Raw genomic sequence first — 118,822 nt, forward strand, 5'->3', positions numbered from 1 at the left:
ACGAGGCAGACAAGCATGGACTACAGTAACTGAGGTACTGGCATCAGTAATTTCAGGAGTCTGACCTGATGGGGATGTCCTCTGTATGCTATGAATATGTTCCTCTTATTAGCTGATGAATAAATGGTGAATAGTCAGTATCCAGACAGGAAGTATAGGTGGGGCTACCAGACAAGGAGAATGTTGGGAAGAGGGAGGCAGCCAGCAGCAGCCAGAGGGACACTGTGTAGCCACCGAAGGAATAGCATGCCGGAGCATCACAGATAAGCCACAGTCTCATGGCAGTACATAGTTTAATAGAAATGGGTTAATAATTAAGAGAGAGCTAGCCAATAAGAAGCCTGAGTCATTGGCCAAACAATTTTTAATTAATATAAGCCTCTGTGTGTTTATTTGGGACTGAAGGGTGGTGGGACTGGGCTAAACAGAAACTCTGATTTCAGTGACCCACCACGTGCTGAGGGTAGACTCAGTTGCTCTCAAAAGGGACACACTGTGAGGGCAGTTTCTTTACAATGTCAACTTGCTGCCTTTTCTTATCATCCTTTGAATAAAGCTAGACTCGGTTCAGTCGCTGAGCTGATGTCACTGGTGAAAGGCAGCATCTTCACTGCTGTGCTCTGTTCACTCACTATTGCTTCTCACAAGTGATACACTGAACTACAGGTCCTAGTGGTCTCGATCACTATACTCTATAAATAAATGAACTTACAAGGGCTGGAGAGTTGGCTCAGTCAGGAAGAGTTCCTGGAGATTCTGACTCAAAGCAAAACCAATAACACCAACAACAATACCACCACCCCTGCAGTATAGGGAAAGGCTGAGGGAAACTGAGTCCCAGAAGAGAGGTTCATGTAAAAATGTAATGTATAAGTAAGAAATGCAAGTTAATAGATAGCCATCTATAATAATCAAACTTGTAGTCACATTAGGTATATTTTCAAGGTTAAACAGCTATATTTAGATAGATGGCCTTCAGACACTTCTAAGACCTACAGAATACGGCAATTAAGATGTTAATTACCTGAAGCTTTTAATGACTGTGAGACATGTCTGCTCCTGACAGAACCACTCTACTTCAGAGATGATGGTGGGCATTGAAAACCTCCATATGAAGCTGGACATTGGTGGCGCACGCCTTTAATCCCAGCATTCGGGAGGCAGAGGCAGGCGGATCTCTGTGAGTTCAAGACCAGCCTGGTCTACAAGAGCTAGTTCCAGGACAGCCTCCAAAGCCACAGAGAAACACTGTCTCAAAAAACCAAAAAGAAAAAAAGAAAAAAAAGAAAACCTCCATGTGGAGTTTACTTTCTTTGTGGCAAAAGCAAGCCATTTTGGCAAGAAACTGCCCTTGCCTCAACTACGGACAGTATGTGGTCCAAATTAGACAAGCAGGATACAAAAGAAAGCAATTGCTGAACTTTGCCAAGACAAGGTAGGAGAGTCCTTCAAAATTCCTGCTTCACAGAAAAGTCTGTCCAATGTTCTAGGCCTGTAGGCCAAAGATAAATACCCCAAAGTTGTAGAGGCACTTTGGGTGACTGTCAAGGCAGCCAGATGTCCCTGATGTTAGGTAATATTTGATCCTTCTAAGGTCTTTGAAAGAGTTAAAGACCAAATAGACTTATAGTTTTCCTTAGCTATAATGAAAAGTAATTAAGTATACAGATTTAGACTCACAAAGATAAGATACATAATAGAATATTTCTCTAAATTTGCCAAATATAAATGGACTGAATAGTGTAGCTGTAATTCTTACTTGATAATTGTTTTTGTTGTATATAGTTTTATTATGCTAAAGTTAAAACCTTTCTTTTTAATTAGACAAAAAGGAGGAAATTCTGTACTATAATCCTTTTGTGCAGCGTGAAGAGCTGTTGGTCTCATTGATTTTAATAAAGAGCTAAATGGTCAATAGCTAGGCAGAAAGAGGCTAAGCAGACTTGTGGACAGGGAGAGAGTTCTGGGATGAGGAAGGGCAGAGTTGCCAGGAGAAGTGAGATGAGCATGCCATACTGAGGAAAGGTACCAAGCCATGGGGTTGACTGTAGATAAGAAATATGGGTTAAGTTAAGTTATAAGAGCTAGTTAGTAACAAGCCTAAGCTATCAGCTGAGCATTTTTGATTAATGATAAGTCTCTGTATGATTATTTGGGACAGAAAGTTTCACCTACAGTTTTTTGTTGTGGGTCTGACTCTTCGCCTTGTTTGTCTATAGTGGTCATTATGTGTTCATGTAACATGTTGTCTTCCTGCCTGCAGCCTGGGTCCTGTTGTTGCTTTCAGTCCCCAAATAACACAGAAGACACTATATTAATTATAAGCTGTTTGCTGTTTGCTATGGTTTCTAATCCGCTAGCTCTGATTTAATCATTGACTCATAATCACCAATATAGTCATAAGGACTTATCTTTACGAGAACACCAGACTTGTGTTCTCTCCTCCAGGGATCACATCGCGACAAATCTCCTCACTACATTTCCCAGAATCCTCCTAGACTCCTAGTCCCACCTATCTTGCTTCCCTATTGGCCAAAAGTTCTTTATTCAAACCAATCAAACACATATTTACAGAATGACATCTCCCAACATGTTGTGACAGGCAACTAAATAGACAAACATGACTGGTTAGTTGACAATGCTTTTGGGGGGATCACTCCCAAAACAGCAGTTTTGGGGGCATGGGATTCAATGGCATTATGTGTCCAGCTCAGAATGCAATGTTTGGGGCCAGTGGGCAGCTTTAAGAAGTCCCAGGTCCCTGTGTGGAAGCCCAGCATGCCTGGCTCCGACTGGTCTAGCTCCTCGTGAACTTTCTCAGCCACTGTGGTCTTACAACCCATGCTGCACCAAAGGTTAGTTTTGTCAGTCTGTTTTGAATGTGTGGATGTGGCCACTGCATGTCTGGTCTCCCTTGGATGTGTGAACTGTGTTCTTCATGCCTTGGTTATAATTCAGCTGTTGCTGTTGCAACCAATGATGGCCCTGGGGCTCAGAATGTATCTCTGAGCTTTGTGACCATGGAAATCTAGCGTAATAGGGATTAAAGTGGCATCCGGAGGTGGATAATTTTGAAGTTGTTTTGTGCTGTTGTACTTTATTGAAAAACTGACTCTTTCCCAAACCCAGGCATGCTTTTAATTCCATGTTTGGGATCAAGAGCTATGACCCCCCCCCACCAAAAAAGGAGCAAAACAACTAAAGGGATTGTTGGCTTGTAAGTTTATTGGGTATGGTTTAAAATCTGTACTTTTTTTTTGGTTTTTGTTTTAGTTTGGTTTTTGGGTTTGTTTTTTTGTTTGTGTGTTTGTTTTGTTGTTGTTTTTTTGTTTTTTGAGGGTTTTTTTTTTTGGTTTTTTTGAGACAGGGTTTCTCTGTGGCTTTGGAGGCTGTCCTGGAACTAGCTCTTGTAGACCAGGCTGGTCTTGAACTCACAGAGATCCGCCTGCCTCTGCCTCCCGAATGCTGGGATTAAAAGCATGCACCACCACCACCACCACCACCCGGAGAAATTTTAATTCTTGAGCTTGTGACTGAACAGTAGGTATTGAGTACACTATAGCTCATCATGACTCTATTAATCAATATTAGAATTCTGTTGCTTTGAAATCTCAGTATAGCAGTACCGTAGAGGGGGAGAGAAATCTAAAACATTTCCCATGAGTCTACTTCAGCTATGCTACTGTGTGGGTTTCAGTGCAGATCAATGCTAATATATCTAGAACTTTTATCTCCTTTTTGTTAACTAAAAATTCATGTAAGCTTCAGGGAGTCAAAGAAGTGGTGTGAACACCTTTAATCCCAGCACTGGGGAAGCAGAGGCAGTTGGATCTCTGTAAATTCAAGGTCAGCCTGGTCTTCACAGTGAGTTCTAGGACAGCTAGGACTATACAAAGAAAACTTGTCTCAAAAAACCAGAAGAGAGACAGGAGGAGGAGAGAGAGAGACAGGGACAGAGAGAGAAGATTGTTATTTCTATACAAATTACTTAGGATTATAATCTGGTTGCACTCAAAGAAACATTACAAAAAGGGGACCTGAGATGAAATAAATATGACTGGTGCCCCATCCATTTTCGGACTCCTTCTAGACAGTAACTCTGTTGCTAGCCATCACAAGACCTTTGGCCCTTCTGCTTCTGATAATTACTGTTGACTCTTACATCATTGGTATGATACTTAAAAGGCAATTCCTGTCTGGGTACCAGTAAGATGATGGCTATTAGATCCCAATATATATTGGTACCCATCGCAGAGTTGAGGATTTGACCAAGGATACAACTCAAGGGGTGGGGAGGAATGTGAGACCAAAAGTCAACCTGTAAGCCCTACCTACCCAAGGACCAGGTAACTTTCTGGAATTCTGGGAGTTATAGTTCTTAGAAAATAACAAAGCCACATAGGAAATAGGGTGGCTGAATTGTTTTGTCCTTTAAAATCCCTTACAATAAGTGACTCAAGACTACTTGCTGGGGCCGGGCGTTGGTGGCGCACGCTTTTAATCCAGCACTCGGTAGGCAGAGGCAGGCGGATCTCTGTGAGTTCGAGGCCAGCTTGGTCTACAGAGCAAGTTCCAGGACAGCCTCCAAAACAGTACAGAGAAACCTACTAGTCAGTACAATTAAGACTTGCTTCAAATTGGACTCAAAATTGTGGACTTGGCCTTTCTCTAATCTCACAAATCTCAGGATTAATAGTACCTAAGAGAGCTAGAAGGAAAGAATCTGTGTATCAGAGAGAGTGCTGAGGAGTAGCTAGGCCTCTCTGCCAAATAGAAATAAAGGATGAAGGTAGGTCCAAGGCAGAGGGCAGATCAAGCCCCTGGCATTACCTGGACCTCCAACTGATATTCTCTGCTCCTGCCTGCTTATCCTCACAGAAGACAGTTTTCCTGACTATCTCATTCTGTAGTGCATCGAAATGCAAATGAGAGGCCAGTCTAGAGTTGGGAAAATACAAGTTAGTCATTGTAATGTTTGGTCTCAACCGTGAACATAATGAGAGTTAGAATCAACCACTGTGTGATTGGACTCTGTGCATCTCTAAGGGGGGCTCTCTAGATTGAGGTCTTGGATCCTAGACTGTGCAGAAATGAGAAAATGACCTGAGTATTCCTCTGTCTCAGCTTCCTGACAAGGATGTGACCAAGCCTCTTCTGCTCCTGCTTCCACATCTTGACAAACTATGAGCTGCAGCAAAGTTACCTTTCCTTCCTTAGGGCGCTTTTGTAAGGAATTTTGTCCCAGCAAGGACAACGGCCTCAAAAATAGTTGTTGTATACACATGCTCATTGATTTATTTATTTATTTATTTTTGAGACAGGGTTTCTCTGTGGCTTTGGAGGCTGTCCTGGAACTAGCTTTTGTAGACCAGGCTGGTCTTGAACTCACAGAGATCTGCCTCCCGAGTGTTGAGATTAAAGGCATGCACCACCAACGCCCGGCACTCATTGATTTATTTTTAAGTTTCTGTCACTATGAGTGTTTTGCCTGCTTGTGTCTATGCTTATTATGTGCATGCAGTACCACTGGAGTCCTGAAGAGGGCATTCATCTCCTGGAACTGGAGTTACAGGTTGTGGCAAGTATCCATGTGGGTGTTGGGAACCAAACCTGTGTGCTCTTAAACAATGTGTCATCTCTCCAGCCCCCTCTAATACAATATTTTCAAAAAATAACCCACACTGAAACTCAATGCCTAGCCTGATCAGCAAGCCCAAGATCCCAGTGAGAGACCCTTCTCAAAAATGAAGAGCAATACTCAAGGTTGTTCTCTGGCCTCTGCATTCACATACTCACACTTGCATCCATGTATACATTCAGAAAAACAACAGAAATTCATGCCGCAAATAGTGAAAAGGGTTCCAAAGTTCTGAAAAAGAAATATAAGGGGCCAGCATTAAACTGAAAGAAATGAAGTTGAGTCCAGCCAGCTACATAACTCAGGGCCAGGGTGAAACTCAGCCTGCCTCTGTCTCCCAAATGTTGGCATTACAAGTTTGTGCCACCATACCCACTTTTTATAACTTTCTTTTAAACTAAGCCATACTATTTCTGTAAAAGGCCTGATAGATCTTCCTGCCTGTGGTGATATATTGTTAATGATCTCATAAAGCTTGCCTGGAGATCAGAATGAAAAGCAAGCCACAGCCGTAGAGGCCAGACAGTGGTGGCCACACCTTTAATCCCAGGGCTCAGGAAACAGAGGCAGATGGATCTCTGAGTTCAATTCCACCCAGGGCTACATGACAGTGAATCAGTCTAAATGAGAAACAACTCGCAGCTTTAATCCCAGCACCAGAAGGGTATATAAGACAGGAGCAGGATCTCAGACTGGGCAATTAGTCTCTAGCAATGCTAAGGATTTGTGGAGATAGGATGGCCCTTTCAGCCTGAGGCAAGTGTTAGTGGCTAGCTGATTTGCTTTTCTGATCTTCTGCTTGAACCCCAATATCTGTCTCTGGGTTTATATTATCTGTACTACCCCTGCCTGTTTTTGTTGACTCAGACAGGATCTTGCAAGGTATTACCTGCCTTTCTTAAAGAAAATGTGGCAGGAGTGAGTGAGCATGCATGGACATGCAGCAAACATTTTTCTGGGGTGAGAAGCTGCCTAACCTGATTGCATAAAGTAGCCACCCTTGATGTACTAAGCTAAGGTTACAGGTTATGGGTTCTAGAAGTCAAACTAGGGTGATCAGTCTTGGTAGCAGATGCCTTTATCCAGTGAGCAATCTCTGTTTCATCAGAATTCTCTATCCTTACATCTCCCAGTCTTCCTCTCTCTTTCTCTGTTTCAAGCTCACCGGTCTTGACTTCTGATCTTCCTGCCTGTGCCTCCTGAGTGTGTGCTACCGTAATGAGTTTCGGCGTCTTTATTCTGCCTACTGAAAGCAAGCACAGTTATTGTGCCTTTTCTGTCTTAAGTCATGGTGTTAAGTGAACTAATAGTAATTAAAACACCTATCCAGGCTGGGGGTGTAGCTTTGCTAGTAGAATGACTGCTTAGTGTGTGTGCATGAGTGCCTGGGTGTGATGATATACATTTTTAGTCCCAGCACTTGGGAGGAAGAGTCAGGAGAATCAGGAGTTTAAAGCCAACCTATGTTTCACAAGACTCTGTCTATGAAAGAGAGAGAGAGAGAGAGAGAGAGAGAGAGAGAGAGAGAGAGAGAGAGAAAGAGAAAGAGAGAGAGAAAGAGAGAGAGAGAGAGGGAGGGAGGGAGGGAGGGAGGAAGGAAGGAAGGAAGGAAGGAAGGAAGGAAGGAAGGAAGGAAGGAAAGAAGGAAGGAAGGAAGGAAGGAGGAAGGATTTTTTTTCCCCGAGACAGGGTCTCTCTGTATTGTTTTTGAGGCTGTCCTGGAACTCACTATGTAGACCAGGCTGGCCTCGAACTCACAGAGATCTGCCTGCCTCTGCCTCCCGAGTGCTGGGATTAAAGGTGTGTACCACCAACGCCCTGCTCTTTTTTTTTTTAAGATTTATTTATTATATATACAGTGTTTTGTCTGCATGTATGCCTACAGTCCAGAAGAGGGCACCAGATCTCATTACAGATGGTTGTGAGCCACCATGTGGTGGCTGGGAATTGAACTCAGGACCTTTGAAAGAGCAGGCAGTGCTCTTAACCACCATCTCTCCAGCCCCCAAAAGAAACAACTCTTAATCTTGAACTGGGAATACAGCTCAATGGTAGAGCACTTGCCTAGCATGCAACAAGACCCTAAGTTTCATTTGAAATATTTCCAGAAAAGTATTACAATAACTCTTCAATTTAGACATCATTATCTTCATTCTTCAGATGAGGAAATACAGAGAAATTTGGTGGACTTTCTTGCCGCGCCCGCTGCGCAGCCTGTGTCCGAGAATGTGGCAAGGGTGTCGGATTGACGACACAGAGACCAGAAGGCTCCTCAAGAAGGCTCTCTTTTATTCCTCTTCTGGCTGGTTATTATATACCCTGACACCAGAGGGGTGGTGGGTGGCTAGAAAGAGGTGGTAAGTCTTTGGACAAGGTCGAGGTCAGGGTGGTTCCCGTGGGCAAGCCCTTTTCAGGAAACTTATTGCCCTGGGCATTGTATTGTTTTTAGTAAACATGTTTTTAGTAAACATTGTCTTACAGCTGCCTACTCCCAGGCAGATGGGGAAGTGGGTCTCTGCTCAAGGTCTGGTGTCCCCACACTTTCTCTAAATCCACACAAGAAAATAGTGGCAGAACCACTAGCAATCCAGTTTTTCTGCCTCCCTGGAAATCTTCTGTCCTTTTCAATATGCATACTAGCTTCTTACCAGTCCCATCCTTTATTTCTGCTCATTTGTTTGAGCCAGGGACTCATTGTGTAGACCCAGCTGGCTTTGAACCTGTGGTGCTCCCTCCAAGTGTGGGATTTTGTGAATGAATCACTACACCCAGCTACCAACTTCTCTTCATTATAAAAGGACCTGGAGCCAGAAGTTGGTGGCGCAGGGCTTTAATCCCAGCACTTGGGAGGCAGATCTCTGTGAGTTCGAGACCAGCCTTGTCTACAAGAGCTAGTTACAGGACAGCCTCCAAAGCCACAGAGAAACCCTGCCTCAAAAAACAAAACAATAAATAAATAAATAAATAAAATAAAAGGACCTGGGACAGTTAGATGGTTCAGCACCCAAGCATGAGGTCCTGAACTGGGATTCCCAGAACCCCAGTAGAAAGCCAAGTGTGATGGCGTGTACTTGAAATTCTAGCCCTGGAGAGGTAGAGACAGGGATCTGTGGGTCTTGCTGGCCAGCCAGGCTAACTAAAGTACCGAGCTTCCACAGGTTCTGTGAAAAACCCTGTGTGAGAAAAAAAAAATAAGAGAGTAACTGAAAAAGACACTAATGGATGATCTCTGGTGACCACATCTGTGTCACACATGTACACACACACACACACACACACACACACACACACACTGAAAAAAGTGGGAACTTTTCAATAATTCATATTATGACAAACATAGTTCAATTTTTGGTTGAGTTTACTATTTATAGAACACTGAGTAAAGGAATAAAAATTAGGGAAATGTTTATGGAAGTCTTGGTTGCTAAGTGAGTAAAAGCAGGAGACAGAGGCAGGTGGATCTCTGTGAATTCAAAGCCAACTTGGTCTGCAAAGCTAGTTCCAGGACAGCCAAGGCTACACAGAGAAATCCTGTCTCGGGGAAAAATTTAAGAGAGAGAGAGAGAGAGAAGAGAAAATAAGGACCATTTTCAGGATAATACCCCCTTCAGTGAACCCTGAGACAGGGTTTCTCTGTGTGGCCTAGAACTTGATCTGCAGATTATGCTGGCCTCAAACTCAGCGGTGAGGCCTCTGCCTCCCAGGTCCTGGGATTAAAGGTGTGTAATACCATACTTAAGGAATAACTCAGCACAGTTGGTCCCATTTTTTAATGTATTTCTTATTTACTTTTTTTTTTTTTTTTTTTGGTTTTTCGAGACAGGGTTTCTCTGTGGCTTTGGAGGCTGTCCTGGAACTAGCTCTTGTAGACCAGGCTGGCCTCGAACTCACAGAGATCCGCCTGCCTCTGCCTCCCGAGTGCGCACGCCTTTAATCCCAGCACTCGGGAGGCAGAGGCAGGCGGATCTCTGTGAGTTCGAGGCCAGCCTGGTCTACAGAGTGAGTTCCAGGACAGCCTCCAAAACAATACAGAGAAACCCTGTCTCAAAAAACAAAAAACAAAAACAAACAAACAAAAAAAAAGTTGACTGTCCTTTAAGTTGCATGTCTTATCTTTAAGTTATTTGGTACCATATATAAGATTAGGATTTTGCAGCTTTATCCTTGTTAAGTTTGAGCCTTAAAAATAACAATTTTTAAGGGCTGGAGAGATAGCTTAGCAATTAAGAGCATTGGGCTGTTCTTTTGGAGGCCCTGAGTTCAATTCCCAGAAACCACATGGTGGCTCACAACCATCTGTAATGAGATCTGGTGCCCTCTTCTGGCCTGCAGGCATACATGCAGACAGAATACTGTATACACAATAAATAAAATTAACGTTTGAATTTAAGTTCTTTTATTATCAATATAAAACTTTTAAATGCATTTTTTAAATTTTATGTGCATTGGTATTTTGTCTGCATGAATATATGTGTGAAGGTGTAGTATCACCTATAGCTCCAGTCACAGACAGTTGTAAGCTACCTTGTGGGTGCTGAGAATTGAACCTGAGTCTCCGGAAAAGCAGCCATTGCTCTCAACCTCTGAGCCATCTCTCCAGCCCTCAAAATAAAAATTTAAGTTATAGATACAGTCCACAGGGAGACTGGCAATTTTACTGACCCTCTTATTGTGCACCATGAATGAAAATAGCCACAGCAAAGAAAACAAAATAGGTACTACATGTGTGGTAGTTTGGCCCCCTTAAATTCATAGGGAGTGGCACTATTAGAAGGAGTGGCTTTGTTGGAGTGGGTATGGCCTTGTTGGAGGAAGTGTGTCACTGTGGGGGCAGGCTTTGAGGTTTCCCACGCTCAGGATACCACCCAGTGAGTTATTGACTTCCTATTGCCTTTGAGTCAAGATGTAGGATTCTTAGCTCCAGCACATGTCGGCCTGCATGCTGCCATGCTCCCCACCATTTTGATAATGGACTGAACCTCTGAAACTATAAGTGAGCCACTCCAATTAAAGGTTTTCGTTTATAAGAATTGCCATGGTCGGCCGGGTGTTGGTGGCGTACGCCTTTAATCCCAGCACTCGGGAGGCAGAGGCAGGCGGATTTCTGTGAGTTCGAGGCCAGCCTGGTCTACAGAGTGAGTTCCAGGACAGCCTCCAAAAAACAATAGAGAAAACCCTGTCTCGAAAAACCAAAAAAAAAAAAAAAAAAAAAAAAAAAGAATTGCCATGGTCATGGTGTCTCTTCATAAAAACACAATATGGACGAAAAGGAAAAAGTTTATTCCAAATTGCTAAGGCTGTCTCCTGGTAAAGCAAGGAAAAGTGATGGAATGATTTTTTAAGGTTAAATGGGACTGGGAGAAAGGGGGCTTGTGTGCTGGGGTGGGGCTTGAGAGCTGGGGTGGGGCTTGTGTGCTAGGGTGGGGCTTGAGAGCTGGGGTGGGGCTTGTAAGCAAGGACTGAGGGAGAAAAGCAATGCCCTTGACAAACTGATAAACACCACAGTCATTTTTTTCTTTTTTTTTTTTTTTTTGGTTTTTCAAGACAGGGTTTCTCTGTGACTTTGGAAGCTGCCCTGGAACTCGCTCTGTAGACCAGGCTGGCCCTAACTCACAGAGATCTGCCTGCCTGTGCTTCCTGAGTGCTGGGATTAAAGGCGAGCACCACTAACGCCTGGCTGCAGTTTTTTTTAGTATGGCTTACTTTATCAAAATAGGTAAACCCTAAAGTGAGCAAAAGTGAATCAGGACACTATTACTGTGAACCTGAATATGTAGGCAGACTTTTCTGTCCTACCAGCCAGGTCCCAAATAACCACACAGAGACTTACTATTAATTATAAACGCGGCCGGGCGTTGGTGGCGCACGCCTTTAATCCCAGCACTCGGGAGGCAGAGGCAGGCGGATCTCTGTGAGTTCGAGGCCAGCCTGGTCTACAGAGCAAGTTCCAGGACAGCCTCCAAAACAACACAGAGAAACCCTGTCTCGAAAAACCAAAAAAAAAAAAAAAAAAAAAATTATAAACGCTAAGTCAATAGCTTAGGCTTGTTTCTAACTAGCTCTCATGACTTAAATTAACCCATTTCTATTAATTTACTTGCTTTCACATGGCTCATGGCTTTTTAACCTCATCTCCTACTCGTCCTACTTCCTGTGTGCCTGACTGGCAACTCTGTCCTTCTTCCCAGTGTTCTCTCTACCCTGAAAATCCTGCCTAGCTATTGGCCATTCAGTGTTTTATTGAACTGATCCAGGAGACAAATCTTCTGTGTACAAAATGGTTATTCCACAACATGAGTATACTTTAGAAATTTGTAAATATTGATTATGAAATATGCTTTATTTAGCAAATATTATAAAATATACCCTATTTATCAAACATATGTCACTTACCTAAATTTTCTAGCAGCTTGGTATTAGACAGACATACATCTTTTTTTTTTAAGATTTATTTATTATGTATGTATGCCTGCAGGCCAGAAGAGGGCACCAGTGGTTGCTGGGAATTGAATTCAGGACCTCTCCGGCCCCCTAGACATACATCTTAAAAGCCACAAATAGTTAGACATAAACATAAATCAGCTTTTATTAATCCAAATACACTTTTATAACCTTTAAAGTTTATCACCATATAGAGTATGTTGTAAACCAGGGTTGAATCACATATATAGTATGCGGTAGCAAATATAACCTTAAATGTTTATCATCATACAAAAATCTACATAAATCCAAAATAGTTGAGAATTGTTGATTGCTTAGTCTAAAAAGAGATACAGTGATTGGAACAGTGGCACTTGCCTGTAACCTCAGCATGTGGGAGGTAGAGGCAGGTGGATCTCTGTGCATTTGAGGCCAGCCTGGTCTACAGAGGGAGTGCCAGGACAGTTAGGACTACACAGACAAACCCTGCTTTGAAAATCAAAAACAAAAACAGAGAGAGATATATACAGTGACAAATTAAGGGCTCAGTAGGTCCAAGAAGTTTTATAATTGGTGCTCTATGCCATGTGGTCATCTTAAGATAATAAAGTCAAAGCCGGGCGTTGGTGGCGCACGCCTTTAATCCCAGCACTTGGGAGGCAGAGGCAGGCGGATCTCTGTGAGTTCGAGGCCAACCTAGTCTACAAGAGCTAGTTCCAGGACAGCCTCCAAAGCCACAGAGAAACCCTGTCTCGAAAAAACCAAAACCAAAACAAAACAAAACAAAACAAAAAACAAACAAACAAAGATGATAAAGTCACATGGCATTACCCTCTAACCTTGGTAAAGATGGCTGCCAGTCAGGTGGCAGCTTACATTTCGAAGGTCATCAGCTAAGATGGAGGAGAGACACATGGTTCCAATTTAAGACATGTTTTCCTAAATAAGAGTTGAATCTAAGTTACATATATGGTATATTCTAGATAAGAATTCAATCACATTTATTGGATGTTGAAGCAAATTAAAATTCCTATGTATAGGTTTTCATTATAAGCCTTCCGTTAATAAGTTTAAAGCCAAATTTAGCTACAGATTTTACAGATTCTTTACCATATCCAATGAATTTACAAATCAATCCTGAGATAAAGACTGTACAATAGTCTTAATAGTCTTAAAAGACTTTTGAGAGCAGAACACAAGGGAGGTCATAGAGAGACAGAAGATTTAAGAGTGCAAAATTGTAAAATCATAGGGATAAGAGAATCTGGGCTCATTTGCTTATGCAATCTGTGAGAGTTTGAAAAAAATGTGCTATCTTGAGCTATACTAGGGCCAAGGCATTTCTATCAAGATAGCAAGGCTTTAAGAAAATCTGAGATGGGCAGTGGTGTCGAAGCCTTTAATTCCTGCACTCGGGAGGCAGAGGAAGGTAGATCTCTGTGAGTTCAAGGCCAGCCTGTTCTACAGAGAGAGTTCCAGGATAGGCTCCAAAGCTACACAGAGAAACCCTATCTCGGAAAACCAAAAAAAAAAAAAAAAAAAAAAAAAAGAAAGAAAGAAAGAAAGAAAATCTGAGTCCCGAAAGGAATTGAATCCAAGCAGAAAAGGAGGAAGGGAGCCGGGCGTTGGTGGCACATGCCTTTAATTCCAGCACTGGGGAGGCAGAGGCAGGCGGATCTCGGAGAGTTCAAGACCAGCCTGGACTACCAAGCGAGTTCCAGGACAGCCTCCAAAGCCACAGAGAAACCCTGTCTCAAAAAAACAAAAAAAAAAACAAAAAAAAAAAAAAGAAAAGAAAAGAAAAGGAGGAAGGGTCACAAAAAGAGGGTTAGGCAGCTAAGAGACACAGACCAATGTAGCCATAAGGGACAAGGAGAAACCAGCAGGAACTCCACCTGAAGGAGGTTCCAATATCACAGAAGTCACAAGGACATAGAGAAGCTGTGGGACTGAGCAGAAAGCTCCTATGGGGAGGCAAGGCAACTCAAAATGTACAGGCCCAGGAGGGCACTGGAGAGATACAACAGGTAGTTCCAAGGGGAAGGGGGAAAGGGAAGGGTTGAGACCCGGGGGCATACAAGCAGTTCCTAGTGGGAGGTGAGGAAGCTCCCAAAGGAGCTAAGGAGCCATGAGGGAACAGAGGTAAGCATCATGGTAACAAGAATTTCCATCCAGGTGTCCCCAAATGGACTGAGGACTTGTCAGAAAGAGTGTCCCAAATCATAGAGAAGAGGCCTCCCTTTCTACATGATGGGGGCCCAGTAGGGTGAGAGGAAGCTTCCTGGCACACTGCTGTGACTTTCATAGTAAAAGTAGACACAGCAGGGAGCTGTGTGGTGACTCTTATGCGATAGAAGGGGAGGGACAAGTGATTAGAGCCTGCAGAGGAGAAATCAGCTAGAGAAGTGCAAATGCCTTAGTGAGGGGGATTGCCCACGTGGTGGGGTTCTGAAGGGCATTGCAGGAAGATGCCCGTGTGGCTGTAGCCCAAAAGGCTTAGCAGAGAGGTGCCCATGCTGGGGCTGGCCCACAAGGGTGTAGCAGGGAGAGAGGACATTCACTGAGTAGGTGAGGAGGGATGGTCGGTAAGGTGGAGGGAAAAGTGGCTGAAGAGGTGGACTCTAGAATCTAGACTCCAGCAACTTGGTTCAGAGCAGCCAAGTTCCTTATGGAGGAGACTCATTTGAGTCACTCTCAGCTTTCGGCACCAGATGAATGGAAAAAAATAAAATAAAAAGGAAAAGAAAGGACATGACTGCTCCTAGGGTATGGTGGAGAAGAAGTGTATTGTAGATGCATGGGAGAGCATAGTCAGAGGCAAGGATCTGGGAAAGTCCAGGGTGGACATCTCCAGAGACTGAGCTGGGCCATATAACAGAGGGGAAGGGAGAGGGGAGTGAGGGGACTCAGGAGAAACAGCCAAGAGGCCAAAGGTACAGAGAGGAACGATCACCAAAATGTCTGGGCTATATAGGGAAGAGCCTCTGGGGGAAGGGCAGCCCAGCCCCTGGGCTGGAGGGTTCAGGGTAGAGGGTGGGGCATGCCAGCTGTACCCTGTAACAGGTAGGGACTAAGGGATGCTGGGTGAACCAGGAGGCCAGGTTTGTTTTGATATGTTAAATAGACACCTCAGCTGTTTGTCCTGGCTTTGAAATTTAACAATCCCTACCTGTGCAACTGGTTCCAAGGCCTTCTTCATATCTGTGAATTGGCTTCTCTATATACATGGCTGTCTTTGTCAATCATTTCCACGTAGTTTTGCTCATGATTAGAAGTACCTCACCCCATGAAATTTATGTTCCTGAAGGATCTAAATTCTTAGCAGAAGCCAGGCGTTGGTGGCACGTGCCTTTAATCCCAATACTCGGGAGGCAGAGGCAGGAGTATATCTGTGAGTTCAAGGCCAGCCTGATCTACAGAGCGAGTTCCAAGACAACCTTCAAAACAAGGCAAAGAAACGGGCTAGAGAGACAGCTCAGAGGTTAAGAGTACTGACTATTCTTCCAGGGATCCTGAGTTCAATTCCCAGCAACCACATGGTGGCTGACAACCATCTACAATTCAATCTGGTGTATATGTATTAAAAAAAAAGAAGAATTACATTTGCCAGCCAACTGTGATGGCGCATGCCTGTAATCCCAGCAGTTTGGAGGTGGAGGCAAGGTGATCAGGGACTCAAGATCATCCTCAACCTTTTGGGTTTTTTGTTGTTTGTTTTCAAGACAGGGTTTCTCTGTGTAGCCCTGGCTGTCCTGGCACTTGCTCTGTAGACCAGGCTGGTCTCAAACTCACAGACTCGCCTGCCTCTGCCTCCAGAGTGCTGGGATTAAAGGTGTGCACCAACACTGCCCTGCCATCCTTCACCTTTTATCACCTTGGTGGGTTCAATGAGAAATGGCTCCCTTAACTCAGGCTTTTGAACACTTGGTCCCCAGTGGTTGGTGCTTATTGTGGAACAGTGTTTTTGTACAATGTGAAGATGAGTTGCTTTAATAAAATTGGTTTAATAAAGACATAAATGACCAATAGCTGGGCAAGAAGAGGTTAGGTGCCGGGCATTGGTGGGGCACGCCTTTAATCCCAGCACTCGGGAGGCAGAGGCAGGCGGATCTCTGAGAGTTCAAGACCAGCCTGGACTACCAAGCGAGTTCCAGGACAGCCTCCAAAGCCACAGAGAAGCCCTGTCTTCGAAAAACCAAAAAAGAAAAAAAAAAAGAAGAGGTTAGGTGGGACTTGTAGATAAGAAAAAAGCTCAGGCATGAAGAAGAGCAGGGTCACCAGGAGACCCTGGGAGAAAGGTACCAAACCACATGGTAGAACATAGACAAGAAATATGGGGTAATTTAAGATGTAACAGTTAGTCAGTAACAAGCCTAAGCTATCAGCCGAGCATTATAATTAATAACAAGTCTCTCTGTGATTATTTGGGGCTGGCTGGCGAGTCAAGAAAAAAAAATCTGCCTACAGGTGCTTTGTGGGGAGATTTAGGCATTGCAAACTTGCTGGAGGAAACACAGCACTGGGCTGGACTCTAAGAGTCCATAGCCCCTTGGGGCTGGAAAGATGACTCAGTGGTTAAGAGCACTGGATGCTCTTCCAGAGGACCCAAGTTCAATTTCCTGCACCCACATAGCAGCTCACAACTGTTTGTAACTCCAGTTCCAGGGGATCTGACATCTTCACACCAATGCACATAAAATAAATTATTTTTAAAAGAAAACAATTTGTAGCCCCTAGTCAGGCACACACCTCTAATCCCAGCACTTGATCTCAGAGTTTGAAGTTTATATAGGGAGACCATTTCTCAAGAAACAAACAAAAAATAATCATAGCCCCACCCATTTCCAGTGTCTCTCTGCTCCCTGAATTCCTAATTGCAGCAGAAGTTGTGATTGCTGTTTCCTGTTCCTGCTGCCAAGCCTGTTAATTGATGCCATGCCTCATTACCATAATGGACTCTTCCTCAAAATAAACTCTCCCATAAGTTGCTTTGTGTCACGATATTTTATCACAGCAACAGAAGGGCAACTAACGCACTACCAGACACAGCAGTGATGACTGAAAACCCAAGAAAATGGGCAGATCTGAGGCAGAGGCCGTCAGATCTCTGAGTTCTCCTTAGGGTGAAAGGGGTAAACTAAACTCAAAGCTTCACTTCTAATAATTTAGAACTAAAAGGACCAGAACTTCACTCAGCCCCCTGCTTTGGTAGCCATGACAGGCTACATGTAAGTCTCTGACTCAGCACATGACACAAAGAAACTCCAGATCCCCTGGTCTTCCGGAGCCTAGAGCCAAAACTGAACACAAAGAAACTCTAGGACTTCTCCCCCGCCCCCCCCCCCCAGCCTACTAGATACTTGGTTCCTGGGAACTGTTGGGCCACAAAAGAAACTCCAGGGGAGACCGAAACCTCCCCTGTAGTCTCCAGGATACAGTTCTAAAAACTATTGGTATCTACGAACAACAGGCCACCTGCAAGTAACAAGACAAAACCATAGAAGCCACAAAAAGTTCCCTCTCAGCACTGACCAATGAAAATAATTGGTACACAGGTTTTTCATGCCAAAATATGACTTTGAGAAATTCTAGAAATACTAATTGTTCCCAAATGTCAACTAATCAGAAACCATCCGGTATCTACTGATGTAATCCTGTGACTTTTGTCTTTAAAATCTAGTAGTAGACAGGGAACTTTACTCCCTCTGGAGGCTGCTGTGACAGCTTGCTAGACAGGGTCCCTGTCATGGTTGGATGAACAATAAAACCTTGCTTCTGTCTTCCTGGTGGTCTCTGGGGATCTTTGCAATTTGGGCACAACACTGGGACTAAAGGCATGCACCACCACCGCCTGGACTGGCAGCACATACCTTTAATACCAACACTTGAAAGGCAGGTGGATCTCTGTGAGTTCAAGTTCAACTTGATCTATATAACAAGTTCCAGGTCAGACAAAGTTACCTTCCTCTTCTTCCTCTTCCTCATCACCACTGGAGCCAAAGAAATGACTCAGCAGTTAAGAACACTTGTTGTTCTTTCCAAGGACAAGGACCCAGGTTCAATTGCTAGCATGCGCATAGTTGCATACAACTATTGGCAACTCCAGTTGCTGGAATTTTGACGCCTTCTTCTGGCCTCTGTGGGCACCAGACATTCCAGTGGTGCATATGCCTGCAGGCAAAACACTCATACACATAAAATATAAGTAAAACAAATAAATCTAAAACAAAAACATTAAGGTCAGTGCAGTGGTGGCACATCTTTAGTCCCAACACTTGAGGCAGAGGCAGATGGGGATCTCTGGAATTCTAGGCCAGCCTGGTCTACAGAGTGAGTTCAGGACAGCCAGAACTACACAGAGGAACCCTGTCTCAAAAAATGGGAAAGACACAAAACAAAATTATATTCCTTTTAGCAGGACATAAAATAAACTCCCCACAATAGGGGACCCAGTCTAAATTAACAAAATCAAGACTGTCATCTGATTGAGATAATTCATCAGCATTCTCTAATATTCACTTGGTTTTTGTGCTGTAGACCTGTTGAGTCCGATGGTCTAAGGTAGGGATTGCCATCTTAGCATCTCAGAAGGCTTTGAGTACCATATGTGTTGTGGGACTCTGTCTTCTGGGCATGACATGACCATCGACGTCCTGAAATTAGAGCAGTTGTGGTTGCCTGAATGAGACCCTCAGAGGACTGGGACTGTTAATCTTACCCCTCTGGTGTACAACAGCAGATTCTAACATGAGATTCCAGCCACATCCTCTTTGCTTGTCCCATTCCACCAGCTGCATGTAGCCTGCCCCACGGGAACATGAGATTACCAGAGGATTACCAGGGGAGAAAGGATGACTGGAGTCTTCACAAGGTCACTACCCATACTGGGGTGGGCTTTTTGCTAATGCAACTAGTTCTGGGTGATCCAGGCTCCTGTAAGCAATTCATCACCCCCCACCCTACATTGGGTTCCTATAAGTAAACCCAATAAATTACTTCACCCAGCTGGACTTGGTCAGAATTGTTTCTTTGATATACTGTTGGTACACTATCCGTAGTGAATTGGTGGGTTTGGGGTATTTGTTTTGTTTTGTTTGTTTTTTTGTCACTCCCCAGGAAAAGTAGCACCATACTTTCTCCCCTAAATGACACCATTTTCATATTAGGGTTCTGTTATGGTTTAAATATGAGATGTCACCCACAGGCCCTTGTGTTTGAACACTTGGTCCCTAGATGATGGTGCTACTTTGGAGTGTGGAGCCTTTAGTAGGTAGGGAATAGATAAAGGAAATGAGTCATGGTGAGGCGGGACTTGCGGTTCATAGCCAAGGCCTTTTCCTGGTCCTCTCTACTTCCTGTCCCTCGAGTTGTGAAGAGGTAAAGAAGGCCAACCCATGCCCCAGCACCATGCAGAGCTCACCTTCTCTGCTGTCATGTAAACCAATGCAAACCCTTCCTACCCTAACCTGCTCTTGTCAAGTGTTTTTCGTGGTGATGAGAAACATGACTTATGCAGGCTTCCTCTTGGCTCTTTCAACCATAATTGCCCTTATTCTGTAGAACAGAAGCCAGCACCAGGGTACTTTCCCCACCTCACGCTGTAGCCCCGGCCCACAGGACTGGAACTCACTGTGTGTTCAAAATCACAGCAGTCCGGCTGCCTCAACCTCCCAAGTGGTGGGATTAAAGGGATGAGCCACTATGCCTGGCCCTAAAACCAGGATTATGTAACTTGCTAAAAATTCTGATGGCAACCCCTCCCCTTTTGGGGGGACAGGGTCCTAGTTTGACCTCAAACATTCTAGGTAGCTAAGGATAACCACCAACAACTCTTTTTCTTCCTCCCTCCCTCCCCCTTCTTTTAATCCAGAATCTCTACGCAGACCTGGTTAGCCTAGAATCCCCTATGCAGGCCAGGCTAGCTTTGAATTTACGGGGATCCAATGGCTTCTGTCTCCCTAGTACTGAGATTCAAGGTGTGCAACACTACACTCACACTAATCTTGAACTCTTTTTTTGTTTGGTTGGGTTTTTGTTGTTGTTTTTGAGACAGGTTTTCTCCGTATTGTTTTGGAGGCTGTTCTGGAACTCGCTTGGTAGACCAGGCTGGCCTTGAACTCAGAGATCCGCCTGCCTCTGCCTCCCGAGTGCTGGGATTAAAGGCGTGCATAATTTTTTTTTTTTTTTTTTTTTTTTGGTTTTTCGAGACAGGGTTTCTCTGTGGCTTTGGAGGCTGTCCTGGAACTCGCTCTGTAGACCAGGCTGGCCTCGAACTCACAGAGATCCGCCTGCCTCTGCCTCCCGAGTGCTGGGATTAAAGGCGTGCGCCACCAACGCCGGGATAACTCTAGATTTTCCTGTCTCTATTCTCCAAGTTCTGAGATTAAAGGTGTGCCAGCTCTGAGGGGAAAACCCTGGGAATAAGTGGAGTCCAAAATATCTAAAGCTTAAAAAAAATGCAAGAGCATGCAACTGAGGGACTGAGGACAGAGTGTGGTAGTAGACACTTGCCTAGTTTGGTAAATCTGTAGGTTCAGGCTTTGGTACAGGAAAAAGAAACCATTTGGAGACAATAAAGGATTAGGGTGAGCTGATGTTGAGCAGTGCCACAGATTCAGATGTGCAGCTGCCCAGTGCTGTGTGGCCTTGTTGAGGTCTGGCACCATCTGGTATAAATGGTCTGAGGTTGGAATGATGATGGGCTCACTAAATGCTGTGTAAAGCTGGGCTGACCAGATCACGACAGTTCTTTCACTAGTTTGCTTTGTTTTATTCATCAAAACTAAGATTGTTGGATCATTCGGTAGCTCAGGATATTTATAGAAGCTGTTGATTGAACAAGACTGTCACTGTTGCTCATTTAATGGTCCTCATTTCCAGTACTCTTTTATCATGGTTTTACTCAGAGAAACATCTGTGTCCTTCCAGGCCATGCTTGGAGGGCAGAGTCAGGTGACTTCTCCCAGAGAAACCGGTCACTACAGACTCTTTTCTTTTGGATTACTTGTTGTTTGGTTTCACTTTTGAAGGGAGAATCTCATGTAGCGCCTTAACCTGCTGGCTGTCCTTGACCTCAATTCACAAGCGTTGGGGTTACAAGGATTATAAGTGTGTGTCACCCTGTCTGACCTGTCATTTCTCCCTTTCTTCCTTCCTTTTTTCTTTCCTTTCTCTCCCTGTCTCTCTCACTCTCTCACATTTCATTATGTAGCCTTGGCTGGCCTAAAACTCAGAGAGCCTCCTTCCTCTACCTCCCAGGTCCTGAGATTAAAGGCTGTGCTATTATGCCAAGCTCGATTCCCACTTTTTTTTTTTCTTTTGGAACAATGTCTTGTAATACAACCCAGGTTGATCTTGAACTCCTATGAAGTATGATTCTCAAACTCTAAGTCTCCTTCCTCAGCCTCCTCAGTGCTAGGATTTCTCACGTCACAATGCCAGACTCTTACTTCATACCAAATAATGACAAGAAATACGAGCTATAGTAGATCAAGCTTGTGGTGGTACAAGCCTATTCGGGAGGCAGAGGCAAGCAGATCTCTTTGAGTTCAAGACCAGCCTGGTCTACAAAGTGAGTTCCAGGACAGTTAGAGCTACACAGACAAACCCTGTCTCGAAAAACAAAAAGAAACCAGTAGATCAAAGCCAGGATTTGCAGTGCTTCTAAGCAGTTTTCATAACTGTAACTCCAGGGCTTGGGAGGCTAACACAAGAGAGTTCATACAGTCTGAGCACCATCCTAGGCTACAAGGTGAGGTCAAGGTCAACCCAGGCAACAGAATGAGACTGTCTCAAACTCCATTTTGTTTTTTGAGTCAGGGTTTCTCTGTGTAGCCCTGGCTGCCCTGGAATTCTGTTTACAGACCCAGGCTGTCCTTCAACCTAGAGATCCCATCCTGCCTCCACCTCCCTCGTACTGGGATTAAAGAAAGGCACGCGCCACCACCGCTCGGTGAGGAAGACATTAATTTTTTTAAAAGACTTATTCATTTATTTAATTTATTTATTCATTGCGTCTACCTGCATGTTAGAAGAGGGTGCCAGATTTCATTATGAATGGTTAAGAGCCACCATGTGGTTGCTGGGAATTGAACTCAGGACCTCTGGTAGAGCAGTCAGTGCTCTTAACCTCTGAGCCATCTCTCCAGCCCAGGAAGACATTAATTAAAAAAATTTTTTTTTTGGTTTTTCGAGACAGGGTTTCTTTGCATTGTTTTAGAGGCTGTCCTGGAACTCGCTCTTGTAGACCAGAGTGGCCTCGAACTCACAGAGATCCTGCTTCTGCCTCCCAAGTACTGGGATTAAAGGTGTGCACCGCCAACGCCCGGCTTCAGAAAATATTTTTAAATGAAGTTTTTTTTTATTTAGAAGGAAAGATTTAGAACTAAGTCTAAATAACTGGAAGGTAGGAACCCACAGTACGGCTGTGTTCTCCTAGATCAAGAAAAAGAACAAAAGGAAACCAGAATGGCAGAACAAAGGCATAAAGGATGGAGGAAAGCGGAGTCGTCTCTCCTCTCCTTCCACTCAGGACGGTTCCCTGGAAGGTTCGAGAAACCACCGAGGAATGGCTGGTGACACCGTGGTGTCCCTGACCACCACAAATGCCCACAAGTACACACTCTTTCCCGCCACGCCGCGGCCTGGCTCTAGGGGCGGGCCCTGGCGAGCGAGGCGGGGTGTCACGTCACGTCCGGTCCGGGAGGCGCCTGGGCTGGGGAAAGCCATTGGAAGCCCCGTGGAGTGGGCGGGGCCGGGAAAGCGCGCCTTCAGGGGAGTGAGCGGGCCCGCTTAAAGAGCGCCGCGTCACGTCCGGCAGCGTTAGACCGGTGCGGAGGTGGTGCGGAGCTCTTCAGCCCGGGCTACTCTCAAAGTGTGTCGTCGCGAGAGGCTGCGGCGGGGCCTCTCTAGAGAAGGCAGGAGCTTGACAGCTTCCGTCAAGGCCAGGAGCGGTGACAGCCATCCGAAGTCATGAGCGACAGCGGCGAGCAGAACTACGGCGAACGGGTACGCGCGGGGGTGTGCGGGCGGCCGCGGTCCCACCTTGCTTCTCTCCCCAGGCCTGTCGGGCCTCTCCGGCCGGGCATCGGGAGTCTGACGTCGAGAGGGAGCCGGGGCGCCGAAGGGCCTGGTGGACGACGCCCGAGTCGCGAGGGAGGCCGCCAGCGGGCCGTGTGCCCGCTACCGGCGGCGGCCGTTTTTTGTGTTTTGTTTTTGTTTTTTTTTCCGTGGCGGGGTGTGGGGGGGCGCGATTAAAAATGGCCGCGGCGTCCCCTCGGCGTTGGGGGATGGGAACGGTATCTAATTTCGCCGTTGCTCGCCTGCGAAGCCGCGCCGCAGCCATCTTGGGCTCGCGGGCTGGGCGCGCTGCCAGAGGCACAAAATGGCGGAGCCGCCGCGGGTCCTGGCCGCCTGGCCCCGCCGCCTCTCCCGGGGCTGCAAGGTGAAGCGGAGAAGAGCCACGTGGGCCCGCGAGCCTTCGTGGGCCCGGGAAGCAACAGCTCTGGGGCCTCCGGAGGCGGAAACGGCGGAGGGAAATTGGGGGCCCCGTTTGCTTTGTGCCGGAGCGGTTTTCCTCATTGTTGGGAACCTCAGCTGGAATGGAAGGCAAGGTCATTAGGACTGTTACGCGGATTATTTCCTCTCCTCCTTCCGGGGAATTGTGAAGGAGTAATCGGTGGCGACAATTTATGGCGCTGTTGACTCTGGGAATCACATGTTCTGTTTTTTACGCTTCCATCCCCAGAGCGTGAAATTGGGTGGAGGATGATTAGATTGTATATAACGGGCCTGGGTTAGACCCGATCTCAGAGCTTAAACAAAGCGCATGTGGCGTGGTAGGAAGAGTATTTTAAAACTATCCTGGAAAGATGCGGAAGTACATGGCTTAACGAGCAGGTAATTGCAGCTTGAAAACTGCTCGGAAGCGCCGTAAGAATAATTGTCCCCCGACTTATATTTTTATTTTCACAAAAAAGTTTACTGGGATTTTTAGCACTAGATCATAGTTTACTTCGTAGTCAAATAAGTGTGTTAGTAAACTTTTAAAGGGTCTTTCACGGGTTGTTAGAAAGCATGTGGGGACTCCCATGATGAACGCGAAACCAAATCAGAATAATTTGAACTGATCAGACCTTTTCATACTCACATGAGTCTCTAGTCCCAAGGTCATTTAAATCCAGTGTCACCGGCGTATGCCTTGTTATTTTAAGGCTTTCCTAAGGAAAGAAACAGGGGAGGGGGTTGTGTTTTGTTTTTCTGATAATGGAAATGGAACCTAGGCTCCCGTGATGGGCAAGCCTCTACTACTGAAGTATATCCCAAACTAAATCTTAAATCTGTTGTGTTTTAAATCCTTACAAACCTACTCTGTAGTCCACACATACCTTGAAAAATCCTGCCTCCCGAAGTTGCGTGTGATTTTGAAATTAGTCTGTTTAGAATTTAAAGCAAATAGCTTTTTGTTTTGGGATTAAATAGGTATGCATCATGCCCGTGGAAAATTTGCAGACTATTAACTTTAATACACATTACTCCAGAAAGAAAGCAATTGAAATAAAGAGGGTACTATCTTGAAAGAGATGGAAAATTATTTACCCCTCTTAATTTTAAGTGTTTCTTACCACCCCCCACCCCAAGACAGGGTTTCTCTGGCTTTGGAGACTGTCTTGGAACTAGCTCTTGTAGACCAGGCTGGTTTCGAACTCACAGAAATAGAGTGCTGGAATTAAAGGTGTGTGCCGCCACCACCCGGCTTTGTTTCTGTTTCTATTAGAAAGATGGACCATCTGGTGTTTTTGACTATTTGAGGTAGGGTCACTTTCCCGGGCTATTTTGGAACTTGCTATATAAACCAATCTGGTCTTGACCTTGTTGTGCATCTGCCTGCCCGCCCTCCCAAGTGCTGGGATTTAAGATGTAAACCAACCACACCTGACAGTCATTTAATTATTTAATTATTTTGGAGAGAAAAGTATTAAAGATCGACTTTCTGATCTGTTTCTAAGCTTGGAACGCTTCAAAAAATTTTTAATGTTGTGTGGGTACAATAACGATTTTGTGTGTTTCATGTGTACCAGTTGTTCCCCAGCTGCCCAAAAGGGATTGTGGGCCACCTGATTTGGGTTCTGGGAATCGAACCTCCCGATTCCCCTAAAGAGTAGGTGCTTTTAACTGCTAAGCCAATTCTCCAGTCCTATACTTACACACTTTGGTGTTTCTTGCTTTCCAGTTGGAATCTTTGGATAATTGGAAACCTGAAGCACTACACTTAGCCAAACTCCACAAGAAGGCTTGGCAAAAAAGTTCAGAGACAGTTTAGAAATACTGCCAAGTAAGCGAGGCAGATTGTTACTGGTTTGTAAATATTGGTGCTGTATAGGGGGAATCCAGAGTTAGAGTAATCCTAGTCAATTACTTAGCAGGACTAAACATTTTTTTCTCCAAAGGAATAAGGGGTAGTTTAAGGACTGGTTTTGTGTAAGTAGGTGAGAGAATGCTTGCCTGTCATGTAAGGCTTACACACAAACATAAAACAAGGTAGTTCGAATCCCCTGCATTTCATTCACTGACGTAACTGCAAAGCAGTGTGGCCAAATCTAACTTTGTTCACCTTCCCTTTTTGCAAGCTTGTGAAAAATCATGTTCAAGGTAAATAGTCTTGGATATGCCTGGTATAACCAATCATCTCTGGAAACCAAAAAATGAGTTTCATTGACTTCTAGACCTCTAGGCACATAAACTGTTGTAGTTAATGTATTGGTATAAATCTGTAAAGCTTCCTGGAATCTCCGTGATTATTTGTTTGTCTTCATGTGGACACTCCCACACTTCAGGGTTCCGCCAAATCACTTAGGCTTCCAAAGTTGTTTCTTTCCTAAACAGACTACAGTTGGGTGTGTGAGATAAATTGTGCTTGGTTTGGTCACAAACTTACTGGATGGATGTAGTAGCATTTAGCTGTTTTGCAGTGTTGTGTACCTCATTCTTCGTAATCTGTAGGAATTGGGGTGGGATGTTTGTTTGGTTTTGGTTTTTCTTGCACATTTTAAAGTTGGTTTGATTAAGATCTTGTTTCTTCTACTACTTTTTGAAAAATTACTCATTTTGTAGAGAAACTTTCTTTGAAGGAAAAAGTCACTCTTTAGTTTAGAGCTGTAAGGTAATGTTGGTTAATAGTTAGACTCCAGTAATGGTTTGAGTATAGGGTATGAGATTTAGCAAATTTTGATCTTCTATTAGTTTAAAAATTAACCTCCTTGAGATTATGCATGAGTCTTTGTCCTGAGAATCTGGAATTCTACAAGCTAGAAAATGAAAGTTTTTTAAACATTAAGGCTGTTCTATGACCAGAGTAACAAGAGGCTAAAGAGTGACTTGAGCTAGTAAATACTCTGGTAGTTAGTAAATATTTCCTTATAGTATCTTGGGAACAAAAGCAAGGAGTAGCTTCTGGATACTTCCCCCATCAAATTGCCTCTCAGATTCTACAGTTTTTCTCTTCTGCTTAAACAATCCTGTGTCTTTGTATATTCCTTGTGATTATCCCCTAACTCTAAATTCTGGTTTTTAAAACCAAAACTTCTATTTCTAAAGTAATTGTAGCCTTCACGTGTAATTTTCATTAACAAAGGGTTGAATTAATGCCAGGTTTAAGAAAATTTGCCTAGGTTTTCATTGCTAATTACACACATAGGCTAGGTATAAGTCTCCTAAAACTGTTGAATCATGTTCTTTGGCTTAAATAAGAATGCTTATTAAATATTGTAAATATTGTCAAATTAGAAAGTGGTACATTTAAGGTGAAATCACAGATGTTTTACAAGGTAAGTACTACTGGTTTCGTTGAAAGCTTGAAGGGGAATTCAGATGCTGAGATAAGTGTTAATGGAATCTGTCTTGTATAGCCTTTTTCCTTTTCTCTTAAGTAAAACTCCAAACCTAAATGATCAACATGGATGCTTTCAAACTTCATAATTTGGCAAGTCATTGATTAGAACTATAGTAAATGTGTTCAGCATTGCTTTGTTGATTAGTATTTATACATCGCTATTGTTTTCCAATAAGCTATGGTGGTTTTTTTAGGAACTAGTGCTTTTACACAGCTTATTGTAGGATGTGGGCCATATAGAATTAGATGTTGCCATCATTTAGCATTACTTTTTTTAGTTTCAGGTAGAAATTGACTAGCAAATTCCCAAATCATTTTTTAATTGAGTTTTGGGGGCTGTTTTCATGTTTTTTGGCATAGATTTTCATGTTTGGATGGGGCCCTCTTCTGCATTAAAATTTTTGTGCTTAGTAGATAAGAACTTTCAAACATGCATAAATGTGCTTTTGATAGAAAGTATTGTTAACAGAAATGTAAGGGTTTGGTTATTTTTGCAGGTTTATAAAAAGCATAGACTTACCCCTTCAGAAACTTAAGCATTTAAGGGGTTTTCTCCTCCACCGTTTTAATAGAGAGAAGGTTGCAAGAAAAACAGTAGAAGACACATTCATGAAATCTCAGCATTTGGAAGGTGGAGGCTGGGGGATCAGGTCATCCTTTGACTATAGTGACTTTGAGTCCATTCTGGGCTACATGAGCCCTGTCTCCAAAAAGCCCTTTATCCATTTTGGTGTTGACTTTTTTTCTCCCTGTACCAAGGTATAGTTTTTCTTTGCTCATCTTGTTTCCAGTTACTAAACTACTCTCTGGGTAAAGTTTTTTTCTGTGTATGCTTTTTTTTTTTTTTAACCAAATGTATGTTAGCCCAATAGTTGATCTTGTAGTTTTATGAAGTAGCTTCTTGAGTTTAGCTGAGTTAATACAAATATTGTCTAGCAATGGTTTTGTTCTTAGTGTTTAGGAGAAAGACGATTACAAAGTGGCGATGAATGAAACAATATCAAAGTGTCCTCAACATTGAAAAGTCATGTTACCTAGAGCTTTGCCTGTTTCTGTACATAAACCTGTTGGGAGGCCAGGCACTAAGGAAATCTGCTTGGGCATTCTGATTCCATGATTACATTCGTGCTGCCAGTAAACTTTCCCCATTACATTTTAGTGATGGATATTAAATAAAATCAATTATCATGACTCCCTTAAATAGCCAATAAAAATGTTTCCAGATTAAACAATAATTGACTATAAAATTAGGCTGGAAATCAGGCTTTTCCTTGAAAAGATACTGCTATAGCCATGGTTGCCTATGCCAACAAGAGTATGAAGGCTTGTCTTCTTTTTAAGGAAACCCCTCCCCCCCTTAACCAGAAGAAAATATAGGAGGAAATAGACAGTAAAAGAGCATATAGAAATATTTAGCAGGGTAACAAAGAAAACTAGATTATTTTACATGGACAGTATTTTGCTTAGTGTTCCAGTGTTAATACTAAACTTCACTAATCTGCTAAAATGAGCCTTTTAGTAATTTAAGGTTAATTATAATTGTCTCATTTGCCACCTTTCAAGTAGGATCTCTCTTTTGAACACTCAGAAAACTAATATTTTGCTAATAGAGGGTAAAACTACAACAGAATTCTTTGAACATAATCACTGTTGGAATCAAGTTTGCTCTGCTTTTCTTTATAGCTGTTGGCATGTAGTAAATTTTACTTAGTAGCAGCATTTTAGTTCTAGATTTTGTAATTAAACTAATACAATTTCACTAATGAAGAGTTCCCAAGGGTGGGTTGGACAGATCTAAATTGTCAGGTTTGCTGACATTGTCTAACAATGTTCTTTTAAATACACAGTAATGTGGAATTTATACATTTCTTATCCAGACAAGTCACAGTATTGTAAACCTTCAACCCCAGCCTTTGTCATTGTGCAGATGAGTTGTCCATGCTTTTCTTTCTTGCACTTTTGTATTGAAATGTGTCACTTTTTGACTAGAGATGTGCTTTTGACACTTAGCATTTTCTTGGATACAATAAGAAGTGTGAAATGTGATTATAATTTGTAAAAATGTTAAATGAACAGTAAATGTTCAGTGGCGCACTTCACATTCACGTTAAGCATGATGAATTTATTTGGATTACCATATACCAACAGGAAACTATGTAGTTTCAGTTTTTTGAGCTGCATATTTTAGTATTTTTTTAAAATCCAAAACTACAAAAGGGATTTTTTTTTCTAGTTTCAGTTTTGGCACTGGATTTTATCCTGGAGTTTTAAAATATTCTTCATCCTGTTCTTTTTCTATTAAGGTTAATGTTGAAGAAGGAAAATGCGGAAGTCGTCATTTGACAAGTTTTATAAATGAGTATTTGAAGCTCAGGAATAAGTGAAGCTGAAATTTGAAAAAATAAAAGAAAGAATGCATGCTAATTATCAGACCAGAAGTCCCACTTGTAGAATATTGAGCAATTTGTGTGAAGTGGGGAAGATGAAAGAAGTCAGAATTTGAAACGGAAGAATGAAGAAAAGAAATAAAAATGAAGTTAAGATAAGAAGTAATCTGGAATCAGAAAGCACTACGCTAAGTAATTACTAGTCTGTTTATGTGTCCCTGTATATTTTGCTAAACATGCATGCATTATTTGTTTAATAGAAGAAAATATATACAGGGTAAAGAAGTGATTTCCAAGGGAATCGTTTAAATTAGGTAATAATTCTAATTTTAATTGCTTAGTCAAATGATGGAAATGCAATTCTTTAAAAATATTTGTAGTCAAATAGCAGGCAGCAGTGTGCTAATCCACTGGGTAATAATAGTTGGCCTCCCATTTATTTTCCCTTAGGCTTTTCATCTATTATACTCTGCTGGTTCTGGGGCATGAGTGAGTATGAGTTGGAACTGGTGGTCTGTTACTCAGCACCCTTTGGACTCTAAAAATGCACTGATTTTCTGCTTTGATACTGAGCAGTGTATAGAATATTTTCTATGGGAAAATTTTCAAGACTTGTCACTAGGGTGATAATGGGACTAAACTCCCAAAATCCAAACAAAGCATCTAACATGTTTGTTTTATTGTAATGAAAGCATTAGGTTTCCACATTAGTGGAAAGCTACAACCACTTAACTTCTAATGTTGAGATCTATATGTGTCAAATAAGAATGATTCTTTATATTCTGTTTCATTTTAATGCCTGTTCCAACTGAATTTTGGAGATTTTGCTTAAGTATAGTAGCTTCCCTTAAGAGATGGGTCGTGCAAGTGTAAATGATAATTCAAAGTGCAGTGGTTGCTGGTACTTAGTTGGCTTTTTTCCTATCCTTAGTTCATGATAATGATAAAGTAAACATGTTTTCTTCTGGTGTGCTACCTACCCCAACTGAAAAAAAAATCAACTCAAAATTCCTTTGTGTTTTGACTGATTATAGTTAGAATAATGTTAATAACAAGTACACATAGTAGCAGACAACCAATAGTTGCCTTCTCCTTGCAGAATATTAAAGGTTATCTTCCTAAAAAACAATGGCAACTTTTAATTTTTTTCTGAGTGTTGTTGGGTCTTTAGAGCTATTTGAGAAAATAACTTAAATGACCTTTTTTGAAGGGTGCATGTTTTGTTGGCACACTGTAACCTATTGTCAGTGCTTTTTACTTGTGCTTATATTATTTCTGTATCTTACTAGGATGAGAGTACAGTTTTCTAATAGAAGGAAATTGGTTGCTTTGTAAAAATGTCAGATAATAATCAAGAATAATGCTAATTTGGGTTATTGCTCAAACTTATAGAGGGCATTTGAATTTTGATATGGTCCAAGTGATATGCTTAAAGTGAAAATGTTGACATTAACAAAGTTTCACATCTGTTTTGTTTTCTTCAGATATTAGGGTGTAGCCTGTGGACATTGAGAATGCTTTTAAGTCCTATTGACAGAAAAACAGTTAAAATCAGAGGGCTGAAATGGGGGTATTGGAATTTTACTTGAAATAGAGAGATTTGCTTTGCCAAAGAATCATAGAAAGATTTAACTTCTGACATTGAGTCTGTAAAGCTTAATTGACATGTATTTTGCTTTTTAGGATTAGGGTGCCTAACACAAACTAAAAGCTGTTTAGGACTGTACTATGAGCTACTGTTAAGGAGAGAGTTAGTACTTCTGAGCTGTTGCTCAATATGGGAGGAGCTATAGACTGCTTGAGATTTCTGTTTTTGAGGTTGACCTGTTACTTATAGGTGGGCATTAGTAAAAATGACTTAAGATTTGAGAGCATGGGGGATGGAGATTTCTGGCATTGTTTATGCTTTTGGCATTGGCTATCCATGGTATAGTTGTTTGTAGAGTTCTATATGGCTTTGTTGCTGAGTTGAATTTGAGGTATTATTTGTAAAAGGACTTTCCTGGCTGGCTTTATAGAATTATTTGTGAATTAAGGTTTATAATCAGTGTAGAGCTGTGTATTTAGCTAATCACTGTGGGGACTCATTTCTTCACACAATCCTTCATATATTCTCACCAGTTAAGAGGTGGTCAACCGAAGTGAAAGGATTTAACAAAGGATTAGCTGACAAGTTTAGATACAGGTTTTTTTTGTGTGTGTATGTGATTTTTTTTTTCCTTTCCCTGCTAGCCCAATGAGGTGGCAGTATATAGGCAAGGGAATCTTGTTTTGGTGTTTCCACTGTTTTCTGATCTTAAAAATTGTTGCTCAAAAAATACATGGAGCCATTTTACATTTGGAGACTGGGTAGTCTTGAACTTTCTAAATCATCTATCTGTTTTGGACACCTTACTCAGTTAATTTCCCATTCTAGAAATTCTATTATTCCTCTTACCAGACAGATAGCTGCGGCATCCCAGTTTGGAATAAAACTATGGTTAAAATGAAGCAACAGTCTGAAAGGGGATTTTTTTTTTAAAGATTTACGTATATGGTGCTCTACCCGAATGTACACCTGCATGCCAGAAAGAGGGTATCAGATTCCATTAAAAATAGGAGAGCTGTGAGCCTACCATGTGGTTGCTGGGAATTGAACTCAGGATCTCTGGATGAGCTACCAATGGTACCACTGAGGCATCTCTCCAGCCCCCAGGAAATCTGTCACACATTAAAGCACACCATGTTTTAGTATGTCATTGAAGTATTTTCTAGATTATTTGGGGCCTGGAAAGCTATTCTTTCTAACAGTTGTCTTTATCTGTTTTACTTGAGGTTTCCTCTCTTCTGTGTTTAGAGCATTGAGGAGGAATGTTCTAAATTGTCTTCCTTATTCTGTATGTAAATCATAGTCTGGATTCTAAAATACTTGGAAGTGGCTGTCTAGATTCATATCTTTTGTTTTAGCTCTGCTTTCATTTTAGTGGTTGTTGCTGTGTCTTAAGTAGAACAGTTGACTAGACCGCTTTCATTTTGTCTTAAAGGTTTTGTAGTGAGGGCTTAGTGGTCTGAGGAGTAGGTATTGTCTCTTCCCATTTAATTTGTAGAATTTTTCTCCAGTCCTATTGCTACATATGTGTCTTTTCTACTAATTGACACAAGCCTTTGGCTAAGAAACGATTACCCTATTTAGCTATTTTCTTGCCTTTTTATTATTTACTTTAAAAATCGTGTTTGTGTCAGTTCACTGGCCATTAGTTGGAGTTTTGGTTAGGAAAACTGAGTTCATGTGTGGTATTTGCCTAGGCATCTATAGAATTTTCTTCCTGGGCCTCTACTCTAGATAATGAGCTCATGATTTTATCCTTGTTTTAATGTGCCCTTTACATATTCTGCTTTTTCTCAGTCTCCTGTTTTATTTTGCCTGGGCTCTTCTCAGTTTAGCCAAGAAAGCTGTGGATCTTTGGCACCTTCTCTACTCTTAAAGCAGTTGCCTTGCTCTTGAGTTTTGTAAGAGATCCCCACATACATTGAAAACAAGGACTCAACCATATTTCATGTCCACCATCTTTACAATCCAGCTAGATTTCTTCTACCTTCAGAGCTTGAAATACAAGGTTGTCCTTATTGTTTTTGCCCCTCATTCAGTAAACTAACTTGAAGTCCTATAAATTTTTGGGGGTTTGTTTTGATTGCAGCTTGACTGTAGTAGGCTAGGCTTCATAGTTAACTAAAGTTCTTTCCTAGTCTATGTAGTAATATTCCCCCAAATATAATCCTTGGGTAGTTCTTTAACAATTTGATATTGACACCTTTTAAGGGAGTGGAGTTAGATAATTCTTCCCTACTCCAGAAAGGTGAAAGAACTAACTGATGTCAGTTGAAGCAATGAAACCATTATACCAGGTATACTCAATTCCTGCCCGCACATGTGTTTTCTTATCTTTGGAAGAGGATTGCTCTCCTTGGCCATTTATCTCACAGAAGCTTATTTGTTTTTTAAAGTTTCCTAAAAAGTATATAAATTAAAACTTTTGATCTGCGTGTAGGAATCCCGTTCTGCTTCCAGAAGTGGAAGTGCTCATGGATCTGGGAAATCTGCACGGCATACCCCTGCAAGATCACGCTCCAAGGAAGATTCGAGACGCTCTAGATCAAAGTCAAGGTCCAGATCTGAATCTAGGTGAGAAAGAGCATTTTGATCTCCTGTTAATTCTGCTCTGAAATTGCTGTGGGTTTGTTAGGCTAAGGAAGGGAAAGGATGTGTCCATTTGTTAGTCTGTTTGATGTCGGTATTAGAAATGGGTGCCAGAAGACTGAAACAACCTGGGCTTCTGGGGTGTGAGGGTTCAGATCTTTCCCCTATGTTGGCTTGAACAGATTATAGTTAACCTTTGAACTTCAGCTGCACCAGCACTTATGCTCACTACAGATGGTTGTAAGCCACCACGTGGTTGCTGGGAATTGAATCCAGGTTCTCTGGAACAGTAGCCAGTGCCCTTAACTGTTGAGCCATCTTTCCAGTCCCAAAACCTTTTTTTCTCTGTAGCCCCGGCTGTCCTGGAACTCACTTTGTAGACCAGGTAGCTGGTCTCAAACTCAGATCCACCTGCCTTTGCCTTCCAAGTGCTGGGATGGAAGGCATGTATGTGCCTTAATAGAGATAATAAAAACTGTAGTGGCTGTGATGGCTTTTGTTAAATAGCCTAAATGAGTAGCAGGCATAATAGGAAATAAAAAATACAGGATAGCATCATAGAGGTAAAGGTGTGAACAACCCCAATTAGTAATAGTGTATTGTATAGTCCAATTTTCAAAAGAATTTTTTTTTTTTTTTTGGTTTTTCGAGACAGAGTTTCTCTGTGGCTTTGGAGGCTGTCCTGGAACTAGCTCTTGTAGACCAGGCTGGCCTCGAACTCACAGAGATCTGCCTGCCTCTGCCTCCCAAGTGCTGGGATTAAAGGCGTGCGCCACCAACGCCCGGCTCAAAAGAATTTTAAATATATTTAACTTGAAATTTTCTTTTTGTTATTTTGAAGAAATGATCAAAGAGAGGGAACATGTTCTTCTGACTTTTGTTGCTTAACAAAATTATGATAGATTGGGGTAATTTTTTTTATCATTGACTATGGTGTTTGGACTTTAACTCTAGAATAGAATAATAAAAGAATTGAAAGTCTTATCTATTTTTCAGCTATTTAGTCATGACCCCGACTTCTGTTTTGCAGGTCTAGATCCAGAAGAAGTTCTAGAAGGCATTATACAAGGTCACGATCACGATCCCGCTCCCACAGACGATCCCGGAGCAGGTCTTACAGCCGAGATTATCGAAGACGTCATAGCCACAGCCATTCTCCCATGTCTACTCGAAGGCGTCATGTTGGAAACCGGGTAAGCTGAAAAGGTTTTCTAAAGTGCTATGAATTGAACCTAGATTATTATGTACTCGAGGCAAGTAAATATTATACCATTGAGATGCATTCCTAGCCTGAAGATCCTCTTAAAACACTGCCAGATCTTTCTATTTTGTTGTTGGAGTTGTAGCAAATTAAAACGTGGCATCTGTGTTTAGAGAATCCCATTCTGCTTCCGGAATTGGAACTGTTTATATAAGGTTGTAATTTCCCTGCCAAGTAGTTTTTTCTGTGTGAACTTACTGGAACTTTCTAAGTTCTTTAAGACTGGAATGCTTGTAATGTGTGTATAGAATTTATTTTACTAATAGTTGCTAAAGTATATATATATGTGTGTGTGTGTGTGTGTGTGTGTGTGTGTGTGTGTGTGTGTGTGTGTATTTTTTGGTTTTACGAGACAGGGCTTCTCTGTTTTGGAGGCTGTCGGTCCAGCCTAGCCTTGAACTCACAGAGATGCGCCTGTCTCTGCCTCCCGAGTGCTGGGATTAAAGGCGTGAGCCACCACCGCCCAGCACTAAAGTAATTTTTTTTTGCTGGGTTTCATATATGATCATATATAACTTAATATGTGATATAGTTCCCCTTGTCTGATTTTAGTTGCTAGACATTCAGAAGGATTAAGGGAAAAGCCCACAAGTAATTTATGAAGCTTAGTGTTTGCTTCACCTTTAGTTTGAAATCTTGCTCTGTGCTGTTATCCCATCTATTAATAACATTACTATTTTTAATCTTGATGTACTTAATTTGCAAATTAAATTTTACAATGTCTGATTATTTAAAATACTCAACAAAACATGATTTTGTAGCTGAGCATTGGTGCTGTATGCCTTTAATCCCATCAGGCGGTTATCTGAGTTCGAGACCAGCCTGGTCTACAAGACCTAATTCCAGGACAGCCTCCAAAGTCACAGAGAAACCAAAAAAAATCAAACAAATGATTTGTAAGCAGTTGTTACATATAGTGCACTCTTTATAGGTGTGATACCCTTATTATGCTGGCCAAAACTTATCTTCCATCTGTGAGATTGGTTGGATTCTCCAGTGCAGTTCCCATAGAGACATGGGTCTATACCCTTATTTCCAGTTATTTGCTCCCAGCTATCCTTGTACAGATATGCATAGCATGACATCTTTGTTAAGTATCTTTTGTGTTTTCCCCTTTTGGTGGTGTTTTTCAAGACAGTTTTGCTGTGTAGCCCTGGCTATCCTGGATCTCTTTGTTTTTTTTTTTTTTTTTTTTTTTTTTCTTTTTGAGACAAGCTCTCACTGTGTTTGTGCCACTCTGCAAAAAGATCACTTTAATTCTGCTTTTCATTGGTGGAGTTGAGATGAACTCCATCTCATTTATTGCATCAGGTCAACTGAAGGAATTGCTTTGTGTCTGAGGAGCCCAAGAATAATAAGTTTCCAGCAGACAGAAGGGGAACTATGTAGGGTTGGGTGCTGGTTTCTGGATTACAAGGGCTTAGGGAAGGTGTCACCCAAGAATGGGCACAAGAGATTCAATTATACCTGTTCATTTCCAATTCTGGCTGGGTAGGGAGTGTCTCACAAATAGTCAAGGTTTGGGTCATCCTGGGCTGCATAAGTTCTAGACTAAAACAAACAGCCTACTCTTTTTCTAGTTGAAGAAATCATGCTGTTCTGATTTTTGTGTACTTACTATGATTTTTTTCTTAGAATAAAATCCAAGCTGAAGTCTACACCTCAAAAGTAGATTGCAAAGATTCTTTTTACTAAGAGTCTCTTAATGATTCCCCCCTCATGAGTTTTGCTACCCTTTTTGGTTGCACTGTATGTCACATGTTTTGTAAGATGCAATGATCTTTTGTGTACTATCTTCCCTTCCCCATCTACCCTCTTTAGATCTATGTCAGATTTTCAGATTTTAAAATCTGTTTCTGTTTTTTAGGCAAATCCTGACCCCAATTGTTGTCTTGGAGTATTTGGGTTGAGCTTGTACACCACAGAAAGAGACCTAAGAGAAGTGTTCTCTAAATATGGCCCCATTGCCGATGTGTCTATTGTGTATGACCAGCAATCTAGACGTTCAAGAGGATTTGCCTTTGTATATTTTGAAAATGTAGATGATGCCAAGGAAGTAAGTAAATATTTATTGTACTTTAGTTCAAAACACCAGTCTTGGTTAACTGTTCTGATAACCAGGCAATTTCTATTTTTGTAGTATAAATTTAAGATCTAAGACACACAGCTTTAGTTTTGAGCTAAGAAAAACAAGTTCTGCTTGGAACATGTTGAATTCAGTAATGATGTTCTGAACTTATTCTTAAACTTCTATTTTGCAAAACAACAAGCCAGTGAAGACTAAATGTGACTCTGGAAATGTCTTAGTCTTTAACAAAGTAGTTCATGAAGGTCCTGGATCTAGCCTAGTATATTCATTCTACAAAAAGCATTTTAAAGTAAATTCCTAACAAAGCACTTGCTGTTTCTTTAATGCTATGTTGATGTATAAAGTAAACCATGAATATACATTGATAAGAATACAGTGAGCTATTTTCTATAAAGTAGGTGTATTTACAATTTAAGTTGGTGCAGTGTGTCTGTGGAGGCCAGCAGAGGGCATCAGAATTTGAGCTGCAGACATGGCTCCTCTGGTGGATTCTGGGAATTGAATCCAGGTCTTGAAAAGCAGACAGTGCTCTAAACGGCTGAGCCTTCAGTCCATACTCATTTTAGCCTTATAAAAAGGATGCAACTAATGTAAATCCAAGCTTCCTCTTATAAGTATTCAGCTTCCACAACAGGCATTTTTGAATCATGTAATATAACAGTACACGGTTTTTGTTTGTTTTGTTTATTTCTTCCCATACCAAACAGACATAGGCAAAGAAGAGTGTTGGGCTGTGTTCATCAAGCCCTAATTTGTAGACATTAAGATTTGGGCTTCATAGATACTAGTGTACTGCGTGAGTGAGCGCAACAACACTAAGGGTATGAGAAAGTACACCTAAATTTGTGGTATAAGTATTTTGTAGGTCCTGAAGGCTGCTGTGACTACGCTTTATTTTTGTGACTACTTTTAGCAAGTGAATTTGTAATAGAGGAAACCAACCCATTTAGGAAATTTTTTCCCCCTGGCCAACTTTTAAAATATTAGGAAACTTGATGGAAAGTCCCCTCAGTCTTTATTAAATAGCTATTGGATAATTAGACAATTGTCCAGGATATATGTAACAATTTATCTTTTGTAGGCTAAAGAACGTGCCAATGGAATGGAGCTTGATGGACGTCGAATTAGGGTTGATTTCTCCATAACAAAAAGACCCCATACCCCAACGCCAGGGATTTACATGGGGAGACCCACCTAGTAAGTTTGACTTGTTTGTGAGTGCGGCTGGTACTTGAATAGTAATAGTTCATGTTGGGTGTCTTGCTCTAATTTTCCCTACCAATCTCAACATGTTTAGGAGAAATTCTTTAAAAAAAAAAAAAACATGCTGTGTGCTTGCACATCCACATGTATGTAAGATTCAGGGGACACCTTTATAGATGCCATTCTTACACTTCTACATGAGTTCTGGAGATTATCATAATGCTAGGCTTGTAAGCATCATTGCCTACTGAGCCACCTTACTGTTCATGTCATCTTCCCTAGATGTACAACCCTCTCAACTCCTCCATGAACTGTCCCCTCAAACCCCCTTCTTTCCACCTATATGCTTCATGAGTATGTGGCTGTCTACTGCGTTATGGTCAACCAACCATGTGCCACACCTTCCTAGAAAACCACCTCTAGTCTAGTTGCAGCTAGTTCCTAGGTTAGGCATGGGGAGGAACTTCTCTCCTGTGCATGCTAGAATGTTAACTGGTATAGGTAACTATTAGCTCATGAGTGCAGTGACACTATCATGTTCATACTGTACAGTTGTGTGGTGCTTCTCCCCAGTCTGGCTTTACGATCTTTCTGCTCTTTAAGCACTTTACTCACAGAGTCTCAGCCTCATACTCACCTTGTTTTTTTTAAACTGACTTAAAAAAACCTTTTTAAGACAGCATCTCACCTAACAGTGGTAGCAAATGCCTTTAATCACAATACTTGGAAAGCAGAGGCAGGTAGCCAGCCTGGTGTGCAGTATGGGTTCAAGGACTACACCCCTATCCCACCCTCTCAGACAAGATTGCGCCATATATCCCTGGCTGGCTTCAAGATCACAGACATCTACCTTCCTTTGCCTCCTTAGTGCTGAGATTGAATTAAAGATGTGTTTACCATGCCCAACAGTTTTATAGAAAATCTGTTGGATTTGTGTGCCCCTAAAACCAAAAGGTTGCATATAGATATATACATCCAAATAATACAGTGTAACAAGAAACCATCGATAATATTGATGAGAATTATATAAAAATAACTTTTGGGGTTAACGTACTTAAGAGGTCTGCTTGTAGATGTCTCCAGTTTTTGTTCAGGAAAGCCAACTGTCTCAGCATATCCAAGGAATTTGGTTGATTTCATGAGTTCTCTTCTCACAATTTTTAATAGCAAAAGTTGTGACCAAAAAGGGAGAGGATCATTTTGAATTACTAAAAGGTATGTTGTCATTCACAGTGGCAGTTCACGCCGCCGCGATTATTATGACAGAGGATATGATCGGGGTTATGATGATCGGGACTATTACAGCAGATCATACAGGTAAGTTGTATAGGAGTCTATTCACATAAAACGGTACAAAAAAATACCCTGAACTTTTAAAAGTAAGAAATTGTAGCTGTTATTTAAACCAAAATTTAAGACATCTAATGTGGTATATAGTTGGATGCTTGCTTCATTCTAAAATATAAATGGGGAACATTAAATTTGGTGTGCTAATACAAAGATGAAATTTGATGTTATACATGTATGTTGTTCTCTTGGACTTTTACTTGGGTTCTGGGTATCTAATTCAGATTGTTAAAGTATCAAGGAAGCAATCAACCAACCAGTAATTATGAGACTTTAAACTTTTGTAATAAAGTATACACCTTGGTTGGTTGGTTGGTTTTATAAGTGAGATTTTCAGGTTCAAGAGTATCCGTGATAGCATTGTCTATGGAAGTCTTTAGTGCAATTTGACATCCAGAATTTTGCCAAAATGGTATTTTCTCCCCCTTTGAAGCATTACTGTGTTAAGTAGTGGTATTTGGGGCTGAGAAGTTTAAAGGTCTCTGTTTACTGAGAACAACTCTACCATTTTAGAAAGAGCTCTTTAACATGTTCACTAAACAATTTGCTCCCTTTTCTGTTTTTACAGAGGAGGTGGTGGAGGAGGAGGTGGATGGAGAGCTGCTCAAGACAGGGATCAAATTTACAGGTGTGCCAAAAGGGTTTACAGTCTGACTAAACAGAATACTTACACAATGTTTGCCTGATACTTAGGTAACTGTTCTCTTAGTGACACCACTAAGATTTGATTTGCTTGTGTTTGACTCTGGCTTCCTGTGTTGTCCTAGCACTCAGAGAGACCTGCCTGCCTTTGGCTACTAAGTTCCTGGACTAAAGGCATGCCAACCATGCTGCCTGACCTTCATTTTTTAATTAGTTTGTGTATTTAGTCTGCATTTATGTTTACCACGAGCTTACTTTTTGTCCTTGGAGACCAGAAGACTGGCCACTGTGTGGGTGCTAGGAATTGAATGTAGGTTCCCTGCAAGAATAGGGACATGAAAGTAGTTCTCAATAGACAATATAAAAGTCTTTGTAGAAATAAAAATTAATTGAACTTCATATATAATTTTTATATATATAATAAATATATAATTTTTTAATGTATAAACTGTACTTTAAAGATTTGTTGGGACTTTCCAGCTTGAGGACTGGCAAAAGTTTGGCTTCATGTTATTAGCCCAATGTCATCTAGATGTAGATTTAGACAGTCTTTATTTATTTACAGAAGGCGGTCACCTTCTCCGTACTACAGTCGTGGAGGATACAGGTCACGTTCCAGATCGCGATCATACTCACCTCGTAAGTTACCTTGATTAGTTTTATTTATCTCTTAGGATTTGCTTAAGGTTTAAAATTTTTTGATTCCCAAACATTAACATGTTTGTTTTCTTTCCAGGTCGCTATTAAAGCATGAAGTTGAAGACTTTCTGAAACCTGCCATAGAGCTGGGATATTGTTGTGGACAATATTTTCTATTGTCTCCTGTTTAAAAAGTGAACAGTGCCTAGTGAAGTTAGGTGACTTTTACACCTTTTATGATGACTACTTTTGGTGGAGTTGAAATGCTGTTTTCATTCTGCATTTGTGTAGTTCGGTGCTTTGTTCAAAGTTAAGTGTTTTCAGAAAAGTATGTTTTGCATGTATTTTTTTACAGTCCAAATTTTGACTGCTGAGAAGTTTCTATTGTACAAAACTTCATTTAAAAGGTTTTTCTACTGAATCCAGGGTATTCTGAAGATCGAAGCCTGTGTGTAAAATGCTACCAAATGGCAAAAAGCAACAATAAACAAGTTTGATTTTTTTTTCTTTTTCTTTCTAAATATCAATGCTTAACCAGAGCCACCCTTAAGTTACCAGTAAAATACTTTAAAATAAAAATATTCACTTTCTTTGAGGAGTCCATGAAACTTGCCATATTCAATATACTTGCAATTAAGTGTTAAATATGCTGTAACTCTGTGCTGCTAGTATTAGAACAAAAATCTTTCCATACAGCAAATGCTTAAAGCTTACATTAATGTGGAATTTGTCAGCCTTTATGTAATCTGTATTATATATAGCAGGTAATAAGAGCTACAGATACATGTCTTTAAAAGGCTGTTTGTTAAGGCTGTTACAAAGAGATAATGGTATATCACCAAGTTGATGACAATACATTCCACCACAAATGTACTCTTGTTCTTCTAGCTTTTAGACTATATGATAATACTGGGTGCTTTTCAAAGTATGAAATGAGAGAAGGGATCACCACACCTGTGTCATGGATAAACTGAAGACTGCCTGTTCATTTTTTAAATATTATTTTTAGGTCCTTTGCTTACCAAAGGAGGCCCAATTCACTCAAATGTTTTGAGAACTGTTTAAATAAAGGCAAAGAGAAAAATTGCTGATGCAACTTGGTTTACAAAGAAGTGTTGACTTTCTTTTTATTGTAATTAGAGTTCTGTGGTTTATTTAGTGTTTGGTGCAATATTGTTCTTGCTTTAAGATAACATACTATGTGCTGTTTTGGAAAGTGTATTTCTCAAATATATTGGCCAAGTAGATACTGGAATGAAGATTTCTCTTTGGGGCTGATGTATTAAATATACCTGGTTTAGTACCCAATTCATTTCAGTTTAAGGCTGTTATAAGTAGGGTTAGCCTGTGGGCTTTTTTAGTCTTTGGCTATTCCAATAGTCTGTCCAGGTTTTTCATAAAGATACATATGTACATCCATGGACAGACTTAAGTTTGACTTAGATCCACGAGATACTAACATGACAGTGTCCTGACCCAAGCTCGTTCAAGGATCTCTTTGTTGCTTTATAGTTCCCCTTCACCCCCATTACTGTAGATTCAACCTAGACTTCTACAGATCCAGACCTAAACTTGGGTTTATGATAATGATGCAGGGAACATGATGCTGCTTGTAGCAGTCTTGTATAAAGAAGAGCAAGCAGCCGGGCGGTGGTGGCGCACGCCTTTAATCCTAATCCCAGCACTCGGGAGGCAGAGGCAGGCAGATCTCTGTGAGTTCGAGGCCAGCCTGGTTCTACAGAGCGGGTTCCAGGACAGCCTCTAAAACAATACAGAGAAACCCTGTCTCGAAAAACCAAAAAAAAAAAAAAAAAAAAAAAACAAAAAACTTTTTTTTTTTTTTTGTTTTGTTTGTTTGTATCATTTTGGAGGCTGTTGGACCAGCCCGGCCTCGAACTCACAGAGATCCGCCTGCCTCTGCCTCCCCAGTGCTGGGATTAAAGGCATGCGCCACCACTGCCCGGCTGAGCAAGCATTGTTTTATGGGAATATTTGGAAGCCCCCCTGCAAGTCTCATCAAACTAAGAGGACCTCTAAGATGGGGGGGGGCACATAGAAATAGTGGGGATAAAGGGGATTCCCAGACTTACGATGGGACCCAGGATGAGAAGTATCTTTCTGAACAGCTAAACATATAGTAAATATCAGAAAAAACACAGAGACTTAGGTTTTAAGAACTAAGTTCCATTTGGGCCATTGTTTGAGGTAGCTTTTCATTTCTACCATATTGTTTCTGCTCCCTGGAGGTTGCATTATTAGGAAAAACATGAACAAACAAGGCAGTCACAGAAGCATCTGCCTGCATTGAGATGATCATAGAAATCATGGTAGTTTTAAGTATATATACCATTACCAAGTTGGACTCAATTCCAATTAGGTGTTGGTACTACTTTAAAAATTTATGATAGGTCCCAGTTGTAATCTATGGGTTCTGAGCTACAAAGATGAGGGTAGTGAATGGCCTGAGTTTGTGCGTCTACACATGCTTGGTCTGCAGGGGTTGAACGGCACTGGATCTTTGTTTGTGAGCCACCATGTTAATTCAAAAGCAAGTGTTTTCCTAAGCCAGCTTTAGGTCCCAGATTTTATTTTTTTAATTTAACCTTTATATGCATTGGGGTGAAGGTATCGGGTCCCTTGGAACTAGGATTACAGTTGTGACCTGCCATGTGGGTGCTGGGAATTGAACCCAGGTAAGAGCAGTGAGTCCTCTTAACAACTGAGCCATGTCTCCAGCCCCTGATTTTGTTTTTGTAAAGTGTGTGCTACAGGGGCATGCAGTAAATAGGATTAATGTAGTTGTGATATAGGTATATATAATGAGTAAGCTTAAATATTTAATAAGTGACTATTGTGATACCTAAGTATTGGTTCTGGGACAGCAGCCCTAAATTTCATCCGTTATTCAGTATTCTTAGCCAGTTTCAAAAATGTGTTATCTTCCCCCATTTTGTGTTGTTTGGGACTTCTTGTTTTGAGGTCACATCTGTATCTAGTCCTACCTATCCTAGAACTTGCTACATAGACCAGGCTGGCCTCAAACTTAGAGATCCAACTGCCTCTGCCTTCTGAGTGCTGGCATTGCAGATACACATAGATTCTGGCAGAGGTACACCCAGTGAATGGAATAGTTTTCTTTTTGTTAGTGCCTATGCCAACTATTTTGATTGAGCAGATTGCTCTGGTTTTTTTTTTTTTTAGCCTGGGTTTAATGACCAGAATGTTTTTGGGGTATGGATTCTGAGGTGTTGAAGTGTGCTGTTGGTTCTGTGTTGGAGTCCACAAAGAATCAAGAATACTGGAGAATCAACAGTTGATAGCAGTTGCTGCTTTTCCAAAGGATTTGTATAGTACACAGACATACATGTGACACATTTGTATACATAAAATATTTTTAAAAATTTAGAGTAATAGCTGTAAAACTTTTGGGGAGGGTAAATTAATACATGTGTAAAGTGGTACCGTAATAAGTACAAGTTTCTAGGAAAAGAAAACAGGTCTTGACAACATAACCAGAAAATGTGAGTTTGGTGAACAAAACATGAACAATACTGGATGCTGGCTGGTCTGTAGATGAGTTCCAAAGTCAGAATCGTCTTTATGAGGACTAGGTGAATTCTCTGAGCTACTTCACAGCAATCCCATTTAATCTGGCTGCCTACAGCTAACCTTTCCATCTTAACATCATTCCAGGTTGTGAAAACTATCTTTGAACTGAATGCTCACAGCTTTGTTTTTGAAACAGTTATGCTGTTTCTATGCAGGGGCTAGAGATCAGCCTGTCTCTACTTCCTGAGTGCTGAGATTCTTTAATCCAGCACTGCCTGGCAATACTACTACATGGTTTTTACATGCCTGTGTGCATGACTGGTGTCCATGGAGGTCAGAAGAGATTGTTGGAGGCCCTAGAACTGAAGTACCTTTGTAAATCATGCAGGTCCCCTGCAAGAAGAGCCATCTATCTCTTCAGTCCCTGGTATTTCAATGACTTTTATATGTATTTTGCATATGATTGGTGCATGTATTTTATGTTTTAGCCATTTGTGTCTTAAGTATTTGTGTTATATATTTAAGAGATAAGTTCATTTAGATGGTTATGCTGGGGCATACTTGTAATCCCAGGACTTGGGAGGTAGAGGCAGGTTTATCAGTTGAGGGTCATCCTGAACTGCGTTAGACCCTGTCACAAAGTTCATTGGGCAGGCATGTGTGTTTGTGTGTGTCCCAGCACCTGTGCATGCATGTCATTGGCAAAAACCAGGAGAACCAATACAGCTGATGACCCAGTGGTGCTGATTTCCCTGAAAGATAAAAGGAGACACACAGCAGTGTGCATGCTGTACCCAATGGTATACCTTTCATCACATTGTTCTGATTTTCTCTTGAGAAAAGCTTCTGTAACTCAGGAGGAATTAAATCCTTTTGTCCCAGCCTCATAAGTGCTAGGAATTCATAGGTATTAGCCACCATGTCTATCACTCTGTTGTTTTTCTTCTGTAACCTTTAAAAAGGTAAGTAGGGCCGGGCGATGGTGGCGCACGCCTTTAATCCCAGCACTCCAGAGGCAGAGGCAGACGGATCTCTGCGTTCGAGGCTGGGGTGGATGGACCAACAGCCTCCAAAACGATACAGAGAAACCCTGTCTCGTAAAACCAAAAAAAAAAAAAAAGTAGGTGTTGGGGTGTAGCTCAGTGGTAGAGTGCTTGCCTAGCATGGGTGGGTGTCTGGCTTAAGCCCCAGCACCTCAAAAAAGGTTGGAGTCTTGAGTTCCGAGGGGTCCGACTCTGATGTTCCTCTTGTAGCTACTGAGAACTTTAGGTGCCTTTTGGTTCTGTTCTGGGGGGGGGGTGTAGAGGATTGACTACAGCAGTGATCAAAGCTGACTGTCTGGGAACTGAAGAAATGATGAGAGGAGGAGGTTGTTGGAAAAGCATTAAAATAGGGATTTTTAAGAGCAAGTGAAGGGAATGAGAAGGGAAAGGTCATTGTGAGGAGTCCCGTTCTGTAAGTTGTGGGCCTGCAAGTGAATGCTTTCAGAACTTACATGAACCGCAGATTGTAAAAGTCAGATCAGAAAACTAGAAATTTAAAAATGTTTCGTGGGATTTTTGTCTGGAACTCCATATGTAGACTAGTTTGAACTTGAACTCAGATCTGCCTGCCTCTGTCTCCAGAGTATAGAATAAAACATACACTACCATGCAAGGCTATAATTTTATGCTTTATAGGTTAGGTATATGGTCAAAGTGTTTCTATTTTTAATTTGATGCAGCAAAAACTTATTATTTGTGTGGACAGTGATAAGGGCACAGATAAAAACCAGAAGTCATTTTGACGTAGCCAGAAGACAGGAGTGTCACCTGTGCCCCATGGTTGAGGCAGGTGTGTGCCACTACAGTGAACAAATATGCCATGGAAAGATGGGGGGAGAGGAAGGGCAGTGTGTGCACTATGGAGAGGGAGAGCTGGAGATGTGGTGACAAGTGAGAGGGCTGAGGATGATGTCATAGCCCAGTAGGGATAGTGGGGTGGTGACAGGTGTAGACAGCCCCCAAACCTGCCACCCAGCCATGGGCTCCCTCTGGCTCTGGGCAATGATGAAGGGCTGAGATGAGCAAAGTTTAACTTTTTGGATTGTGCCTCCTTGTAGGACCACTGTGGTTCACGATGCCACCAGAGAGTGTGTACCAATCATGTCTGGTCCATGTTGCTGTCCCAGGCCTCAGTGAAGCCTGAGCTCCATGTGGCCCTGTGCATCTGTGCAGCTGCCGGTGCCTTGGTGATGAGTATTCCCATCAGCCTGGTCCCAGAGTGCAGGGTCCCCCCTGCAGGTAGAGCGGGGGGGGGGGGCTGAGCGGGATGGTGAGTGTTGACGACTCAGACCCTCCCCCAATTAGTTACTAGGGAGAAAAAACACTGAGTCTGTCTAAGCAGGATCTCAATTTATTCCAACAGGCAGGAACTTATATAGGGCTGAGGTAGGGGATGGGAATCTTAGGATAGGGTAAGGTGACATGAGTTAAGGGCCAATAGTATTCCACCAAGCAGGCAGGTAGCTAGGTGGGGGCAATCTTGCATCAGGTCTGGCTGAGTCACCCCCCACGTGGAGGTTACAGGTTAGAGACAGGTCGCCAAACTCTAGCAGGCTTAGGAGCTTACACTGGTCCTCGCATCCAAGCCTTTTTTAGACCCAACATCAGAGCCGCGTCAGCCCCAAAAGAACACGAAGGACGCTAAATTAATTATGAAGCTGTTGGCTGTTTTCTATTGTTTCTTATTGGCTACCTAGTTCTGACTTAATTATTAACCCATAATTACTAATCGAGGATGCCAGCTTCATGCGACCTCTCTTCCTGGGATCACATTGTGACTCACCACTCTTTACTTCCTGGGGCTTTGCTGCCTGGTATCCTGTTGCAAGTGGCATGTTGTGTAGCCACCTGAGGCCATGGAGCTGAGGAGTGAGTTGGTTCTGATACCGCCAGGGGCCTATGTTACCTCTGAAGCACATGTAGATGTCTGTGATCTGGGCTGCTGCCTAAAGCCATGTGAATGTCCTGGCTCAGCCCCTAATGGGAGAGCTTGCCAGGTCCTTTGTGGGAGAACTGGTCCTACTCCTCCAGTGAGAATTGGTTCTTTCTGCTGGTTGCCAACGGCCACAAGGCAACACCTGGTGGTTTGATGCCTGTGTGGGGAGAGCCAGCCCCACACCACAGGCGTTGGAGCAGGGAGAACTGGCCTGCTCCAGACACTGCCCCGCTCTCCTCAGTGGATAGCTTCTGACACAGATGGAGAAAGACACATTCTCCCTTGGGTGGGGCTGGTCAGTAAGAATTTGATGCTGCTCCTGAGTATATAGACAATAAATAGACTTTTTCCCCTTTTCTTTTGGTCACAGGGAAGGGGGTGGTGGACATGGGAAGACTGGGAGGTGAACTCAATAGGAGTGCATAATGCAAGATTCCCAAATAATTTTAAAAAGTCATAATTTTGAATTATAGAATCAGAACCAGTGTCAGGAAGGACATGTCATATGAGTCTACATGCCTTGCAGCAGGACACTTGGAGCAAACCTCACCAAAAGGAGTCCCAGAGGAAAGGAACTAGACATGTTTCTGGCCCCTTCTATGGAGTTAGTAAGGTGTACAGAGTTAATGGTGCAGTATTGGGCTGGGGGCTGGAGTCACTGTTCCTGGTAGGGTCACTTCCATCCAGCAGGAGGTAAGAGAGTGTCCAGAAAGAAGCTGCTAATACCAGGCGCCAGCAGGCCTGCTGACTCAGGCCAATATGAGCATCCAAACCCATGTCACATACCTCCCACCCCATCCGTGAGTCTTTAGTGCAGCTGTTGAGCAGGACCAGGCTCACAAATTGCCTTTCATGCCACTCTGCCAAGTGAGTGTTCACTTATCCTGTCCCCCTCAACCCAGTGCCAGACTGAGGAGTGAATGACAGTGATTTCTTTGGCATTTTCTCCTGGGGTAAGTAAAGTTCAAGGTATAGACTCCAGGATATTTTCATGTCTATGCAGCCCCAAGGCTAGAAGCCATATAAATATAACTAGGTCTGAGTTTGCTTATTGAATCACTAGATGGGAGGGACATTTGTGTAGAGCTTAGAAACGGAAACCAACAGTGTTATAAACATATCAAGTAAGATGATACACATGCATCACATGTATAAAGTGAGAGGAATTAAGACATTTTCAAAGGAACAAAGCCCAGAGAATTTCATTGCCAATACATATGATCTATTGAGAATTAAAAAAAAAAACTTTAGGCTAAAAGAAAATTATACTTGGTAGAGAAATAAATGAAATCAGGATTAAAGTACTGGAGGAAGTAAATGCTTTTCTGTTTCTAAACTTCTCAGAAGATACTTAGTTAAACAAAATCCAGTGCTAGAAAGATGGCTCAGTGTTTAAGAGCATGCAGTGCTCTTGCAGGAGACCTGAGTTGGGTTTCCAGAACCCACCTCAAGTGATCCAAGCAACTGTAACTCCACCTGCAGGGGCTCTGACATTCTCTTCCAGGCTCCTCGAGTACCTGCACACATGTGCACCTGCCTCTAAAGTGATCTGTGTGTATGGAAGTAGAATAATAAAACATTGTTTTGTGTGCTCACTGGGAAAATGAAAGACATATTAAAATAAATAATAGTTGCAGGCATAAGGATGTAAATCTGTATACCACAGAAACACTAATTCTTGAGAGAGAGAGAGAGAGAGAGAGAGAGAGAGAGAGAGAGAGAGAGAGAGAGAAAGAGAAGTAATCCTTTATTTTCCAAATTAAGCTGGTGGAGTTGGTTTCTTTGAAGGGATTAGTCAAAGAACTGATTTGGCTGGGGCTGCTGCAGCAGCAGGAGCAGCAACGGTGGTGGCAGCCACCAGGGCAGCATTCACAAATGCAGATGGATCAGCCAAGAAGGCCAAGCTTGCCCTTTTCAGCAAGTGGGAAGGTGTACTCAGTCTCCACAGACAACGCCAGGACCTACTTGTACCCACTGATAATAGTGCACCAAGGCAACGTTTTGAACACTCTCTAGGAGGTGAGATTGCAGAGTCTGCTCCATGATGTCAGTCAAGCACTTCAGGGTTGTAATTGCTGCCATTGTCGAACAGCTGCTGGATGATCAGCCCGAAGGAGAAAGGGGAGATGTTAGCATGTCCTGCAGTGTGGCTCCACTGGCTCTTACTTCGCCTCCAGTTTTTCTTAGCTAAGCATCATTCAGAATTTCAGTGATACTGGACCTGGAGATTTTAGGGGTTAATGCCTAAAGCCTGGAAGAAAGAGGTCTTCTCAGACCCCAGACCAGTATTCTGGGATGGCACATTGACCTCACATAAAGCGATGGTACTTCGGTGAGGTCCTCAAAGTCTGCAGTTCCCCAGATATGAGGCTCCCACAATGCAGCATTTTGGGTAGTCATCCAGAAGTTGGGCGATCTTAAGGAAGTAGTGGGATTTCCAGGTGGCCCTGTCTTTCCTGGGCATCCCATGGTGCGCCAGGGATTGTCACATAGAGTTTGAAGACATGTCATTCTAATGAGATCACCTGGCAAGAGCCAGAAACACTAACATTACAAAAACTTCCTCAAACAATTCTTCTCAAAGCTAGAATATTTCATGATATAAATGTTGTGGAATAATGTTTTTGTGCACTGTGAAGACTTGTCACTGTTACTGGTTTAAAGAAAAGCTGAATTTCCAAGCATGGAGGATGAGGACACTGGGAAGAAAAGCAGAGATGGGAGGAATCAGTCAGACATGGAATGAGTGGGACACAAAAATGGCCTCATGGTAGAACATAAATTAATAGGAATGAGCTAAGTTACAAGAGCTAGTTAGAAACAAGCAAACTACGCAATCATGGAACCCTGGGCTGACCTGAGTGCATGCTGCCAAGCCACAGGAGCAGGCCAGTATAATGCCTGAATCCTTATAGTGGAGACTACAAAACAAGGAGCTGTGGGGATAGCTATGTGGGTCCAAGCGCTTGCTGTGGGAGCCTGGTGCCCTGGTTTGATCCCTGGCATCCACGTTTTAAAAAGAAAACAGCTAGACATGATGGCATGCACGTGTAACCTACCGTTCCTCCAGTGAGATGGGAGGCAGGGAGACTTGCTCAGAAGCATGCAGGCCTGTTACTGTGGAGTCCACAGTGCAACATCCACAGCACAACCCAAACAACGAGAGACCCTGGCTCAAAACAAGATGGTAGGTGAGAAATGAGTCCCCAGACCTGTCCTGACTCCACACACCATGGCGTGTGCACACCAGCACCCCACATATCACACACATTTGCTAGCAAATAATACTTTTTTCAACAAACCAGGAAGGCTACAATAGACTTGACTGATATTAACCATTTCAGTCATTTGACATATACAGAATATTACATAGAATAAATGAAGAACATGCCTTCTCGTGTATATGCAAAACAGCAATCATTTTCTCTGGATACATTTTAACTAAAACTGAATTTAATAACTGAAAGATATTGAGGAAATCCCCAAATATTTAGAAATTAAACAACATGTATAGTCGACCATGGGTAAAAGAAGTTGATCACATATTCTCTTTCATCTGAGGCTCCTAGCTCCAAATCTTCAAACGAGAGTACACATCCTGAGATAACTTCAGAAACCAAGAAAGCAAAGGGGACCACTACCAAGTTTGGGGGTGGGAGGGGTGGAAGAGATAAATACAAGAGGGAGGATAAAATAACAGTATAGATGTCTGAAAAGGCCATAAGGAATCATATTAACTACCTACATAAGATAACTATAACCTACATAAGTCAGTTTATAAACACACATATATAGTTTAAATGAAAATTTCCCATCTGGCCTGACAATGTTCCCTCCAAGAGCCCAAAATTACCCAACAAAACCCCAATACCAGGCATGAGAAGCCTGTTTTGAATTGTTGGTCAGGGTTGTCCAAGAGGCTCTAGAATATTTCCGGTTGTTGCTGTTGCCCTTAGCTGCCCCTGAAAGATGAAAGGTAAGTCCCTATTGCTGAAGACACCATGTGCTTCTGTCACACAGCCCAGCCTATCCCGAGCTTTGGAACTGGCCCCAAAGCTGCCTTTCTGAGGACTATCTTTCATGGTATTAGAAGTCACCATGCAAGCTTCCAAAGTAAGTAAGCAACCAACAATCCTGCCCAGATCTGACATCTGTGAACCACAATAACATATAACTCTAAGGGTACACAGTGGCACACATACCTTGGCAATAACCAAGAGCTTTTTAATTGTACTTAAGCCCTGTGTAATATCAGGGGCTTTGAAGACCACCTTCAATGCCCCCTCAGCGTTTAGACATGATGCTTCAGCAAGAAGGTGACTTAGAAAAATCTCGGGGTGACGAACTCTCTGCTATGTACTTTTCCATGTAAGTTTCTTTTTAAGTATTTTTAATTAATTTATTTTTTACATTCCAAACCCAGTTTCCTCTCCCTCCTCTCCTCCCACTCTCCCCACTTCCCTCCCACCCCACTTCCCATCTGCTCCTTGAAGAAGGTAAGGCCTCCCCTAGGAAGTCTACTAAGTCTGTCCCATCATTTAACTGAGGCAGGACCAAGGCACCCCATCCCCATGTCTGGGCTGAATAAGGCATCTCTCCATATAGAATGGGCTCCACTAAGTCAGTTTGTGCATTAGAGTTAGATCTTGGACCCACTTCCAGCAGCCTCATATATGTCCCAATCACACCATTGTCACCTATATGAAGGGAGTCTAGTTTGGTCTTATGCAGGTTCCCCAGTTGTCAGATCTGAGTCAGTGATCTCTCAATAGCTCAGGTCAGCTGATTCTGTAGGTTTCCCCATCATGGTCTTGACTTCTTTGTTCATATTATCTCTCCTCTTTTACTTCAATTGTACTCCAGGAGCTTGACCCAATGGTTAGTTGTGTATTTCTGAATCTGCATCCATCTGTTTCTGGAAGAGGGTTCTAGCTTCTTTGGGGTTGTGAGTTGTAGCCTAGGTATCTTTTACTTTATGTCTGGTATTCACTTATGAGCGAGTACATACTATATATTTGTCTTTCTGGGTCTGGGTTACCTCACAGGATGTTTTTTTCTAGTTCTGCCCATTTGCCTGCAACTTTTAGCATATCATTGTTTCTTACCACTGAGTAGTACTCCATTGTGTAAATGTACTACATTTTCTGTATCCATTCTTTGATTGTTTCCAAGCTCTGCTTGGTGTGAATATGACTCTTTTGGGTATATGCCCAAAGTGGTATTGTAGAGCCTTGAAGTAGGGTTGATTCCTAATTTTCTAAGAGACTGCCATACTGACTTCCACAGCAGCTGTACAAGTGTGCACTCCCATCAGCAATGAAGGAGTGTTCCCCTTACTCCACATCCTCTCCAGCATAAGCTGTCATCAGTGTTTTTAATCTTAGCTATTCTGATCAATGTAAGATGGTGACACATTAGTTTCTTTATTATTCTGTTTCTATCCTAATTCTCCTGTCCTACTTCTAATTCCTCCTAGCTTCTTCCTCTATTCTAAAAACTCTTCTTCAGGAGCCTTGAAGTGATAAAGAAATTACAAGAGTTACCTTCTCATTGGTCAGGAGCACATTCTTAGGGTAAGCCATTGCCATGGCAACACAGGGGTCCAAGGTTACAGAAGTGAGACTGTGACCAGGGGCAGGTGGTACAGTGAGATAAACTTTGAGGATCAGTCTTTTGTTAACAGACTGGCAAAGCAAAGAACTGGCGTGCTTTCCTTAGTAACCTTGGTTGGACATCAGCAGCTCTGACCTTGAGCATAGCTACAAAGTTCCAAATTTACGATCTATATAAACAATCCTTTAGTCTAGTTTGAACTTTCTTTGAGGTGAAGATGAGCTAATTGTGTGCAGCAGTCTGAGCAAAAGAACAAGGCAGGTTGTTAAGTTTCCACAGTCCTTGGGGAATAAATAGATCCAGTTATGAAGCATGTCCCAGTGTATATTCTATATATCAAAATTATACAGTCAAGCCAGGCATTGGTGGCACACACCTTTAATCCCAGCACTCGGTAGGCAGAGACAGGCGGATCTCGTGAGTTCGAGGCCAGCCTAGTCTACAGAGCGAGTTCCAGGACAGCCTCCGAAACAATACAGAGAAACCCTGTCTCGAAAAACCAAAAAAAAAAATTATACAGTCAAATGAAAAGTCATCTTCCTGACTGTCCACAAATATATGTGCCCAGTAGATGGAACATTTTCATGAGTTAAACACACAAGTAGTGGGAAAACAGCCAAAGCTATTCTTAGGAAGAAATGAAGTTCTTAGGGAAGAAAAGAAGTGACTCATGAGAAAAATTACAGACAGGAGCAGTTAGTTTCCACAACCAGTGACTCCACGGCCTTGCCAGGTGAGGCTCTCCATTAGAGAATCACTCATAGGGTAGTCAGCCTGTTGAACACTAGCTATCACCTGCTGTATTTCTCATGGGCCCTGACTATTCAACAGGAAGGAAAGTTTGTCTAGTACTGAAAATGTAGTCAACTACCCAGGGCTAGTGAAGTCATGGGTCTTGGAGGAGAACTTTCAACCTCCACTTTACTAAGCCAGTATAATATCTAAGATTACATTCTAAATATTTGTCCATGTAGCCACCGATAAGTATAGCCCTCATTCATTATCAAGGAAACTTCTCATTGCAGTAGAGGGAGGCCATTATAGAAAAACAGAACCAATCACAATGCTGAATTCTGAAGCCTAGTTCCAATGGAACATCTACAGAACAACTTGGCACCTAAGGCTCAGGAATCATTGTGAAAGAGGATGTGGGAGGATTCTAAGAGCTAGAGGAACACAGAGTTTGAAGGATGAAGAGGTGTGGCCTCAACAGAGGATTAAGATGTGCACTCTCAGCTGTTCCTGACGATATGCCTTTGATCCATTATTGTGGACTCTAACTCTGATGTTTTGTCACATTTGGAAAATAACTAGGGCAAGGGTTATATGGGAAAGCTTGCCATAAGGAAAGGGAAGATGGAAATGATGTAATTATATTATAATCTCAAAAAAGAAATTATTTTAAAAGTTTTATGTATATAGGTACAAATGTCTGTTACCCACATGCTTGCCTGGGTTCTCTGGAAGAGAACCAAGCCATTTTGTCACAATAAAAATAAATCTTTCACATAAAGAGAAGGTCTGGAGAGATGGCTCAGCAGTTAAGAGTTTATGTCACTCTTGTAGAGGACTTGAATTTGGTTCCCAGCACACAGCTGCCTGTAACTCCAGCTTCAGGGGATCCAGCACCTCTGGACTCCCAGGACACCTGCACGCATGTGCACATACCCACACACAGACACCATGCATACATGTGATTAAAAATAAATCTGTAACTGGGTGGTGGTGGTGCATGCCTTTAATCTGGCACTTGGGAGGTAGAGGCAGGTGGATCTCTGTGAGTTCCAGGACAGTCAGGGCTGTTACATAGAGAACTTTTATCTCAAACAACAAACAAAAAAGGAAATCTAAATCAAAGGAAAATGAAAGTGAATATTTGCATTAATATTTGCATGAAAATTTAAATGGCATAGAATATATAAAATAAATGTGATAAAGAACAAAGAGAACATTTCTTTGCATGTGTGTTCATGTGTGTTTGTGTATGGGTGGGCACCACACATACATGAGAAAGTCAGAGGACAATCTTAGATGTTGGCCTCACTTTCCACTTGTTTAAGGCCGTCTTTTGTTCACCACTGTGTGCACCAGGCTAGCTGGCCATGAGCTGCAGAGGACTCTCCTACATGCCTTTCATCTTGCCGTGGGCATTCTTGGATTGCAGGTTCATTCACCACATTCATGGTTTTTTTCTTTCTTTACTTGGATTCTGGGCATCTAAACTCCACTCCTCACACTTGTACAGCAAACATGGCCATACACTGAAGGAGCGTTAGAGGGACAGAGACAGACAGAAACCAGAACACAGGCTTTCTGAGACGGTAGCCTCTTGATACCTGAAAACATTGTGGGGAGAAATAGGGGGCTGGCACAGGGTGAACATCTTATCATGACCAAGAGGAGAGAGGGGAAGACCTATGGGTCTTTAAAGTACACCTAAACCAGAGTCCATTTATGCAGACTTTCAGCCTTAGGTATGCTTTTCCCATGAAGGCTTGGTCGTCTGTCTTTCTGAGTGGTTCCACTCTTTGTGTCCAGGAACAACTTAGATGGCCTCCGTGACTAGTGTGTCACCCGTGTTAAAACTACATGTTTGGCCGGGCATTGGTGGCGCACGCCTTTAATCCCAGCACTCGGGAGGCAGAGGCAGGCAGATCTCTGTGAGTTCGAGACCAGCCTGGACTACCAAGTGAGTTCCAGGACAGCCTCCAAAGCCACAGAGAAATCCTGTCTCAGAAAACCAAAAAAAAACAAAAAACAAAAAAAACTACATGTTTGTTTTATGTGGGTATTGGGCATCTGCTCTCACAGTTGCTCAGTAAGCAGGACCATCCCAAAGCTCACGAGCGGAGAAAGAAGGGTCCCTGGGGCTTGTGAGTTGGCCAGTTTACCTGAAATGACAAGCTCAGTGAGAGAACCTGTCTCGGAAAATAAGGAGAGTGCAATCAAGGAAGACACCAGACATAATCTTCCCACACACAAGATACCACTGGGTATTTGCTACTCGATGGAGGCCACAGTAGAGAGTAAACAATATGTTCTCTGATATAAGAATGTTAGGGATGCTAAAAGTGGGCTACACATCCAAGGTTAACATGTCCCGGGTTCACAGTCCTGCCCATGATAGGAAGACACATGAACCTTGACATTACTCCAGCCTCTCTCGCCTGTGGTGACTGAGGAACACAGTCAGCCTGGCAGGTGCAGCAGCCGTGGGTTGTCCAATGAGTGTGTGAAGAGGCAGACCGTGAGGTGCCTGTCAAAGGCAAGTAAGGCTATAGTAGGAACACGTGGAGAATGGTTTTGTTTCCAACTGTGTTTAAGCCAGCTAAAGTGAAGGGTTTAGTAAACTGAGTCACAACAGCCAGCATATTCAAAGGAACTAAGTAAGGGTCAAGACAGGTCTGACTGCCCTCTGATTATTTTATGTTAGACTTTAATTAAGCAATTATTAATTGATTTTTGAGATAGGGTCTCAGCAGTAGTACCTGACTCTGTCTCCCAAGTGCTTACCCTGAGGGTGTGTACCATCGTGTCTGGCTATTTTTTTTATCATTTTTAATTATGTGCAGGTGGGTGACTGTGTGTGGATGGATGTAATGAAGTCAGGAGCCCATGGAGGCCAAAGGCATTGGCTCCCGTGAAGCTGGAGCTAAAAGCAGGTTTGAGCCCGAAGATGTGGGACTGGGTCATCTCAAGGGGCAGAGTGTTCTCTTCCTTCAAGAGTTCTTAGCTGTCTCTCCCGCCCTATATAACTTATTTTTAGAATAGGGTTCTTGGGGACATCTTACTGCTCTGTGGTCCCTTGTTTCAGTGGTGAGGAGGGACAGAGGAACAGAACACTCGGCATTAGCGCGCAGTGGTGGCTGCTCCTCAGTCACTGTGCGCCCTGTGCCATGCCCACAGTAAGAAACACACCCCAGAGCCAGGAGTGGTGGGTGGCCATGACTGCAATCACAATGTTCATGAGGCTGAGGCAGTAGGATTGCTATGATTTGAGGCTACATAGTGAGCCTGAGGTCAGTCTGGGTACAGGGCTTACTGCATTGTCCCCAAAACAAAGAAACAAGCAAAATTTCACTTTGTGACCTAGTATCCACAAGAAAGAAAAAAATTTTAAAAAGAATATATGCTCTCTCTCTCTATATATATATATGCATTTATATGACAAAGAAAAACTATAACAAAAATTGAATAAAATATTAATATTTAAATGGATACAGGGAAATTTCAAATGAGTTAATCTAAAAACAAAAATCTGGAACAAACCTGGGAACATTGGACCCAGAAAAAAGCATATCTTGCCGGGCGGTGGTGGCATACGTCTTTAATCCCAGCACTTGGGAGGCAGAGGCAAGCGGATCTCCATGAGTTTGAGGCCAGGCTGGACTGACAGCCTCCAAAACAATACAGAGAAACCCTGTCTCGTAAAACCAAAAAAAAAAAAAAAAAAAAAAAAAAAAAGTATATCTTGCTTCCAGGTTCATGGAGATTATTAGCCCTTTCCCAGAAGGGCACCTTGAGACTACTTTTGGCATCTGAACAAAAGTTATGTTCTTTGTGAAACAGTCTTGTATAGTCCAGGCTGGCCTCTAATTCACTATGTAAACACAAGTGACCTTAGCCTGCTGTCATCTGCTGCTCAGCTTACAGGTGTTTGTCACTGTAACCACTTCATACGGTGTCAGGGACTGAGTCCGGGGCTCCATACGTGCTGGGCAAACACTGTGAACTGCATCTGTGTCATGTCAGCAAGGTATCTTGCTTTAGTCTTTAAATACTAATTCATTTATTTAATTGTTTTTTTTTTTTTTGACACAGGTCTTCTCTGTGTAGCCCTGGAATTTGCTCTGTGGACCAGACCGGCCTCAAACTCACAGAGATCCGCCTACCTCTGCCTCCCCAGTGCTGGAATTAAAGGCGTGCGCCACCATGCCCAGCTTAAAAACAGATTTTTTTTTTTTTTGGTTTTTACGAGACAGGGTTTCTCTGTAAAGACAGATTTTTAATTTGACATAGTTATTATTTTATGTTTGTGGGTGTTTTGAGGTTGTGTGTGTCTGTGTATCATGTTCATGTCTGGTGTCCATGGAGGTCAGAGGAGGAGGTGAGCTGCCACGTGGGTTCTGGGAGTCCAGCCTGGGTTCTCTGGAAAAGCACTCAGTACTCTTAACCCCTGAGCCATCATTCCTCTCTTTGTATTTTATAAACCCCAGCATTTTTTTTTTCAAGACAGGGTTTTTCTAAGGCTTTGGAGGCTGTCCTGGAACTCGCTCTTGTAGACCAGGCTAGCCTCGCACTCACAGAGATCCGCCTGCCTCTGCCTCCCGAGTGCTGGGATTAGAGGCATGCGCCACCAACGCCCTGTTGGGGAAGTCTTATGTCATTAAAGCACTGTTGAGCCAACAGGAATCTAGATGGGTGGGACTAGGAGTCCAGGAGGACTCTGGGAAGGAGAAACACAAGAGAGTTCGAGATGTAATGCCATGGGGTAGGAGGCCCGGAAATTTCTCTGGTAAGAGACATACTTAGATTAACAATTATGGGGTAATTACTTAAATCAGAGCTAGCCAGTAAGAAACAAGCAAGGCCAACAGCTTCATAATGAATATAGCCTCCTGTGTGTTTATTTGGGACTCATGCGGCTCTAGAACCAGGCTGGCGGGAAGGTTTCTCACAAGGAAAAAGCTTCTCTTTACAGAACGCCCGGCAAGTAAAATGATTTTTATTTATTTATTTATTTTGAGACAGGATTTCTCTTCACAGCACTGACTGCCCTGAAACTCACTCTGTAGGCTTGTCTGGCCTTGAACTCACAGAGATCTGTCTGCCCCCGTGTGCCACCACTGCCTGGCAATGAAATGAAACTTAAAAAGAGCTTTTTCTAGCTAGTTTCACTGCAATAAAAGTGCCAATCAGACCTCTGTGAGTAATAAAGCCAGGCTGTGGAGCCAAGCTCCTCTTATACTTCATCCGGAGCTCTTTAGAAAAACAATGGATTCTGCGTCTGGGGCAGGAAACTATCAAAAGAAGTCTGAAAGCTGTCATTAAAGAAGAAAACCATTACTAAGTGTGTGGAAATGACTCCAGAGAGCTGGAAGGGTGACTTGGTGGGGAAAGGTGTTTGCCGTCAAGCCCCGGGACCTGTGTTTGATCCCCAGAGCACACCACAGGAGAGACAAAACTCCTGAAAGTCGTCCTGGACCTCCACAAGGGCCACCTGCAGAAAACATTAGTGCACATCTCACGATAGAAATGTGAAAACACGCACACCTTTAATCCCAGTCCTGGGGAGGCAGAGTTCCAGGCCAGCCTGCTTAGAGCTGTGGGTGTCTGAGGTGTGACCAGACAGAACCCAGACACTGGTTGTTTAATTTGTATAAATCTGGTCCCCTGAACCTGTCAGCCTAGTCCCTGCGACTCGTGCAGCAGGGAGACAGGAGCATGGGACACAAGTCTGTCTCCTGGAACGTGTCTGTCTACTGGTGTCTGACCTGCCTCTCTGTCAGATGACCTGCAGAAAAGACAGTGCACTCTTGTTGTAAGACACGGTCTGCCCAGTATAGTCCTTGGCAGAGTTCCACACAGCCTGGTCCAGGATTTAGTGAGACTGAAGCAGGGCTATCTCATACCGGCAAGGTCACCTGTGAACCAAACAAAACACATGACACACGGCAGCGCCAAACACACCCTGATTTCAGGCACAGTTGCTGTAGCATCACCTCTCCCCTCCACAGTCCAGAGCTACACAGTGACCCTTCCCGGTGCGCAAGCAGTGCCTGGGAGGCTAAGATGGGACTCGGTCAAGGCCGTCTCTGGATACAGTGAGTTTGAGGCCAGCCTGGGCTACATAAGACTCTGCCTAATGGGGATAGAGGTGGTGGACTATACAGGAAAAGGGAATTTCTGCAATATCTGCCTAGTAAAATAGAGCTAATGTGGCCCTTTCCACACCCCTTTTAATCCTCCTTAACTAACCTAGGGGTAAAGACAATAGCAAACTCACAACTCTGCCATAGGATGCACATTACCTTTATTCAAACAAAACGCAGTAGCCTTGCCCCCAATGAGAGGGCTACATTTCTTTATCTGTGGAAGCATTCATTCCTTTTCTAGCTGAGTCACATGTTCCTTGATATCATGTTTAAATATTAAAACGTGAAATTAGCTGCTATCAACAATTCTTGTGTTTTGTTACATTTGGAAAAAATGATTAACTTTAGCAAAAACACACTTATTGTGTAATACTCCTTCTGTACACTGTGAAGACGTGTTGCTCTCATTGGTTTAATAAAGAGTCGACTGGTCAGTAGCTAGGCAGGAAGAGGTTAGGCAGGAGAGCAGACTGAGAAGCCTCTCATCTGTGGGCTTCCTGGAAAATTGACATACTTCTAATTCCAAGAGTGAAGAGTCAGGTGCAATTACAATCCAACCAGATCAAAACTGGAAGCTGGGCATGGTGGCATGCAACATTAATTCCAGCACTTGGGAGATGGAGGCAAGCCTGTCTCTGCGAGTTCAAGACCAGCCTGGTCTACAAAACGAGATCCAGGACAGCCAGTGCTACATGGAGAAACCCTGCCTCAAAAAAAGATTTTAAAACATGAAAACAAAGTAAAACTGAAGTAAACCAGTGTAAAACACTCAGTGTCCAACATCTGGCACTCACTCATGATATTCTAGTCTGACTGTGCCATCCACAGCACACACAACTTGTCTCATAGGCTCCAGGCTGCTTCACCATGTACCTGCTGCTGTCCTTGAAGGCATCCCGATTATCTTGGAGCTTATCTCTTTTACCCTGAGGCTGCCTCTTCTCCAATAGCCTCTTTTGAGCTCTCTTCAGGGACACTGATCCTATATACCAGGACTCGGATTCTCTCCATGAACCCTTCAAATCCCATCACTAATGGCCTCCTGGAATTCTTTGCAAGAACTCCAATCCTGCCAAATGGGCCAAGCCTCAGCATCTCTCCATATCCCTTACAATCTTTTCTGTGTATAATCCATAGAACCCTAATTAAAAGAAATCTGAAAAAGAAATATCTTTAGAGGGTGGCAGATACTGTTCTTATTGATTTCTTCATAATCAGGCACTTGATGGTTGGTATAATTCAACAACCATTTTATTATGGAGTCAGTTTGTAAACTCAGCAGTGTTGACATGTCTGCACTGGAGGCCTCATGTGGTACAATGATAGATTAATGGGGCTCTGTTTAGCATCCGATCAACATGCCCAAAAGCTAAACTCGCAAGTCCTCTCCATACAGTGTTGTGGGTCCCTTCCTGGGTGGTGACTGGGCTCTGGGAAGAAAAATGTGGAGAGTAAATGGTCTCCAAGACAACCAGGGGAAGCTTCATCAGCATCCTGACCTGACCTTAGAGGTGACCTAGTGTCACTTCTGGCAGATTCTGTGACCACAGAACTTCCAAGAACGCCCAGATTCAAAAGATTTAAGCCCAGACTCCATCCCTCCTGACGATGACTCAAAACTCCCTCCCACCGGCATCTTTCTTTGGTGTCCCTGAAAGGGAGTTTTACATGTCTTCCTATTGTCTGGGCCCAGCGTTCTTTCATCCATTCAATAATTATAGCCTGAGTGTCTACCTTGTGTGACATTGTGCTGGGCACTGAGGGCGGAAGGGTAAGAAAGCTGTGACTCCTCCCTCACCCACATGCCTATCTTTAAAAGGAGAGGGAAATGCCAGAATGCTACTGTTTTCTCTTCGCCACTGTTCTCTTGACTTAATTCCCTGACAACGTCTCTTCATGGATCATTCCCATTGTTCCAGCAGCTTGAATCTTCCATGTTCTAGCTCTAGCTTTTCTACCTTGCTTTTTTTTTCGACTTTTTGGTTTTGCTTCACTTCATGTCTTCCTGCAGGAATGCCCTGAAATGCATGTTTCTGATATGGTTAGGTTCTTAGTGCTTATTTGCATCTATTTTATTTATGTATTTATTATTTACTTGAGACATGATCTCTACATAGCTCTGGCTGTCCTAGAACTCACTATGTGAACCAGACTGACCTCAAACTCAGAGAGCTGCCTGCCACTGCCTCTTTTTTTTTTTTTAAAGATTTATTTATTTATTACATATACACCAGATTGAATTGTAGATGGTTGTCAGCCACCATGTGGTTGCTGGGAATTGAACTCAAGACCTCTGGAAGAGTAATCAGTGCTCTTAACCTCTGAGCCATCTCTCCAGCCCCTGCCACTGCCTCTTGATTGCTGGGATTAAAGATGTCTGCTACTGGGTTGGAGAGATGGCTCAGAGGTTAAGAGCATTGGCTGCTCTTCCAGAGGTTCTGAGTTCGATTTCCAGCAACCACATGGAGGCTCACAACCATCTATAATGGGATCTGATGCCCTCTTCTGGCCTGCAGGCAGACATGCAGATGGAACACTGTATACATAATAAACAAATCTTTTTAAAAAAATGTATGCCACCACTCCTAGCTTTGCATTGCTTTTGTTAGTTTCCCCATTTATCTGCCTCTTTAATGCTGAGGGCTTGCCGTGTCTCTGACTTTGTGCTGAGCACATGGACACAGCGCAGCACTCACACAGCTCAGGAGGACACGCAGGCAGTGAAGGGGCAGAACTCTCTCAGGCAGGTGGGCCCTGGATTTACAGTACCACAGCTCTCCAGTTAGAACCTTGACTGGTAAGTTACATAACCCTGTGTCACTTTTTCCTCCCTGGAACATGAATCCCCACCCCACACGAATGTCACAGTTCAGTGTCTGGAACATGATGGGGCAGAGGCAGGTGGATCTCTGTGAGTTTGAGGCCAGCCTGATCTACAGAGGGAGTTCCGGTACAGACTCTGTCTCTAAATAAGGAATATAATTGTGGGCCAGTAAGATGGCTAAAGGCTCCTGCAGAACTTGAGTTCAGTAACCTGGGCCCACATGGTGGGAGGAGAGAACATCATGCTTGCTTTTGTGGGGGGTTGAAGTCAAAACCAGGCCTTTGTTTTCCTGAGAAGCATTCTACCAAATGAGTCACATCCCCAGCCCCTGCTAATTTTATTTTCTCCTGGACATGAGTCACATTTTCATGGGTCCTGGATGTTGTAAATGCAATTTGGAGTTTCATTTATTTTAAAAGAAGGTAATCAATTTGATTAGACTTGAACCTAAACCTCTTTTTGACAGCTCAAACATCAGTTCTTTTGCTCTTAGCTTGCTTATTTTGGTGGGTCACCTGACCTTTGGCCAGAGTGTATACACAGAATCCTTGGCCCTCCCTTTTTGCTTTTCTCTTTTCTAGGAGAGCTTGCCTGAGGTCAGGTCACAGCAATGCATATAGTTGTCCAAACAGAGGAATCCTTTAGGCCAGTTCCTTCCTTAGCCACTGTTCTATTGCTGTGAAGAGACATCATGACCAAGGCAACTCTTATGAAAGCAAGCATTTAACTGGGACTTGCTTATAGTTTCAGAGTTTTAGCTCATTGTCATGGTGGGAGCAAGGTAGCATATAGGCAGGTTCTGTAGGCACAGAGAGAGAAGAGAGAGGAGAGGAGAGAGAGAGAAGGAGAGAGGAGATAGAGCAGAGAGAAGGGAGAAGGGAGAGAGAAGGAAGGGGGAGAGAGAGAGAACCTTGGCCTGGCATAGGCTTTTGAACCTCAAAACTCACCACCCCCCAGTGACATACTTCCCCCAATAAGACCACACTTCCTAATCCTTCTAATCCTTTCAAATAATGTCACTTCTTGGTGACTAAGCACTCAAATATATGGGCCTATGAGGGGCATTCTTCAAACCACATACCTCCTGTGTGGTTTACTTTATGTCAGAGATCTGCTAGTACTTTGCTCTCGGTATCTGAGGAATCTCTCCTTAAATGCCTGTTTCTCGAGCCTGAGATGCAAAAGGCAGGGAAAGCTCAATTGAGAAAATGCCTCCATCAGATTGGCCTGTAGGTAAGTCTGTGGGGGAATTTCTTGATTAGTGACTGATTGTGGGTCCAGGCCACTGTGGGTGACACCACCCCTGAGCATGTGGTCCTGAGTTTATTGCTGTGGAGCAATCTTATGTGTACTGTAATGTAGTGTGTGTCTATTGCTCTATGTTGCTTTACTACTTGTAGGTCTTAATTTGTGCATGTTTATTCTTTCCTTCCCCTAGAGTATACTTGATATTTGCTATGATTGTATATAGTTTTTGTATCAAGCCTAAACCTTGATACAAGTTGTAGCGGAATCTTGCCTGTGAACCTGTAACAGTGACCACACCCTTTGGGCATGGTTTCAGGTGCGGACGTGACATGTTTAAGGTAAAGGAGCTGCTGGCAGGGTCTGCATCCTTCAAGCAGGAAAGCTGCAACAGTTACTTACTGTTACCTGTGCGAGTTCTTCCCGAATAAAACACCTATTTATAATTTATCTTGGGTCTGGTGAACTCATTCTAACCCCTCACCTTCTCTGTAAATATGAGCTACTCTCATTGGTTAATAAGGAGTTGACTGACCAATGCTTAGGCAGGATTTTCAGGGCAGAGTCTCCAGAGTCTTGAGCAAGAGACTGATGGAGCAGGATATGACCGTGCCATACTGAAATATGGTAGAACATAGATAAAAATATGGGTTAATTTAAGATGTAAAGCTAGTTAGTAACAATCCTAAGCTATTGGTTGAGAATTTCTAATTAATAATAAATATCTGTGTGGTTATTTGGGAGTGGCTGGCAGAACAGAGCTGATCAGTGGTCCCAACAGAAAAACTCTACCTACAGTTGATCGTGTAAGAAAGTCGACTGAGGTAGCCATCGAAACAACCTGTACTCCTCCATGGCCTCTGCCTCAATTCCTGCTTCAAGCCCCTGCCCCGACTTTCCTCAGTGATGGACTGTGATAGGAGTTTCCTTAGGAAGGGGTGAGGACTATACTTTAAGAATGTAGCTAAGGATTATACTGGTTTAAGTGGTGGCTTAGGTCATAGATCCATGAATTCACTGGTCTGGGTAGTGGGCTAGGTCTCCAGTCCCAGGGATAAACTCGTTCTTGTTAAGCAGGTCTTAAGCCCAATTAGAGAGCTGTTGGTTACCACCAATGCATACATGCCACTATTGAACCATTAGGGTTATTGCGCCAAGCTGGTGGTTGTTGCGATTCATAGACATCATTAGCTGGCTGCTTCCCTCCTTTGGAAGTTTGTATGTCACCTTGTGGTACCATGAAAGCGAATCCAGTTCCATCTCAGGGGCCCCTGGACTCTGTGTCTGAAGTACATGGTGCCTTCAGCAATAGAAACTTACTTTTTACCTTGGAGGGTGGTGGTAACTAAGGGGCAATTGTAATAGCCTGTAATGTTTTGGGAGTCTCTTGGACAACCGTGGACAGTAATTCAAAAGAAGGTTTCTCATGCATGGTGTTGGGTTTTTATTAGATGGTCTTTGACTCTTGGAGGGAACATTGTCAGTCCAGATGAAATAATTTCAGTGTGTGTGTGTGTGTGGGCGCGTGCGCGCGCGCGCGCGCGCGCGTGTGTGTGTGTGTGTGTGTGTGTGTGTGTGTTCATACAGACTTACGTATATTATAGCTTTTTAGAGCAGATAGTTAACATATGATCCTTATGTCTGTTTTTGGACATCCTTACTGTTATCTTTTCCTCTTCAGTCCTTCGTCTGCATTTATCTCCCTCCCCCCCTCTACCTAGAGGGTCCCAGTCTGCCCTATGTTCCCCATCAGACCACTTGTACCCTTCTATTCTCTTATCGTGTTGCTCCCCACACCTGCACCTCAGCCATGACCCTCTCCACTTTCCCTGTTTCTGCAGCTACCCTAGGTTATGTCCTCACATCTGAAGATTTGGAGCTGGGGCCGTCAAATGAGGGAGAGCATACAATGTTTGTATTTCTGAGTCTGTGTTACCTCACTCCACCTGATCTATTCTAGTTCCACCCATGTACCTACAAAGCTTGTGATTCCATTTTTTCTTTATAACTGAATAGTATTACATAGTGTACCACATTTTCATTATCCTTCCATCGGCTGAAGGACATGTAGGTTGCTTCCATTTCCTAGTTGCTATGAAATGGAACAGCAATGAACATGGCTGATCTATGTGAAAAAGGATGTTGAGTTCTTTGGACACTTGCCAGGGAGTGCTATAGCTGGGATTTAGGGTAGATTTATTTTTTTGCTTCTTGAGAGTTCTCTGCACTGATTTCCACAGTGGCTGGACCAGTTTGCAGCCCCACCAACAGTGTATAAGCTTCCCTTTCCCACACCCCCTCAAACATTCCTTGTTGGTTGCTTTGTCTTTATGACTGGGGTAAGATAAAATCTCAAAGTTGTTTTGATTTACATTTCCCTAATTGTTAGGGACAGGTTTTTCTTTGAGATATTAGCCATTTTCTTCCTCTGAGAACTCTCTGTTTAGGTACCATGCCCATTTGTGGGGAGAGTTTTGTTTTTGTTGTTGTTTTTTTCACTCTCTGTTTCTTGGGTTCTTTTTTTTTTTCCTCGAGACAGGGTTCCTCTGTATTGTTTTGGAGGCTGTCCTGGAACTTGCTCTGTAGACCAGGCTGGCCTCGAAATCACAGAGATCTGCTTGCCTCTGTTTCCTGAGTGCTGGGATTAAAGGCGTGTGCCACCAACGCCCGGCATTTCTTAGGTTCTTTATATATATTCTAGATATTAGTCCTTTGTCAGGTGTATAGATGTCAAGGATTCTTATCATCCTGTGAGCTTCTTTTCTACCTGGTTGATTCTTTTAGACATTTGTTTATTCTTTCATCTGTGCAGAAGCGTTTTAGTGTCATGAAGTTCCACTTGTGAGTGTTCGTCTCAGTTCTTAGGAAAATGGAGTCCTATTCAGAGAGTCTTTTCCCACACCTGTGTCATGTAGGGACTCTCTATGTTTTCTTCTAGCAGTTTCAAGTTAAGGTCTTTGATCCACTTGGAGTTAGTTTTTGTGCAAGAGGATAGACATGGGTCTAATTCATTCTTCTGCATGGGGCATCCAGTTCTCCCAGCATCTTTTGTTGAAGATGCTGTCTGGTTTTTTTTCAGATTATGTTATTTGGTTTCCCTGTCAGATATTAAATGGCTGAAGTTGTATGTACTCATGCTTGGGTCTTTGATGTTGCCCCATCGCTCTACATGTCTGTTTCTATGCCAGCATCGCACTGTTTTTATTACTATGGCTCTGAAATATTTCTTGAGATTTGCTATGGCAATCTTTCCAGCATTGTTCTTTTTGCTTAGCTTTGTTTTGACTATCCAGGCTTTGTGTGTGTGTGTGTGTGTGTGTGTGTGTGTGTGTGTGAATTTTAGCAGTTTTTTCCCTATTTCTGTGAAGAATGAGATGGAGATTTTGGCTGGGATAGCATTGAATCTGTAAATAGCTTTGGTAAAGGGTTATCTCCTCCCCCCAGAAAGCCAGAATTCAATTTTATTTCACACTGATAGGAACTGTGAAAAACATGACATATTCCCACATTATAGCACAAGAATTTAATGGAATATTTCTTACCACAAATAAAATTTTACTGATGGTATAACTGATGTAAGTTTATGTTCTTCAAAGTAAAGCAAAATAGTAAATGATTGTTTGAAACTGTTTTAAGTCAAGACTATTATTAACACCCTATCTAGTTCATACCAAATGATGTCCGGATCAGTTAGCACCCATTCATAATGATGCCTTTAGCATGGTCACGGTCAGTTAAACAGCAGGAAAAGCAGCAATTCAGAAATGACCATAATTTTTGCAACATATTTAGCAGTATGATAGCTAGACTATATGTGTGTGTGTGTGTGTGTGTGTGTGTGTGTGTGTGTGTGTGTGTAGGTAGATATATATATATATTCTAGTCAGTCTTTATTACCCATAAATTAATTTTAATAATTTTCACCAGTATTTTGAACAGTCGATTTAAAATCAGATGATTGCTATTTTAATGTTTGTAAGGAAATTAATTCTCAAAAATGCCTTTACCTAAGATGAAAATTTCAAATTAGTTACCAGGTAAAAATAAAAGTTTTTTTTTTTTTTTAAGCTGGGCGTTGGTGGCGCACGCCTTTAATCCCAGCACTCGGGAGGCAGAGGCAGGCGAATCTCTGTGAGTTTGAGGCCAGCCTGGTCTACAAGAGCTAGTTCCAGGAGAGCCTCCAAAGCCACAGAGAAACGAGACAGGGTTTCTCTGTATTGTTTTGGAGGCTGTCGGTCCAGCCCGGCCTCGAACTCACAGAGATCCACCTGCCTCTGCCTCCCGAGTGCTGGGATTAAAGGCGTGCGCCACCACTGCCTGGCAAAAATAAAAGTTTTTGATTGCTCATCTTGAACAGTATTTGGTTTTAAACATAACATACGTACAGAAAATGTAAACTTAAAGTCTTCTATAAGATGTAACTGTTTTAGAAGTTAGACTTCAAAACTGGTCTTAAATATTTATTTTTGAACATGCCAAGATATTATTTACCCTTTAGGGTTTGTTTTGCTTTTGTTTACAGGGAAATATAAACAGAATTATTACTAAGACTGAAGCTTCTGCAGTCTAAAGTAGGACTGAGATGCAGTTCTCTGAAATACGTAAGATTAAGTAATGTTTGATTTCTTTTTACATTACCTAGATTTGAAATACCATATATCTGTGATTCAGAATGTCAATTATATTATATATTGGCAGATTTTTAATAGCAGAGTGGCAATATTGGTCTTCTATGAAAAAATTAAAAAGAATCTTTTATGTTTCTTGAAAGGAGACAAATTAAGTAGAAGGAAAAGAACAGCCTGGTCCCCCAATAAAAGGGCCAGTAATTGGAGAGAGCAGTATTACTTTTCTGACACTTAAAAAGCATTATCCCTAATACCATCTAATTCTTATGTATTACAGTCACAGATATATGAACACACATATAAGATACAGACACTGCATGGTGACTACAGAGTTGAGGAGTAAAACCATAGTCCAATTCACAGCATTTACAAGCCACTTACAGATGATATGAACAGCTTGTGTAGACCTGAACAAATTTCAGTGAGCATACTAGTAATTTTCAAACAATGTAAGAAAACTCTGGTTGTGGTATTTTATTTTGTTGAATTAACTTGAGAAAAAGAAACTAGCTGCTTCACTTTGCTAACTTTAATACTACTATCTTATGGTTTGTATAATACAGATATATGTATAGAAACTTAAAGAATCATGCATTTCCATGAGGAAGACATCACTGATCATTGGCATGTATTTGCAAAACATTTTAACACTGTGAACATTAGAAGTTTTGTGATCAGGCACGGGGAAAGGTTTGTACTCTATTACAGTGATGCTGGTGACCATCTACACATGGCTTCTTAGTGACCTCAATCGGTTGTAGGTAGGAGTTTAGCAGTGAATGGCTTGACAGCCACCATTTCCCGCTGAGGTGAGCCCCCATAGATTTTAAAGGTTACATTGGATGGATTTACCAATGCTTTTAGTAAGAGAATGCTTTCTTTAGTAAGAGAATGTTCTCTTTCAATAGTAAGAGAATCAAACATTAGGGGAACTAAAGGGTCACAATGTCCACGGCACTGGAGAATAGAAATATCCCTATTAGCGCTGAAGATAGGACCCTGCAGAAACGAAGCCCAAAGTGAGAAACACGGGCCAGTTTCTGTTGTGTGGTAAGAGCAGCATGTAAAGGTAAATCGCCTCCCTGAGAAAATACTCCCAAAACAATTCTGTTAGAGGGAATGCCATTCTTCACCTCTTGATCTACCAAAGCTTTTACATTTTCTGCTGCCTGTTTAATTCCAGGTCCATCCTTCTGAGAATCTGGTGAAAGTCCAATAATATCAAACCAAGAAGGCACAGCCTTATTCATATTTAATGTAACAGGCATAACAGGCGCATGTGGACAGTTGCATTTGGTGTGGGAACTTCTGATACCTGCAAAGGCTTCTGCCCATGCGTGCCCAGTATCTCCCAATCCGTGAAGGAAAATAACCGCGGCGGTGGCCTTGTGGGCGGCGGGCACGACGGTAGGCAGCGGGGCGGACATGTTGCCACAGATCCACGGGCTGGCGGACAGTGCATAGAAAGTGCTAAAACGATATATTTTTTTTTTAGAATATTAGTTACACCAATTCTTGAGGATGAGATTTTTTTTTCTACAGTCTTGTCTTTTGCTTCAGAGGATTAAAGTTTTCATTGTCGAGGTCCTTTACTTCCTTGGTTACATTTACTCTTCGATATTTTATTTACTTTGGGGTTACTATGAACAGGATTGTGTCCATGATCTCCTCTGTGTGTGTATTGTTGGTGTAGAGAAAAGTTATTGTTTTATGCATGTTTGTTCCATATCCTGCCACACTGCTGAACTTGTTTATCATTTCTACAAGTTTTCTGGTAAGATTTTGGGAGTCTCTCATGTATAGTATGCCATCTGCAAATAAGGATAGTTTGACTTGCTCTTTCCCTATTCATATTGCTTTAATTTCCTTCTCTTGACTTATTGCTGCAGCTAGTACTCCAAGCACAATGTTGAAAAGGAGTAAGGAGAGTGGACATCCCCGTCTTATTCCGGACTTCAGTGGAATTGTTTCAAGTTTTCTCCGTTTAGGATAATGTTGGTTGTGTATCTTAGTTAAGGCTTCTATTGTTGTGAAGCACAGCAACTGTTATAAAGGGAAATACTTAACTGAGGTGGTGGCTTACTGTTTCAGAGGTTTAGTCCCTTATTATCATGGCAGGACATAGTGGCCATGCAGGCAGACATGGTGCTGGCTACATCTTGATCTGAAGGTAACAGGAAGTGGTCTGAGACACCGGGTGATATCTTGAGCATATATGAGACCTCAAAGTGCACTTCCACAGTGACCCACTTCTTCCAGTGAGAACACACCTTCTCCAACAAAGCCACACTTCCTGATAGTGCCACTCTCGTTGAAGTCATTTTCTTTCAAACACCCATTGTGTGTTTCCCATGTACAGCTGAGGTATGTTCCCTGTAATCTCACATTCTTTAGGGCTTTTACCATAAAAACATGTTGGAGTTTGTCAAAGACTTTTTCTCCATCTATTGATCATGTGATTTTTGTCTTTAAGTCCATTTATGAGGTCTGTTACATTTATTAACTTGTGTACATTGTTGTTCCTTGCATTTCAAGTATAAAGCTAACTTGGTCATGCTGGATATTTTTTTTTTTGATCTGTTTGCAAGTTTTTGTTTTGTTTTGGAGACAGTCTCTTTCTTTTTTTTTTTTTTTTTTTTTTTTTTTTTTTGGTTTTTCGAGACAGGGTTTCTCTGTGTAGTTTTGGAGGCTGTCCTGGCACTCGCTCTGTAGACCAGGCTGGCCTCGAACTCACAGAGATCCGCCTGCCTCTGCCTCCCAAGTGCTGGGATTAAAGGCATGCACCACCAGCACCCGGCAGAGACAGTCTCTTTATGTAGCTCTGGCTGTCCTGAAACTCACTATGTAGACCAGGTTGGTTTTGAACTCACAGAGATCTGTTGCCTCTGCCTCCTGAGTGCTGGGATTAAAGGTATGTGCCACTATGCCCAGATGTTTGCATGTATTTTATTGAACATGTTTTCAATCTATGTTCCTCAGGGATCACGGCTTGCGGTTTTTTTTTCTGTTGTGTCCTTACTTGGCTTTGGTATTATGGTGATATGGCTTCACAGAAAGTTTGGGTGCAATCCTTCTGTTCTTTCTTCCTTCTTTTTAAAAATCGTTTAAGAGGGATTGGCTGGGGGAGGGGGGGGAATAGATGCCTAAGTGGTTAAGAATACTGGCTGCTCTTGCAGAGGTCCTGGATTTCCAGGTGTAGCTTACAACTGTCTGTAACTCCAGCTGCCCTCTTCTGGCCTCTTGTAGGCATTGTTCTCATGTGCCTTGCAAGAGGCCATCACACACACACACACACACAGACACACACACACACACACACACACTTACAAACTAAATAAATAAAAGGAGCTGGCTGTAGATCTTTGAAAGTCTGGTGGAATTCTGCTGTGAGTTTATCTAGTTATGTACTTTTTCTTTAAGTCTGGAAGGCTTTTTCATTACTATTTCAATATCATAGGGGTCCAGTACATTATTGATTTCTTGGTTTAATTTTGGTAGTTTGGCAGAATCTAGAAATTCATCCATTTCTTTTTATATTTTCCAACTTAATGGAACATGGGTTTTAAAAATATCTCCTTATAATATTTTTTATTTCTTTGGAGTTTCTTTTCATTGTTTTTTTGTGATGTTTCCCTGTTGATATTTTTTATTCTATTAATTTGGGTCCTTTCTTTCTTTTGGTTAGTTAGCCCCAAGGTTTTGTCAATCTTGGCTAGCTGCTCAAAGAAACAGCTCTTATATTCATCATTCTTTATATTTTTCATTTCATTAATTTCCACCCTGATTATTATTATTTCTTGCCATCAACAGGGTTTAAATTTGATTTGTTCTTGTTTACCCACATTTTTGAATTGCATTATTAACTCTTTTTTTGTTTTTCGTTTTTTATTTTTTCCGAGACAGGGTTTCTCTGTATTGCTTTGGAGGTTGTCCTGGAACTCGCTCTGTAGATCAGGCTGGCCTGGAACTCAAGAGATCCGCCTGCCTCTGCCTCTGGAGTGCTGGGATTAAAGGCGTGTGCCACCAACTTGCCCGGCTTATTAACTCATTTATTTGTGCTCTTTCTGGTTTTTAAAGATTGTTTGTTTACATCTTATTTTATGCTTGTATGTGTTCCACATATGTGTTCAGGGTCCACATAGGTCAGAGGAGGGCACTGGATTACCTGAAACTGGAGTTCCAGATGAGTTGCCATGTGGCTGCTGGAATCTGATCCCATGTCCTCTAGAAAAACAGTCAGTGCTCTTAACAATTGAGCCATCTCTACAACCCTATCCCCTTCTGATTTTTTTTTTTTTTTGGTTTTACGAGACAGGGTTTCTCTGTTTTGGAGGCTGTCGGTCCAGCCTGGCCTCGAACTCACAGAGATCAGCCTGCCTCTGCCTCCCGAGTGCTGGGATTAAAGGCGTGCGCCACCAACGCCCGGCTCCGGCTATGATTTTTTTAATGTAGGCACTAGATCTATAAATTTCCCCTTATAGGACTGCTTTCTGTGTGTCCCAGAGATTTTGTTGTGTTGTGTGTTTTATTTTCAATTTAGTCCCAGGAAGTTTTTTCTCTCTTGATTTTTTTATTTGACCCAGTCATCATTCAGTAGTGAGCTGTTGAATCTCAATGAGTTTGTGTATTTGTAGGTATACTTTTCTTTGACCCAGAAGCCACTCCCAAATAACCACTCAAAGACTTATTATTAATTACAGATGTTCAACCAATAGCTCAGGCTTGTTACTAGCTAACTCTTACATTTTAAATTGACCCATATTTCTTATCTACCCTCTGCTACATGGTAGTACCTTCTTTCAACAGGCACTTTCATATTGCTTTTCTGCGTTGGCAAGCGACTCCCAAGACTGCATTTCTTCCCAGCATCCTCTGTATCTGGCTGTCCTGCCTATACTTCCTGTCTAGCTACTGGACAGTCAGTTCTTTTATTCAACCAATAAGAAGGCACCTTGGCAAAGGCTCATATTCACACTGCACAAAAAATTATTCCATAACATGTATTTACTAGAGATTTGTTTGCTGTCAATGTTAAGTTTATTGCATTGTGGCCAACTAGCATACAAGGGGGTGATTTCAATATTTTTGAATTTTTAAAGATTTGTCTCAAGACTTATTCATTTTAGAGAAGTTTCTGTGTGCTGTTGAGCAGAATGTGTCTTCCTTGGTGTTTGAATAGACTATTCTGTAGGTATCTGTTAAGTGTATACTGGATTTTTCAATTCCAATTTCATTTAAGCTTGAGTTTTTGTCAATGTTTCTATTTATCTGATGAATTTTATTTTATTCTCAATTTCTAGATTGTCTTGATCATTTCATCAGCCTCATGTTTAAAACATTTTAGACTTACCAGTGTTTTTGCTAAATGTATATGTGTATGCCTGGTGCCCTTTGAAGTCAGAAGAAGGTGCTGGATCCCCTACAACAGGAATGATGGTTGTGAGTCACAGTGTAGGTGCTGAGACTTGAACACAGGTCCTTTGGAAGAGCAACAAATGCTATTAACTCCTGAACCATCTCTCCACCTATTTATGCTTTCTTGGGCATTGCTCAGGTATTTATTCTCCTTAAGTCTCCTCTTGAAGGTCACTGAGATGTCTTTTTGTGTCTTCTTTAAGCTCCTTGAATTCTTTGATGAAGTTTATGATTGTTCTTTTAAATTCTGTGACCTGGGGTTCATCTAGGTTTTTCACTGGTAAACATTTCTACAGGACTGATAGGTTTTGGAGAAGAGACACTAGGCTGATCTTCTATGTCGTTTGTATTTTTTTGCTGTGAGATTTGGGCAAGTGGGCTTCTTCTGTTAGTTCTATGTCTGATATGAACAGGTAGGTTGGGGCAAAAAGATGTGTGAGTGGGCTGGGAAAACACTTGAGATTAGCCTAGGTGGAATGATGTCGGGGGACAGATGGGATTGGGTTGGTGTGCAGGATGTGGGTCCTGGCTCAACCTGGAGTGTGGGGAGTAGACCAGGCTGAATGGAAAGGGCTTGGAATGGTCCTGTAGGTTGGGGGTGGGGTAGACAGGGCAGATCCTTGCAGACGCCTGAAGCCTGGTTTCCACGCAGGCAGAAGTGGTCAGGCTGGAGCATTGGATATGGGGCATGGGCTAGACCTGGTGGATTGGGAAGGGTTAGGCAGACTCACCTGTAGAAGGGTGTGCATGATTTGTATGTGCATGGAGGTTCTCTTGTTAAATATTAATGAATACTCAGAGCATCTCATGCAGGATGTTTGTTTACATCTTATTTCATCACTTTGAAATATTTGTTATGTTTCACTTTCCCATTTATTTTCTGGTAGTTTTACTTAGCAGGTTTTCCTTGAATATAGATTTCATTAGATTATCTTTAAAAGACAGATGCAGGCTGGAGAGCTAGCCCAGTAGTTAAGAGCATGTGCTGCGAATGTAGCAGAGCAGAGTTTCATTCCCAGTGCCCATGTCAGTTGACTCACACCTCCCTGTAAATTCAACTCTAGGGGACATTTATACCTCTGGCCTCCAAGGGCACGTGTATTCATGTACACATACATATATGTAGATACACACACACACATTTAAATGTAGATGGAATTTTCTTTGGACTGCCAACCAGCTCTCAAATAAAGACACGAAGATGTATTATTAATTATGAATGCTCAGCCTTAGCTGAGCTTGTCCACTAACTCTTATAACTTAATTTAACCTGAGGCTTTTTTACCTCTCTTTCATTCTATATGTGTCTTCCGTGCCTGCCTGGCTGAACCTTGGCATCTCCCTGTTGTCTCCTTATCTCCCACTCTCCCCGCAACCTCTACCCCTTGGCAGCCCAACTTTTTCTCCTACTTACTCTCCCTTCCACCTATACCTCCTCTCTTGCTATTGGCCATTTAGCTTTTTATTAGACCAATCAGGTGATTTAGGAAGGCAAGGTAAAGTAGCAACCCATCTTTACATAGTTAAACAAATGTAACAATCTTTACATAGTTAAGCAAATGCAACACATCTTTTCATAGTTAAACAAATGTAACAGCTAAACAAATATTCCAAAAACAGTTAAAAGTAAGCTTTCAATTTTAAAGGTAGGTGGAACTGGGAAGACAACTTAGCAAACCACTTGCTGTGTAAGCAAGAGGGACTAAGTTCAGATTCTCAGCACTCATGGGAAAAGCCAGGCATGGTGGTGTATGCCCATGATTCCAGTGTTGGGGAGACAGAGACAGGGGAATCCTTGAACTCACTGATCATTTGGTCTAGCTGAATTGGTGAACTTCAAGCTCAGTGAGAGACCTTGTCTCAAAAAAATTAAGGTAGAGAGTGATAGAAAAACACACATGATGTTAACCTCTGGCAGTAATAAGCATGTACAGGTGTGTACATGTGCATTTAAGGGGTAGAAGAGAGGACAGGGGACAAGCTGCTTCTTCGTATCCAAATTCTCACCAGAACACTGGACTGTGCAAAGGATGCTGGACAACAGTGGAGGATACTTTAGGATTATTAAAACCTAAACTTCGTGGTATTTAATAATTTGTAAACAGTTTGTGGCATGTAGAATAGTATACAGTTGATTAAAAGAATTATGATGTTGCTGGGTATAGCAGTGCACACTGTTAGCCTCAGCAGGCATAGGCAGGCGATCTCTGGAGTTCCGGACCAGCCAGAGCTACACAGAGAGACCCTATCTCAAAACAAACAGGAACTATGACCGACCACATTTCTGAGAGACAAGAGTGGAGGGAAAAGGAATAGGATGCCAGTGCATAGTCTCCAAGGATGCAGTTCTCAGGCTAAAACATGGTTCCCTGAAGCACACACCAGGTATACACAGTGATGGCTACCAAGGCCTTTGTGCTCCAGGTTTAAAGGGTGTGTGTGTGAGTGGTGTGTGTGTGTGTGTGTGTGTGTGTGTGTGTGTGTGTGTGTGTGTGTCCCTATATCCTTGTGTAGCTCTTGGCCTGTGGGAAGGGACTTAACATGATTGGGGAGGTGAAGGGTAAAGAACAGACAAACACACAGGTACACAGAAAAGCTGCAGTCATGTGGACTGGGTTCTCTGCCCAAGAAGCCATAGCACCTCAGAGTCAAAGCATGTGTATTATACACAGTTGACCAGAATGGCTATTGTTTGTAGCTTAACAAGGGGCAAGGTTATAGTATACAACTGGATCAAAAAGATAGGTTTAGCCAATCACAGTAGAGCCATGTCTGTAGGGGAACAGTTTTCAGGCACCATATATGGAGGCAAGGAGAGAAAGCTGTGGTAGACACTTTCTGCACACACTGTCAAGACTCATCGTGGACTAGAGAACACACTTGCCAATTCCCACTGAGCCTCACCCTGGGGGAAAGCTTTGCCATTTCCCGTGTGTCTGGGGCTCTTGGGCCCTTGACACATTCACTTGGGGTTTGACTCACTCAGCACTTCCTCTGCTCCCTACATCACCTCTCTCTTCTGTCTTGCATGTTCAGGGTGGATTTCACACTTAGTCCAGGAGTTGTTTACTGCAGTGCTGGATGCTAGACTGGAAGATAAGAAGGTCACAGCGGCCACCGAACCCAGCAGAAACCAAAGGAGAATTTGAGCAAGCCTGAAGCCTTGGAGTTCACTACGGATCATTTTTGTAGTGTTGGCAGGAGAAACTGATCTCATTCTAAGCCTTTTGCTTTTCTAGGATGTGGGGACATAATTGGGCCACATCCACACTATCGTTATTGTGGGTCAAGATCCAGGAGGTGAGCCCCATTCTTTCCTGATTATCCTGTCTAAATTGCAGGGCTGTAGCCCACCCCAAATAGTTGGGACTCATCGGGCTACAGCAGTGGCCCTCAAATGGAATGACTCATTGGTATAAACAAGTGTGCATGGGCATGACCAAGCCACTGATGAAAACACTGGCCCAGTCCCCTGACGGGTTTTACTTACATGGATGCAATTACCACACACAAAGCAGTTAAAGCCACCAAGACTTTCCCCCTTGCCTACATGCCTCAGAGTGTGCTCAGCTCTGCAGCATTTGGCCGCTTCTCCACCCCAGGTGCTGACCGCAGCAGCCCTGGTGCAGACACACCAGGCCCCTCAGCCATGGTGCTGCACTTGCCTGGCTCCCAGGGATCAGGCTGAGGCTCCACCTTGCAAACTGTGTCATCTGTGTACTGCTGGAGATGGAGGTTTCTGTCCCTCCAGGTCCTGCCACCCTTCAGCCCCAAATAAGCACACAGAAGCATATTAATTATTAAACTGTCGGCCGATGGCTAGGGCGTCTTACTGGCTACTTCTCTCTTAATTATTAACCCATAGCTATTAATCTATGAATTTTCATGTGGTCTTGGCTTACCAGAGAATGCCCGGGCTTTTACTTCTCTGGTGGCTACATGGCGAACCTTTCCAAGGCCTCCTTCTCCTTCCTTTTCCCAGCCTTCTCCTGGTCTGGTCGCCCATCCCCCCACAAGCTTCCTGCCTGGATATTGGACAAACAGCGTTTTATTCATCCAATAAGAGAAACATATATTCAAAAGGACACCCCCCCATCACACTGCAGGTCTGTATGCCCATGTGCCTGAATGTGTGTGTGTGTGTAGGTGTGTTTTCAAAATGTAACATGGAAGCAGTTAAATAAAAGTAATTGGTTGGGTCTTTATGCTGCATATCCCTCTCTCAAAAAGTTTCTTTTATTATTTATTTATCCTTCAAGCAGCCCCTTCCCTGGACTTGCCTCCTCCACACAGCCCAAGATCCGGATGAAGCTGCAATGCCTACACTGTACTTCCGAGTCTTTACATGTATTCAACTGCCTATCTATCTCTAGATTTTACTTATCTCCCAAATCTTAACATGTAGCTGTCTAGTTCTACCGTTCTAGCTGCCTCTCTCTGGAGTCTGCTTGTCCAAATGCTTTACAGCCTATGCCTGCACCCCTTCTATCCATATTTCTTTCTTCATTGTCGCTTTGCTTTATTCCCTCCCCTTACTTTTTCTTGTACCTGTACAAGCACACTTTTTTCTGGGGTATTCCCTTGTCTGACCTGTAAGAGTCCCTGTAGCTAATGCCCACATTCTTGTCCCCAGTTGGGTCTCTGTTCAGGCATTACTGCTGTGACCTTGCTTGCTTTCCAATGACATGACCTGGCTGCGGGTTGTGAAGAAAAAGTAGACACACAGACAGAAGAGCTGGGGTCAAGTGGGCTTTGTAGGATAAAGGGGCCAGCCAAAGAAACAAACTCTGATGCCGAGACCAGAGGTGGCCCCCAAACCAGAGCCAAAATGTTAAAAAAGGCCAGTGAAAGAAAAACACATTGGCCCTGAAACTAGAGCCAAAGAAACACATTCTACCCCTGGCCAACTCAGCATGAAAACCAGTCAATCTCTGAGTAGGAAAACCAACCAATCACTGAGCATAAAAGCAACCAATCTCTGATAATGAAATCCAGCCAGTCTCTGAGCTCAGGGATTGAAATCTAATCAATTCCCAGCATGAAGATCTTCATACTGAAAAAACTCCACCCCTAAGATCTCTCCTGGATTACTCCCTCTCAACAAATCTCTTGAATGAGGTTTGGGAGAAGACCTTTTTTTTTTTTCCTAAGTGGACCAGAGAAGTATCATCTTTCTCTGGAGGGGGCCTGGGGAAGTAGAGCAGAACTGTAACACTTTCAGTGGAGAAGCCCTCAACTATCCAACCATTGGAGTAACCTTTCCTTGGAACAGGCTATAAGCTGCTACACTTTATGTGACTTTGTATCCCTTGGCTTCCAACTGCCAGGATCCTTTTCCATCCCAGCTGCAATGCTTACAAGGTTCTCTGATGGAAAGACGGCAGTACCTTGGAGTCACAGCATCATGTTTATTACATACAGTTGGCAGATAAGCAAGGAGGCAAGTTCAGCTAATCCCAGTAGGCACAGTCTCTGTAGGGGAGTACTCTTCAAGATGGAAATACCGGTGGGAGATCTCTGGTAGACATTTTCTACACTCATGTCAGCATCCACACAGGAACCAGATGAAGCCTTTGTCATTTCTCTTTAGGCTTCACCCTGGGTGTGGGGGATGAACACTGTGGCATTTTTCCATAGGTCTGAGGCTCTGGTGTCTGACATGGCTGTGTCCATGTCAACAGCACAAATTTCCTCAAGGATTTCTCATACTCAGGCCCTCTTTTGCTGCCTACATGTATGTACATAAATACGTGTGTGTGTGTGTGTGTGTGTGTGTGTGTGTGTGTATAGAGGTGTGCACGCAACATGCATGCACACATGTAGACCAAAGGTTAATGTTGAGTGTCTTTCTCTATTGCTCGCCTGGGCCTGAAGCTGATTAGTTTAGCTAGACTGGCAGATCAGTCAGCCCTGGAGATCCCTGTCTCTGCATCCCCAGTTCTGGGATTATAGGCACACTATTGTAACCTGCTTTTACATGGGTTCTGAGGAACCAGGTTTACATCTTCATGCTTGCATTGCAAGCATGATACTGACTGAGCCATCTCCCCAGTCACTCAAGGTATTTTGAGTTTAGAATCCTCTATTCTTTGTTCTTTATATACATGCCTTTTCTGTGGCCCCTTGAGGAACAGAAAGCTCTTCCATGTCCCCAAAGAAAGGCTTCCTCTGAGGTCTGTATACCAGGCTATTGCTTCTCTACTCATTGTTTATCCATTCAACTACATCTAATTCACTCTCTACTCCTGAACTACATCCGTTTCTCTGAACACTAGACTTTTTTTTTTTTTTTTTTGGTTTTTCGAGACAGGGTTTCTCTGTATTGTTTTGGACCATGTCCTAGAACTCGCTCGGTAGACCAGGCTGGTCTCGAACTCACAGAGATCCGCCTGCCTCTGCCTCCCGAGTGCTGGGATTAAAGGCGTGCGCCACCACCGCCCGGCTGAACCCTAGACTTTAGGCTTGGCATTTGTGTTCTTTTTATTTCCTCCTCAGAATGTCATGTATTCCTTTTGTCCATATTCCCCTCCTCAGTGGAGACTGACTGTCATACCATGAGTGGGCTGCATTTTATTCAAAGCTTTGTCATTATGGTCTCTTCAGATGTTGAATACCTTCAGGTTCCAGAACCCTGGTGTGAAAGTAAATTTCAACTTGTGTTGGTACACCAAGAAGATTCAGTACTGGCCATGAAGTTCACATTTGAGAGGCTAAGGCAGGGGGATTATCATGAGTTTGAGGTTAGCCTGAACCACACTGTGATTCTATTTTTAAACATCAGTTAACCATAATAACTCTACATAAAACAATTTCACAACATATGGACTTGAAATCACAGTCACTTACTTCTCAGTATGTGTCTTCAGGTTGGCTGACATTTAAATTTTAAGCAACTGTTGGATATAATTTAAATGTAAAGCTGTAGGTTGGGCCCATATGTCTTATATATGTCTCATTCCCTGGACCGCAGGTTACTCAGAATATGCCATTCTCAGAGCAAAGGCCAGGAGGATGAGAGAAAGAGCCCAGAGTTGCTCTACTTCAGGCCTTTGCTTTCTCTACATGTGCCTCAGTCCACTGCCACAGTAAGCTCTGTGGTGAAACCCAAGCCAAAGTGTGCAGGATGCCTTTCGTCTGGCATGAAGGGTTAGCACGGTGCTAGCCTCAGAGTCTCCTGGGCACAATGAGGTCCTGGGACCAAACATTCTGAATACAAGGTGTAGGACACTGTGTTCATTTACATTCACATTGGGCCTTTTCATTTGATTCCAGCGGCTCTAGGAAACAGGTAGACATGGAAGCCTTGACAACTTGGGGGCGGTGCTCTCCAGCTGGAACATTTCCTCATTATCTACACTCCCACTACCTAGATATAAACCTAGAAAATATTTTGGTGTGTTGTTCTCTCTAAACCTTTAGAGAAGTGTAATCATCTAAAAATTCTGACTTCAAAACAGCATCTCTCCAGATATCAAACAGATATCTTGAAAGAGCAGGGCTCAAGGGCATGTGCCTTTAATGGAGGCAGAGGCAGAGGCAGAGGCAGGCAGATCTTTTGGAACCCAGCCTGGTCTACAGAGCTAGCTCCAGGCCAGCCAGGACTACACAGTGAGAACCTGCCTCCAAAAGAGAAAAAAAAAAGACTCCAAAGAATAATTTGTTTCTGCCCTCCCCACAATTCTTGTCAGAATAGGCTCCCATGTGTGAGTAGGGAGGGGTGGGGCCTTAGATAGAACTCAGGTCAGAACTGCAGGGAATCCTTCAGACTCGGAAGGACTATGAATTGGGGACTGAGGCTTCCCACCTTCAGGACAAGCTTATCTTTCTGGGAAATAGGGTGAGCCCTTCAGAATCCCAAACCTCCTATTGGCTGTGATAGAGGTGCTGAGCACTCAGAGAAACCACATAAATGTTCTACACGACTTTCAGGCCAAAGCATGCTATTAGTTTTCACTTCTTTTTGTTTTTGTTTTGTTCTTTTGTTTGTTTGTTTTCCAAGACAGGGTTTCTCTGTGTAGCCCTGGCTGTGCTGGAACTCACTCTGTGGACCAGGCTGACCTCAGAGATCCACCTGCCTCTGCCTCCAGAGTGCTGGGATTAAAGACGTGAGCCACCACCGCCCGGATGCCACATCTTTTTTTTTTTTAAAGAATATAGAACATTGGACTCATCTTTATTTGTGAAGGAAATAATGGCCTGTCACATCATTTTCATCATTAGGATGTAACATTGGTTCTTCCTTTTGTTGGGCATTTGGCTTTTATCCACTCTGTCATAAAAATGTTTCAAAGAACACTGTCATAAACCTTTGGCCACGTTTCTGATGACAGTCACATGCCACTTAGTGGTGGGGATCTATTCTGACAAACCTGCTGTTAGGTGATCTGTCACTGTGTCACAGGTTAACAATGTGTCATGGGTGGTCTGTCACAGTTCAGCATGACTGCATTTCCAGTGGCGAGATTCCTAGGAATGTGGACTGCCAAACTGTTTACCAAAGGATCAAACTAATGTATTCTCCCACTAGCACAACAGAGGGCATTGTTAATGTTTCCAGTTAGAAGTGAACATTTGATGGCAATACTATGAGACTTTTTTTTAACCTTTTCTGCTTAGTTATATTTCATGGTTACCACATAGTGGTTTTTTTCCCTTCAAGAATATACATATCTTTAATTGTTGGAGAATTTCATGCATGCATGTGTAGGGCACATGAGCCAGTCAAAGATGGCACTGAGGGGAAGTCAGATGGGCAAGTCCTGAGTCGTTTACAAAAAAAGATGATTGGTTGCCGAGATTGAACTAGATGAGATCACTGTATGAACAACTTGTATTCACTAGGTAAAGCATAGGGCACCTAGACACGGGATAAACTGACCTTTAAAACCATTTGCTGGCTGTTTTCCTGTTCTACAGTTTTTTGCTTTAAAAGATGCTTGCTGTGGGAGAATAAATGAGTTCCTGCTTGACTAGACTCCCTGCTGTGTCTGATTGTTCCTGGGATCCTGGGAACGGACGAGCAGTGCACTTACCCTTCCTTGGACCCAGCTCAGTCTTCTGTGGTTGGGCTAAGACCCTGCATCTGACGCCTACCCAACATGGGGCATGAAGGACCTAAATCTCGTTTGAGGCCAAGTGGTCTCTCAGGGTAAGTGAGACCCTGAGTATGGGTTACCCTATTTTCAGTAAGAAGGGAGAAGGAGAAGGACTGGAGAGATCTGTCAAAGATGAGGCAGAGGAGAAATGGGCCGAACCATACAGCCCAGATAACTCCAGACCCCTCCCTTACACGCCTAGGAGCAAGGAGGTTGGGTCCCCCTATACCACCCTCAGGGGAAATCCTTGGGACCTGGACCCCTATGATCAACCAGACAACAGCAGGTCGAGACCTAGGGGCCCAGTTTATGTGGAGGCCTACCCAATCAAGGAGGGACGGGAGGATGCAACTAGGGCCCCCCAAGCCTGCACAGTAAACTTGGACCCCGGGCCAGGCAGACCTCAAGACCGGTGTCCTTGGGAGGCCAAGGATCTTTTTTTGGTTTTTACGAGACAGGGTTTCTCTGTATTGTTTTGGAGGCTATCGGTCCAAGGATCTTAAAGAGCTCTGCAAGGCCATGGTGGAAGATGGCCCTAATTCCCCTTGGGCACAGACTCCGTTGCAGGACATGGCCTATCATCTGTGTATCCCTAAGGCTGCATGTGGCTAAGGCAGTTTTCCCTAGCTCTCAGTTCATCGAATGGTGTGTCTTTTATAAGGAGGAATGTAGGCAAATAGGGGAGCTAACCCCGCCATCCCTATTACCTATGCTTTGCTGTCAGGAACAGGAGATGGTTACTCCACTGGGTTCAACAAGCAGGGATCCCTGGGCTGTATCGGGATCAGGTGAGGAAGGCTGGGTTTAATGCTTGGCCTAAACTGGATGATGGGCCTACTGAGTCCCCCATAGCTGGGGTGAGGCAGAAGCCCAGCGAGCCCTTGACAGAGTTTATAGACTGGGTCCAACAGAGCATTTGGTGTAAGCTGCCGCCTGCAGACCTCAGAGAACAATTTATCAAACTGCTAGTATGGGAAGGGATGAATGGGGACCATAGAATGGCCTGTGTGGGTTTAAAAGACAGTTCCCTGAGCAGATGAAAGGTAGCCTCCCAAGATGTAGGTACCCAGCAACACCAATCCCAGTCTCTGGCCCGGCCTTACAGGCACAGATGACCACCATAACAGAGGCCATTACCCAGGCCCTGGCAACCCAAGGTCAAAGGTCCTCGAGGCCTCCAGGAAAAGGGACATGCTTTAGATGTGGGCAGGAGGGACATTTTAAAAGAGACTGTCTTCAACAGCTCCCCCAACACCCTTACCCACTCATCCCCACGCTAACAGTCTAGGAGGGGCTAAGACCCCTTCACCCCAAGTCCTTGGTGCAGGAAGGGGTACTATTGGAAGGACTGTAGATCAAAACTTGACCTAGAGGGGAAGCCTTTAAACTAGAGGAGGGGCAGCCTCCAGCGCCGTTAAAAAAGGGAGGAAGCCTCTCTAAAGGTAGGATTGGAAGGTCTTATACCCCGACAATGCAAGCCCACTGGATTGAAGGACTTCGCCCAAAACTGATCGTTTCTATAGGCAGTACAAAGTTTCACTGTTTGTTAGACACAGGAGCAGACAGGACAGTGCTCTGGGAGGAGGAAGTACCTTCTGCCTGGGAGCTTGCACCTGGGTGCCTGCTTTGGGGGGTGGGAGGTGACCCCCAATCAAGAGAAACAGTGACCTTAATGTGCTTGACCAGCCTAGATGGGACCAAGGAAAGATACGCCCCTCAGTGGTCAAAGGCCTTACTGCCCATTTGCTGGGACAGGACTTACTATGCCAAATGGATGCTGTTGTGACCACAGATCATCGGGATTTTTATGAGGATATCCTGGAAAAGGAAGAGGCACAAAGGGTGGGACAGGACCTAAAGGGGTCACAGAGAAGGAGTTTTTCAACCTCATCAACTACAGGGGGAGCCTGAGAGGTCTATCCAGGTGTACCCCCAATCATAATGGCCACTGCCTACCAAGTGCCACCTGTCAGATGGGCACTGGGAAAACCCATATGGGTGGAGCAGTGGCCGCTGACTAATCCTAAACTGCTAGCACTCCATCAGTAAGTAGATGAACAATTAAGGCTGGGACATATCTGCCTTCTATGAACCCATGGAACACCCCAGGGTTTGTCATTCAAAAGGCATCCGGGACTTGGCGCATACTCCAAGATTTGCACAAGGTAAATGAGAGGACGGAACTAGTGGGCACCCCCTTAAGAGGCATGCCTTGGACTCATGCTAGTCCCACAAAATATACATTTATGGTAATTGATATAAGGATTGCTTTTTTTCTATACCACTACATCCAGAGGATTGTGATAAAGTTGCCTTTTCTGTTCCTTCACTTAATTATTCCAAACCTGATCAAGATTTTGATTGGGTAGTGTTACCACAGGGAATGGCTAATATCAACAGTATCTTGCTACTCTCTTAAGGTCTATGCTAAAGTCAAAGGATTCAATAATATATGCTTACATAGATGATTTAATTTTGGGACATTGGGATTCAGCATATCTGTAGGGTTTTGTGACACAGGTGCTCTAACTGCTTAAAAAGGGGCTTTACTGTTGCTCCAGAAAAGGTCCAAAAGGTACTTCCCTTCAAAGTACATGGGTTGCACCTCACGGTGACACAGGCTAGCCTGCTGTTCTGGAGGTGCCTGAATCTATGACACTGGCTCAGATCCAGCACTTACTGGGGGAGATTAATTGGCTGAGAACCTGGGTGTTAATCCCCATAGTAGACCTGGTATCCCTATATGTCCTGCTAAAGGACAAGGTGCCTTATGATAGTATAACCATGACAAAGGAACACAGCAAGATTCTCCTTGTCTTTCAGAAGGCCTTGGACAAATGCTTTCTAAGGAGATATTCAGTGAGTAGGCCCTTGTCCTTCTGGCTGTTTGCTGGAGCACCCCTGACTACAGTGGTTCTAATCCAGGAGGGGAAGCTGTTGGAATGGATCCAGCTCTACTCTCAGGCAGATCAGCTTGCTGATGCCACAATAAAGGGCAGGATCCAGGCCCAGAAACACTATGGGCTAGACCACCACACCAACCATTGTCATCCCTTTCCGGGTAGTGGATGTTGAATGACTTGATCAGACTAATGCCCGCCTTACTTTTGCCTTAGAAGGATTTATGGGGAGTATCAGTTGCCACTATGGGCCATCCAAATGGGCTCCTCTTTTACAGAGACTCCTCCTTAAGATGCCTTCCTTGTTTCCATCTGAGCCCATCCCAGAATCCATTTGCATCTTCACTGATGGGAGCCGAGCAGGCTCTGCCTACTTTGCCTTTAGGGAATACCAAGTGACACCAAGCCACCAAAGAATTCAATCCTGCCAAGGTTCTGCCCAATATAAGGAAATACTGGGTGTGACGCTGGCATTACAGGACATCTCTGAGCCCTGCAATCTTTTTTCAGACAGTCTCTATGTGGCTAACTTACGTCCCCATATCCCACAAGCACACATTTGGTTAGATAATGACCCTACATTCCCCCTCATGGTGGTTCTTAAGGCTCTTTTAGAGGGTGGAGAGACACCAATTTACCTTCAACACCTTCAGTGACACTCCGGCCTCCCAGGGTTCCTGACTAAGGGCAATGAATGGGCAGATTAACTGGCAACAGCCCCAGAGGCACTAACCCTACAGGAAGCCACTCAATTGCATGATATGACCCATGCCAATTGGAGGGGACTACATAGTAGATTCCCAATGAGCCCTATAAAAGAACTAAAAAAGATAGTTCACACCTGCAAATCATGTCAACTCTGTCTAAGAGTTCTCCCTCTACAGCTGTCAGGAGTTAACCCCAGAGGCCTATGGCCCAATACCCTCTGGCAAACTGATGTTACTTGTTTTCCAGCTTTTGGCAAGCAGAAGTATGTTTTTGTCATCATAGACACTTATTCAGGGGCCTGTTGGGCCACTACACATACAGGAGAAAAAAATCAAACATGCTCAAGCACATTTCCTCCAATGTTTCGCAATCATAGGATTACCCACACATGTTAAGATTGATAATGTCCCTTTCTTTGCCAGTAATTCCATGGCAGAATTTTTCAATCGATGGCACATCAAACACACTACAGAATCCCTTACAATCCTCAGAGACAAGCAATTGTAGAAAGAAGCCATCAATGTCTTAAAGAACAACTTTTAAAACAAAAAGGGGGAATCAGCTTCATTTACTATCAATGTTTTTAATTTTTCTAAGGGAACAACTGAATCTAAGTTCCAAAAACATTGGGGCCACCTAAACCCCAAACCCTAAGTTAAGGTAAAATGGAAAGACCTTCTAACATCCCAATGGAGGGGCCCAGACCCATTAATTACAATGGGAAGAGGATTTGGATGTGTCATCCCCATAGGGGAGGAAGTCTGTCTGTTCCCACAATGCAGGAGGATGACCAAGAACAGGTTGACCAATAAGAAGAGGAAGCAACTAGGCTGTCAAGGCTTGTCTTCTGAAGTGAGAGGACCAATACAATGATTCCTAAACATATCCAAGGGCACGGACCCTTGAGAAGCTCTTGTGTTCTTTAATAGTTACAGATGATGTCCTGCTTCCTGACTACTCTGACACTCCCACTGTTGATGCTGACTGCTCCAATGACCACCAAGCACAACCCTCATCATCTCCAAAAGATGACATGGATGGTGATCGATGCCACTAATGGAGATGTGCTCAACAGCACCACAAATGAGGCAGTTCCCCAGACCTGGTGGTGCACTCTCTTCCCAGACCTGGTGGTGCACTCTCTTCCCAGACCTGGTGGTGCACTCTCTTCCCAGACCTGGTGGTGCACTCTCTTCTTCGACCTCTGTGGCCTGGCCCAAGGATCTTGGGATGTGGGAGACTGGACTTTTCTTCATCAAGGACAGTCTGAATGTGGAGGATTGTGGGGGTGCCACCTGCCCCATGTATCAGACCCCCATCCCCAGGCTGCTCACATGTTCCCAATAGGGCAGCCTTAAGGGACATTGACTTTTACATTTGCCCGGGGAGCAATCAAACAACAACAGACATATCCAAAAGTGGTGGGCAGATGTGAGAAAATGGGGATGAACTGCTGGATAAGGCAATCTCCACCCTGTTGGGTTCCTTTAGTAATAACCTTAATTTGTGTCTTTGGGCCTTGCCTTTTCAATAGGCTGGTCAGACTAATCAGAACAAAGACTCAAGAGACCCAGCTGATGACACTGTGATAGGCTCAGCCCTGAGGATATCTCACTTTTGAGTGAACCTTGACAAAATGTGCTATTAGAGGTGAACCTCCGTGGAGGTGCCAAGAGGCCTATACTTCGAAATGAGGTGGGCCACAGTCTAAAACAAAAAGGGGAATCTGTAGGGCACAGGAGCCAGTCAAAGATGGCACTGAGGGGAAGTCAGATGGATGAGTCCTGAGCTGTTTACAAAAAAAGATAATTGGTTGCCTAAATCAAACCAGATGAGGTCACTGCATGCACAGCTCATGTTCACTAGGTAAAGCATAGGGCGCCTAGGTACGTAATAGACTGACCTTTAAAACCATTGGCTGGCTGTTTTCCCCCTCTGCGTTTTTTTTTTTTTTTTTTTTTTTTTGGTTTAAAAGATGCTTGCTGTGGGACAATAAATGAGTTCCTGCTTGACTAGACTCCCTACTGCACCTGATTGTCTCTGGGATCCTGGGAGGCTAGGGAACAGGCAAGCAGTGCACTTACCCTTCCTTAGACCCAGCTCAGTCTCCCGTGGTTGGGCTAAGACCCTGCATGCATGTAATACATTTTGGTCAATTCTACTCCTATGCTCTCGCCCCTCCAGTTCTTCCCCTATTGCCTCACTTTTCCCTCCTAAATCCATGTGTTCTGTTTTTAAGCCTGCTGAGTCCACTTATTGCTGCCAGTATGTGCATGGATGGGACGGAGGCCCAACTTCTCCTTACCTACACGTGGCAAATGGTTTATTTTGACAAGAATTGTGCAATGAAGAAAAATATTTCCTCAAGATTTTTCCTTTTCTTTCTTTATTTTCTTTTTTAGGACTCACCTTGAACTCTCCGTGTAGACCAGGCTAGCTTTGAATACACAGTCCAAGAGGCTACCAGATCATGGGTAACTTCTCAGGGGCTGAATCCATGAAGAAAAACTCCCTGGTACTCATCAGTTGTCAGTAGTGCCTTAGATAAGGATTTGACTTTGTCATCCCTGCTACCCATGCTGACATTTTAGTTGGCTTGTTCTTGTGTAGACCTTGTGCATGTAGGCACAGCCGCTCTGAGCTCATGTCCAGAAAGTACTTTTGCTGTAGGCATCCAATGCCCCCAGCTCTTACAATCTTTTCTTACTGCCCCCTCTCCCACAATGACCTGAGTAGGGTGTGTGTGTATGGAGTCTGTGTGTGTGTGTGTGTGTGTGTGTGTGTGTGTGTGTGTGTGTGTGTGTATGTGTGTGTATGTGTCTTATAGATACACCTTTTGGAGCTGAGCACTCTAGCATCTTTTATTCTCTGCATGTTGACCAGTTGCAGTCTCTGTATTAGTCACCCTCTACTACAAAGAGAAACTTCTCTGGATGGAGTTTGAGAGACATACTATGGGAATAAAGGTAAAGGTAAGTACTTAGGTGGCAGTGTATGTTCCTTTAGCAGAGTAATGATAGTAGACTTTCCTCTAGGGCCTATGATTTACCAAGTCATGGGTGCTTGGTTCAGTTAACCATATCTGGCAGGAGTCCTGTCTTGTGGAGTGGACCTTAAATCCAATCATAAGGTGGTAAGTTATTCCTATAATGTTTGGACCATTATTTCAAGAAAGGGCTTATCTTGCCAGATCAGTCATTGTAACTCACAGGTTTCATAGCTTCATAAGACAAGTGATTATGTTCTGTGGAATAATCCTTCTGTACACTGTGAATATGTATTACCCTCACTGGTTAATAAAAAGCTGACAGGCCAGTAGCCAGGCAGGAAGGTGAAGAGATAGGAGCCACAGAGGGAGCAGGACATGCTGAAGGATAGGTAAAGCCACTAGTCATATGGTAGAATGTAGTTTAATAGAAATGGGTTAATTGATGTTGTAAGAGCTAGTTAGTAATATGCCTGAGCTATTGGCCAAACATTTTTAATTAATATTAAGCCTCTGAATCAATTATTTGGGAAGCTGCTTCCAGGTATTTGGGAACAGGTGGTTAGGGACAGGAGGACTCTGCCTACAATTACTTTTCTGTACCAATAGTGTTCACGGCTATTTCCAGCACCATGAAAGGGAGCAGAGATGAAGCTTCCATGTTGGTACTATCTTCATTTCTCCATGTTCTATGGTTCAAGTGTGTGATATGTTCAGCAACGGGGTCTTATTATAGCAAGTTTTAGAGAGCAACCAAGTCTATTGGCAATAGTCAGTAACACCTGGGAGACTCATAGGACCAATTGACCAACAACTTGATAAGTGGTAACCCCTCCTTAACAAACGGATTTCTTTGATGCCTGTGGTATGTGGAAGAGACACTGCCAACCTACCCCACACCCGTCATAGACTAACTTCATTTAAACTTTTCATATAAGTCTATATTTTAGGAAACTTCTGCAGCTGTAGGTTTCCATGTGGCTCTGTCAAAGGTCTTTAGTGTTAGTTATCCTTCCCATGCTCACTGTCCTTCCTGCCCTCTCACCCTCACCCAATTAACCCTTCTTCTCCCATTACCCTTTCCCCTCACAGCACCTACATTATATCTCTCCTCCACTGAAATCCCCCCAATGACCCCTTATCAGTTCCTGACTTTTAAGGGTACTACAATCTCAACACACATCTAAAGATTGAAAATTAGCATGAATGTGTGAGAGAGAATATGTGGCCCTAACTTCCTGGGTCTGGGTATCACACAGAGTAGTTATTTCCAGCTCCATCCATTTGCCTACAAATTTAATAATTTTATTTTCTTAACAGCCTAATAATATTTCATTGCATATACAAACCACATTTTCATTATCCATTCATCAGTTGGTGGGCATCTAGTCTGTTTCCATTACCTGGCTAATGTGAACAGGCAGAAACGAACGTAGAAGAGCAGGTATCTCTGTGGTAGATACAGAGTCTGTACCAGGCCTTTTCTTTTAGGCCACCAACCAGCTCCCAAGTCATGACATAAAGACTTACTATTAGTTTCGAATGCTTGGCCTAGCATAGGCTCATTTCTGGCTAGCTCTTTGAACTTAAACGAACCTGTCTCTCTAGATCTACCTTTTGCCTCGGAGCTTTTTACCTTCCTTCCTTCCTTCCTTCCTTCCTTCCTTCCTTTCTTTCTTTCTTTCTTTCTTTCTTTCTTTCTTTCTTTCTTTCTTTCTTTCTTTCTTTCTTTCTCTCTCTTGTTGGTTTTTGTTTTTTGAGACTGGGTTTGTCTGTGTAACAGCCTTGGCTGTCCTGGCACTTGCTCTGTAGACCAGGCTGGCCTCAAACTCACAGTGATTGGCCTGCCTGTGCCTCCCAAGTGCTAGAATTAAAGGCATGTGCTACTACCCAGCTTTTTGTCTTTGTTTTTGTTTTTCAAATACATCTCTTATAAAGGAAAACATTTAATGGAGGCTCTCTTACAGTTCAAAGGTTTACCCCATTGTCATGGCAGGAAACAAGACAGCATGCAGGTAGACTTGGTGCTGGAGAAGGAGCTGAGAGTTCTACATCTTGATCTGCAGGCAACAGGAAGGAGTCTGTGTCCACACTAGGTGTAGCCTGAGCACAGGAGACCTCAAAGGCTGCACCCACAGTGACACACTTCCTCCAACGAGGCTACATCTACTTCAACAAGGCCACACCTCCTTATAGTGTGACTCCCTGTGAGTTTATGGGGACCAATTACACTCCTACCCTCAACTCCATTTATTGTCCTATCCTTACCAGACATGATATGACTCTGTAGCCCTGCTGTCCTGGAACTTGATATGTAGGCTGAATTGACCTTGAACTCTCAGAAATGAGGCTGTGGGAGCAGGAGAGATGACCACTCCCACCCCCATGCCCCATACAGCAATCAGGAGAGAGGGCCCTGAACCTCTCCTGGGCAAAACAGTAGAGCTGGCCCTGGTGTTGTGAGTGTGGTGCCTGGATCTGAGGCCCTGAGAACAGGAGAACTGGCCCTGTCCTTGTTGCAGGCTGCATTGAGGGAGCTGCCTGAGGCAGTGCTGAAGAGCTCGCCTAGGCAGTGATGATGAGGGAAAGTTGGCGGGTTGACCAACTCAGTTACCACTCAGGCCCAGGACTGGCTATGAATCGGGTCACCCCAACATCCACCCCATCTATGAACTGTTGGAGCATGCGAAGGGGACAAAACTACAGATCCAAAACAGCAGCATCTCATGACAAAGGGCAGCAACAGGATAGCAGAGAGGAGCCCCAGTGAGAGCCCATTATCAGTGGTGTAACTGAAGCCAGAACTCATGGCAATGAACACTGACAAATGAAGATGAATGGACTGAAGGGTAAACTGTGTGATTCTTCGCCTTTTGTTTCTTGGAGTTTTGGTTTTTCTTTTAAATACTGTTTTGTTTTGGGGGAAAGGTGGCAAGGGGACAGGGAGGTAGGTGGGATTAGAATGTATGATGTGAAATCCACAAAGAATTAAAAAAAAAGAATAATAATTTGAAAAGCTAGAAGGTTCTTGCAAGTCCTCAGATACCTAGAAGGGGCACTTTGTTCTGCAGGTTGTACTTTGATGGCAGAGGCTGGAGTCATGGTGAGGGTGGATAGTGCTCCCTGTGTGGTCATGATGAGGGTGGAGAGTGCTCCCTGTGTAGTCAAGATGAGGGTGGACAGTGCTCCCTGTGTAGTCATGGTGAGGGTGGATAGTGCTCCCTGTGTGGTCATGGTGAGGGGTGAGAGTGCTCCCTGTGTGGTCATGGTGAGGGTGGACAGTGCTCCCTGTGTAGTCATGGTGAGGGGTGAGAGTGCTCCCTGTGTGGTCATGGTGAGGGTGGACAGTGCTCCCTGTGTAGTCATGGTGAGGGGTGAGAGTGCTCCCTGTGTGGTCATGGTGAGGGTGGACAGTGCTCCCTGTGTAGTCAAGATGAGGGTGGACAGTGCTCCCTGTGTAGTCATGGTGAGGGTGGATAGTGCTCCCTGTGTGGTCATGGTGAGGGGTGAGAGTGCTCCCTGTGTGGTCATGGTGAGGGGTGAGAGTGCTCCCTGTGTAGTCATGGTGAGGGTGGACAGTGCTCCCTGTGTAGTCATGGTGAGGGTGGATAGTGCTCCCTGTGTGGTCATGGTGAGGGTGGAGAGTGCTCCCTGTGTAGTCAAGATGAGGGTGGACAGTGCTCCCTGTGTGGTCATGGTGAGGGGTGAGAGTGCTCCCTGTGTAGTCATGGTGAGGATGGACAGTGCTCCCTGTGTAGTCGTGGTGAGGGTGGATAGTGCTCCCTGTGTGGTCATGATGAGGGTGGAGAGTGCTCCCTGTGTAGTCAAGATGAGGGTGGACAGTGCTCCCTGTGTAGTCATGGTGAGGGGTGAGAGTGCTCCCTGTGTGGTCATGGTGAGGGTGGACAGTGCTCCCTGTGTAGTCAAGATGAGGGTGGACAGTGCTCCCTGTGTAGTCAAGATGAGGGTGGACAGTGCTCCCTGTGTAGTCATGGTGAGGGTGGATAGTGCTCCCTGTGTGGTCATGGTGAGGGGTGAGAGTGCTCCCTGTGTGGTCATGGTGAGGGGTGAGAGTGCTCCCTGTGTAGTCATGGTGAGGGTGGACAGTGCTCCCTGTGTAGTCATGGTGAGGGTGGATAGTGCTCCCTGTGTGGTCATGGTGAGGGGTGAGAGTGCTCCCTGTGTGGTCATGGTGAGGGTGGATAGTGCTCCCTGTGTGGTCATGGTGAGGGTGGACAGTGCTCCCTGTGTGGTCATGGTGAGGGTGGAGAGTGCTCCCTGTGTGGTCATGGTGAGGGTGGACAGTGCTCCCTGTTCAAGGTGTGCAGGGCTCTGTGCTGTCCTCGGGTGGAGTGACAAGGGTGGTGATCATGGTAGGGGATAATGTAAAACTTTTAAATAAAATGTAACAGAGAATACTTAGATATAAATTTATTTTAAAAATTAAGAAGATAAATTGACATTTTGAGATGTGTGAGATAAGACAGCAATGACAAATGGTTGGTTGCAATGGAGACTTGTAAGTAGTCTTCAGAGCTGGTACCACATAAGCAAAAATCTGATTGACAAATAAAAAAAAAAAAGGTAGGAAATAAACCAGTAGCCCTGACAACCCATCTCTAACAAGGGGGTGGAACCAACATGACAAACTGGATTAAAGGAGAGAACATGATATAATGATATTGGGAGAGACTTAAGAGACAGTTGTTGGGGAAGGGGCATTAGGAGAAATCGCCTTTTGCTGCGACCACAATCACAGAGATGTGCTGCTCCTAGACTGAAACTTCCTCTAGAGTGTCACCACGTGGAAGGAGACACTGAGACGGGAACATGCAGAGGTTCAGAGAGCAGCCTGGGGACTCCTGGGCTGCCTGCTTCCCAGCATCCAGTGATCTCCTTCACAGTCCCGAGTGTCCACAGAGCGCTGTGTGCTCTAAGATGGGAAGGTCACTAAGGTCAGAGTCATGTCACCAACCACTTACAATGTATTTATTTGCTTTTTTTTTCAAGACAGGGTTTCTCTGTGTAGCTTTGGAGGCTGTCCTGGAACTCACTTTGTAGATCAAGCTGGCCTTGAACTCACAGAGATCCACCTGCCTCTGCCTCCCGAGTAGTGGGATCAAGGTGTGTGCCACCACGGTCCAGCTGCTTCTCATTCTTTTGATTGTTCCTACTGGAAGTTATTCCCTGGTCTGGGCCCTCCTACAACAATCACTAATAGAGAAAATGCCCCACAAACTTGCTTAGGGGCCAATCTGATGGCAGCAATGGGACAAATAGACAAACAAAACGAACCAGTATCCATCCATAAATGGTGATCAGTGATCAGAGCCAGTATCCTGCAAATGGCTGAGAGACTCAGGTTAAAGGAACTAGTCCAAGTTCAAGTCCACAAGGTGAAAGTTGGTAAGAATTGGTGTCTAGGTTTTATATTCTTTGTTTTTAAACAGACTTTATTTATTATGGTATTAATATTATTTTTGCAGTGCTGGAGATGGAACCCAGGGTCTTGTGTGTATTGGGCAAGAGCTCTACTACCAAGCTACATTCCTGATTATTTTGAGGCAGGATCTCGCTTCATAGCCCAGGCTGACCTGGATCTCTCCATTTTCCTGCGGGTGCCCCCTGCGTGCTGGGTTCACAGTGTGGCCTGCTGCTGCTGCTGTTGGTTGGTTTTGCTCTTTTTGGGGGCTGCCATCCAGTTCCCACATAAATCACACATGGAGGCTTATTCTTAGTTATTCTTAGATTAGCTTGTTGCTTGTCAGTTTTTCTTTAAAAAAGTATTTATTTATTTATTTATTATGTATACAGTATTCTGTCTGCATGTATCCCTGCATGTCAGAAGAGGGCACCAGATCTCATTACATATGGCTGTGAGCCATCATGTGGTTGCTGGGAATTGAACTCAGGACCTCTGGAAGAGTAGCCAGTGCTCTTAATCTCTGAATCATCTCTCCAGCCCCTTGCCAGATTTTCTTAAATTATCCCAACTACCTTTTGTCCCTGGGCCTTTTCCTTTTCTTACTTCTGTATATCTTACTCTTACTCTGTGTCTGGCTCCTCACATCCTCCTTCCCTTATTCTCTTCTTGCTCTTCCTTATTCCAGATTTCTCCTTCTGTTTATACTCTCTGCTGCCAGTCCCCCCAACCTCCCCACCTATCCTTGTTCCTGCCTTGTATTGGCCATTCAGTGCCTTATTAGGACCATCAGGTGTTTTAGACAGGCAAAGAATCACAGCTTCACAGAGTTAGACAAATACAGCATAAACAGAAATCACACACCTGAAAATAATATTCCCCAACAGTCTGCAATTTTTCAAGCAATGCTGTTTTTCATTGAGTTAGTGACATACCTCAGGAAGCCTGCTCAGGTCGTTAGCAAAAGCACTAACTTTGACCCTATTCGATGTCCCTTTGGCTTCTGGCAAGTGTTTCTAGAAGCATCTGAGTTGGATGGTTTACAATTCCAAGGGCTGAGGATGTAGGGTAGTGGCAGCCACTTATGCAGCATGCTCCAGACCCTGAGCTCCACCCGCAGGACCACCGAAAGGAAAAAAAAAAACTTGTAGAGTGTAGTGGCTCATCCCTGTAATCCTAGTACTTGGGAGGGTGAGGCAGGCTTGCCATGAGTTTGAAGCTAGCCTGAACTACATAGTGAGTCCTAGTCCAGCCTGGGCTACAGAATAAGGCCCTGTCTCAAAAGGTGGAACAAAAGAAACACAAAAAGTAAAAGGAAGGAGAGAAGGACTCCTTACTGCTATAGAGGGCAGCAGAACTGCCAGCCTGAAGGACACAGCACTCACTCACCTGGGCCTGCCTTCCTCCCTTCTCCAACACTGACACTGCAAATGAGTCATATTCCTCCCTGATCCCGTTATTTCATGATGTGTTATCAGGAAAAAAATCCTGAATGTAATATTTAAGAAAGTGAAAAGGTTTTCTATACAAATCTTTAAAAATAATTCTCACTGAGCCAAAGTACAGTTGCTACACTATTCTATGAGGCTGCAGAAATGTGCTCCCCTCAGATGGCGCAGGAGAGAAGGCTGCTGGCCCTGTCTTCCTCAGGTAGTCTGTGGGCCCGCTGGAGTTCAGGGCATCTCCTTTGAGAGCGCTTTGGCTGAGTGAGTGAGTGGCTTATACCTGCATCTGGTGAGCGTTTTGTCTTAAACAGCAACAACAGCTGGGCATGGTGGAGTTTACATGGAAGCAGGAGATCCAGGAAGGGACTCAAAGTCAGCCTCACTATGTAACAATGGGCTATGTAACTATGTAACAGTCTGGGCTAAATCAGACCCTGTCAAAAAAAAAAAAAAAACCCAGAGGAAAATAGAACAACTCAGCACATGGCAGTAGCCATTGCCTGAACATTATGCTAATGACCTGTTTTTGTCTTTTTAATTTTAATTTAGTGTGTGTGTGTGCCTGAGTGCCTCTGTGTGTGTGTGTGTGTGTGTGTGTGTGTGTGTGTGTGTGTGTGTGTGTGAGCATCTGTGTAGAGCCTGGAGGACATCCCTACGGAGTCAGTTCTCACCTTCTACCCCATGGGCTTCGGGGAATGAACTGATTGTCAAGTCTACCTGGCAAGCACTTTCACTGCTGAGACTTTTTAAAATTATATATTTTCATTTTTTGAGCACTGGTGTTTCACTTGCATGTGTGTATGAGGATATCAGGTCCCCTGGAACTGTAGCATAGACAGCTTTAAACTGCCATGTGGGTGCTGAGAATCGAACCCAGGCCCTCTGGAAGAGTAGCCAGGCTCTTAGTCGATGAGCCATCTCTCCAGCCCCCACTGCTGAGCTGTCTTATGGGCCCCTAAAGAGTCTATCTGAATAATGTAAGAAGACAAGGGCATTTCTGATTTTGCTGTAGTACTTATTGGTTCTTCTGGCAGCTTCTCAAAGCACTTCTGGGTGGTTTCTAAAAACATTTTTTTCCACATAAAGGAAGGTAATTTAAATTTTAATTACATTTTATTTATTGTGTGTATGCATATGTGCACGCATATATGTATATATATGCAAGCAGGGGTCAGAAGGCAATGTGTAGTCAGTTCTCGCCTTCCAACTACTGTGGCTCCCAGGGATTGAACTCAGGTTGTCAGGCTTGGTGAAAAGCACTTTTGCTTCCTGAGCTCTCTTGCTGGCCTAAGGGAGGTGATGCTTTCTAAAGGCTTTTTATCCAGCAGGGTATGGGGGCACAAGCCTACCTAGTTCCAGCAATTGTAGGGTGGAGGCAGGGGGAATCGGGAGGATAAGAAGTTCAAGGTCATTGTGGTAGTCTGAATGTAACTGGTCCCCATATGCTCATAGGAAGTGGCACCATTAGGCGGTGTGGCCTTGTTGGAGGAAGTGTGTCACTGTGGGGGAGGGCTTTGAGGTTTCCTTGACTCAAGCTTCACTCAGTGTAGAGTCAGACCACTTCCTGTTGCTTTTCCTGATGCGGTCAAGATGTAGGACTCTCAGCTCCTCTGGCAGTATGTCTGCCTGTACGCCATCACGTCACATCAGGATGATAATGGACTAAGCCCCTAAAAATATAAGCCACCCCAATCAAATGTTTTTCCTTTATAAGAGTTGCTGTGGTTATGTTCTGTCTCTCTTCACAGCAATAGATACCTTAGCTAAGACAGTCAACCATGGCTGCACAGTGAGGATTTTGGGCCAGCCTGGGCTACCTGAGACCCTGTTTCAAAATATAAAAATTTAAAAAGAAATCTCAAAAACCCAAATCTAGATACATCATTGACCTTAAATTCCTAAGACAGTATTATCAAATTAACTATGTTGGTGACTGCAGCAGTTTCAGAAGCCTCCGGCTTCTCTGAGGGTCCTGAGGTGAGTGACTCAATGGAACCCCTTCAGCCATGCTTCCTCCTGCTTGACAACCTGGAAGAGCTGCTGATGGGAGAGACCTTCTCACCATTTCCAGAAAACCCACCACGACACACACTGGAGAAGACGCCAGAGCCATGTGTGCTGTCTGTGTTAGACAAGCATTCCACTAGAGCCCTTCAACTCCTCATTAATGTAGCCCAGGCTCACCACCCTCTGACCTCACTCTCCCTAGTGCTTGGATTACAAGCGTGCACCAAAGCACTTGGTAGAAGCTGGCTTAACGGTTTTGTTTTGAGACCAGTTCATGTAGTCCAGGCTGCCATCAAACATATGTAGCTGGGGATAGCCCTGAACTCCTGATCCTCCTGTTATGCAGGGATTACAGGTGTATGTCACCACATGAGGTTCAGAGTGCTGCTTCCTCTTTCTTTCTCTCTCTCTTCCTTTCCCCTCTCTCTTCATCACCTTCTTATGACGGGGTTTAAAAATTTTCGACCTGCAGCAACTTAGCAAGCATCAGCAAGTACTTCCTTTGGGCCTGGCACAGTGTTCCAAAATTGTCCATGTGTCCATTGAGGAACCTCATCAAAACGAAAGCATCACGCCTGCTGCATTTTACCCACGCTCTGCTGGGCATGTAGCTTGAGTGCTTGGCCTTTCCAGGTCTAATGATTCTGATTTGACTCACAAATATTCCCGTTTCACAATGGGCTAGAGTACAGTAAGAATCTTGTTTTCAGTTCTGGGAGTCACAAATGTTGCATATGCAAAGATCAGCGGCTGGCAAGGGAGAGGAGAGGGCCTGATTCATAGGATGGGGGAGGGCAACACTCTAAGAACTCAGCTGCCAGCAACAGTGCAAGCCTAGAAAGAGAATGCTTTTCTGCTCAGAGCTGCAAAAAGAACAAAACCTCACTTTATCTACTTGTGTCTTCATTCATAAAACTAGCTGGTGGGCTTCAAGCTCTTACAGAGTTCTTTAAACTTTCAGTGGTCAAGCTGATTTTAGTTCAACTTAATGTAAGGTTTCCTCTAATCAACTAGTTTCTAGCCATAGGCAGCTTCAGGATTCAGTGCGGGCATCGTTGGTATAGGTTGACTCTGGTGACTGTTTGTCTCACTGGGCCATGTACCTGCTAAAATCCTTAACACCTGTCTAGAAACTTTGTTGTTTTTGTTTGTTTGTTTGTTTCTAGTAGCTGCTGAGTTTGCAGCTTTCAGTGTGGTGATACTACAGTGCTCCAAGTCAGGGGCCTCTTCACGAGGAAAGCATCTGCTGGACCAGGCACCTGACATGAGGGCCAGGCCTGAGCCAAGGATCTGACAGGGGGGCCAGGCCTGAGTCAAAGATCTGACAGGCCTGGACCAGGTACCTGACATGAGGGCCAGGCCTGCTTCTAGTCACTTGACAGCAATTCTCCCTACTCAGTATGGAAGACTCAGAGGCTAAGAAAGTTTACTAAGGTTACACATGTAGTAGTGAACATTAGGGAATCCAATTCTATATCTTCTAATGTCTACATAGTGCTTTCCTTTATGGTCTCCTATACTAAAAAGGAACAATTCAACTCAATGGGAGGAACATCAGTACCAGAATGTCAGGGAAGCCTAGTATAGAAGTTAGAAGCCATGAATAAAGACTAAACTCCCATGGTGATTGGGAAGGGAGCATATGTTGTTTCAAAAGGTCACTCTATCAGTAATAGGAATTTACAGTACTGGGGAGTTTTTTTTTTGTTAATTTGTTTTTGTTTTTTTTTCAATTTGACACAAGGTAGAGTCACTTAGTAGCAGGGGACTTGACTGAGTAATTAACTCCGTCAAATTGACCTTTAGGCAACTCTGTGGGGGCATTTTCTTAATGACTGACGCAGAAGGACCCAGGCCTTGGTGGCGGGCGGTGGTGGCACAGGCCTTTAATCCCAGCACTTGAGAGGCAGAGGCAGGCGGATCTCTGTGAGTTCGAGGCCAGCCTGGTCTACAAGAGCTAGTTCCAGGACAGCCTCCAAAGCCACAGAGAAACCCTGTCTCGAAAAACCAAAAAAAAAAAAAAAAAAAGAAAGGAGGCTGAGTAAGTCATGAAGGAGCAAGCCAGTAAGCAGCATCCCTTCATGTCCTCTTAGTTCCTGTCCTGACATCCCTTCATGACGGAACCACAACTGCAAGCAGAAATAAACCCTTTCTCCCCCAGGGGCTTTTGGTCAGCACTTGCATCACAGCAATAGAAATCACACTAAGACACTCGTTAGACAAGAGGCTCTGGTGTTTCTGCCATCTAGACCTTAGTCATTCCCCAAGACTCAGCACAAAGAAGTCTGATCTACGAGGCTATAAAACTGCTCATAAGTTTAGTCTAGAACATTCACGAAGGAAAGATTGGTCATTACCATCCATGAGTCAAGGCTTAACCAACACCTCAATTCCCTCTGAACCCTTTCCTTGAAGGCTTGTCATGTGGATGGAGTCTAGGTATATACTTGGCTTTGCTACCAATTTCCCACTGTGGTCTGTGAGTCAGCTGCTTTAACCACACAATTCCTGGCTTTTCTACTCCAACCTAGAGAACAGCTCTCCAGAGCAGAGCCACGCACTATGGATTAGCAGGCGTCACAGGTCCTCAGAGCATACTAGAGCTGCTAAAGGACTCACTCCTTGAGAGTTTGTGTCTGAAGGTGGGCATCTAAGTGGGAAAGGCACAAGCGGCCATCACATACTTACAGAGTCACTCCTGGAGAGAAAGAAGTTAGGAACTGAGTGTAAAGAGAATAACCTCTCCTTTGATAAAGGGATCTGGGAATTACATAGGAAATTCCTACATTGAGAGGCAGGATTGAGTGACAGCTAAAAGGTGAGCTTTGAAGTCAATCTCAGACCATGGTTTAGATCTATTTTTTTGTCTTGGGGTAAGTCTTCTCCAAATCTCACCCAACTTGAGATTTGTAAATGAGAAATAATGAAAGCGAGTTCCTGCTTTATCAATGTATGTCTATGCCCAAGGCATAGCACTAAATCCACAGTCAGTCCCTTTATCAGTATACCATTATAAAACAAGCTGGGAAAATGTAACAATAAATGAAATATGCAAAGGCTGATGAAGCAAACAAAAGAATGGGAATTGGGTTTTTGTGACCACTTTGAATCTTCCAGGGAGGTTTTATCGCAAAAGATGAGACCAGATTCCATGACCCAGCCCACACATCTGGAATCATAGCACTTGAGAGGCTGAGGCAACAGGATCGGTTTTTGAGGTTAGGTTGGATACATGGTGAGATCTAGGCCAACCTGGTGAGACAATAAGACCTGTATCAAAATAAAACAAATAAAAATACCTATTCATATTTAGAAAGTGAGTGAATTCCTCTTTAGTATGTAGATATAGAAGGGCATGCATAATAATAACAGAACCAAATGAAGCTAAGAGAGACAAGCTTGGATACATAAACATGAAAGTTTTCACGCAGTAGAGAACATGATAAAGTCAAAAGAAAATCTGGGAGAGAACAGTTGCCACATGTACGTGGACAAAGAGCTTCTATACTACTACTTAAGTAATTCACACAATGGGAAAGAAACCCAGTGGAAGAATGGTTGTCACACAGGATCGTAAAATGGAAAGATGCTGTACTCTTACATGCAGGAAGGAGCCTCTCCCCAGTAATGAAAACTACAAGTTAAAGCAACCAGAGATGCCATTTCTTGCTGATAAGGCGAGCAAAAACTTACGATTACCACACACTTTGTTGACAAAAGCTGGGAAGGAGGTACTCTTTACAACTGATGAAATGCAAGCAGGTGTAACTGTGTGTTTGCTCGTGTTCGTATGTGGAGGCCAGAGGTGAATTTATGTGTGGTTTCTCGGGAGCCATCACTTTGGGTTGTTTTTTGGTTTTGTTTTTTATTTGAGACAGTTTTTACTATGTAGTCCTTGTCGGACTGGCATCCACTATGTAGACCAGGTTGACTTTAGACTTAGACATTTGCCTGCTGAATACTGGGATTAAAGGTGTGTGGTCACCAGGCCCAATTCATCACCTTGTTTTCTTGAAACAAGGTTGTTCATTGCTCCAAGGGGCTCACCAATTAAACTAGGCTGCCCGGCCAGTATGCCCTAGTAATCTGTCTCCAGCTCCCGGAAGTGTGATTGCAAGTGTGTACCACCATACCCGGGCTTTTGAATGTTAGTGCTGGGATCAAATTCGGGTCCTTATGCCTACAGGGCAAGCATGTTTCCAAGTGAGCTATCCTTCTCTAACCCCTGCTATGTTTATGGAGGACACTTTCACAATGTATATTTAAAATGTGCATGTGCAGTTTTCTAAACCTCATTCTTTTTATTTGTTTGTTTTGAGACAGGGTTTCTCTTCGTAGTGTTGGAGCCTGTCCTGACACTTGTTCTGTAGATCAGGCTGGCCTCAAAGTTAGAAATCTATCTGCCTCTGCCTCCCAAGTGCTGGGATTAAAGACATGGCCTACTACAACCCGGATGCAACCTCATTCTTAAGAATTTACACTGACTGGGTGGTGGCCCATGCCTTTAATCCCAGCACTTGGGAGGCAGAGTCTGAGGTCAGCCTAGAGTTCCAGGACAACCGGGACTACACAGAGAGAAACCCTGTCATGAAAAACAAAACAAACAAACAAAGCAAAACAACAACAAAAAGGAATTGACACTGAAGACTAACCTCCAAGAGTGCAAAAGTACAAATACAAAATTGTTATAGCATTTTCTTTTTTCTTTCTCCTGTGATACATATACAGTATGCCTGCGTACATGCATGCTTGTGCTTGTTTGCAGGCGTGTGTGTGTGTGTGTGTGTGTGTGTGTGTGTATGTGTGTCTTTGTGGATGTGCACATGAGTGCAGGTACCCGAGATAGAAGTGTTAGAACCCCTAGAGTTTGTGGGCCATCTAACCTGGGTGCTGGGAACTGAATTCTGAATCCTCTGCAAGAACAGTTTGTACTGTTATCACTGAGCCAATGTTCCAGCCCCAACAACATATTTCACTTTCAAAGGTAGGTGAGAAATTCTATGTATTCTAACACTGAATTAATATAACCATAACAATTAACCCAATGAAGAATCAACAGTAGGGATGGGGCCATGTTCAGTAGCAGAGGGCTTGCCTAAGATGTGTGAGGTCCTAGGTTCAATCCTTAGGACCACAGGAGGGGGAAGAGACACACAAAAGAATCAATAATAGGACAACAAACACTATAACACTGGGATTAAATTTTAAGGGTTATAAAGCATCTACATAGTTTCAAAGTACTTAATAACTTTGTAACACAGAAACCTGATTCACAGGGACATAACACTTTACCACCACCTAAGGGGGGAATTAGCACTATATCCTCCCTGACACAATGCACACTCTGTGGTGCTCCTGTTGAGTATCTAACCTAAGTCTAGCCAGGAGAAGACATTAGATAGACCCACTTTGACATCATTCTCCACAGAAATATCTTGCATGCATCAAGGACATCAACACATTAAGAATAAATGACCAAGAGATTATGCAAGCTAAAGGAGGAGAGACACCCAAATGTAAAACATGATTTGAATTTTCTTTTGCTATAACAAACGCCATTGGCACAATCAATATAATCTGAAAAAGCTACAGACTTTAGGATTAATGTTTACTTCATGGTTTGTATGAACTTTTGAATATATGTATTAATTTTTTGAGTTTATAGGTGCATACAATGTATTTTATTATACTCCATCCCCCAACCTTCTGTCTAACTCACCCCAAATCTACCCTTACCACCAACCCATCCCAACTTCTTCCTCTTCCTCTTCTTCTTCTTCTTCCTCTTCTTTTTTCTTTTTGGTTTTTCAAGGCAGAGTTTCTCTGTGGCTTTGGAGGCTGTCCTAGAACTGACTCTGTAGACCAGGCTGGTCTCAAACTCACATAGATCCACCTGCCTCTGCCTCCTGAGTGCTGGGATTAAAGGCGTGTGCCACCACTGCCCAGCCCCATCCCATTTTCTTGTCCTCTTTTTTTTTATAATTTTAAAAATGTATGTGTATGAGTGCTTTACCTGAATGCATGTATGTGTGCCATATCTGTGTAGTGTTTACAGAGGTCAGAAAAGGGTGTTGAGCCCTTGGAGCTGGAGTTAAGAATGGTTATGAGCTATCAAGAGGTACTGAGAACTGAACCTAGATCCTTTGCAAGAGCAGGGAGTACTCTTAACTGCTGAGCCGTGTGTGTGTGTGTGTGTGTGTGTGTGTGTGTGTGTGTGAGAGAGAGAGAGAGAGAGAGAGAGAGAGAGAGAGAGAGAGAGAGAGAGAAAGAGAGAGAGAGAACCCCAATTAGACATCTCTTGCCACCAAATGGAACCTCCAATGCTAGGAACGGGTTGCATCTAATCGAGTTGTTGGCCAAAGGGGCCTCACAAAAAAAACCCCAAACTCAGATTACTGCCAAGGCTAATTGTGGCTCTCCACAAATTGATGGTAAGGCCCTATTTCTAAAGACAACACCTGTACAACTCACTGAACACGGAGAGAAGACAAGCTGATGCCTACCTGGAGCCTTCAGCCCTACTGACTAATGGTCATGGCACTGGGACATACTCTGCATGCTCCCAAATGAGAAAGATATACATCAACCCAGCTCCAAACCCCGAGATCTACAATGGTGACATGTCTATGTGATAGGCTGGTTCAACAGTGGCACGAAAGTTGTAGGAGTCACCAACCACTAACTTATGAGATGGAGCCCAGGCCTGACACTACCTGGGTGGCCTAGAGACAAGATAGGCCACGGACCTAGGAGAAATCCAAATACTACTGTACTGCCAAAGAAATGGAGCAGCAGGTGATGGTGGTTCCGGTGGCACTTGGGAGGCAGAGGTAGGCAGAACTCTGTGACTTCAAGGCCAGTCTAGTCTACACAGCTAGTTCTAGGACAGCCAAGGTTACATAAAGAAGCCCTGTCTCAAAAAACCCAAATAATGATAATAATAATGAGAAATGGAGCAATAAAATGACTCCTGATGCCATTCTGTTATACTCAGAGATCAGTGACTTGCTCAGCCATCATCAGAAAAGCTTCCTCCTGCAGTAGAAGGGAACAAATACAGAGACTCACAACTGGACAGTGTGCAGAGAATGAGAGACTCTGGAGCACTCAGTCCTAACTGGGATGTCTCCATCAAATCTCTCTCCTTAGAGCTCAGTGAACTCTGTGAAAGGAGGCAGGAAGGTTGTAGGAGCCAGAGGGGATGGCGGACACCAAGGAGATACGGCTTTCTAGACACAACAGGACTGATACATAAGAACTCAGAGACTACGGCAGCATGCACAGGACCAGCACAAGGTCTAAACCATGGGGTCCCAGTGCCGAGAGGGGCAGAAGACAGAGGCCCATGTCACTAACTCAGAAGCCACCTCCAACTGATAACCACTCACAAAGGAAAATTTAGTTCTTTTTCCAATGGAGTCTCACTGGGTATACAAACCACACTTAAGGATTAGACCCCATATAGATGGGCAACACAAAATGGACTTAATGGTATTTTTAGAGTTATATTTGTTTCACATGCTTTGTTTTATTTTTAAACTTACAGATCTTTTGTTTATATAGTATGGTTTGTGATTTTTACTTTTACGATTTTCTATGTGTAATAATGTGTGTGTCTAAGCACTTGTATATGTTTCTTGTGTTGTTTTTTTAAAGACTTATTTTATGTGCATTGGTGTTTTACCTGCATGTGTGTCTATATAAGGATGATAGATTCCCTGTAACAGGAGGCTGTGAGCTGTTATGTGGGTGCTGGGAATTGAACCCAGGTCCTTTCGAAGAGCAGTCAGTGTTCTTATCCCCAAGCCATCTCTCCAGTCCCTACATATTTACCATCAAGCTTTATTGTTATTTTTAAAAATAAGATTAATAATCTTAAAAATTGTGCAAATCTGGGCGGTGGTGGCGAATGCCTTTAATCCCAGCACTCAGGAGGCAGAGGCAGGTGGATCTCTGGGAGTGTGAGGTCAGCCTGGTCCACAGAGTGAGTGCCAGGACAGCCAGTGCTGTTACACAGAAAAACCAACTCGAAAAACAAAACAACAATGTGACAACCAATCCTGCCATCTGCCTGGGCTTTGTGGCATTAGCCTCTGGCTCTCAGAAGTCCACAGGAGGAGGCAGATCTGTGCTCCCCAGGAAACAGCACCACCTTACCAGAGAAACAACACATACCATTGGAATTCTGGCCACATCTTCAGTTCTCCCTCTTCAAGGCCGACTGCCACTCCAGAGTTTGAATTGCTTGTCTCTTGCCTGCTTACCATCTTCTAGATCACGAACAGTGACCTGTAGTGATAGAGGAGGCAGTCTGTCTGCACACGGGTTGAGCAGACATGCTGAGGTTTGTGTTTCTTTTCAGTGAAATAAAATTGAGGTAGCACACAGCACTCAGGAGGCAGAGGCAGGTGGATCTCAGTGAGTTGACAGAGTGAGTTCCAAGACAGGCAGGGCTAGGAAGAGGAATCCTGCCTAGAAAAACAAAACAAAACAGAAAAACAAATGAGGTTACCAGAAGGTGTGGGTGGAAGGACCGTCTGGGGTCTGAGGAGGGTCAATAGCCACCTGCACTGATAGGCACGTGGTGTTTGAGCTAGCATCTTCAGCTCCTCTGGGTCAGGGGACTGTGCCAGTCACTCAGGGCGTAGAAGATAAGTGTTTCTGATGCTCTGCACCTCCAACACCTGTCTCCTCAGAATGTTAAAGCTTTGGTCAATGCGCCGGTTGGGAGTGGTTTTAATTTCCTCAATTAGTGTACATGAACTTACTCGCTTTCTGTCTTCTGTGAATTAGTCCGTTCACGATCTTTGTTGAGTTTTCTACTGGTTTTGCTTTTCTGGTTGTTCTGCAGAATTCTCTTGTGGCTGCTTGTGTTGCGACAGTACAGACATTTCCACAACTGAGCCGTCAGCCAAGGCTCCTGGACTGAAAGGTCATGTGTTTTCCCATTTGTCTTGTTTTCCATACGCCTGAGATTATTTCTCCCCAATGCTCCACGCCTGTCAGGAAGATTTACTATTTGTATGAACAACGAGTTTCTTTTTCTCATGGAGGTGTGTGTGTCTTACTCTGAGCCATCCATCTTCTTCCAATTTGTACCCATTGCTTTCTGGATGGCTCAGTGATAGCATTCCAAGTGTTTGTAGAATATTCTGTATTGGAGCTCCTGTTTCCCAAACCTAGGTCTTCTTTCAGTGTGGCTGGTACTCATCTCTCCATGGTTTTCACTAAGTGGGGGTATATTTGAATCTTTTTTTTTTTGGTTTTACAAGACAGGGTTTCTCTGTTTTGGAGGCTGTCGGTCCAGCCTGGCCTCGAACTCACAGAGATCCAGCTGCCTCTGCCTCCCGAGTGCTGGGATTAAAGGCGTGCGCCACCAACGCCTGGCGGTATATTTGAATCTTGGCACCACTTTGTAACTGGCCTAAAGTTAGAATGCCACATTAAAATAATCTCCAGCCTGGTGTAAAGGCATCACCCCACTACCCTCTAGTTTCTTTTGTTTTAGAAAAATACATTGCCAGGGATCTCCTGGCTTGGGAACTTCAGACAGGTTGACTCACTCCTGCAAGTCTGCTGAGATCACTGGGCTACTACGGCCCCCACTCAGGGCAGAAGTGACCTCCGGCCCCAATCTCAGGCAAGACTTCTGCTTGCCCACTCTGGGATCTCCTAGGCTGGGAACTGCAGGCAGGTTGACTCACTCCAAGCAACCATGAGTCTTTTGACAGCACTGTGCTAATCCAGCTCCCAGCCACTGGGAAAGGGAGTGCCTCAGACCTGCCTACACCCACCGTGAGACCCATCAGTGTACTGGACCTGCTTGCACCCACTGGAAGAGAACCTTGGACCTGTACCCACCAGGAGAAGAAGAGACCCCACCTGTACCCACAAGAATAAGGAATGGGAAGACAGCAATATAAGAACACATTCAATAACAGAAAAACCAATATGATGTGACCAGAGTCTAGGGACTCAACACCAGCAAGACCTCAACATCCCAACACAGATGAAGCAAAAGAGAATGACCTTAAAAACAACTTCATGGGGTTGGAGAGATGGCTCAGAGGTTAAGAGCACTGACTGCTTTTCCAGAGGTCCTGAGTTCAATTCCCAGGAACCACATGGTGGCTCACAACCACCTAAAATGAGATCTGGTGCCCTCTTCTGGCCTGGAGGCATACATGCAGACAAGAATACTGTATACATAATAAATAAATAAATCTTAAAAAAAAACCCAACAACTTCATGAAGATGATTAGAGACCCTAAAAGAGGAAATGAGAAAATCCTTTAAAGAAATAGAAGAAAAGACAAACCAAAAATTGCAAGAAACAATTCAAACAGTGCAAGGTTTGAAAGCTGAAATAGAGAAAATTAAAAAAAAAACACAGTCTGAGAGAATGCTGGAATTAGAAAAGATGGGTAAATGACCAGGAAATACAGATGCAAGCATAACCAACAGAATATAAGAGATGGAAGAGAGAATCTCAGGCATTGAAGATACACTAGGAGAAATAGATTCATCAACCAAAGAAAATCTTAAGTCCAACAAATCCCTAACACAAAATATTCAGGTCAAACCTAAGAATGATAGATATAGAAGGCAAAGAAACTCAACGCAAAGGCGCAGAAAACGTATTCAACAAAGTCATAGAAGAAAACTTTCCCAACCTAAAGAGAGACATGCCAATGAAAGTACAAGAAACCTGCAGAACACCAAATAGAGTGGACCACAAAAGGAAGTCCTCTTAAAACACCAAACATGCAGAATAAAGAAAGAATATTAAGAGCAGCAAAGGAAAAAGGCCAAGTAACATATAAAGACAAACTTACCAGAATCACACCTGACTTCTCCATGGAAACTCTGAAAGCCAGAAGGTCCTGGACAGATATTCTACAAACACTAAGAGATCACAGAAGCCAGCCTAGACTACTATACCCAGCAAAGCTTTCAATCACTATAGATGGAGTAAACAAGATATTCCACAACAAAACCAGATTTAAACAATACATATCCACTAACCCAGCCCTATAGAAAGTACTGGATGGAAAACTCTAACCTAAGGAAGTTAACTATACTCACAAAAACATAAGCAATAGATAATCCCACTTTACCAAAAGCCAAAAGAAAAAGCAGGGTAAATCCACATAATACCACCACCAACAACAAATCAAAAACAAACAAGAATTAAAACTCAATCGTCCTTAATTTCCCTCAATATTAATGGTCTTAACTTGCCTATACAAAGACACAGGCTAACAGAATGGATATGAAGACAGAATCCATCCTTCTGCTGCATACAAGAAATACACCTCAACTTCAAAGACAGACATCACCTTGGAGTAAAGGGTTGAGATAAGATTTTCCAATCAAATGGATCCAAGAAACAAGCTTGTGTAGCTATCCTAGTATCTAACAAATTAGACTTCAAACTAAAATCAATCAAAAGACATAAAGAAGATCATTTCATATTCATCACAGGAAAAATCCATCAGGAAGAAGTCTTAATTCTGAACATCTATGCCCCAAATACGAAGGCACCCATGTTTGTAGAAGAAACACTATTAAAACTCAAATCACACATAAGACCTGACACAGTTATAGTGGGAGACTTCAACACCCCACTCTCACCCCTAGACAGGACTACCAGACAGAAACTTAACAAAGAAACAAAGGAACTAACAGAAGTTATGACCCAATTGAATTTAACAGACATCTATAGAACATTCCATCCAAACACAAAAGAATATACCTTCTTCTCAGGGCCACATGGGACCTTTTCTAAAATTGACCACATGCTTGGCAACATAGCAAACCTCAACAGGTTCAAAAATAAAACTGGAATAACCCCCTGTATCTTATCAGATCACCATGCTTTAAAGTTAGAATTCAACAACAACACAAACTGCAGAAACCCTACAACTCATGGAAATTGAACAATGTGCACTTGCACCATTCTGGGTCAAGGAAGAAATAAAGAAAGAAATTAGTCTTCCTAAAATTCAATGAAAATGAAGACACAACATACCAAAACTTATGGAACACTTTGAAAGCAGTACTAAGAGGAAAGTTCATAACACTAAGTGCTCACATGAAGAAACTGGAGAATAGTTACACTAGGGAATTAACAGCACAACTGAAAGCTCTAGAACAAAAAGAAGCAAACTTACCCAGGAGGAGTAGACACCAGGAAATAATCAAATTGAGGGCTGAAATCAATAAAGTTGAAACAAAGAAAACAATACAAAGAATCAATGTGACAAAGAGTTAGTTCTTTGAGAAAATCAACAAGATAGACAAACATTTATCCAAACTAACCAAAAGGCAGAGAGAGAACATGCAAATTAACCAAATCAGAAATGAAAGGGGGGGCATAACAATAGACACTAAGGAAATCCAGAGAATCTTCAAGTCATACTTTGAAAACCTGTACTCCACAAAATTCAAAAATTTAAAGGAAATGGACAATTTTCTGGATAGATATCATTTACCCAGGGACAGATGTCTTCAGTGCAGAATCCTACCAGAAATTCAAAGAAAAGTTAATACCAATACTCCTCAAAGTGTTCCATACAATAGAAGCAGAAGGTTCATTGTCAAACTCTTTTTATGAGGCTACAATTACCTTGGTACCCAAGCCACACATAGACACAGCTAAGAAAGAGAACTACAGACCAATATCCCTCATGAACATTGATGCAAAAATACTCAATAAAATACTGGCAAAACGAATCCAAGAACACAGCAAAAATCATCCACCATGATCAAGTATGCTTCATCCCAGGGATGCAGGGATGGTTTAACATATGAAAATCTATCCATATAATCCACCATAAAAACAAACTGCAAAAGAAAAACCACATGATTATCTCACTAGATGCTGAAAAAAACCTTTGACAAAATCCAACACCCCTTCATGATAAAGGTCTTGGAGAGATCAGGGATAACTGGAACATACCCGAGCATAATAAAAGCAACATACAGTAAACCAACAGTCAACATCAAACTAAATGGAGAGAAACTCAATACAATTCCTCTAAAATCAAGAACAAGACAAGGCTGTCCACTCTCCCCATATCTCTTCAATATTGTACTTGAAATTCTAGCTAGAGCAATAAGTCAACAAAAGTAGATCAAGGGGATACAAATTGGGAAGGAAGAATTCAAACTTTCACTATTGGCAGATGATATGATAGTTTACATAAGTGACCCGAAAAACTCTACCAGGGAACTCCTACAGCTGATAAACACCTTCAACAAAGTGGCAGGATACAAGATTAACTCAAAAAAATCAGTAGCCCATATATACAGATGATAAATGGGCTGAGAAAGAAATCAGAGAAATATCACCATTTACAATAGCCACAAACAACATAAAATATCTTGGGGGTAATGCTAACTGTATAGCAAGAACTTTGAGTCTTTAAAGAAAGAAATTAAAGAATATGCCAGAAAATGGAAAGATCTCCCATGCTCTTGGATAGATAGGATCAACATAGTAAAACTGGCAATCTTGCCAAAAGCAATCTACAGATTCAATGCAATCCCCATCAAAATACGGGCACAATTCTTCACAGACTTTGAAAGAACAATAATCAACTTTAAATGGAAAAACAAAGATCCAGGATAGCCAAAACAACCCTGTACAATAAAAGAACTTCTGGAGGCATCACCATCCTTGACTTCAAGCTCTATTATAGACCTATAGTCCTGAAAACAGCTTGGTATTGGCACAAAAATAGACAGGCAGACCAATTTAATTGAGTTGAAAACACTGATATTAACCCACACATCTATGAACATCTGATTTTTGACAAAGAAGCTAAAATTATACAGTGGAAAAAAGAAAGCATCTTCGATAAATGGTGCTGGCATAACTGGATCCTGGCATGTACATGTAGAAGACTGCAGATAGATCCATGTCTATTGCCATGCACAAAACTTAAGTCCAAATGGATCAAAGACCTCAACATAAATCCAGCCACTCTGAACCTCTTAGTAGAGAAAGTGGGAGGTACTCTTGAACAAATTAGTACAGGAGACTGCTTCCTGAACATAACACCAATAGCACAGACACTGAGGTCAACAATTAATACATGGGACCTCCTGAAACTGAGAAGCTTCTGTAAGGCAAAGGACACAGTCAACAAGACAAAAAGGCAGTCCACAGAATGGGAAGATATTCACCAACCCCACATCTGACAGAGGGCTGATCTCCAAAATTTACAAAGAACTCAAGAAGCAAGACTCCAAAATACCAAATGATCCAATTAAAAAGTAGGGTACAGAACTAAATAGTGAATTCTCAATAGAGAGGTCTAAAACGGCTGATAGACATTTAAAGAACTCAACATCCTTGGCCATCAGGGAAATGTGAATCAAAACAACTGTGAGATACCATCTTATTCATGTCAGAATGGCTAAAATCAAAAACACAAATGACAGCTTATGCTGGAGAGGATGTGGAAAAAGGGGAACATTCCTCCCCTGCTGGTGGGAGTGCCAAATTCGTACAGCCACTTTGGAAATCAGTATGGAGATTCCTCAGGAAAATGGGAATCAGTCTACCACAAGACTCAGCAATTCCACTCTCAGGCATATACTCAAAAGATGTGCATTCATACAACAAGGACATCTGTTCTACTATGTTCATAGCAGCATTGTTTCTAACAGCCAGAATCTGGAAGCAACCTAAATGCCCCTCAACTGAAGAATGGATAGAGAAACTGTGGCACATTTACACAATGGAGTACTATTCAGTGGAAAAAAGACAATGGAATCTTGAAATTCACAGGCAAATGGATGGACCTAGAAGAAACCATCCTGAGTAAGGTAACCCAATCACAAAAAGACAAACATGGTATGTATTCACTCATATATGGATTTTAGACATAGAGTAAAGAATTACCAGCCTACAATCCACACTGCCAGAGAAGCCAGGAAACAAGGAGGACCCTAAGAGACATACATGGTCCCCTGGAGAAGAGGAAAGGGACAAGATCTTCTGAGTAAATTGGGAGCATGAGGGGAGGGGAGGGGGAGAGGGAGTTAGGAGAAAGAGAGGGGGAGAAGAGGAGGGGAGAGGAGGACCTGAGGGAGCAGGAAGGTTGAGTCAGGTGAAGAATAGAGGAGAGCAAGAAAAGAGATACCATAATAGAGGGAGCTATTATAGGTTTAAAGAGAAATCTGGCACTAGGGAAATGTCCAGAGATCTACAAGGATGACCCCAATTAACAATCCAAGCAATGATGGAGAGGCTACCTTAAATGCCCTTCCCCAATAATGAGATTGAGGACTACCTTATATGTCATCCTAAGCCTTCATCCAGTAGCTGATGGAAGCAGAAGAAGACACCCATAACTAAACACTGAACTGAACTCCTGGAATCCAGTTGCAGAGAGGGAGGAGTGATGAGCAAAGGGGTCAAGACCAGGCTGGTAAAACCCACAGAAATAACTGACCTGAACGAAGGGGAGCTCATGGACCCCAGACTGATACCTGGGAAACCAGCATAGGACTGATCCAGACTCCCTGAATGTGAGTGTCAGTGAGGAGGCCTTGGCAATCTATGGGGTCTCTGGTAGTAGATCAGTATTTATCCCTAGCATATGAATGGACTTTGGGAGCCCATTCCACATAGAGGGATGTTCTCTCAGCCTATACACATGGGGGAGGGCCTAGGCCCTGCTCTAAAGGATATGACAGACTTTGAAGATCCCCCTTGGAAGACCTCACCCTCTCTGGGGAGCAGAAAGGAGATGGGATAGGGGGTTAATGATGGGTAGAGAGGAGGTGAGGGAGAGGGACCTTGGGTTGACATGTAACACAAGCTTGATTCAATTTAAATAAGAAATAGAGAAAGAAAAAAAACGAAAGAAAAATATATTGCCATTCTCTTTCCAAATTCCTCCCAAATTGCTGACTCTACCAACACAATTTTTTACCATTTGAGTTCTAAGTTTCACAGTGAGGTGCCTTTGCTCTGGAGAAATCACTATTTATACTTAGCCTTCTGCACACCTTTACGTCCGAAGAATATGTCTTTGACTCTGGGAACTATGGCTTTTCATTATTTCTGTTCTCTATTTCAGGTGTGGGGGTGGTTTTTTAGTATCTCTATGACTTTACATGCTATTATTTTTTAACAAAAATATTTATTTTATTTTATGTGTATGGATTTTTTGCCTGCATGTATGTCTGTGCAGCATGTGAATTTAGTGCTTGTAGAATTCAGAAGGAATCAGATCTCCTGGGACTGGAGTCACAGACGGTTGTGAGCTGCCATGTGGGTACTGGGAATCAAACCAGAGTCCTTTGAAAAAGCAGTCAGTGCTGTTAACTATCTCTCTACCCCCTTCATGCCATTTTTAAAAACCTAGGGTATATAATTCATTTCATGCCTTTTCCTAGACTAGTAAACCCGTACGGTGCTGGCTAGTTTTATGTCAGATTGACACAAGCCACAGTTACCCGAAAGGAGTAACTCCATAAGAAGCCTCCATAAGAGCAGGCTGTAGGGCATTTTCTTCACTGGTGATGGATGGGGCAGGGCCCAGCCTATTGTGGGTGGTGCCATCCCTGGGCTGTGGTCTTGGGTTTTATAAGAAAGCAGGCTGAGCAAGTCATGGGGAGCAAGCCAGTAAGCAGCACCCCTCTTGTGGCCTCTGCATCAGCCCCCGCCTCCAGGTTCCTGTCCTGCTTGAGTTTCTGACCTGATTTCCTTTGATGTGCAAGATAAGTCAAATAAATTCCTCTCCCCAACTTGCTTTGGTCACGGTGTTTCATCACAGCAAGAGTAACCATAACTAAGACACCTACTTATCCTTCAAACCTCACCTCCAGTATCAGTTCTTCCATGATGATCCCTGGTAACCTAGGCTGAATGGCATCTGTTTGTCAACAAACTGTCACATCTGAAATGCCATAGTGCATCCAAGTGCACATCTGCCTCCCCCACTGACCATAAACCCATCCGGTCAGGAAAATGCCTACTTGTGTATCCTCATTGTGGGTACTATGATGCCATGAGCACATGGATGTGTTCAACACAGGAAGAAAAGGAAAGCAACATCAGATGCATAAGCCTTCATTAAATCTGGGGTTTCAGATGCCCACTGTTTACTCAACAAATACTACCTGGACTAGGTTTCATACTGGCTGGAAGATCAAAGGGAGGGGGGATGACAATAGTGTCATTCATCTAGAAACTTATATAATGGGAAGAATTTTTCTCATATAACTAGAAATGTTTTTAATGTGTACGTATGTGTATGCACATGCCACGCTGTGGCATGCAGGTGGAGGTCAGAGGACAAACTGGTTCTCTCCTTCCACCACGTGGTTTCCTGGCATTGAACTTGGTCATCAGTGCTGGCAGGAGGCACCTTTTAAAAACTAAGATATAATTCACATCCCATTGGTCAGTGGCAGAGCATCTTTCTGGGACCAATCCCCTGAAAACCACACACACACACACACACACACACACACACACACACACACACACACACACGAAAGACATGTACTCTAGTAGTTTTTTTTTTAGCATATTTACAACATCATGCAACTATGACTACTAGCCAGGATATTTCTTATCTATGTGAAGTGCTGAACGTATCTTGGTGCCAAGAAGGGAGGAGAAAGGAGGTTACAGAGGAAGAAACGCATTCCAGGACAGGGAACAGCATGTTCGAGGGCAGGTTATTCCGGGGAAAGGGAACAGCAACATTCAAGGGCAGGTTATTCCAGGGAAATGGAACAGTATGTGAAAAGGGGCAGAGGTTTGGAAAACATGTAAAGCACAGGGGAGGTGCAGCTTATTGTGAGGAAATGACTGGGTTATTTCACAGATGAGGAACCCAAATGGAGCATGGTGAAGTAACTCAACCAAGGCCAGCGATCGCCCCTGTATCAACTCAACAGAAGGTGTCTAAGGGACACTACTGCAAACTATTGTTGTACACACAGATGCTGGCATGACATTCTCCAAGTTACTGCCATGCTGGCTTTAGCCCCACCTTCCAGTAAGGTTTCGTTTATTCTCTTCCAGTTCCTTGCATCATCTAAAAACACTGACTATATTAACCTTGAGTACGATAACAATTTCCCCTGCGTTTTGTAGCTTCAAAAAGTTAACTCTAGCACCTTGATTCCTTCAATACTACTCTGGCAGTTGGCAGAAGTAATTCTGTAGTCAACATCCAGGATGAAGGCTGGGTCCTTTGTGAACTCTCAGGATCAACTACGTTTAACACACGTCTTAAGCCTCTGTGTGACCATGAGTTGCCGCTTCCTGGGCTTCAGTATTCTCACCTGCAGAGTGAGGTTAGGAAACCTTACCCTGGCCACCTTACTGCTATTCTGCCACAGAGAATCAATGGGAAGCTGTAAGGTGTTCACTGCTTCTGAAACTCTGGGGCAAAGGCTAATGTAGGCATTTGAAAGCAATGTGGATACGTTAAGAATGTCTCCAAACTTCTGATCCTAAACTCTCATCTCATCTTAGTTTACTAGGTTTCAGTTCAACCAAGATCACTCAGGAACTCAAGTGACCACCATTTCAGCTCTCCAGGGTGAGCTGACACAGCCAGGAGTGAGTTTTGTCATGCAAGAGTGAGGACCTTTGGATTTCTGGCTTTCCCTTGGAGTTTCTCCCTGCAGTCTCCTAAGGTTTCCCAGCCTCTTTCCTAACAGAAAAGCTATTGCAGCTAAGGGTCGTGGCAGATGCAGAGCAGGTGTGATGGACGATCTCACTATCAACGTGGTGGGATTAAGAATCAAGGTGGGAGGGCTGGAGGGATGGCTCAGTCGTTGAGAGCACTGACTGCTTTTCCAGAGGACCCGGGTTCAATTCCCAGCACCCACATGGCAGCTCATGGCTGTCTGTGGATTCAGTCCCAGGGGAACTGACACCCTCACACAGACAAAGCACCATTGCACATAAAATAAAAAATAATTATATAAAAAATGCTGGGCAGTGATGGCACATGCCTTTAATCCCAGCAGTCGGGAGGCAGAGGCAGGCTGATCTCTGTGAGTTCAAAGCCAGTCTAATCTACAGAGTGATTTCCAGGACAGCCAAGGCTACAAGAGAAGAGAAATCTTTCTCAAGGTCAAGAGAAACCCTGTCTTGAAAAAAAAAAGTTACCAGGGAAGCAACTATTTGGCTTGTCTGTGGGGAACTAGGTTTAGGTGGGCAGGACGGTCCTAAATGTGAGTGGCACATTCTCCATGGGCTGGAGTTCCAGGATGCAGAAAGAGAAAGTGAACCACAAGTTAGCATTTATTTCTCTCTGCTTCCTGACCATAGACACAATGTGGCCAGCTCCTTCACACCTGGGCTGTAGTGCCTTCTAGACCAGGATGCACTGTTGACTCAAAATGTAAGCAAAACCAAATCTGTCCATCAGCTGCTTTTGCCAGAGTCTTGTCACAAGGACAAGAAAGGTGACTAATGTAGAAAACTTGTACTTAGCAGTGGGGCCACTGCTATGGTAACTATATGACTTTGGAAGACTTTGGAATTGGCTTATGGGAGGAATGTAAGCTTGGAACTGGGCTAGAAAAGCCCTAGAATGCCAACAGACCATTCTGGAACTTGGGAAACTAGAATGCTAAGTGTGGAAAGTGGAGGCCCAGCTCCCGAGATTTCAGAGCAGAACAAGAACTCTATCAGGAACTGGGCTGGGGCCATTCGGGTTCTATTCTTACAGACTGGGGCTGCCTCCTCACTGTGTCCTGAGAACTTTGAGTGAAGCTGAGATCAAAAGCAATGGGCTAATGTGTTTGGTGGAGGGGATTTCAATACATCGCTCAAATTGCTGCTCTTAATCAAGAATACAGTTAGGAAAAGCAAGAAGAGGAAAAACGTAAAGTTTGATGAGGGAAAGGGCGCAAACATTAAAATTTCAGATTAGGTTCAAAAGCAGCTGTAACTACTAAAGGAACTAGTGCCAACAAAGGAAACTCGGATGTCTGCACTGGGACAACAGGAGAAGGAAGGGACAACAGGAGGGGAAGACTACAGGGGCTTCTAGAATCGGACTACACGCATTTTTATCATGCTATCAAAATAAAACTTTGGGGGTGGGGTGGAATATTATGATGCTTAATCTTGTTAGTTTGATGAGATGTGCATCACTGTGGGCATGTCTGTGAGGGGCTGGGTTCCTGCAGGAAGACCCACTGTAAGTGTAGGTGGCAGCTGCCATGGGCGGGGCTCCTAGACCACGTAAAAAGAAGGAAGTGCACGAAACACCAGTATTCTGCTTTGTCCCGGATGTGACTGCAATGTGATCACCGCAGACTGGATCCTCAAACTGTGAGCCAAAACAAAGCTGCTTCTTCCCCGTCAACTTCTCTTAGCAGATATTTTGTCATAGTACCAAGAAAAGTCGAGAACACACGAGGTATGGAGAAAAGTATCCTTCATGCTC

The 118,822-nt window shown here is 43.2% G+C and overlaps 1 protein-coding gene, 1 long non-coding RNA gene and 2 pseudogenes across 3 annotated transcripts; 1 reads left to right on the top strand and 3 right to left on the bottom strand.

Moving 5' to 3' along the window:
- The first annotated feature begins 22,855 nt into the window (after positions 1-22,855).
- On the top strand, positions 22,856-41,789 carry Tra2b (transformer 2 beta homolog). 2 transcript variants are annotated; one of them, XM_040751051.1, is made up of 9 exons: positions 22,856-23,065; positions 33,364-33,497; positions 34,543-34,705; positions 36,641-36,829; positions 37,944-38,059; positions 39,299-39,382; positions 39,981-40,040; positions 40,623-40,693; positions 40,791-41,789. In XM_040751051.1, exons 1-9 carry the CDS (start codon positions 23,030-23,032, stop codon positions 40,799-40,801), a joined length of 864 nt encoding a protein of 287 aa, XP_040606985.1. In that variant the 5' UTR covers positions 22,856-23,029; the 3' UTR covers positions 40,802-41,789. The 2 variants fall into 2 exon arrangements, with proteins under 2 accessions (XP_040606985.1, XP_040606984.1); XM_040751050.1 differs by having other exon boundaries at positions 22,857-23,065; positions 40,620-40,693.
- A 7,183-nt stretch (positions 41,790-48,972) lies between these two features.
- Positions 48,973-60,738, bottom strand: LOC101830961 (annotated as a pseudogene).
- An 8,415-nt stretch (positions 60,739-69,153) lies between these two features.
- Positions 69,154-69,741, bottom strand: LOC101831223 (annotated as a pseudogene).
- A 24,185-nt stretch (positions 69,742-93,926) lies between these two features.
- On the bottom strand, positions 93,927-108,148 carry LOC121141993. Its single transcript, XR_005879002.1, has 2 exons — positions 106,560-108,148; positions 93,927-94,443 (listed from the first exon to the last, which is right to left on the bottom strand). It is a non-coding gene; the product is annotated as an uncharacterized LOC121141993 (long non-coding RNA).
- Positions 108,149-118,822: the final 10,674 nt, after the last annotated feature.

Source organism: Mesocricetus auratus, unplaced genomic scaffold (assembly GCF_017639785.1).
Source record: "Mesocricetus auratus isolate SY011 unplaced genomic scaffold, BCM_Maur_2.0 Super-Scaffold_100008, whole genome shotgun sequence".
Taxonomy (NCBI): Eukaryota; Metazoa; Chordata; class Mammalia; order Rodentia; family Cricetidae; genus Mesocricetus; species Mesocricetus auratus.

What these genes read in the sequence shown, in the direction of transcription:
- Tra2b (XM_040751050.1), top strand. Translation starts at nt 23,030, where the DNA reads ATGAGCGACAGCGGCGAGCAGAACTACGGCGAACGG. An exon ending in AGGTCCAGATCTGAATCTAG is followed by an intron (nt 33,498 to 34,542) that starts GTGAGAAAGAGC and finishes TCTGTTTTGCAG; the next exon opens with GTCTAGATCCAGAAGAAGTT. An exon ending in GACAGGGATCAAATTTACAG is followed by an intron (nt 40,041 to 40,619) that starts GTGTGCCAAAAG and finishes ATTTATTTACAG; the next exon opens with AAGGCGGTCACCTTCTCCGT.